Source organism: Argentina anserina, chromosome 2, assembly GCF_933775445.1.
Source record: "Argentina anserina chromosome 2, drPotAnse1.1, whole genome shotgun sequence".
Taxonomy (NCBI): Eukaryota; Viridiplantae; Streptophyta; class Magnoliopsida; order Rosales; family Rosaceae; genus Argentina; species Argentina anserina.
The window spans coordinates 6709090-6821662 of NC_065873.1; the positions used below are offsets into that span (position 1 = coordinate 6709090).

The 112573-nt window shown below is 37.6% G+C and overlaps 5 protein-coding genes and 2 pseudogenes across 10 annotated transcripts; 3 read left to right on the top strand and 4 right to left on the bottom strand.

Annotated features, from left to right (window-relative positions):
* Positions 1–9633: 9633 nt before the first annotated feature.
* LOC126783892 (2-oxoglutarate-dependent dioxygenase 19-like) lies at positions 9634–22325 on the bottom strand (annotated as a pseudogene).
* A 24496-nt stretch (positions 22326–46821) lies between these two features.
* On the top strand, positions 46822–52101 carry LOC126783882 (phosphatidylinositol/phosphatidylcholine transfer protein SFH12-like). Of its 4 annotated transcripts, none has more exons than XM_050509419.1 (15): positions 46822–47012; positions 47176–47326; positions 48299–48515; positions 48609–48708; positions 48789–49055; positions 49251–49328; positions 49421–49522; positions 49591–49640; positions 49761–49860; positions 50124–50426; positions 50574–50654; positions 50910–50996; positions 51118–51201; positions 51296–51361; positions 51466–52101. In XM_050509419.1, the coding sequence occupies exons 2-15, from the start codon at positions 47296–47298 to the stop codon at positions 51481–51483; spliced, it is 1584 nt and encodes a 527-aa protein (XP_050365376.1). In that variant the 5' UTR covers positions 46822–47012; positions 47176–47295; the 3' UTR covers positions 51484–52101. The 4 variants fall into 4 exon arrangements, with proteins under 4 accessions (XP_050365376.1, XP_050365372.1, XP_050365375.1 ...); XM_050509415.1 differs by having other exon boundaries at positions 50910–50995; positions 51105–51201; XM_050509418.1 differs by having other exon boundaries at positions 46838–46953; positions 50910–50995; positions 51105–51201.
* Positions 52102–52320: 219 nt separating this feature from the next.
* Positions 52321–68800, top strand: LOC126783860 (probable methyltransferase TCM_000168; annotated as a pseudogene).
* Positions 68801–74619: 5819 nt separating this feature from the next.
* On the bottom strand, positions 74620–77082 carry LOC126783881 ((-)-alpha-pinene synthase-like). The gene is made up of 7 exons (XM_050509414.1): positions 76933–77082; positions 76574–76850; positions 76095–76488; positions 75791–76009; positions 75548–75686; positions 75213–75461; positions 74620–75114 (listed from the first exon to the last, which is right to left on the bottom strand). Exons 1-7 carry the CDS (start codon positions 77065–77067, stop codon positions 74821–74823), a joined length of 1707 nt encoding a protein of 568 aa, XP_050365371.1. The 5' UTR covers positions 77068–77082; the 3' UTR covers positions 74620–74820.
* A 12706-nt stretch (positions 77083–89788) lies between these two features.
* On the top strand, positions 89789–96362 carry LOC126783880 (phosphatidylinositol/phosphatidylcholine transfer protein SFH3-like). Its single transcript, XM_050509413.1, has 14 exons — positions 89789–89935; positions 90445–90694; positions 90783–90882; positions 90988–91254; positions 93871–93948; positions 94067–94168; positions 94262–94311; positions 94499–94598; positions 94694–94786; positions 94930–94998; positions 95245–95368; positions 95492–95868; positions 95962–96042; positions 96145–96362. The coding sequence occupies exons 1-14, from the start codon at positions 89890–89892 to the stop codon at positions 96160–96162; spliced, it is 1755 nt and encodes a 584-aa protein (XP_050365370.1). The 5' UTR covers positions 89789–89889; the 3' UTR covers positions 96163–96362.
* Positions 96363–96504: 142 nt separating this feature from the next.
* Positions 96505–98858, bottom strand: LOC126783896 (ferredoxin, root R-B1-like). 2 transcript variants are annotated; one of them, XM_050509435.1, is made up of 2 exons: positions 98746–98858; positions 96505–97141 (listed from the first exon to the last, which is right to left on the bottom strand). In XM_050509435.1, the coding sequence occupies exon 2, from the start codon at positions 97131–97133 to the stop codon at positions 96672–96674; it is 462 nt and encodes a 153-aa protein (XP_050365392.1). In that variant the 5' UTR covers positions 97134–97141; positions 98746–98858; the 3' UTR covers positions 96505–96671. The 2 variants fall into 2 exon arrangements, with proteins under 2 accessions (XP_050365392.1, XP_050365393.1); XM_050509436.1 differs by having other exon boundaries at positions 98721–98844.
* A 646-nt stretch (positions 98859–99504) lies between these two features.
* Positions 99505–104865, bottom strand: LOC126783879 (phosphatidylinositol/phosphatidylcholine transfer protein SFH8-like). Of its 2 annotated transcripts, none has more exons than XM_050509412.1 (14): positions 104717–104865; positions 103971–104274; positions 103752–103851; positions 103397–103663; positions 103232–103309; positions 102980–103081; positions 102820–102869; positions 102462–102561; positions 102220–102318; positions 102006–102119; positions 101361–101493; positions 100520–100926; positions 100102–100176; positions 99505–99841 (listed from the first exon to the last, which is right to left on the bottom strand). In XM_050509412.1, the coding sequence occupies exons 1-14, from the start codon at positions 104748–104750 to the stop codon at positions 99818–99820; spliced, it is 1887 nt and encodes a 628-aa protein (XP_050365369.1). In that variant the 5' UTR covers positions 104751–104865; the 3' UTR covers positions 99505–99817. The 2 variants fall into 2 exon arrangements, with proteins under 2 accessions (XP_050365369.1, XP_050365368.1); XM_050509411.1 differs by having other exon boundaries at positions 102006–102122.
* Positions 104866–112573: the final 7708 nt, after the last annotated feature.

Sequence of the window (112573 nt, forward strand, 5' to 3'; positions counted from 1 at the left end):
GTGAATGTGAGTAAATCTCACTATGACGAGTCTACCCTTGGCGGCGACTCCTATTTACGTTTCTTAAAAAGATTGAACTATGATATGTATATAATATAATGGGTTGTGTATGTGTATAAAATGGTAAATACGATATATATATATATGGGTTGCTATATTATATACTATTACGATTTTATTTCCAAATGAGTTCAGATTGTGGCAACTATATTTATTTTATTGAGTAAGAGTCACTTGGTTGTATTACAATAAACATGTGTTGATTGTTATATTGTACGCGGTTTATTCATTGAGTCTTGTTAAAACGTTTTCTGGTCTTCGGACGTTGTTGGCAGTAATCGGAACCAAGCCTTGGCCTGGTGTCGGATACGATTCAGTTAAAGTGTAGTCTATCTGCCGGTGTACTGCATGAGGGGTAACATATGGGTTGTCTGGGTCTCATGAGTACCCATGTTGTTGTGTGATATTGGGTAACAGATGTGTTGCCCAGTAACTGTCGGCGTACTACATGAAGGGTAACAGATGAGTACTTGGGTCTGATGAGTACCCGTATTTTAAATCTAATTTGGGTAAACAGATGGGTTGCCGAATATCTCATGAGTACACTATTTTTAGATATTATTAGACGACCAAATGGGCCGTCCAAAATCTTATGAGTACATTTATTTTTAAATGTCATAAGTATTTTCTTTTGTATACGATGTGTGTTATACTGTTGTTTTACTCATACGAACTACAAAGCTTACCGGATTTGTGTTTACAATTCCGGTGCACCTATTCGATGGTGTAGGGAATAGTTCTGCATGTGTGGATTAGCAGAATTGGAGGGCTTACTCTGAAGATTGTCGAAGTTTATTTTTTCTATTTGTCAAAGGGAATACTTTCCATTTGTTATAATAGTTGAGTTATAAACTGGTTATGTATTATTCAACTCGACTGAGTCGTACTATGAACTGAGTTTTGATACATTGTTACTATAAGATCATTTCAATATATTTGAGATTATTTTAGAGTTTTCATGGCTTCGAATTCAAATTTTTATTATTTAAATTTCGGGATTGTGACACTCCTGTATTAGAAGGGTATTGTGATGCTAATTAGATTTCTAATCATTTGGAAAGTAGGTCTACAAGTGGTTATGTATTTACACTTGAGGGGCAGCTGTTTCTTGGAAATCATCGAAGCAAACTATGAATACACGTTCAACTATGGAAGCTGAGTTTGTTGCCTTAGATAAAGCTGCCGAAGAGGCGGAATGACTCAAAAACTTCCTAGAGGGTATTCCATTGTAGCCAAATCCTGTTATGGCTATTTGCATTCATTGTGATAGCATGGCTCTCTTACAAGAGCAAATGTCACAGCCCCAAATCTGAGACCACTATTATATGGAAATATGGTTTCCGAATTAGAGGTGTGACCTGAAAACCAATAAAATTGATAGAAATATATGTTTGAATAATACTTTTTTTAGGAAACAAAATTAGAGTTATTTTATAATACAGATAATTTAGAAATACTGAAATTTAGCGAAGATACATGAGTCTCGCATTTATTGTCTTCAAATAATAAGTGAAGAAAAACTATCATTTTATTTAGTAGATTCATCCCATTCCCCAAGCTTCTACTCATTACTTGAAAATAAGATTGTGTAGCATTATGAGTAACACAGACCCAGTAAGTACATAATACATTCTTATATTAAATTTGGCTAATGAGAAATTCAAATATGAACAACCAAGTAAAATGTATCAAGAACCAGGTGTAGTTAGTAGTCATTTCTCCCATAATAAAAAAAGTCTTTGTCAACATTAGCACTTGTCATTCAAATAATAGTGTTAAAGTCCATCAACTTTCCATATCGATAATTCAATCAATAAACGTCCAAATTAGGTAAGTGAGGAGTCTATGTTCAAGGAATTTTCGTAAGAAATCCAATAAGATAAGTCATACAGTCCAGTTCAAAGTCATTGAGTCCAGAAAGTTCAAACACAGTAGAAGTGCAGAAACCGATCATCAAGTTATCATCTTAGATGTCTACATATTCTACTTGTAACAAAGTTTTTATCATTTCTTATGAAACTTTCCAGATTAAAAGTAGAGGTCTTATAATTTAATTTGATATAAAGGTTGTGGAAAATGGTTAAAAAATGAGTGAGATATGAGTTTTTAATGTTGTGAGTGCTACAAAAGATTTTTAGTGAGTTTATTAACTCTAACTTTAATGAGCCATAACTTCTCCATTTCTAAATATTTTTGAGTGATACAAAAGCCTAAATTAAAGTATTTTTCATGAAGAATATAATGCTATTGTTACCTTGGACAAAATCAAATGTTATAAAATACGAAAAATATAACTCTTACCAAAACAAGATTTTTTCCATTTTATCCTTAGCTATGCACTTTGATAAATCTTCAAAGGCAAAAGATTATAGGGATGTAAGATGTACTTACCTTAAAGTTTTAGGGGTGAAAGGAAGGTTTTGATGTGGATCTAAAGTTTGATTACTTTAGTAAAGAAGAAACTTGTTTAAGAGAGAAAGAGTGAAGGCTAGAATTTTAGCTTGAGAAACATTGGATGGTTGAGTTTTCTATCAACTAAGGGAACTCTAGACTTGCATGATTTCTGATTTTGAAGTGTGAAGAAAACTTGAGGCAGCTCATAACTATAAATAGGCCAAGAAGGAACACAAAAATTCAATTCTCATCTACCATTCTCAATAATTAATATTGAGTGATGACCTATCTAGTTAGTGTGGTTGTTGGTAAAGAAAAAAAATAGTGTGATGGGGTAAAACATAAAAATAAATAAGCTAGGTTCAAAACATATTGGCATAAGGATTATATATATATATATATATAGATATAACAAACACATTTATATGTGTTATTCTAAAAAGTAAAGGAATTTAGTATATTCTTTTCATAAGGTTTTCAATATACTTGCACTATCTAACACTAATATAATGCATAAAAGATACTACTATTAGTATTAGTCTTAAACTCGACTATAAAGTATCGAGTATGCGCAAGAATATAAACTAACGTATTCAAATCGTGGTCTAATACTTAAAAAAAGAAATTTACTATCTTTGAAAGTATGTACCTTAGCATCATTGGTTTCTAAAGAGAAATATTATAAGAAAAATTGAATTAATTCTAAGTTAATATAACCTTAGAGTACTAAATAGTAAATACTAAATTTCGGGGTATTATAGTCTACCCACCTTAAAAGAAATCCCGTCTTCGAATTTTACGTATCTTGTTCCAGTTGTTCTATAAACAAATGTGGGTGTTTCTTTCTGATTTCTAATTCTAACTCCCATGAAGCCTCGTTTTCATCATGTTGATTCCATTGTATCTTCAACATTGGAATTTCCTTAGTACAGACCTTTCTTACTTCCTTGCCTAATGTGCGAACATGTGCTTCGTCATATGTGACATCCTCCGCGAGTTCTATGGTACTATAGTCTATAACATGGGAATTGTCTAGCTTGTATTCCCATAACATAGATACATGAAAAATGTTATGCATGTTGGATAAATGTTGTGGTAGATCTATTCGATAGGCTAAATCACTAACTCTTTCTATAATTTGGAAAGGTTCAATAAACTGCGGTGACAACTTGGCAATCTTTTTTCCAAAATGGACAACGCCTCGCATGGGTGAGAATTTCAACAAGACACGATCTCCGACATGAAACTCTACATTCCTCCTATGTCGATCGGCATAGGTCTTTTGTCGACTATGTGCAGGTTTCAAGTGCTCCTTAATTGAAACAACGACCTCCGCAAAATGCTTAACTACATCAGGTCCGGGAAGAATGGCTTCGCCTACTTCAGCCCAACATATTGGGGTACGGCATGGTCTCCCATAGAGTGCTTTAAAAGGCACCATCCCTATGCCTGAGTGATAACTGTTGTTGTAAGCAAACTCGATCAAATATAGGTGATCCTCCTAGCACCCTCCAAAATGCAAGACCTAAGCATATCCTCCATCACTTGATTGACTGTTTCAGTTTGAAGATGAAATGCAGTGCTCATGTCTAACTTCATCTCCATTGCACTTTGTAAGATAATCGAAATCTTGAGTTGATTCGGGCATTACGATTTGACACTATCGATACAAGAACTCCATGCAGACGTATTACTTCTCTTAGAGATAGCTTACTTAAGACGTTGATGGAATCTGTTACCTTTATTGGTAAGAAATGGGCAGATTTTGTAAGGTGATTGCATGGTTGCCTCTTTGCGTCCTTGGCAATCCAGTAACAAAGTTCATCGTGATGTGCTCCCACTTCCATTCTGGAATTTTGAGAGGTTGTAATAATCCTCCCTTTTGCACGTGCTCCGCCTTCACAAGTTGGCATCTAAGACACCTAGAGACATAGTTGGCAATGTCTCTCTTCATGTTGTTCCACCAATAGTTCTTTTGTAGGTCTTTATACATCTTTCTTCCTCCTGGGTGGATTGTGAATTTTGAATGATATGCTTCTTGCATTATATCATCCTTTAATGATGCAGCATTTGGCACGCAAAGCCTCCCTCTAAAACGCATCCCTTCTTCCGTATGTGTGCTCCTGTCTTCAGGGTGCTTCTCTTTCATTCCTCGAACATATTCCACGAGCCCTTCATCTTCTCGTTGTGCTTGAATGATTTCGCTTATTATTGAGGGTTGCACCACTAAGTTTCCAAGAAACATCTCATTCATATTCGTTGAAGGATTATTGTACTTAATTAGAGTTCTTAACATGCTCTAATCCTCTCTTTTAATTGTAGCTAGGTGACTTCGGGGTTTTTATCTTAAAGCGTCAGCCATTACATTTGCTTTACCGGGATGGTATTGCAATGTGAAGTCATAGTCCTTGATAAGCTCAATCCATCTTCTTTGCCGCATGTTTAAATCCTTCTAGGAGAAAATATACTTTAACTTTTGTGGTCAGAGAATAGTTCAAACCACTCCCTGTACAAATAATGCCTCCAAACCTTCAAAGCAAAAACCACAACTGCTAGCTCAAGATCATGGGTTTGATAGTTCTTCTCATGCACTTTCAATTGTCGAGATGCATAAGCTACCACCTTCTCATTTTGCATGATAACGCAACCGAGTCCTTGATGTGATGCGTCGCTATATATGACAAAAGGAATCCCACTTTATGGAATGGTGAGGATTGGTGTTGTCGTCAGCCTTTCCTTTAGATTCTGAAATGCTTTTCACAGTTGGCGTCCCAAATATACTTCACATTCTTTCAAGTCAACCTTGTCAATGGAAGAGCAATTTTTGAAAAGCGTTCAATGACCCTCCGATAATATCCAGCAAGGCCAAGAAAACTTCGTACTTCAGTTAGAGTGGTATGAGCTTTCTATTCCAACACAGCTTCAATCTTTGCAGGGTCTATTGCTATTCCATTTTGAGAGACAACGTGGCCCAAGAATTGCACTTTGTGTTGCCAAAAATCGCACTTCTCAAAATTTGCATATAGCTTGTGTTCTCTCAACACTTGTAAGGTAGTCTCCAACTGTTGTGTGTGGTCTGCTTCATTTTTGGAATAAATCAAAATATCATCGATTAAGACGATAATAAACGTATCCAAAAATAAACTAAAAACTCCATCAAGTCTATGAATATGGCTGGTGCATTGATTAACCCAAAGGGTATTACTAACCACTCATATTGCCTTGATGAATGATGTTTTAAAGATATCATCCTTTTTGACAAGAAGTTGGTGGTACCCAGAGCGTAAGTCGATTTTTTAGAATACTCGAGCTCCTCGTAGTTGACCAAATAAATCATCAGTTCGCGGCAATGGGTACTTTATTGGTAGTCACCTTGTTTAGTTGTCGGTAGTTGATGCATAGACGGAGGGATCCATCTTTCTTCTTCACGAACAACACAGGTGCTCCCCAGCTAGAAGAACTACGCCGAATAAATCCAAGATCGAGCAACTCATTGATTTACTTTTGTAACTCATCTAATTCCTTCGGTGCCATTCTATAGGGTGACACATAAATTGGACTAGCTTAGGGTATTAGGTCAATGCTGAATTCATTTTCTTGACTTGGTGGTAAATGAGTGATTTCTTGGAAACATATTTATAAGAGTTCACCACAGGAATTTGGTCTATTGAAGGTTCAAAATTCTTCGGTTCAACATTGGCAAGAAATTTGGGAGGAGTTGATTTTCTTGGAAAATCACAAATAGATTTTTCGAATAGGTTGGCAAGGTATGGAAAAAGTGATAGTTTTCCCATGACAATCTACAAGGGCATGATATTTGCTCAGCCAATCGAATCTTAGAATTATGTCACAACGCCTCAAATTTAAAACACTATAAGGTCATATGAGAAATTTTATATCAAAAACATGTATAGGACATGATTTGCAAACTTTGGTTAAGATGATAGATTTCTCTAACAGTGTCGAAACGATTAGAAACATATCTTGTTCAGTTGGCGTTAAGCCTAATGTTGTGACAAATGCAACAGACACAAACAAATTAGATGTACCAATATCAAATAGTGTATGAGCTTGAGCACTATATGTACCTTTCATGAAAAGATTAATTCCTTGATTAACATACATAGTTACCATGTAGTGCTTATCATCTAGGTTGATACTAGGATTGTTTAGGGAAATATAAACACACATATTATAGGTCAATTGCCTAGCATTAGCATCTAGTTCCAAATACTCATTACCGAATTGAAAATCACTTTGTAGTGCTTCTACGAACCGATGATCCATACTCTCAAATCGTCATTGTTAGTTAGACAAATCAACTCTAATTTCGAAATAATTCGATTCAAATCAAGCACAAAACTTCAAGATGCAACAAATTATAAGTGAGAACTTATATGCAACTTCTCTAAATACATAACCATCCCCGTTCTTGAAAAGTTTTTGAAAATATATATTTTTAGATTTATTTTTAAAACAAAAACTTAAGAGAGCGAATGCTCTGATACCAATATGTCACGCCCCCAAATTTGAGACCACTATTATATGGAAATATGGTTCCCGATTTAGAGGTGTGACCTTAAAACCAATAAAATTTCCTCAATAGAACTGATACAAATATATGTCTGAATAATACTTTTATTAGGAAACAAAATCATAGTTATTTTACAATACAGCGGATTTAGAAATACTGAAATTTAGCAAAGATACACGAGTCTCACATTTATTGTGTTGAAATAATAAGTGAAGAAAAACCATCATTTTATCTAGTAGATTCGTCCCATTTCCCAAGCATCTACTCAATACCTGAAAATAAGATTGTGTAGCATCATAAGTAACACTGACCCAGTAAATACATAATGCATTCTTATAAAATGTACCAAGAACCAGGTGTATTTTCTCACACGAATTCTTATTTATGCGTATAGATATACATATTAGCATCAATATATTCAATCAATTGTGTGAATTTTCAAGAAAACTGGTAATTAATCACAAAGTCACATGTTAGTTTTCACGTTTACCCAAAACACGGATAAACCTCAGCATAACGAGGCCAACACCAAAGTATGTATACTCAATGTCAATTTTCCTATGAGTATAATAATGCACTATCTGTAGGGATTAGGGCCCAAGGCTAACTCACAAAACACAAAACAATTTTACCAGCAATTCACTTAAGCACAGGGTAGTACTAATCACCCGGCTTCACACCTCCAACTCAATAACGTCAATCAAATATCACAAAGTTTAGTAATTAAGACAATATTTAAATACTAAAAATATATATAATCTTACACCAAGATATAAATACTTATCAATAACTTAATGTATGCATGAAATAAACAAGTTGATAAACTTGAAAGTAAATGTGCAAATAAAGTAAATGTACTTTAAATTAAAAGTAATTAGATAATATTAGTTAGTAGTCATTTCTCTCATAATAAGGAAAGTCTTTGTCCAAAGTAGCAATTGTCATTCAAATAATAGTGTCAAAGTCCGTCAACTTTCTGTATCGATAACTCAATCAATAAATGTCCAAATTAGGCAAGTGAGGAGTATATGTTCAAATATTGTTCGTAAGAAATCCAATAGAATAAGTCATACAGTCCAGTTCAAAGTCATTGAGTCCAAAAAGTTCAAACACAGTAGCAGTGCAGAAACCGATCATCAAGTTATCATCTTAGATGTCTACATATTCTACTTGTAACAAATTTTTTATCATTTCTTATGAAACTTTCTAGATTAAAAGTAGAGGTCTTATACTTTAATTTGATATAAACTTTGTGGAAAATGGTTAAGAAATGAGTGAGATATGAGTTTTTAAAGTTATGAGTGTTACAAAAGATTATCAGTGAGTTTATTAACTCTAATTTTGATTAGCCATAACTTCTCCATTTCTAAACATTTTTGAGTTATTCAAAAGCCTAAATTGAAGTATTTTTCATGAGGAATATAATTCTATTGATACTTTGGAAACACTCAGATGTTATAAAATCATGGTCTTTTCCATTTTATAAGCAAATACCCATGTGAACTAGTAAATGGATGAGTGTGTGTGTGTGTATATATATATATATATATTTATATGTATATATATAAATATTTATAAAGTCATAGATGGGCGTTGGGCCTTGGCTCTTTGGGGTCTGAAAAATAATCTGATTATGATTTTAAATTAATGATTTTATTATTTTTAGGATAATACCAAAGGTAATAACTATTGGAAAGAGTTACACCCGAATGGTTTTACTTGTTCGGCTTTGGACTTTATATATGGACGACTTTGTGGCCATCATTCGATCATCTCTTCTTCTTCCTCCGAAAATCATTTGTTCAGAAACACAAAGTAAATTTGGCAGGGACAAGTTCTTGTGCAAGAACTTGTACCAGATAGTTGTATCCTCAAGATAGACGTCTGAAACTACAGCACAAGTGGGGACAAATTTTTTTGGACCTAAAATAATGGAATTGAAGAACACGAGCAGGAAAACAATAGTTCATCTATTTCCACCTATTTTTCTAGGCTTTACTCATTGCATAGTTGTGACAATTTTGACATTTAGGTGGAAATTAAATTAAATAATTTAAAACATCAAAGTTGTATTATGGATGTATGATTCCGTCATATATCGCATTATAGTTCTCTTAATGTTTATGCACACTAAATGTGTCTGTAATTAAATAATAAAGTTACTGAATAAGGTAAAACTAACATAATCAAGATACCGAGTCTTTTTTTTGCTATATATCCCGTAGTTTACAATAAAACAAGATAGGATGGAGTATGTATATATAGTCAAAGTGCATAATGCAACGTATTTTCTCGAAAATAAATTAACACAAGCGCGAGTGCTACCTTTTCGCACGCGCATCAGCATGGAAGGCTGGTATAATTTAAACATATATAATGAAACATATGTTGGAGTGCTACGAACAAGTAAATCATCCACATGACATCCGGACATCTTGCCACCATCTTGGTTACCCTCATCATGTGATCTGAATGAAGCACAAACATAATTAAGCGAAAAGTGAATCAGAAAAAGTTTCCAGTACTTTCACCAATAGGCGAAGTAATTAATTATAAATAAAGTCACTACATTTTCACCGATTGGCCAATTACAAGAACAATGAAAGAAGCAGAAATATAAATTTACGTGTAACCAAATAGAGCATTCACTCGACCTTGACCCGCAGGTAATCTAAACAAGCCATCATGTATGCATGCCCCGGGGCTTGCCTGAAGTTCCATGAACTTTTCATATGACATTCCGATGTATTTGCCAGCTTCGCCACCCAACAACTCTGGGATTGGCACATGAGCAGTGTCAGGTGCAGGTCCATGTGGTACGGCTATGGAGATCCTTGTAGCCTTGTTATTCACAGCTGCTCGATGCCAGACACTCTTGTACTTATCATTAGTCAAGATCTGCATTTGGTCACCGATGTTAACAACAAAAGAACTCGGAGCACAATCAACATAACCCATTTACCGTTGTGCTGGACTTCAAGGTCACCCAGGTCCTTCTGGATGAGGAGAGTCACAAGTCCGTGATCGGCTTGATCGGGCTGAGGACACGCCGGATAATAGTTAGCGGTGAGGATTTATAGCCCCCCTGGCTATGTGTTCGGGCTCCAACCCTAATATCTCGGATATTCAGCTGAATAATTCAGTTGCAACTTGTCGAGTTTGTTTGCTGAACTCCAAAGAAACCTCACTGTAATCGGCTGGTTAACTTGAGGAAATCCCTCCTTGTCCCGCACTTGATTGGTTCCAGTAGCTTCCTTGATTGGAACTCCTTCTCCTCCTCCGGAAGATTAAAGAACTTATGGCTTACCTCGATCATGGATATCATCAATCTCTTACTATGCCAGAAAGTGTATCTGACAACAGTGGATACATGTTGTCTGATAGTATCCATATATGTTGTCTACTTTGATGCTGTCTCCTTGCACATTATATCACATATATACTCTGTTGTCTAATAATGCTATTAAACAACATTAAAAAAAAGTCACCTGTTGTGTGATGTTATATTACCATTTCCAGGTTTCGCTTTATAAAACATTTAAATGTAGAGTAATAGAAACAATAATTATAGATATATGTAGTGTATTTCTTATATTTACTAGAGATATTGATAGTATATGTTGTTTGATAGCCAATTTAACAATATTTATCTGTAACTGTAATGTTTACTATATTACAAATATATGTTGTATGATGTGCATGTAACCAAAGATGTCGAACCTTTATGCTTAGCTTTTGTAGTCTGAGTTATATCTAGATAACACTTATATGATGAGTTAGGTTATCTAATGTAAAAGTAATGTTATTGGATTTTGCTTCAACATCTATGTGTTGTTTGATTTGTTAATCAACATCAGATTCGTATTAAATTAGTCTTCTCTATTGTTCTCTGTCTATAGTTATGTGTTCTCTGATATGCAAAGTTACAATTGAATCAGGTTGGTTTCAATTGTTTGAATTCACTTCAAATAACAGAGTTCATATGCCTGTTTTGTTTTGTTATATCAAATCACACTCATTCACTGTTCAAATGGTAAGGTTAAAATTTGAAATTCATAAATTCATAATTAGTTCTCCAGTTGTTCAAGACCAAATCAAAATACATACATATACCACAATGTATCATCCAAGGCACATATCATCCTTAACCTACATAATTTAACCAACTGAACCTATATAGACACAAAATTAATTAACCATGAGTGTTAAACACCACCAATATAGGCAAGGCTAACTAATAAAGGTTCAAGATGGAAGTCTCCATAGCATAAAGAGGCATGTGTACAGTTTAGGCAGCTTTAAACTTGAAGACGTGCCTAGCCCACTCCTCTCGAACCTTATCAATATCCTTTTAGGTATAGTAGTTGTTTGAAGTCTTTCCCCACTGTAACAATATGAAAGACAAAAGTTAATTTACCTAGCAAGGATCCCAGCATGCAGAACTAATCTAGATAAGAGGCATATATTACCTTATCATACCACATCAGGTTCTTGTCCTCTACAATATCCTTCAAGTAGCGCATAACCCACAATCCACATGTGCGGCCACCTATCTGATTCGGAATGCCCTGAAACATGTAAATAAATCAGGTAAACAAGAGAAATTAATAACCAATTCTTACACAATAAATTTTGAGACACAAATTTCGAATACACACCAAACAAGAAGTCCGTTGAATTTTCTTTTTCCCTGTCTTTGGTTTGTCTCAGTTATATATTGCAATGGAGCTGCAAATTTGAATAATGTTACAGAAAATTCCCATAAACAAAAAGCACCAAAGTGTTCACAAGTTCAGAAAATAATTCAAATTTGCACATCTTGCAATGGAGCTGCAAATTAGAACAACGTTACAGAAAATTCCCATGAACACAAACCATCAAAGTGCTTCACAAGTTCAGAACATAACTCAAATTTACACATACTTGTTGACAATATTTTTCCATTCGTCATCACACGCCACTCGCCTCTTTATTGGGTCCAAATACTATACATGTTCCTTAGTGGGTTTACAACCGTTAGTGCCCAGTGATCACTAACATTAAAAATCAGTAGCATTTTGACCACAATTATAAAGTATATATCAAGTATGAAATTGACCAACATACATAGAAAACCAAATTGCTACATCATAAATGAAATCTCTAAACGTACCCTGAGTTATACGGCACCAAATATATTTGATCAGGGCTCCCTTGTTTAAATCGCTTGGACAAACCAGAAACCCTTTTAGCTGAATTTCCACCTTCAAGTGCACCCGTAAGTTCAAGGTTTGCAAAGCCAATCATGTTTGTCATCTTAGATGTCTCCAACAATTCATGAAGATAGCTACAAAGCAATTAGGAATAAAAGAATTAACTACAGGTTATTGAACATTTAACATACTCCCACTTAGCATTATCATATCAGATTAAATGACCTAAAGGGCTAGTGATCCGTACCTCATATAAAAAACAATCATAACATTAGATATCTCAGCCATGTTTGCCATCACATATACATCGCTCCTGAAGATAACAACCTTTGATGTTCCGCCAAGTATTTCCTCATCTAAAGAGGTGTTAATGGTGTTTCCATCCTTCAAGTTTGTGCTGGCCCATTGACAAAGCACCTTCAGCGGTGTAGGCAACTTAGCGGGCACTTTGTCAAGGTTATAAGCATCATCCTCATCAAAATGAAACTTTTTGTTCTTCTTCAGCACACTAGTCTTCACCCGAGGCTTCACAACAATCTTCTTCTTTGAAAATTAATAATAGTGAACTTGATTAGGTAATTGAGAATTAAATTTTGTGAAACATTTGACAAATAGGGGAGATAACAAGCGGAACATGAATTACCGTTTTCAAGGGTGCACTAAAACTGCTTATAATCAAGCTTCTAGGCCAAGCAATAAATGTACCATTAAGCGCATCGCTCACTCTCTCAATCTCATCTAGGACATGGAACAAAATTAAGGCATCCAGATGAACAACTCGGGTGATGGAGACGCGTGCATTGTCTTTTCCAAGTGAAACTCCATGGATAGTCTGCTTTGCGGCGTCCACATCAACTTTAGTAATGGTTCCAAAAGCAACTACATTATCAATGGAACCAACTACAAGTGCCATATGATCTTTCTTGTTATTAGGCTTAGTGGATTCTTCCTTACCCTGGACAAAAAATGGAATGTACCATGCATGTCTTACCAATGTTGATTAAGTTGTATATCATAAATCAAATAAGGTAGGAGGGTGTTTACTGAAAGTTCTTCCCAATAGTGTAACTCGTCGATCAGTTTTCTTTTTGGGGCCTTAAACTACTCCTTAGTGACCATTTATGCTGCCCCCTTTTCTACAACTTCTTCCTCTCCAGGCTGGAAATCCTCAGCTTCCTTTTCAACTGAACCCAATTCTAACTTCTTTTTTGCAATGACCCCAGACTTAATCTCAGCTGCCTTCAAATTCTCAATGTGTTGTCGTGAACAACTACCTTGTGCAGAACCAATTTCAATAGTGATAGGAACACAAAGTGTGACGTTATTAATGTTTATATGCCCTATTCTTATGCTTTGTTACTTCTTATTTAGTTGTTTTAGGTTCATATTTGTCATATGTATGCTATAGGTAGAGCTATTTCGAATTGAGATGATTTGATGATGAAATTGTGCTAAGTGTTAGAACTCCTGATTGAGCTAGGATTCCTTACTCGACTAGGACTCTACTTTCCTATTTTCATTCTTTCCTATTTCTTAATCGACGATTTCTTTTCAGGAAAGACAAATCATATTTGGAAAGGAAGAAGAGTTGCCGAGTTGCATTCCTAGTTGAACAAGGAAATCATATTCGAGTTGAAGAAGGAGAAGAGGAGGCCGGCCTAGCTACTCCTAGTTGGACTAAGAGATTGCCGTGCAGCCCTTAAGTGATCTCCCTATTGGACTTGGTTTCCTACATCAAGTTGGATATGGAGTACATAAATCAAATCCATAACAAAGAGGATTTCAGTTTCCCAATTGGATTCTATTTCCTTTTGGCACAGCAAGAAGGCTTCCTAAACCTCTATATATAGAGGCCGGCCTCTCCATTCAGCAAGATCATCAGCCCTACACACAAACACAAGCCATAGCTCTGCCGATTTCATCCTTCACCATTCCAAGAAATCCTAAAACCGATTCCATCATTCCCCACCAATCAATAGCCTTCAAACACGCTTGTGAAGAAGGTTTCATCCATAGAAGTCTCGGCTACACTTGTGGATTGCTTGATTTATAAAGTGTAACCATGATTCTCTCTTTGCTAAATTCGGTTTTGGTTTTGTTTTTGTTCTTGGATGAAGCATGCGATTTGTGTAGAGTAAACTTGTTTCGATTTTGTCTATGAGATAGTTACTTGTTTCAAATTATATAAAGTTGCGATTTTAGGTTTTTAGTTCTATGATTTTGGTTTCTGCCGTGCCTTGTTATTGAATGATTTCGATATCTTTATGTTATGTATACGCTTGTAGCATGATATTTAGGTTGTTGGATTTATGACTTATGCTATGAACATGTTTATCTTTTCTATGTGATTTTCGAAATTGCATGATTGGGGGTTAAGTAGGTGACATGCTTAATGAATTCAATATGCATGGCTTTGGAATTGCATGGTAGGATAAGTATGTTAGATTTCGATTAAGACCGCTTGGAATGAATCGAATGTGTTAAGTGTCTATGCATATAAGTTACTGCTTTGGAACTTAGATTGCATGATCCAACCTTAGTTATTCATGATAGTGTCTCGGCATGACTCTTAAATGAGGACTAGAATCTGATTTTCGTTAGCTTTATATGAGTTGTTTTGGTGATTGTTTGTGTTGGTTGGTTGATCACATGTATATATTAGTTTAGGTTTTATTTACTGTTTTTATCTTTGATACCGAACATATATCAAACCTTTTATATCTTTATGAATTCGTGTTAATTGATGTGATCCTAAGCCCTGGCTGGTTCCCCGGTTTGTGAACGATACCCTCTTGCTTTATACTACTAACGATGCTTACAGGGTTAAATATTGATGTCGAGTAATCGAGCAATCATCAAATAGTTTGTGGGTTTGGTTTTGGTGAAACTTCCAACTCCGTGACGTTCTGACCAAGCAAAGATTCTATAGCCTTCAACCTTTCATCAAAGCTATCTTGTTGCTTGTTAAGTTCTTCCTTCTTTTCCAACTCCCACTTCGCTTTTTCCTCTGTCAATAGTTGCCGAAAGTCTGCTTGAGTCATTGGTTTTGATGACTTTTCCTTTCTGATAGTTCCTGGTGGTACATTAAAGAAAGCATCCGGCTTGACGAAGCCACCAACACCTCATACCCTGCCGGGATATCCAGGGGTCCCCAAAGCCATGGTCAGAACATCTTTAGGTCTAGATTCCTCAATCAGTCCCTCTTTTAGATCTCTCTTTAAAGCCTCCTGATAATAGCATACATATTTTACTTATGAATATTTATTCGATTAGATACAATCGGAAATGGAATACCAAAAAATTAATTAGACTTACAATTCTTTCGGCAACTGCCTGTGTAGTTAAGTCCCTAAAGTTTATGTTCTTGTCTTGGTGTGCCTTTAACCACAAAATACTACGAGACAGTTCTTCCTCTGGAATGGTTTCTAGCTGCACTCAAGTGAAAAAAATGGTCATATTGCTGATATGCATTCTAACAAAACCAGTGTCCTTATTAAATTTCACTTAGTTGTCAAGCAACACTGTACTAACCAATTCTTGAAACAAATTAGCATATCCTTTGCGCGCCATCCAATGTGGGTACTTCTTTTCTTTCCTCCTTTCGATTGCTATCTCGCATTTTTCTTACACATTACACGCAATTGTATAAATTATATCTTTGTCATTTCATTATTGAACCAACGATGATATAAGAAAGGACAATAAGAGGAAATGTACCGGGAAAGACTGTGTAAGTCGCTTAGTAACAAAAATATCCCAATCAGCTGACGAAATGAATCGATAATCATCAGAAGGGTACTCTAGCATTTCAGGACTGTCTACATATGGCATAATGTACTTGGTGGTTAGTTTGCTCTTGAACTCTCTCCATTTACTCCCTGCTGATGCAAGAACCAGTTGCTTCCATTGATTTGGCACCACGAATGCTTTTTGCATATATAAAAATTAAGTCTTACTTTATGTTACATATTTAGTATAAAAAATTAATGTGAGTTATCAACTCTTAGTTGCTTTACCTCAACACAAGTCCAAATATTTTCCTTTTCAGTTGCCATTGGAACCAGCCTCCAATCACCATAACAAATTGAGATCGTCGTGCGTGCAAGCACCCCAATATGGGACTGCATCCACCCCGCGTTTCCAATTGGTTGCCCCCTCAAATTACGCTCAACTTGGAATTTCTTTCCCCTTGTAACTCGCTTGTTAATGCGGTTCATGGTCACCATTCCTCGCTTCAGCAATTGCAATCCACCTATTACATTCTCAGGCAATTGGCTCCTTCCGTTCATAGCACTAGTCGATCCACAAGACTTGGATGTTGCCACATCATTCTTGGACTTGTCACTGCTTCCCTTTCTAGAACCAACCTTCTTTTTTATTGTTGATTCAGGATTTTTGGGACTTGGAACAGTACGACATAAACCAACAACTAGGCTGGCTTGAGGTTGCACACTGGCTGGCATTGACATTGTCTTTCTCTTTCTGGTATTTTACACTGCCTTCATACTGATCGATATAGCCTTGGCTATAAATTTCTTAGATGGAGCCATTACCTGAAACTAAACAAATAAGATTATCAGTCACAAAAACAAAACTAATGTATTAGGCAATAATGTCAAAATGATGAACTAACAGAACTAATGTATTAGGAAAATATGTATTTCCACACATACAAGTCATCAACCAAAGTACTAAATGAAAGAAAAGAGTCTTCATACAGTAGCATATCAAGGGACGGTTACAAAGAAATAGGACTAAACAAACAACCCTATTTTATTTTAATAGTATTAACCATTGGGATTAGTTTCATTCTCAACAATTTCTATTTTCTCATCTCCAGGTCACATAAGACTGCTATGTTCACCACCAATTATGTCATCAAAAGTCTCAGTTGATGGCATTATGGCATTAAACGGTTGCTGCTCCACTTCTATGTTTCCTAGTTCCTCATCTTCATCAGCCCCTTGGTAGTTTCTGTCGGGGCATCATATGTCCACTGACAATACAGGATCCAAGGGGTCTTCTATGTAAAAAACTAGTTGAACATGTGCTCCCAAGACAAAAGAATCATTTAAATGCCCCTTCCTATTCAAATTGACTAAAATAAACCCAAGATCATCATCTTTGATACTCCTCACATTCTCAACCCAATCACATTTAAATACAGGTGTGCTGAAGTCCATGTCCCAAATTTGATCAATCACACTGTATAAACCCATATTCTTTGTTGTAGGGTTTTTATCCTTAGCACTTGATAATTGCAATACATCTGCAAGCAAAAATACTCCGCTATTTTGAGCAGACCAAACGTCATCATGCCCTTTGGTGCTGAAAACAACTCCATCATGTATGCATTAAAGGTAGGCACTTGATGGTTCAGACCTCTTGACATCCACCACATTGCCTCTGAAACATTATTTTCGGCAATCTGAAGTTCATCAGATACCTGCAGCATTATATATACAAAACATGCATCAACTTTCATTCATAATCAACATAAAAACTGGAAGTTTTCATGAAATCTCGTCTCTAAATCTACTACTTACCTTATTCTTTAACCATGCAGCAAATGTCTTGTTTTATCTATCCTTCAGCCATTTCTCTGATTTGTTAGGATTTTCCAATCTCACTAACTCCAAGTGTTCATTGAATTGACATAATACAAACCAGTAAGCATTATAGGATAGTAATAATTAATCTTACACTTAAAGATGCAGTTTAACGTTAAATGAAGAAATACTTACGTGAAATATGGCCTTGCATCCTCTATATTATGCAACACACATAGATGTGCTTGAGCATACTCCTTGCCATAAACTTCTAAGTAAGTTGCTTCTGACTTTGGTTTTGTAGCATGACGGATATCTGACTTGCTACTGTGTGGAATTCTAGCAGTTCTAGCATTGTCAAGCAAGTGTTCGGTACAAAATTCAATAGCTTCTTAAACTATGTAACGTTCTGCTATGCAACTCTCAGGATGTGACCGAGATTTCGACCATCCTTTGAATACCTTCATATATCTCTCAAAGGGGTACATCCAAATGAAAAAAAAACTAGACCACACCACTCCACTTGTTTCACAAGATGACCCGTTAAATGAATCATGATGTCAAAAAATGAAGGCGGGAAGTACTTCTCAAGCAAACAAATTGTAACTATTAGGTCAGCTCGCATCTTTTCCAACTTCGGCAGATCAATCACTTTGACACATATTGCCTTGAAAAATAGGCAGAAGCGTATGATTGCATACCGCACCGACTTATCTAGGACATAACGCAATGCAACAGGGAGAAGAATTTGCATTATAGCGTGACAGTCATGTGATTTCAGACCAACAAGTTTTAATTCATCCATGGAGACAAGATTCCTAATGTTGGATGAAAATTTTGTCGACACAATCATGTTGAAGAAAGAGCTGCACACAATTTTCTTTTCTTTGAGAAGCAGCTTCCAACTTGCCATAGACAACTTTGAACTTTTGGCATCAGCTACCAAATCCTTCCTAATGCCCATATTAAACATGTCTAAACGAGTAGCAGCTCCATCCTTTGTCTTTATCGGGATATTTAACAATGTACCACAAAGGGCATCAGAACAGTTCTTCTCGACATGCATCACATCGATCATATTTCGGTTTGGAAGGTATTTCCAATACGGCAACTGAAAAAAATAAGACTTCTTCTTCCAACAAGGTCTAAGGGCACCCTTGACTGGATGAGGTTTGTCTTTTTTCCCAAATTCACAATTTAGACCCTCCACTCTTGCTAATAGCTCCTCTCCAATTAATGGAACATGAGCCATGTCTTTCTCTATTGTGTCGTCAAAAGCCTGCTTTTGCCTCCGATAAGGATGATGTCTTGGAAGAAACCTTTGGTGCCTCATGCAAGCTTGTTTCCTCCCATGCTTCAACCGATGAGGTTTGGTATTATCAATGCATATTGGACAAGAGTTATAGCCATGAACAACGCTACCAGACAAGTTTCCATAAGCAGAAAAGTCTCTGAAAGTCCAGAGGAGTATTGTTTTCATTTTGAAGTACTCACCTCTAAAAGCATCAAATACTCCATCAACCCCATGCCACAACTTCAGAAGATCATCTATTAAGGGTTGAAGATAGACGTCTATAACATTACCAAGCTATTTCAGCCCAGAAATTGATAACGTCAACATCATATACTTCCTCTTCATACACAACCATGGAGGAAGATTGTATGTTACAAGTAAAACAGGCTAACAAGAATACCTGCTACTTTGGGAGTTGAAGGGATTAAATCCATCAGCTGCTAGGGCTAGTTTGAGGTTCCTAGGTTCACTACCGAATTCTGGTCATTTTTTGTCAACAAAATCCCAAGTTGGAGAATCAGTTGGATGTCGCATCAGTCCATCTTTCTTCCTTCCATAATCATGCCATGTAAGATTTTTTGCCGTCTCTACACATCCGTTTCAGCCTTGGAATTAGTGGAAAGTACCACAAAACCTTAGCTGAAACATCTTCTTGTTTTATATCATCATTCCCCGATTTCCAGCGCGAAAGGCCACAAATGGGGCAGACTGTAGCATCTGCAAGCCTCTGCCTATACAACACGCAGTCATTAGGACAAGCGTGAATTCTTTCGTACTTTATTCCTAATGCATCAATACTCTTTCTAGCCTCATACAAGCTTTGTGGCACCAGATTAGCTTTTGGAAGTAAACCCTCAATGATAAAACAACATGTCATTAAAACAAACATCAGTCATTGCATGCCTTGCTTTTAGATTGAACAGCTGAATCAAAGCATTCAACTTCGTTGTCCTTGTACAACCAGGGTACAAGGGCTTTTCACCATCCTCCACGTACTTCAGAAAACTCATTTAAGTCATCTGAAATCTCCTCATCCTCACTCTCTTCCATATTTGCTTCATTCTGCCCCACACCACTATGATCTTTCCAACCTACAGTTTCAGATTCATCTATTGTATTAGGTCCTCTAATGGATGGTTCTCCATGACACTTCCATTGTTTATAACTTGCATCAATACCATTTAATTAAACATGGTGCCTAATAATTACAATGGAAAATCCATATGTGTTGCAGCATTTCAAACACGGACACAATATCTTATTTTTATGTCTAGCATTAGCTAAAGCAAAGTCTAAGAATTTTGCTAGTCCTTCTGAAAACTTGTGAGAACGTCTATCAGCATGAAGCCATGACTTATCCATCTACAACTATACACATACAACAGAGTAAGATGAAGCAAATTTCAGAGAAATCCCAAAAAATATATGCAAACACGTACCTAACACAATTAATACAATAAAAACATGTACATAACACAATTAATATAACAACAACCATCTCAACAAAAATAATCAAAAACCTTCTCAAACAGTTTGAAAAGCATACCAAAAGCTAGTCTCCAGCACAACCTTGACCAAAAGCCTTTACAAGTCTCACTAAACCCTCTCCAATTGGTCTAACAAGCTGTGAGCAATGACATCAACAAACTAATCATGGAGGGCATCAACCACGAAGCTCGAACAAGCTGCAGTCAAAAGCAAGTGTTGCTTCAATTGTATTTATGCAGAAATAACACAAAACAAATACATCATCTAATGCATGTATAATCTTAAACAAACTATTATAGCTTCTGATATATAAGGAACAAGCACATTAAATAAACTATTATTAAAAACAAACAATTATGCTTCTTACAAAATGTATTATACCCAGCTGTGAAATTTCACTCAAACCAAAACTAAACCAATCAAATTAGGGTTGAGGAAATACGTACTGTAGGAAATTGAGGAGAAGAAGAAGAAGGGAGATTGGACCTGCTTGAGGAGAGTAAGAAGAAGAAGGAAGTCACAATCGAATTAAGGTTGAAACTCAGAAACAAACTTGCCCAGACGGCCAGCTTGATGAAGCGGTTGTGGACATCTCGAATGAGGTGGTGGCGGATCGGAGTTGAGCTATGAGAAAAAATGGGTTTTTAGAAGGAAGCAGATGAGATTTTCATAGAAAAAGAGGGGTTTAGAGTGAGATCGATGAGAGAGAGAGAGAGTGAGCAATAAGAAAAAGGTACTCGATCAAACGACACTTTTTGGGAAGTATAAGTGGGATTTTAAAAACAAAAATATCTCTTTTAAAGCATTAGACAACATATTTGTGATATAATGTTCAAATAAGATTAGTAAAACCCTAGCACTCCTCCAAAATTTAAGAGGGAAATGTTGGAACCAAGATTGAAATCCAATTATCTACAAGTCAAAATGGAAAAAGGTTTAGTATCTTGTATAAACAACATTGATATGTTGTCTAATGTGTAATATTTTAAGTCATTTTTTTCTCTATGGCTATACAACAGATGTGTGTAGTTTAATGTACACAACACGTTTAAGAGGGAAGATATACGGTTGACTATTTTGAGAGAGGGAAAACAAAATATTGATAGAAGCTGGGTCAAACCTAATTTTTGGCAACTTTAACTAAACCACATATATGTATTGTCTGAAGAAAAAATCCTGTTTTGGTCTTCAAATTGGTAAATTTTCTTATTTTCACTTACAACACTTAATTGTTGTATAAACGAAAAGCATGAAATATGAATTTTCATGACCCTTATTAAACGACATATAATTTTCTATATGTTGTTTGGAAAACTGAGATAACAACAAATTTCCTAAATGTTGTCTAAGTACTATGGTATGATACACTTTCTGGCATAGTGTCTCGGCTACGCCATGGTTGATCACCTAATGATTACTCACATCCCAAAAAAGATTATTACCTCTAGCTATCGATCTTTATTTCTTTTGGTACAAGTTAATTATATATTTACATGCATTAATTAATTACTTATTCTGAACTTCTGATGCCGATACTCATTTCTATGTATATATGTATACCTGAAAAAAGCACCATTCCTCGCAAGCTCTGCCTAGCTCTTCGATGGCTTTGGACCGTAATCCGGGTGAGCTGGAGGTGAGTTGAACGAAATCGATAGTGGGGATAGAGTGCTCGGGGTCGCTAGCATCACCTTGGTCGTTCGGGTTCTTGATGAAGTGTACTCCAACAGTACGGAATTGAGTTTGGAACCTGTAACTGTCTTAATGCTTACTACTTTAGCTTCGTCTGCAATGTTGGATGTTGTAGGTGCCATTCCGAAGTCGGAGATGAAAGTTTATGGAATTGAAGAGCTGGAATGAAAGAAAGAAAGGGATAAGTATGTGTTGGTAGTGTAGGTACGTTGGAAGAATGACTCTGTTGCTATATATACCCAAAGAAATTTGAAGGCGGCAAGCTCAAATTCTGTACGTGAAGAAATGTTTGAGATAGGGTTGGGAGTTGGTACCGGAAAAATGGTACTGAAACCGTTCGTTCCGTACCGAATTTCGACGGGATAGGGTGAAACGGTGAAAATTTCCGATACTGATACCAGAAACATATAACCAAGATGAGTTAGTTTTATTGGATCCAATACCAAATGATACCGGCTCGAAGCGAAAGTATAAAAGGGATTAAAAATCCATGTTTTTTTTTTCGGGTTTTAAGGTTTACAGAGACAAATCTCTCTCACCTCCAACTGAGTTCTAACTCTTCTCCAATTCTCCCTCCATCACTTCGCCTCCATCAATTGACGTAGCCTACAATTGGTAGCTCCTTCCTTCACTTCTCCCTTCACAAATTTGTCTCTCGAAGTCTCACCACTCAAGTTCTTCAATGGGAAAACTAAAAGTGCTTCCTACTACATTTCATATGTCAAATAAGTCAATGTTAGGGATTATATTAGGGCTTTGTTTATTTGATCCGTGGCTTGTTGGGGGAGTTTGTAGTGAATTTTATCTCCTATTTCAACTAAACTTTTGATTTGTTTTGTTTGTTGAGTTGTTTTGTGTATTGTTGAGGAGTGAATGATGTATATTGGAATTTACCAGTTTGGTACCGAAAAAGTACCGAACGGTACTGAATCTGAATGGTAATGGTTCAGTTTGGTATCGAGGTTGAAAATGGCAATACCAGACCGATACCAATACTGAAATATAAAATCGATATGGTATTAGTATGAGCAGAATCCCGGACCATCCCGTACCAGTCCCGACCATAGTTTGAGAGGTTCATTAACCTAAATTTTAGTATGTTTGCGTGTAGTGCGAAAGGCCAAAGTTGACCTGGTGTGCAATATATTAATCAAAGTGTTTGTTAATTAATCATTGGGTACGTACCACCCTTTAACTTATGGCCTTTTCATCATTTTCAATTTTCTGGTCTCTTGATCGGTTCGATTACTCGAGATCAATATTAACCCTGTAAGCATCGTTAGTAGTATAAAGTAAGAGGGTATCGTTCACAAACCGGGGATCCAACCAGGGTAAAGAATCACAAACATTTAACAACGAATTCATAAGAGATATAAAGATTTGATATAGGATCGTATCAAGAACATAAAAATAAGTCCTAAACTAACATATACATGTGATCAACCAACCAACACATAAACATCACCAAACAAATTGTCACAAGTAGCTTCAAAATCATAATCTCATCCTATGTAAACACCGAGCCTTAGCGGACAAGTACTGAGTGAACAAACAACAACCTAATGCCGAACTAGGTTACTTAGCACATCCCTAACTCGAAACATGGCCTGGTAATTCTATCTTAGCGCTTAGAAATTACAAGGTAACATGTCATTCTCAATCTTACCACTTCATTGATTCATCTTTTATCTAATTACTTAGCGCATATTAGATAACAAAGGATCATGGTTAATTCCTAGTGATTACTAACAAGTTAAGCATGTCACTTACTCTAACAAGTTAACAAAACCACTTAAGAATCCTATATGCAAAACTAACTTAGCGTCTTGAATCACATGTAGTTAACGCATAAGAAAGAGAATCATTAAATCATTGAATTATAAACTCACGACATCTACATAGAAATCATAGAAAACAAAATAAAAACTACTTTATAACATCTTGCAAAATCGTAAACTACATGAGAGTATTCCACAAATTCGGAACTAGCCAAAAACATAAACACAACATCATACAAAGAATCCAAACCGAAAACATAAGTGAAGAAGTAACGAGTTACACTTTGTAAATCTCCTTAGCTGTATCAAAACAAGGCAGCACGGCTTCAACTTGAATGGCAATCATAGGCGTAGCGCTTTGGATCGAATGAAATGAAGGGAAAATGGTGTTTTCACCTTGAATGGCTTTGAGGATGATGAGTAGTGTTTAAGGCAGAGCTTTGACTAGTCTTGTGAGCAAGGTTGATGATCATTTTATGTGGAAATGAGGTGCTATATATAGAGGAAGAAACCCAAGGGAGGATTGCCACAAAGTCCACAAAGTTGAAACCAAATTGATTCAGGTTTCCTAGATTTAGCAGATATGACCTTTGTCCCTTGTTTTGGCCATAACTTTCTCTAGAAAATTAATATTGAGATGATTCCAACTGGAAATTTCAACTAGACATCTGTGGCTTTTCATCCATGTATCATGCATTTTCTCAATCATTTTGAGCTGTCAAATGGAGCCCGTCAAAGTTGGATGATCTGCACTGCCATAATTCTGATTTCTATAAGGATTGCATATCTTTTGCATTAATTGCATATCTTTTTCCTCCTTTAATGCTGATTTCTTTTACACAAATTTCTTCATTTGAATTAGGGAGGCAGCAAAAGTCTTAATTGTTGCAGCCATGTTTGATATTTCTTACCTCTCCTCATTTAATTTGCTGCATGTCTTCTTTGACTTTCTTACCACTTCTCATTAATTTGTTGCATGCCTTCTTTCACATTCTTTGCTGCAGGGATTTATGGAGATTCTGATACATATTTGTACTCTATATGCAGGAGAAACAAGGTCTCAAGTTTCCCTCATAGCCCTTGGATCAAAAGCAAATCAATGGCTGAGATAATTCCGCCGAGCTCACTGGACCTCCGAGTAATGATTCAGTCATATCTCCCTGTACGAATAAGATATTGATTTGATTCTAAATCCTACAGAAACTAGACTCACACAGATTTCTATCCATATAAGGTAGGTCTTCTAACTCAATCGGAGCTATCCAGGGGAGCCCGTCGAAGTTGGACTACAAATCTTGACAGCATTTTCATTCTTGCATGGATTGGGCTTTTAAGTGTATCTTCTTCTTCTTTTTCCTTGTGGAACTAGGATTACTTTCCTTCTCCAATATAAATTTGTATTTTCTAATAAGAATAAGTACGTTAGAAACAAAGAAATACGAAAGGATGAATCCTACTCGAACAAGGAATTATATTTCAACAAGGATTCTTAACACTTAGCACAATTTCATCATCAATTCACTCATAATTGATATAAGCTCTACCTAGACATTTATTCATACAAAAGAAACTAAAACATACTAAATAAGAGGTAACAAAGAGTAAGAATAGGGCATAATCACATTAAGAATGTCACACTTTATGCTCATATCATCTCTCTTTCTTGGAAGATCAATAGGCCAATAACACATGCAGTCCCATATTGTGGAACAAAATTGGACGGGAAGCCAACAATATTGAGTATGAAGATCAGAAGATTCTTCACAAATCACAATCACTTGTTTTTGGATTCATATATGAATTAAAGCAAGCCACACCAACATGTTTTTAGCCAAACCCACCAACCTTATTGATGAACTTTTCATGTTCTTGGTCTGAACCGCTTGCTTCAATAAAATCTCTTTCATTTGCGCCACTTTCTGCAACACCACCATTCCACCATATCACAAAACCCAAAAACAAACGCAACCCGGAATCTATGACAAATCAAAATAAACCTTCGCTCCCGAAAATAATAAGCAACCATTTTGGGCATACCTTGGATGGGTCTTTTATGCGTTGCTTCACTCCATAAAACGAATGCCCATTAGCTTCTTCTCATCCGAAACAACTTTCCACCACAACTTGGGTTTGTTCCAAATTCGCCTACCACGGCGTATTGCTACCGTCTCTTGAGCCAAATTGTTTTATGTTCTCCGTTTACACAAGTACAGAAATGTAGAAGTGTGATGTTTGCTAATCCATCCATGTACTCTAATACTTGTCGGAGGTGTTGAGATCGTGGGTCAACATGTTAGCAACCGTCACGTTCTTTTATCTCTATGCCTCCACTCAGCACGAGAACACTCATTCTGAACTCGATTTTTTTTTTTTGGGTTTTTTCTATGTCAAGTTACAATTTTATCCCTCATGAGAATTCCTACATATAGTTGCATTAATAAATTCTGGCAAATTAAATATTTCAAAAATTTAACCATTTGACTTCTTTAACTTTTTTTCTGGTCGCGGTCACCCATGTACATATAGTTTTTTCTTCATTTACTTGTAATGAGGAACAATATTACATTGCAATTATTGAAACTAATAACACCCAAATTGAGATTAGTTAACTTGGTCTTAACCTTAATCTAAATAAAAGAGTACCCCTGTTTGCGTACGGGCCTAGGGAGTGAAAGAAGTTAATTGTTAATATAATGAAATAAGAAAACTATAAAGCAATTGGTTAGTGTGTGGTTGTGTGGGATGATGATTCATTCGGTCAGCACACCCAGTTACTAATTAATCATAAGAATGACTACTACAAAAATGATATATCAATAGCCTGAGGTGTGTGTGTTTTAAGTTTTAACTACAAAACCATCATCAAAACACCTGCTACATTAAAGCACACCCATGGATATTGTTCACACATACTGTTCACCACAGAAAAAACCCAGATTTTTTCCCTCCGAGCGGCCGACTTTGGCCCGCTAGATCTCCACCATCCGACCATCATAGAACGGCGCACCGGTCTCATTTGAAAGGTTGTTGTGTCCTCTATCGATTGGTGAAAGCGCCACCTACCATCTCGCCGCCGTTTGGGAGCGGTGAAGCCCGAAAGTTCCTCCGAAAGTGCATATTTCGCCGAATTCACCTCGCCGGATCTCCCTCCTCTAGCCACCAATCGGTGAGATAACCCATTTTAAAGGTATCATTCCATACTACAAACCCTCCAAATGATTTAACCCAAATTGTTTTGTGCTAGGAGAATCGAAGAAAAGAAATCTTAGGTTTTAAATTGGGGATTTTTGGTTTTTGTTAAATTAAAGTGTTTAGGCTCGGAATTGGACTTTATGGTGAATTAGAAAGTTGTTAGGAATGTCATTAAGATTGTGGTGGTGAAATATAGTAGTCATTGGTAGTGGTCAGAAAACGGTGGCGACGCATGAACAGTGTTTTCCGAACAGTGTTTAGCTGTAATGAAATTGTCACCTGAGATTTTATGTATCGTTTTCTAAGCATTTTCTCATGCTACTAGGTGACAGACAAAATGAGTGAGGGAATCATTTTCGGTGTCGTGGAAGTTGCACGCAGGAAATAATGTAATAACCCTAAATTTCAAATACAATTTTGAATTAATTTGAATTCTATAAAATTTGGAATTTTATTATGTTTGGAAGTGATTGGTTGCGACGTTATAAAACGAGCGACGGATACGTTCTCGGAACGTTAAATTGAAAAACGTTACGTTTCCGCAACGTATAAATCGACTTTTATTCCGTTGCTCGGTTGCAAAAACTTCCTTCATGAAAGTTGTAGAGCTCGTCGATACGAGTTCGTGGGTATGTGACGCGTTCGAAACGGACATCGTACCTAAAAGTTATTCACGTCGGAAGTTAGTTTCCGATTTGGAAACTAGTATAAAAAGGAATTGTTTTCTTTCTAGGGTTTCCATAACAGGAAACCCTTCATTTCCGCCACACACTCTCTCTCTCTCTCTCTCTCTCTCTCTCTCTCTCTCTCTCTCTCTCTCTCTCTCTCTCTCTCTCTCTCTCTCCCCGAAACTCCTCCCTCCCCCTTCAGAAAATTCTTCGATTCAATCCGGCGAACTCCGGCCTGCGTGTCTATCACCGCCGGTCCAAGGAGCTTCGCGTGGATATTCTCAACTACCCACTAGCTCGCCGCATCGTGTCTCGCCGTCGTTAGCATCCTCGAGACAACCCGAGGCTTGGAGGGAAGCTCCGTCGTTCCACGCGACGTCGCCGACAGAACTAGGGATCAGTGACCAGCTTGTTGTCATCGCACGCCGCCCTAGCACCCCCCTTGCAGAGAGATCGAAGCTCAGACGAACGTGGGTTGCTCGCCTAACTCGATCCGACTCCGCCGCTCCTACGCACGTCTCCGGTGGTCTTCGAGCTTAAATCGGGGTGAGTATAGCCTAGGTTGTTGGTTGTGATGTTGTTGTTGAAATTTTGTGTGGATTTGTGATGTTTTGGGGTGGAGATCGGAGGTTGGATTGAGGGGGAGGTACCGCCGCCTTAGGCGGCGCGTGTGGGCGAGTAGAGGAGGCTAGGCACGGTGTGAGGCCGTGAGAAGGCTGAGGGAAGGTAGAGGGTGATTTTGGGCCGGCGGTGGCGTCACACGCGCCGTGGGTGGCTTCGGCGAGTGAGCCCCACGCGCCGCCTGCCGGCGGGTGGCGCGTGTGCCCCACGCGCCGCCACGTGCGGCGGTGTGAAAATATTTTCCGATAGGGGTATTTTGGTAATTTACTGTGTATGGTAAATGTAAATGTAAATTTTATTTACGTATGGTAAATGTAATTAAGTTTTTACCTACGGTAAATGTAATTATAAATTACTTTCAGTAAATGTAAAAAGTAATTTGTAAAAGGGTAATTTAGTAAATTTTATTTACTGAGTTGTATTTACATTTAAATCGTACGTATATGTACAGAAATACGTATTAATATTTATACGCACAGAAATACGTATTAATATTTATACGCACAGAAATACGTATTAATATGTATACGTACAGAAATACGTATTTAATATTTATACGTACAGAAATACGTATATAGTATTTATACGTACAGAAATACGTATATAGTACTTATACGTACAGAAATACGTATTAATTGAGTATTGCACAGTAACCGTGAATAGTGAACCGTGAACAGTAACTTCGTATAAACCAAAATTGCTGAACAGTAACTGTTTATTACTGTTTTGGCATTTAAAGGTTTACGAAACGATTCTAAATTCTTTTCTTATTCTTTTAAGGTGATCGTTAAATCGAGGAAAGGAATTATCAACGGGAATTGAGGATTTACGCTTGAGTCGATAAGGTGAGTAAAATCTCACTGAATTACGAATCTACCCTCGCGGTGATTCAACATTTTTGCAAGTGTGTTTATTAAATGAATTACAACATGTATATAATTTAGTGAACTACATATATACAGTATAATGGTAATAAGTACATATATATATATAGTTCATTAAATTACTTACTGTTATTAATTCATTGAAAATAGTCATTTCGGTGACAGAAAAATTGTGCATGTGTATGTGATTTCAATGGTACGATATGATGTGAGATTATCGTACGTAATTTTTCAGGTGTTTATGAAATATGACATGTATAGGATATAGTGGACTATGTATATGTGGTATAAATGGTAAATAAATACGAATATATATAGTTTGCTATATAATATACTGTTATGATTTTTATTATGGATATATTGTGAAATATTGTGATTTGTCTTCGGACGTGATGTGTGGTACAATATGATGTGAGATTATTGTACATGTGAGGCAAGTCGGAACCTAGCCTTTGGCCGGGCGAAAGTTACGATACAGTTAGAGCTCTAGTCTGTCTGCCATAGTACTGCATGGAGGTAGCGGGTGGTTATCTGCTCATGGGTACTCAGCTTGTTTTGGATGTTGGGTGGCGGGTGGTTACCCAACATCAGCGGTATACTAAGTGAGGGGTAACAGATGTGTACCAACGCTCATTAGTTACCATTTTGTGAAAGTATTAGAGTAACCAGATGGGTTGCTCGTTTTCTCATGATTTTCATTATACTGTGTTAATGTGGAGTTGTGTCTTTTATGAGACGAGAATTATTTTAATATTTTACTCATACGAGCTGTAAAGCTTACCGGGTTTGTGTTGCAATCCCGGTGCACCAATTTCAATGGTGTAGGGGATACTTCCGCAGGTGCTGAGTAGTGGTGATTGAGTGACGACCTGAAGACTCGAGGTCGATCGCATCCAGTCGTGGTGAGGTTCCAGCGTGGATTGTGTGTGTGATTTGGTGTGATTTTATTTGTGAGGTTGTTGTGAGGATTATACAATTCCATTTGTTATATGTTGAATTATCATTTGGGTTTGTAATAATCGGCTTGACTGAGTTATATTTTAAACTCAGATGTGATCCGCTGTTACGCTTTAATGATTTCGATTTATTTGAGATTATTTGGTGTTTAACGACTTTAGAATTTTGAGTTTTTAAGCTCGAAATTTTGGGGTCGTTACAGTTGGTATCAGAGCCTAAGTGTGTATTTGGCGATTATCAATATCATCCGGGAGCGATGATCCGACTGCAGGCGGGCACCCATCACATGCTCCTCGGTATTGATATGTCGTCGGGTACGCGAGAGTGTTAGGAGCCATACCTCACGGTTTGGTCCTCTAGGGAGTATTGTGAAGATACTTCGATGATTCATCTGATTTTGGAATGTCATGTTATAATCTTTGGATCTGTTTTGGCTGAGTTCGAGATTTCTTGAGTATTGACTAAGTATATTGTTTTTGAAGGTGATGAACGGTGACAAGGGCCGAGGACGGGCGAGAGGCCGAGGTCGAGGTAGGACCACAGGCCGAGTCCGCAACGTGGAGAACCTTTATGAGGAGGCTGCTCCACAGGTAGAGCAGGTAGGCCGAGGTCGAGGTAGGGCCACAGGTCGAGTCCGCAACGTGGAGAACCTTTATGAGGAGGCTGCTCCACAGGTAGAGCAGGTAGGCCGAGGTCGAGGTAGGGCCACAGGTCGAGTCCGCAACGTGGAGAACCTCTATGAGGAGGCTGCTCCGCAGGAGGAGCAGGATGAGCCAGCTCCTGCGGTTAGAGATGACGGTCGAGTGTTGAAGCTGATCAAGGATATTAGTGCACTGTCAGCTCCGACCTTTCATGGAGGACTAGATCATATGGTAGCTGACCATTGGATCGAGGGTATGGAGACATATTTTGAGATGATAGAGTGCACAGAGATTGAGAAGAGAAAGATAGCTACATTCTTTCTCAAGGGTGATGCTTTAGATTGGTGGAAGAGCATGAGACAGACTGTGAATGTGTCTACATTCACATGGGGAGGTTTCACCACCATATTCCGAGAGAAGTATTTTCCAGCCTCAGTCCAGGAGGACTTAGAGTTGGAGTTCCTGGCATTGGTACAGGGAGACATGACCATTAGAGAGTATGATGCACGATTCTCGCAGCTGTATCGGTATGTCAGGCCTATGGGTACGACTGCTTTAGCTCAGAAGTATCTACGTGGGCTGAAACAAGAGTACAAGACCATGATATCAGTCCTTTGCCTGACTTCACGGGAGCAGATATTTGAGAGTGCTATGAGTTTGGAGCAAGCAGAGAAGGCTCAAGCAGGTGATGTGGGGAACAGAGATGCAAAGGGGAAAGGCAAGGCAATCTATATAGGCCGGGAACACTCAGGGCCGAAGGATAGGTCATGGAAGAGGCCAAGACCCCACTATCAGGCCCCGATAAGGGCACCACCCCTAGCTATCAGGGCAGCACCAGTCAGACCATTAGCAACAGTGAGGTGTTATGGCTGCAATGAGATGGGACATTACGCCTCAGCATGTCCGAAACCGAAGAGAGGAGGGTGCCACCGGTGCGGGCAGGTGGGGCACATAGCTCGAGATTGTACCCGACCACTTCCGGGTAGACAGGAACGGCCGTAGAGACAGCTACCAGCAGGCCAAGCTAGAGTGTTCGCAGTGGGTCAGCGAGACACAGGAGTGGAAGGTACATTATCACTCTTTGACTACCTTGCTAGAGTACTGTTCGATACGGGAGCATCGCATTCATTTATTGCTAGTTCGGTAGTGGAGATGCTAGGATTGATTCCTACACCTCTTGGGAACGCTTTATGTGTCACTTCGCCCCTCGGAGTGTCACTTGAGTTAGAGACAATCTGCAAAGCTTGTCCGATCTTCATTGGAAGTAGAGAGTTCTCTGCTTCGTTGATTGTGATTCCGGATCACACTTATGATGTGATCTTGGGTATTGATTGGTTGAGACCACAGCATGCTGTGATTGATTGTTTTGACATGGTGGTGTCATTTCATAGACCTGGGGAGCCAGTGTTTCGTTATCGTTGCCTCAGGTCAGATAACGCCATGAGATCAGGAGTTTTGGCACATGTGGAGTCGGTGGGTCAGAAAGTATCTATCGCAGACATTGTGGTAGTATCTGAGTTTGGTGAAGTGTTCCAAGTGATACCGGGGCTACCTCCTCGAAGAGTGGTAGATTTCTGCATTGATGTAGTACCCGGTACAGCACCTGTGTCAAAGGCGCCATATAGAATGGGGCAGAATGAACTTAAGGAGCTGAAGGTGCAGATCGATGAGCTATTAGACCAAGGGTTCATTAGACCTAGTGTTTCACCGTGGGGAGCACCTGTTTTGTTCGTGAAGAAGAAAGATGGTTCTCTGCGGTTATGTGTGGACTACAGAGAACTGAACAAGGTGACCATCAAGAATAGGTATCCCTTACCTAGGATTGATGACTTGTTCGATCAGCTCAAAGGTGCTACGGTGTTCTCTAAGATTGATTTGAGATCCGGTTATCATCAACTCAGAGTGAAGGAAGAAGATATATCGAAGACAGCCTTCAGGACCCGGTATGGACATTATGAGTTTGTCGTCATGCCATTTGGTCTAACGAATGCACCAGCTGTCTTCATGAGTTTGATGAACCAAGTATTTAGCCCGTACTTGGATGAGTTTGTTGTGGTGTTTGTGGATGACATTCTGATATACTCCAAGACACAAGAAGAACATGTGGTGCATCTGAAAACAGTGTTGCAGACCTTGAAGGAGGCAAGACTGTATGCCAAGCTAGAGAAGTGTGAGTTCTGGAAAGAAGAGGTCAAATTCCTTGGTCATGTTGTCTCAAAAGATGGAGTACTAGTGGACCCGGCAAAGGTAGAGGCAGTAAAGAATTGGAGTCGTCCAAAGAACCCTACAGAGATACGTAGTTTCCTCGGTTTGGCAGGATACTACAGGAGGTTTATCGAGGGGTTTTCTAGTATTGCATCTTCATTGACCAAGTTGACCAAGAAAGATACTCCATTCGTGTGGACGGATGCATGTGAGGAAGCATTCAGCAAACTAAAGACTAGACTGACCACAGCTCCAGTGTTGACAATTCCTTCTAGTGGTGGTGGTTATGTCATTTACAGTGATGCTTCGCTCCAAGGTTTGGGTTGTGTGTTGATGCAGCATGGAGGAGTGGTTGCTTATGGTTCGAGACAGTTGAAGATTCATGAGAAGAATTATCCGACACACGACCTAGAGCTTGCGGCAGTTGTATTTGCCCTGAAGATTTGGAGACATTACTTGTATGGTGAGAAATTTCAACTCTTTTCAGATCATAAGAGTTTGAAGTACTTGTTCTCACAGAAGGAGCTGAATATGAGGCAGAGGAGATGGATGGAACTCCTCAAGGACTATGACTTCACATTAGAGTACCACCCGGGGAAGGCAAATGTGGTGGCTGATGCCTTGAGCAGGAAACCGAGAGGCGTAGTAGCTTCACTTATGGTCCAGGAATGGTTCATGCTAGAAGCTGCATCAGAGTTTGATTTGGTACCATCGGGAGGAGAACCAAGGGTCTTTCTTGGTAGTGTCACAGTGCAACCCACATTGATCACGAGGATCATACAGGGTCAGGCGCAGGATAGACTCGCACGAGCTAAGTTGGCGGATCTTGTAGTTGATACGCTTGATGGGTGTCCTTCTGAGTGGAGAGTTGGACCCGATGGAGGGTTGAGGTTTGGGGCAAGATTGTGTGTTCCAGATTGTGATGATCTTCGGGAGGAGGTTCTTCGTACGGCACATCGTTCACGCTATACCGTCCACCCAGGGAACACCAAGATGTACAAGGACCTATGCAGACAATTCTGGTGGAACGGTATGAAGAAAGATGTAGCAGAGTTCGTATCAAAGTGCCTTACATGTCAGCAAGTGAAAGCAGAACATCAACGACCAGCTGGCATGTTGAAACCACTGACTATTCCTCTTTGGAAGTGGGAGCAGATATCTATGGATTTTGTGACCGGACTGCCTAGATCGAAGAAGGGTCACGATGCCATATGGGTGATTGTCGATCGGTTGACGAAGTCGGCTCATTTTCTCCCAGTGTCGATGAAGTACTCAGTGGATGTGCTTGGGAAACTATATGTGGATGAGGTGGTGAGACTTCATGGTGCACCAGTTTCTATTGTTTCCGATAGAGATGCACGTTTCACTTCGAAGTTCTGGGGTGGATTGCAGAAGGCGATGGGCACCACCTTGGATATGAGTACAGCTTTTCACCCTCAGACCGATGGACAGACGGAAAGGGTGAATCAGGTGATGGAAGACATGTTGAGAGCATGTGTGTTGGATTTCAAGGGTAGCTGGGAAGATCATTTGAGATTGATTGAGTTTGCCTACAACAACAGCTAACATTCTAGCATCGGCATGGCACCTTATGAGGCACTTTATGGTAGACCATGTCGATCTCCGATCTGTTGGGCCGAAGTGGGTGATGAGGCACTGATGGGTCCAGAGGTGGTTCAGGAAACCACGGAGAAGATCTCGATCATTCGAGATAGAATCCGGACCGCTCAGAGTAGACAGAAGAGCTATGCAGACTTGAAGAGGAGACATGTGGATTTTGGGGTCGGTGATCATGTGTTCTTGAAAGTTTCGCCTATGAGGGGTGTAGTGAGATTTGGCAAGAAGGGAAAGTTGGCTCCGAGGTACGTTGGACCCTTTGAGATACTTGAGAAGGTGGGCGAACTAGCTTATCGACTAGCCTTGCCTACTAGCATGTCGGGCGTACACAACGTCTTCCACATTTCCATGCTGAGGAAGTATGTACCAGATGAGTCTCATGTGATCGATCATAGCACCATTGAAGTGAAGGAAAATGCCACTTTTGTTGTCGAACCGGTTCGTATTCTGGATAGATCCACAAAGAAGCTTCGGAGGAGAGAAGTTGAGCTAGTCAAGGTGCTGTGGAGTCACCATGACGAGGGTGATGCATCTTGGGAGCTAGAGTCAGACATGATGACTAGATATCCACAGTTGTTTGTGAGTGAGTTTGAATTTCGGGACGAAATTCCTTTAAGGGGGGTAGAATGTAATAACCCTAAATTTCAAATACAATTTTGAATTAATTTGAATTCTATAAAATTTGGAATTTTATTATGTTTGGAAGTGATTGGTTGCGACGTTATAAAACGAGCGACGGATACGTTCTCGGAACGTTAAATTGAAAAACGTTACGTTTCCGCAACGTATAAATCGACTTTTATTCCGTTGCTCGGTTGCAAAAACTTCCTTCATGAAAGTTGTAGAGCTCGTCGATACGAGTTCGTGGGTATGTGACGCGTTCGAAACGGACATCGTACGTAAAAGTTATTCACGTCGGAAGTTAGTTTCCGATTTGGAAACTAGTATAAAAAGGAATTGTTTTCTTTCTAGGGTTTCCATAACAGGAAACCCTTCATTTCCGCCACACACTCTCTCTCTCTCTCTCTCTCTCTCTCTCTCTCCCCGAAACTCCTCCCTCCCCCTTCAGAAAATTCTTCGATTCAATCCGGCGAACTCCGGCCTGCGTGTCTATCACCGCCGGTCCAAGGAGCTTCGCGTGGATATTCTCAACTACCCACTAGCTCGCCGCATCGTGTCTCGCCGTCGTTAGCATCCTCGAGACAACCCGAGGCTTGGAGGGAAGCTCCGTCGTTCCACGCGACGTCGCCGACAGAACTAGGGATCAGTGACCAGCTTGTTGTCATCGCACGCCGCCCTAGCACCCCCCTTGCAGAGAGATCGAAGCTCAGACGAACGTGGGTTGCTCGCCTAACTCGATCCGACTCCGCCGCTCCTACGCACGTCTCCGGTGGTCTTCGAGCTTAAATCGGGGTGAGTATAGCCTAGGTTGTTGGTTGTGATGTTGTTGTTGAAATTTTGTGTGGATTTGTGATGTTTTGGGGTGGAGATCGGAGGTTGGATTGAGGGGGAGGTACCGCCGCCTTAGGCGGCGCGTGTGGGCGAGTAGAGGAGGCTAGGCACGGTGTGAGGCCGTGAGAAGGCTGAGGGAAGGTAGAGGGTGATTTTGGGCCGGCGGTGGCGTCACACGCGCCGTGGGTGGCTTCGGCGAGTGAGCCCCACGCGCCGCCTGCCGGCGGGTGGCGCGTGTGCCCCACGCGCCGCCACGTGCGGCGGTGTGAAAATATTTTCCGATAGGGGTATTTTGGTAATTTACTGTGTATGGTAAATGTAAATGTAAATTTTATTTACGTATGGTAAATGTAATTAAGTTTTTACCTACGGTAAATGTAATTATAAATTACTTTCAGTAAATGTAAAAAGTAATTTGTAAAAGGGTAATTTAGTAAATTTTATTTACTGAATTGTATTTACATTTAAATCGTACGTATATGTACAGAAATACGTATTAATATTTATACGTACAGAAATACGTATTAATATTTATACGCACAGAAATACGTATTAATATGTATACGTACAGAAATACGTATTTAATATTTATACGTACAGAAATACGTATATAGTATTTATACGTATAGAAATACGTATATAGTACTTATACGTACAGAAATACGTATTAATTGAGTATTGCACAGTAACCGTGAATAGTGAACCGTGAACAGTAACTTCGTATAAACCAAAATTGCTGAACAGTAACTGTTTATTACTGTTTTGGCATTTAAAGGTTTACGAAACGATTCTAAATTCTTTTCTTATTCTTTTAAGGTGATCGTTAAATCGAGGAAAGGAATTATCAACGGGAATTGAGGATTTACGCTTGAGTCGATAAGGTGAGTAAAATCTCACTGAATTACGAATCTACCCTCGCGGTGATTCAACATTTTTGCAAGTGTGTTTATTAAATGAATTACAACATGTATATAATTTAGTGAACTACATATATACAGTATAATGGTAATAAGTACATATATATATAGTTCATTAAATTACTTACTGTTATTAATTCATTGAAAATAGTCATTTCGGTGACAGAAAAATTGTGCATGTGTATGTGATTTCAATGGTACGATATGATGTGAGATTATCGTACGTAATTTTTCAGGTGTTTATGAAATATGACATGTATAGGATATAGTGGACTATGTATATGTGGTATAAATGGTAAATAAATACGAATATATATAGTTTGCTATATAATATACTGTTATGATTTTTATTATGGATATATTGTGAAATATTGTGATTTGTCTTCGGACGTGATGTGTGGTACAATATGATGTGAGATTATTGTACATGTGAGGCAAGTCGGAACCTAGCCTTTGGCCGGGCGAAAGTTACGATACAGTTAGAGCTCTAGTCTGTCTGCCATAGTACTGCATGGAGGTAACGGGTGGTTATCTGCTCATGGGTACTCAGCTTGTTTTGGATGTTGGGTGGCGGGTGGTTACCCAACATCAGCGGTATACTAAGTGAGGGGTAACGGATGTGTACCAACGCTCATTAGTTACCATTTTGTGAAAGTATTAGAGTAACCAGATGGGTTGCTCGTTTTCTCATGATTTTCATTATACTGTGTTAATGTGGAGTTGTGTCTTTTATGAGACGAGAATTATTTTAATATTTTACTCATACGAGCTGTAAAGCTTACCGGGTTTGTGTTGCAATCCCGGTGCACCAATTTCAATGGTGTAGGGGATACTTCCGCAGGTGCTGAGTAGTGGTGATTGAGTGACGACCTGAAGACTCGAGGTCGATCGCATCCAGTCGTGGTGAGGTTCCAGCGTGGATTGTGTGTGTGATTTGGTGTGATTTTATTTGTGAGGTTGTTGTGAGGATTATACAATTCCATTTGTTATATGTTGAATTATCATTTGGGTTTGTAATAATCGGCTTGACTGAGTTATATTTTAAACTCAGATGTGATCCGCTGTTACGCTTTAATGATTTCGATTTATTTGAGATTATTTGGTGTTTAACGACTTTAGAATTTTGAGTTTTTAAGCTCGAAATTTTGGGGTCGTTACAAATAAGGTGAGTAAACCTCACAATGATCATCAAGGTTGAAGTAGTGTTATAATTATTGAACTTAGTTTGAGTTGTTAATATAGTCGTTGCATCACTAGCTTATAAAAATTATTCTAAAAATATTTTTTGGTTTAAATTACGTGAACTTGATCGTCTACGGTTCATGGGTAAGTGAAACGCTAGTTTAATAATTGATTTTAAAAAGGTTTTTGTGATTATGGATTATGGTGAATGCGAGTAAATCTCACTATGACAAGTACCATTGGCGGTGACTTATATGTTTGAATTATTAAAAATAGTGAACTGTGACATTTATATAATATAGTGGATTGTGTATTTGTACAAAAATGGTAAATATGATACATATATATGGGTTGCTATATTATATAATGTTTTGGTTTTATTTCAAATGTGAGTTTATAATATTGTGACTATATTCATATTGTTGTGCAAGAGTCGCTTGATTATAGTACAATAACATATGTGGATTGTTATTATACGTGGTTTTTACATTGAGTCTTGTTAAAACGTTTTCTGGTCTTCGGACGTTGTTGGCAGTAATCGGAACCAAGCCTTGGCCGGGTGTCGGTTACGATTCAGTTAGAGCTCTAGTCTGTCTGCCGGTATACTGCATGAGGGGTAACAGATGGGTTGCCTGGGTCTCATGATTTCTCATGTTTTTGAGTGATATTGGGTAACATATGGGCTGCCCATTGTCGGTCGGTGTACTGCATGAGAGGTAACAGATGGGTACCTGGGTCTCATGAGTACCCATGTTTTAAATGATTTTGGGTAACTAGATGGGTTGTCTAGTGCCTATCGGTGTACTGCATGAGGGGTAACAGATGGGTTGTCTGGGTCTCATAAGTACCCATGTTTTTGAGTGGTATTGGGTAACAATGGGTTGCCCAGTGTCTTTAAGTGTACTGCATGAGCGGTAACATATGGGTACTTGAGTCTCATGAGTACCCATGTTTTTAAATGATTTTGGGTAACAAAGGGTTGCCCAGTGTCTCATGATTACACATATATTTAAATGATATTGGGTAACAGATGAGTTACCCAGTGTCACATGAGTACGTTTGTCTTTAAATGTTATCTGTCATATTTCCTTGTTATGTGATATATGTGATACTGTTGGTTTACTCATACGGGCTGAAAAGCTTACCGGGTTTGTGTTTACCATCCCGGTGCACCAATTCGATGGTGTAGGTGATAGTTCTGCAGGTGGGGATTAGCAGATTCGGATGGCTTACTCTGAAGATTTATTTCTTCTGTTTGTGGTGAGGATTGAGTGAATTTTACATTTCCATTGGTTATAATACTGAGGTATAAACTGGTTATGTATTATTCAAGGCGACTGAGTCGTGCTGCGGACTCAGTTTCGATACACTGTTATTATAAGATGATTTCAATATATTTGAGATTGTTTTAGAGTTTTTATGCCTTCGAATTCGAATTTTTATCATTCGAAATTTCGGGGCAGTGCAATGTCCATTATCTAATTTGATATATCAAATCATACTACTATCTATTAATTTCTTTTCTACTATATTTCAAATTCATTTATTATATACAACTCGAAAAATGTATAATAATCACACAAACTATCTTCTCGAATTAATTCAATCACTCTTCCACTCGTTTTCTAAATTCATAATAAATAGGTAAACTATATTTTTCATTCATTACTAGTAACATCAACGTATATGAAATATTTTAACCTCTAATTAACGAGTTTTGTTCATCAACGTATATGAAATATTATAACCTCTAATGAACGAGTTTTTTTTTGGACTCAAATGGAAGTATATTAGAAATTTTATATAGTTTTGTAGTATATACATTAAATCGTCCACATTCAATTTGATGTTTATCAACTTCATTCAATATTTGTGGCAATGTCATTGAGTCCGGGTCATCATGATGGATGTGACATGCACTCGTTGGTATGGGATTGGCTCAATTGAAGTTTGGAAGACCGACTATGATAGCAGCTGGTGAACGCTAGTTATGATTGGATTTAGATCTCGGGTCGAACATAGGGTTCGAGTACGGCCTAGGCATGGGAAAGATATATTCTATAATGTGATTAAAATTAGCTTTCACGATCAGCAGCATTCGGCGTATAGTGATGGTACCCAATTTGGAAATCCAGGTCGAATATGAATCCAAATTTGGAATTCAGGCTCCTCTCCTCGGCATGATCCTTTCTTAATGTTTCCTCCAGCTTAATTAGTTTGACAAATATGGGCATAAAAAGCTGAAATCTCGATCCTGTCCTGAAATCCGTAGGGATGAGATATAACCGAAGTCTAAAAACGTTCGTCATGTCCCGATCCCGCCTCGTTAATTTCATTACAATGAAATGAGACGTGGGACGAATAATTTATGTCCCGCTTAGTCCTGTCTCGTAATAAAATAACTGTTAATCTTGACCGTTGAATATCTCATCATCATTGTTGATTTACAATTCTTGGGGTTAAGACATGAGCCACAAAAGAGAGTAAGAGCTCAGAACTAACTTTCATTCTGCGTTCCCCTTCAGTCGTCGTCGAGTCCAGTCTCTGCACCTCATTCAGTCCTTCCTCCTTTCTCGACGATCTGTTTGGTTTGAATTGGTATAAATTGTTTGGTTTTCATGTTTAAAGTACTGAATCTCTAAAAAGGTGAAGTATTGAATATAAAGAAAAGAGAATATGGCAGAATGATCTTTACATTGATGTGTAGGAAATATAGAGTCTTAACTCTTGTCTCCAACAAGATAGGAGACTAGAAAGGTAACTACATCTAATAGAATGAATACATTTTGATATGCAATTGTTACATAATATCCTAGTACATCAATTCTAATTAAGCACAAGATATACTTTCCAATGCAACACTCCCTCTCAAGTTGGAGATTATATGTCAAGAATTCCCAACTTGCATATGAGCCGTTTGAACTTTTCCTTTCCCAAAGCTTTGGTAAATATGTTAGAAAATGCTGCGAAGAAATTACAAATCGAGTAGCAACTTCACCTTGTAAAATTTTATCCCGAATAAAATGACAATCCATTTCAATTTGTCGAGTTCTCTCATGGAATACGAGATTCTTAGCAATATGCATGGCTGCTTGAGTATCACAATGCAAAATAGCAAGACTTGAAACAAACATATGCAAATATGTCAATAAATAGTGTAACTAAGTAAGCTCACAACATGTACCTGTCATTGCTCTGTATTCAGCTTCTGCACTAGACAAAGAGACAGTCTTTTCTCTTAGTTCTCCATGAAATCAAGGAATTTCTCATGAATATACAATAACCAGTGATTGAATGGCGAGTAATAGTACATCCCGCCCTATTATAATCACAAAAAGCTCTCAAATTCAATGAACTGTTGGAATGTAAAAGCAGACATTGGCTTGGAGCAGATTTCAATTATCGCAACACCCTAAGAGCAGCTACCATGTGTTGTTGACGAGGTTCGTGTAATAACCGGCTTAGGACTTGAACTAAATATGTAATGTCAGGTCTAGTGATAGTCAAATAGATTAATCTACCAACTAGAGGCCGATATGCAACATGGTCTTTAAGTAATTCTCCCTTGTTTGAAAGCTTGTCCTCTTCCATAGTCAAATAGATTACACACTGTCTTTGATAATTTCCAAGGCATACACTGAGATATATAAATCCCTTTCTTGGAGTGAGCAATTTCAATACACATAGGAAAAAATTTAGATCACCAAGATCTTTGATGTGAAAGTGGCTATGAAGAAACTGCTTTAAAGCATTAATGGACTCAATATTATTCCCTGTGATCAAAATGTCATCCACATAAATCAACAACACAGTGAGGGATGTACCATCCTTTCGCACAAACAAAAAATAATCTGCTATGGACTGAGAGAATCAGCAAGTATAGCCTCTATAAACTTAGAAAACCATTGTTGAGAGGCTTGTTTAAGTCCATATAACGATCGACTTATGAAGGTGACACACAAGGTTCCCCCATTGTCGCCGAAGACCACGAGGAGGAGACATATAGTTCTTCAAGTAAATCACAATTCAAAAAAGCATTATTAATGTGTAACTGATGCAACGACCAATTTTGGCTAGCACCAATAGCAAGAATGAAATGAACAATTACCATCTTTGCAATGGGAGAGAAAGTATCATGGTAATCGATTCCATCGGTTTGAGTAAAACCTCGAGCAACAAGATGAGGTTTATAACGCTCCACAGTACCATCAGCTTTGCGCTTGATATGATAAACCCATTTACAACTGATTGGGCATTTTACAGGGGTAAAGGAACAAGACTCCATGTCTGATTATCAGTAAGGGCTTGGAGTACTAAATCATGGCTTCTTGCCACTTTGGATCGGCTACAACAATATCATAAGATGTCGGTTCCTCGTCCCGACTCACATGAGCAACATAATGAAGAAATTAAGGAGAATATCAATGGTATGAAATGTAGTGACAGAAGGGGTACCTTGTACCTGGTGGAGGACTTGGTGAGGTCGATGGAAGTTGGTGTGGAGGCAGAGTCACCTGCGAGCATACGTAATCTCTGAGGCGGGCATTGGGTGTTCTCGACCGCTGAGATCGCCGGAGATCGAGAACAGGTTCTATAACATTGGAAATCAGTGGGTTTGGGTTTTCATGTATAGGTGCAGGTACGGCTGGCGGGGCCGGGTTGTGTTATAGGTCGGCAACCGGAGGACCGACGAATGAAGGAGCAAAATCATCGCAGTTGGATCAGGTTCGATTTGCTATTTGAGTGGGTCGGGAAGAAATGGCTTGGCTGAAGATGATGGGTTACCCGAAGGAGAAACGATGTTTGGTGCACTAACGACTGAGGGGATGGCACCGCCCAAAGGTGGGTCGGTGATAGAGTTGTTGGGGAGCCAGAAGATGCGATGTTATGCGGAAAAGAATTTGGGGAAACACCCGACTCGGAGATGGGTAAAGAAATAGACTAGCCCTCGTAATGTGGGTTGGGTAAAAAATTATGGCTGGAAATAGAATCTGGAGAAGGATGTGAATTTGGTGAATGATGAAAAGTTCCCTAAAAAAATATTACATCCCGACTAGTGAATATTTTCTTTGCTTCGATATCATATAATTTGGAAGCCGTTTGACCCATGGGGTTTCCACAATAAATGCATTTTTGGTACGAGGACCAAATTTTGGTTTTGGATGGACAAATGTTGCAAAAGCAACATAACTGAAAACTCTCATATGAGAATAATCAGGAAGCTTATTATAGGGTATTTCAATTGGTATTTTCTTGTGGAGTAATAAAGTGGGAAGACGGTTAATTGTGTAGGCAGCGGTGAGAATGCATTCTCCCAAAACAAAATAGGAATGTGAGATTGAAAATGAAGAGCACGAGATGTGTACACACAAGAACGTTGGAAAATCACTCCTTGTTCTAGAAAGAAATTTTGTAAAGAAAGAAATTCGGTTCTATTACCAGAACGAAATTGTTGCACTTTAATGTTAAATTGGGTAGTATCGTAATTGAAAAATCGATGAAGTAAGGTCTTTGTTTCACTTTTATGATGCATCAAAAGCACCCACGTAAAATGGGAAAAATCATCCACAATGATTAAGAAATAGTGAGCACCAGAATGAGAATGAGTTTTATAACGACCCCAGATGTTACACTTGGAAGTTAAAATTGAGCTAAGAGGGAAAGGTTGACGAGTCTGTTTGGGTAGTGGACAAGCCTCTCATGTATGGATAGAATCAAAAGAAAAATTGAGCCTATTATTAGCCAAATATTGTAGACAGGCAAAAGAAGGATGTCCAAGACGTCGATGCAAAAGGTCAAAAGTAATGACAAGATTACAAGCGAAGTGGGAACAAAGAGAGGTTGAAGATAGCGCCACAAGGTAATAGAGATCGCCACGTTACTTTCCCACACCAATCATCATCCTTGTAGCCAAGTCCTATAAGATACACCAAGACAGAAAAAAAAAAAATCACTGAACAATGTAAGTCATTAATTGTCTTGCCAATAGACATAAGATCAACTCTAAAACTTGGCACGGATAGAGCATTATTTAACTGGAATGAATCATTAAACCGAATTGAACCAGACATAGTAATTCCATCATTTGCTCCACTTGGTAAAGAAACTGGTGCTAGTGAGAGATTCTTATTAGTATTCTTTAATAAATTTGGAGAAGATGTAATGTGGTGGGTTGCTCCGCTATCAATAATCCAACGATTGGGAGCAACTGGAATCAAACCTGATGAAGGATGTGGTGAACCTGTGCCATTTTCTTGGGATGATAAAGCACGTTTACTTTTAACCAGAGCCATAATTTTCAAGCATTGTTCAGCAGTAAGATGGGGAGCAATATCTTGAAGCTTGCGGATAGTAGAATAAACTGGAGTGATGATAAACAAAGATGATGAGTTAAAAAACTTCTCAAGAAAATACCAACAGAACTGAATGCAACTGAAGATTAGTTGGATAGAGAATGTTGCAACGTATTGGACGCAACAAAAAAGATGAATAAAAATTCAAGGTATCTAAACTTGCTCTGATGCCATAAAAAAAAAAGACAATATGGCATAATGATCTTTACATTGATGCGTAGGAAATATATAGTCTCAACTCTTGTCTCCAACAAGTTAGGATACTAGAAAGGTAACTACAGCTAATACATTGAATACCTATTGATATGCAATTGTTCATTTTCTCTTTATTCTTTTGATCTTTTCTAATAATAATTAGTCTATAGTGATTTAACATACTTAAATCAGATTTCGTAAAAAATAAAATAAAAATGTGTGTATTAAGAGTTATAAGGTGTGTATTTAAAACCTCTTTTCTAATTGAGCACAAAGGTATACTTTCCAACAGAATTGAAATAGTTAAGTCGGTTGGGGTTCGTGAGTGAATACTCCAGTTGAATGAGCGGACTTGCTTTGAGTTTCTGTGTGTGATGAATTAATCATTTAACTTGTAGTTCATAGTTCATATCTTGTGCAAAATGGAAGCTGTTGCCTAACAGAAACGTATCTTACTAGTATAAATTCAACCTAGTACATTCATATATATGTCATTGAAGTTTCGACCGTGGCATATTAAGCTACTGGTGACATATATTGGCTTCCTATATATGATGATATCCCTATTATACATTTTTCTCTAATTAATGTATACGACTTTGAGCTACTTTGACTTCCAAAGTATGGATTGTGATCTAATGTATATATAAAGTATGGATTGAGAAATAAGGTATTTTAATGTCATGGGACGGTGGGATTAGGCCTGTTCCGATCTCATCTCGAGTGGGATGCAAATATTATTAAAAACCTATGTCCTATGCCGATTTAAAGATGGGATGAGCCGCGGGATGAATCTTGTCCCGTCCCATCTCGTCTCGTGCTCAGCCTTAATTAGTTGGACAATGTTACCTGCTACTCAATGCATTAAATTTCAATGTGGTGTACGTGCACGATGACATTACCACGTTTTACAAATTTCAAATGCTTATTTTGCTTTTTATCATACAAACTATGTGGCTTAACTTGAAACTATCTACATATGTGTTAATAATAACTAGAAATTGCACATACTCTATGAGTGTGAGAGCGGGAAAGTGGGACGTGGTTATTGAGTGAGCACTCTCTCAGTTTTCTTCCGCATATGCAAAATATAATTTCTTTTCATTTTATGTTTTTTTACCATCATAGCCCTGGTTTTGTTTTGTGAGAGCCTGTGACAAGGAGACAGATTTAGAAGTTCATAATTTACTGAAACTCTAACTACTCGCTTTATAGTAGTAGAGATGAGAATATTGTATGAGATTATTTATCGATTTAATGATATATATATAATTTTAGATGGAAAAAGGAGTTTGCAAGTAAAAAGAAGGTGAGTCGTATTTTGGATGATTGTAAACATTACTTTATTGTTGTTTAGTCGGTCAGGATTCGACATATCTTCTGTGACGCAAACGATGTGGCGGATAGATTAGCTCACCTTGTTTGTAACTCTTATTTTGATGATGTTTGGTTAGAGGAGACTTTTACTATCATTTAAGACGTTTTCTACGAGAATATATGTAGTAGTGTTTCTGTATCTTAAGATTTAAACTCTATGTGTCCCCGGTTATGAAATTTTATTATTATTAAATAAATAAATAAATAAATAAACTTTTTGCTAACAACAATGACCAACTCTATATCACTACATGGCTAATCTCAAATGATAATGGGGTTCCATTATACGAGAATTCGTGAAGCTCTCAGAGTAGAAAATAGGCGAATACGGTTGGAAAAGGTTGGCAAATTTGCGTGGGAAATTAGACAGAAACAGATTGAACGGGGTGGCTTGCATTTCGCAGACTCTGTTTCTCTGCCAAAGGTGGTTCAAAGCACAACACACCCTCACATTGTTTCCTCTCAATCTTTGTTTTCTATATCAGTCATGTCGTCCCCATCCCCTCCAATCTGGCCGTTCAATACCAGAGATTAATCCGGGGAGTTAAATATCCTACCACTTTCTCTCGTACCCTCTCTTTCTCTCTCTTCCCCCTCTCTCTCTGTACATTCCCCTTTTTTCTTTTTTGGTAAAGACAAAACGTAAAGCCAGAAAGAAGGGGAGGGGAGGACGACGATTAGTTTCAACTCTTGACCATGGGTGGTGAGGGGGTAAGTGCACCATCACTTGAGTTATAACCCCACTTAACCCCCTACATTCTTCTCTAAAGGTACTTTCTCCCATGATCAATTGTTCTTGTTTTTCTTCATTGTCGGATTCAATTGGGTTTTGTCAAATTGTCATTTTTATTTTCAAGTTTTCTGATTTGGGTTTCTATATCTTTTTCTAGTTTTCTGATATGGGTTCTTGTTTTCTTGTTTGATTCTGTTTAGGGTTATAGGTAGAGGTATATATATATCTTCAGGGTTTGAGCGCCTTGTGGTATATGTAAGTGCTTGACTCTACAAATCCTTTGGCGGTCTCAAATCACTTGCCAAGGTATATCAATCAAGATGTCTGCACCTGATGCTGAGCGACGCCTTGGTATGTGTTCACATTCTTTAATTTGTGCCCTGTTCTTTAATATTTTGATACGATCATATTGATGGGATGAATATATTATTGTTGGGTTTATTTACATCTTATGAAATTTGAGAAATTTATGATACGATCATATTATGTAGTTTTCCAGCTTCTGGTGGGAAATAGATGCACACATGGTGCTTGTAACAGAATAACAGATATAGGGGTTTAGGGTTTAATTAAATCAGAAAGATGATGATCAATATAGTTTTACTTACCGTTAATCCGATATACATTCTCATTACTCCAAGCATCAAGCATGGATTCCCTGCAGATGTTTTTAGGTTCTTTGAGGTGGAAAAAGAAAAAAAAGGGCAGTTGTCTTTAATGTCTCTCATTGGGATATTTGGACATCCTCGACTCCAAGAGCAATGATGGATGTTAGAGAAAAAACTAGTGTTATGCAGCTGACAGGGAACAGCATAGTCGTTGTAGACAAAATTGTGTTCTCATCCATCTCTTGATTACTTTCGTAGTGTATTTAGTTACTAACTGATATCACAAGATATGAGTCACCTAAATCCTCTGAACCAACGGTATGGAGCTAGAGTTTCAGATACTGAGATATATTATTCAACTTAATAATATCTCCCCAACGCCTTCTTGTCCATAGTCAAACAGCCTCATGATCTTTCTCAATGGCTGCAGGAACACGAGATAATGGAACATGGCTGCATCACTTTAAAAGTTTAGAGTTTTACAAAAATATAGACTATTGTTTATAAAGATGTTGACTAACTATGAGTAACAAAACTCTGCAGATTTTATTATGTGGATTGTTAGGACCATATTAGTTGAGTATCCATCTGCTATGCAGACTGTTATCATTTCAGACAGTGATTATCTTTTCTTGTTGAAATGTGTTGGATTGAAAGGAAAAGAACATTTGCTTATGTTAGACTGTTAGTCAGTTTATATTTTTATTTTGTGCAGCAGAAAACTCCGAGGATGAGAAGAAAACAAAGCTTGGGTCTTTTAAAAAGGCAATTTCAAATTCTTTCAATAAGGGTCGCAGGAACAGTAAAGTAATGTCTTTCCCTTTGGATGACATTGATGCCGAGGAGTTGAAGTCAGCCGAAGAATTTCGGCAAACACTTATTGCGGAAGACCTGCTACCTTCAAAGCATGATGATATTCATATGATACTAAGGTTACTTTCTACCTTTTGATACCGACCTACAACTTGTGATGCCCCAGTTACCTGATTATGAATAGATTGTTATATTCATGTATGATGCTGCAGATTTTTAAGGGCCAGGAAATTCGACCCTGAGAAAACGAAGCAAATGTGGACTGATATGCTCCAGTGGAGGAAGGAATTTGGTGCTGACACTATTATGCAGGTAATTCTAAAATTGGCATTTAATATAATTCTTCAAGTTTGAAAAGTTATTATGTGTCTGATTTTGTTTTCTTTGGGTAGGACTTCGAGTTCAAGGAAATTGATGAAGTCTTGAAATATTACCCACAAGGGCATCATGGAGTTGATAAGGATGGACGCCCTGTCTATATTGAGAAACTTGGTAAAGTAGACTCCAACAAGCTGTTGCAAGTGACACAAATGGACAGATATGTAAAGTACCATGTACGGGAGTTTGAGAGGACCTTTGTGCATAAATTTCCTGCCTGTTCCATTAAGGCGAAGAAGCACATTGATCAGAGCACTACCATTTTGGATGTACAAGGGGTGGTATGTAAAATTATTGGTATTAATATGAGCCAATTGGTCATACATAATCATGCTACAGAGAAATTGATCTTCTAGTTAACATCATTATCAGCACATATATTTAGTTATGTTAGACATGACATTATTTCATCTTACTTCTCACATCCATCTTAATGTTTAGTGTAATAATGGTCAATTCATACGTTTGATGTCCAGGGACTGACAAGTTTGAACAAATCTGCAAGGGAACTCATCCAATGCCTTCAAAAAGTTGATGGTGACAATTATCCTGAGGTATTCTTTCAAGTTTTACTACTCTTTTGGGTTGCCTTGCATGAAGCGTAGGTGCATTTTCTTATGATGGTCGTATCTCTTGTTTACCGCAGACCCTGAATCGTATGTTCATCATCAATGCTGGTTCTGGATTTAGGCTCTTATGGAATACTGTGAAATCTTTCCTTGACCCCAAGACCACTGCAAAAATCAATGTAAGTTTATATAGAGATTGATTTCAATTTTTTGTAGTAGCAATGGTGCTAAACCTATTATGCTACAGGTACTGGGAGGCAGTTACCAAAGTAAGTTGCTTGAAATAATTGAAGCTAGGTAAGTAACTTTTCTAGAATTTTTTTTTTATGTTCAGTTCTCTATGTTAGCACTAGATATTATTATCATGTATTTTGTTCAATGTAATTGAGCAACTCTCTTTTTTTTTTTTTGTACCAGCGAGCTGCCAGAGTTTTTGGGAGGTACTTGTAAATGTGCTGATAAGGGAGGCTGTATGCTTTCTGATAAGGGCCCATGGAATGATCCAGAAATAATGAAGGTGATATTTCTACTGTTAACCTAATCGTTGAAGCTTTTGAGAATAGTGGTGAACAACATATCATGGCATCAAAGTAGGGAGAATGAAATTCATATCCTTCAATTACAACTTCTCAATATTAAGTTGAACTCCACATGTATGGTTCTAGAGGTGGAAAGAGGCATACATTTAAGAATGTCATAGTATAAGTTAATTGTCCAAATACTAAATTTGGTACTCTAGTGGGAACAAAAGATCATCAAATCTGTTATTTGGTGAGGCAGATGGTGCACAGTTATGCTGAGGAGCGTGAGGCTGATGCCAAATCTTCTAGCAAAACTACATCCGGCAATGTGGATTCAAGCAATAAGGAGTCTATCAAGGAGTCGGGAAAAACTGAGTCAGACAGGATGGATGCGGAAGCAGGCATGAAGGAATCAGGCAAAACGGAGTCTGCCAAAACAGAGTCAGGCAAGGAGTCAGGAAAAAAGGAGTCTGGGATAAAGGAGTCAGGCAAGATGGAGGTGAAGGTTCATGAAGAAGAAAAGTCAATCTCTGAACATGTGAAGGCTCACCCTTACACAGATGTATGCAGTTTTTAGCCCAAAATTTCCTTTCATTTTGTGTGTTATGGTTGCTCTTCAAACTGTGCCACGTCAGTTTATAATATAATAAATGTTCAATAGTCTGACTTGTTACTTTGCTATTTCCTCTTGGTATTGTACTTCATGAAGCGATCTGATTCAGTCTGCTCAGAGGCTTTTTTGGAGGCTAATGACATGCATATAGATCATCTATCTCCTGTGCCAGAAGAAGTAAGCTCAGTGAACCTGCTTGTTCCGTTATATATTGCAAATGTTATCCGTGGTACCATAATTGTTTGTATTACTCTTAAGACTTTAGCATCTATATATTGCTAAATAGTATATACGAATGAACTTTCAACAGCTTCCAGAAATGGTGGATAGTTTCTTAGCTTCTTACAGTCACTGAATGTCAAACATCAGTCGCTGCATGTCCACCCTCATCTCTTTAATATCCCATTTTCTCATTTTCTTCATCTCCTGCAGCTTTCAACTCCCATGGGAAGTGAAAAAGAGGAAAAGCTTAGAGCTGCTCTCACTGCCTTAGAACAACAGCTGTCTGCAACCAAGCAGGTATCTTGATGTTTTTGAATCCTTTTATTTAATTTGCATATTCTGAAAGGGAAGATCTAAATTCAGAGAAGGCTAAATGGAATGATTTTTGCATTTTCTAATTGTACGGATGGTTGACAAGGCTGAGGTTGAGAAAGAGGAAAAGCTGAAGGCTGCTCTAGGTCGTGTCAACGCCTTGGAAAAAGAGCTAACAGAAACCAAGAAGGTAAGCTTCTGATACAGTTCCAAATCAAAGTTGGCATGCAAACTTGAGAAAAATCTAGAGAATTCCTCATCTTTAATTTATATTGTTGCTGCAGGCACTTGATGAAGCTCGTATTAAACAAGAGGAGCTTCTAGCCTCTGTTGGGAAGGAAAAGAAGTTTGTATGTTTACTAAATGCCCAAAATTTGAGTGGCAAAAGAAATTTTTTATGCAATTTAGTTTTATTTCTTGTGATGTCTGACCTTAGTGTTCTTGGACTGTGCAGAGCCTGTTCTGTTGGTGAGGCGCACCATATAAACATATATGTAGTATATGGTGGATTAATGGCTCAGGCTTGAGTGGTTCTCATGAGGCTGAAGTGGAAATACTGTTTGGCTATCTCTCTTTGGGCTCCTTTCGGATGAGAGAATTATCACTTGCATATAGAAGAAAGATTCAGGAAGCTAGACATAGATGTTATACGAGGAATACCAAAGTAGCAACAAAAACGACAATCCAAATATGCCGACTCCTAACAGAAGCTGGAGCCTCCTCCTGGGTAAACGTTTTGAAGTGCAATGTATATCGAAGTAGCTTTTAAGAAGGAAAACATGCGCCTAGGGGTTGGAAATACTTACTAGAGATCAATGGGCGATATGTGCAATACTGATGCAAGGTCAAGATGAGCTACTTCATGCATACATTTTGCAATGATATCTTGATCGAGGATTAATTTGGATCTTAGTCATAGGGTGATTGACTTGCTGATGCCAAGATGAGGGCTCTATGGCTTCAGGAGGGATTTAGTTTTATTTGGTTTGCAATTGTATGTGATATGGAGAAATTGCAAGTGATGCTTCTGCAATTGTAACATCGTAAGCTTAAACAGAATCAGTTTTGAGAAAAAGAAAATAAATCAGTATATTAGGTTCTAGTCCCAAGTTCAAATTCTTTCATTCCCTATTGCTTTTTTTTTTTCTTTTGTAAATAAGTTTGTACGATACATTTTATTAGATGTCCTCGTTAATTTCTCTGTTCCAGTTCAGTGGCTTATGAAATTAAGCCAGAAGTATCGCACTTCACTTAATTTTATTTGAAATATTCAAACTGCCACTGTCTTGGATTTCGGGGCCGTATAAGTATGGTCACTAATCTGGACAGCCAAGCTTGGAGAAAGGCATTAGTTGCTGTATTGCTATATGAATATAGCAAATTGGGTGTGCAGTAAACTTTGAGGGGTAAGAAACTTTTAGGTGACACCAATCTTTGCAGATGTACAGAGTCAGTCCCCTGATTTTTTCTAAGGCATAAAAGTCAATCATGTATTTCCTTCTTAGAGAAATAAAAAAGAAAAGAAAAAGAAGAAGAGGAGTTATATTCTAGGCTGCATGGAATCGGGTGCGGGTACGTGGAAGCGAAGCGTTTGGAAACGCGGAAGCGTTTTTTTTCCAAAAATTAAGGAAGCGGGTGCGTTTTGGAAGCGTCAGAATAATAAATATATACATATATATATATATAATATTTTTATATTTTATTTTTTAATTATTTTATCTAGTATTAAAAATAACTGGATAAATATTAATGACTTATTTTCTAACCCATGATTATCTTTAATTATAGCATTATTAAAGCTTCATTTCAAAATTCAAACAAAAGAATGTACAACATAGTGTGAAGGTGTTAGGCACGTGCAAGTCAAAGAGACATCACTAGATGAAATTGATAAAAAAAAAGGTTCGTTTTCTCTCTGTCTCTCTCTAATCTGGATTTTTTTTCATATCTCTCCACAACTCTCTGTCTTCTCTCTATATATCTCTCTCATCTAGATTTTCCTGATATCTCTCCCCTTTATTTCTGACACATATTAGATTGATTGATGTTGATCATCTTTAACCGGTTAATGAAATAAATAAGAAGATGAGACGATAAGAAGAGTCTCAAGACATTGATTGATGAAATAGAGGTAGAGAAGGAATCACGCTTCCAATTTGGAAGTCAACGCTTCCGCTGCGCTTCCAATTTGGAAGCCAACGCTTCCGTCGCGCTTCCAATTTAGAAGCCTACACTTCCGTCGCGTTTCCAATTTGGAAGCCAACGCTTCCGCCGCGCTTCCAAACCCACCTTTTCGGAATCGCGCTTCCATCGCGCTTCCCCGCGCTTCCGAGCGCTTCCGCTCCCACTTCCGCTTCCGAAGCGGGAATCGGTCGTCCAACCAAGCTTCCGTGCTATGTAGGTTATATTCACCACGAAGAACATACATATTCCCTTAAATTCAAACATACAATATCACAAGAACTATATGCACTACTTATTGACGAACTCTTTGATTCTTGAAATAAGGATCTCAGTTTGTACTTTCGTTTGCGGATGGCCGAATTGAGAAAATTTAAGAAACCTAAACCAATTTGGTTTCAACTTTGTGGACTTTGTGACCAGCATCCCTTGGATTTCTTCCTCTATATATAACACCTCATTTCTACAGAAAAACATCATCAACCTTGCTCACAAAACTTGCCAAAACTCTGCCCAAACACTTTCATTCACCAAGCACCATAGAATCTGAATTCACCACCATTCACCATATTTTCTGTCCAAAACTTGGGAGCCTAGGATACCATACTCTTGAAGATTTCGTGCTACCTTTGCAAGCAACCTTGGGAGGAGAATTATAAAGTGTAACTCTATGATTTTCATGTTTAGTTTTCGGCTTTTTAAGTTCTTGTTCTTGGATGATTTATGTTTAGGTTTTGTTAAAGTTATTTTTATTCTTGTCTATGAGATATTTGTAACTTTCGAATGACATGATGAATTAATGTTTTTGATTTTTATTCAATGATTTTAGGTTTTATGCCATGAGTTTCTGTTTATTTATTTAAATGATTTTCGGTGGGTTCTTACTTATGTGTGTGATTGATACCCAGAAGTTGACATTGCATGTGTAATAATCCAATGTTATAAACGATTTTGATAATTGGGAATTGACTAATTGTTTGTTCTTTGTCACCTTTACCGATTATTGTCTAGGTTCGGTTAGACTTGTGCCTTTGAATATGTTAATTTCTTTATGTGACTGGGGTTGCATGATGGGTTAGTATGTTAGATTTCGAATGAGGCTGAGGCTGAGTTTGAATGTGTTAAAGTGTCATTGAGTTAGGAATTTTGGGAGAAACTTAACTACATAACCGATTTTAGGATGTATAATGAACCTTACGGCATGAACTTAAATGAGAGTAGATTTCGTTACATTTATTCTTATGTTATTTGTTTGGTAATTGCTTATGTGTTGGTTGGTTGATCATATGTATATATTAGTTTATGATTTATTTTTATGTTCTTGATCCGATCATATATCAAATCTTTATATCTCTTATGAATTCGTTGTTAAATGTTTGTGATTCTTTACCCTGGATGGATCCCCGGTTTGTGAACGATACCCTCTTACTTTATACTACTAACGATGCTTACAAGGTTAATATTGATGTCGAGTAATCGAACCGATCATCTCTCTCTAAGATTGATATACTTACTATTGTAACCACATTTGTTGTTTTCAGAGAGCAGTGATTTTAAGAGTGAAGCCAATAGTAGATGCAAGCATAGAGAATTTCTCTATGTTCCACGCACCTCCCTGCAGAGTGCTTGAAAATAACGTACTTAGCGTGCTCTTCTAGACCCAATACCTTTTTAGCTGTTTCAAATATCATCGATAAAATTCATGAAACCTGCCAGAAAGATGAACTGTCAACTTCCGTCGATCTAAGTATTCTTAAATGATCTTTCGGGAAATGATTTCAACACTGTGTTCAAGTCATTGCCAGACTTCTCTAAGAAACTTGATGAAATGGAACCGTGTTTCATTGCAGGGATGCCTGGTTCTTTCTACGGCAGGCTATTTCTCAACAATTCTCTTCACTTTGCGCATTCTAGTTAATATGACACAATTTGGAGAATGAATTTTCTGATATATCTATTCATCTCACACTAGAGGCTATATATAGAGAATACATTGTACTACAACTCTATGTACTACGTACTACCATATTCAATATAGTTAAGTACTAACTACATGATGTACAACCTAAATTACATTCTATGACTCACGCTGACATTCCCCCTCAAGTTGACGCATACACATCAACCATGCTCAATTTGCTAAGTGAGTCATAAAACAGTTTCTTAGAAATTCCTTTAGTGAGTATATTTGCAAGCTGCTCCTCAGTAGGAACAAAAGGGAAGCTAATAATATGTGCATCTAGCTTCTATTTTATGAAATGACGATCCACATGTTTAGTACTATCATGTTGTACTGGATTTTGTGATATATCAATTGCTGATTTGTTGTCACAATACAATTGCATAGAACTTTTCAACTTAACACCCAAATCACGTAGTAGATTTCTAAGTCACAACAATTCACACATTCCATGTGCCATACCTCTATACTTAGCTGCAACACTCGATCTAACCACAACTTTATGCTTCTCACTCTTCCATGTGACCAGATTACCCCTACAAATGTAAAGTATCCTGATGTCGACTTCCTATCTATAATATTTCCAGCCCAGTCTGCATCTGTAAAGCCACTAACCTCAAGAATGTTGTTGTGTTTAGAGAACATTACTCCTCTCCCTGGAGCTGACTTCAAGTACCTCAAAATTCTCACAACAGTATACATGTGACTTTCACTTAGATTATGCATGAACTGGCTCACTACACTCACTGCATAAGCAATATCTGGTCTAGTATGTGTCAAGTAAATCAAGCGCCCAACTAACCTCTGATAGCGAGCTCTATCAGTTGGTGTTTGGTTTGGATACTCAAATAGATGATGGTTTTGATCAATAGGGGTGTCAATAGGTGTGCAATCTAACATTCATGTTTCTGTCAACAAATCAAGTATGTACTTCCTCTACCACAAGTAGATCACATCGCTCCCACTTTTTACCTCAATCTCTAAAAAATACTTGAGATCACCCAAGTCCTTCATCTCAAACTCAGAAGACAACTCTGCTTGCAGCCGATCCATCTCTACAGTATCATTGCCAGTAATCACCAAATCATCAACAAATATAATTAAAGCTGCTACCTTCCCTTGTGGATGCTTAAGAAACATGGTATGATCTGAATTACTCTGTTTGTAACCAATCTTCTGCATAAACTGTGAGAAGCTCCAAAACCAGGTACGAGGTGATTGTTTGAGACCATATAGAGACTTTCTCAATTTTCACACAAAATTACCAGAAGAAGTAGTTACATATCCTGGAGGGAGACTCATATACACCTCTTCAGCTAACTCTCCATGAAGAAATGCATTCGTGACATCAAACTGTCGGAGTGGCCAATTCAAACTAGCAGCAAATGAAAGGAGCACTCGGATAGTGTTCATCTTTGCAACATGAGCAAAAGTATCATCATAATCAATACCATATGTCTGAGTAAACCTTTTCACAACAAGGCGTGATTTATACCTACTTATTGATGCATCCGCATTATGCTTCACAGTGAACACCCAACGACACCTACAATCTTCTTGCCATGTGGTGGAGTCACAAGTTCCCAAGTATCATTTTTCTGCAATGCCTCCATCTCTTCCTCCATTAATTTTCTCCAGTTTGGATCCCCCAATGCATCCTGCACTTTGTTAGGTACTGATATAGCAAATATTTGATTTTTACAAAAGATTCATATGACTTTGATAATCTCCTATTGAACATGTAGTTGGCTATTGGATATTTTGATTTGGCCTGTAAGCTAGGTTCATATCTTTTGCAGGCTTGACCTCTAGTCGACCTCTTTGGTAACACATATTGATCACTATTAGACTGACTACTAGTACCACTGGATGGACATACCTCAGATGAGTGATCTTATGCACTAGTAAGTTGTTGGTTGAGGATATGAGTGATGGCGGGAGGGGCAGTTGTTCTCTCAACTATTGGTTCTCCTTTGAGAACCTGGGTGTCTGATGCTTCTACCGCTGGTGGAGCTTCTACCATTGTTGGTACCGGATTATCTGAAGTTTCCACCTCAGAATTTGTTTCTGCTACTACTGGCACCTGATTATCTGAAGGTTCCACCGCATAATGAGTTTCTGCTACTAGAGGCAAAGTATCTCCAACAATGACTCTTTCTGATTCCTCCCCCTCGTCATGATACTGCTATTCAAAAAATGAATTCTCCCCTTGAAAGGCTGGATCAGAAGAGGTAAAATAACTCATGTCTTCAAAGAAAGTAAAATCCATAATGACATAGTACTTTCTGGTGGGTGGATGATAACACATGTATCCTTTCTCATTGCGTCCATATCCAATAAACACACACTTGATCGCCCGAGAATACAATTTTGACTTTCTCTGGCTTTTAGAGGCATTAACAAAAGCAACACAATCAAAAACACGGGCATGTATATTGTGAAAAGAGGAAAGGGATACATGAGATGCAAGAGCCAGAAGGAGGAACTTTTCCCTGAAGGACACTAGATGGAAGACGATTGATAAGATAAGTTGAAGCTGTTATAACATCACCCCACAAATACTTAAGGCATATTATGTCACGACCCGAATTTTCAAATGATAAAAATTCGAATTCGTAGCCATGAAAACTCTAAAACAATCTCAATATATTGAAAATATCTTATCATAGCAGTGTATCGAAACTGAGTCAACATAATGATTCAGTCGACTTGAATAATACACAACCAATGGGAATGTAAAATTCACTCAATCCTCACCATAAACAGCAGAAAGAAATCTTCGACAATCTGCAGAGAAAGCCATCTAATTCTGCTAATCCACACATGCAGAACTATCCCCTACATCATCAAATAGGTGCACTGGGATTGTAAACACCAACCCGGTCAGCTTTGCAGCTCGTATGAGTAAACCAACAGTATAACAAAAATAGGATACAAGAGAAAAATACAGAAAGTATTTAATTATAAAATATACTCATGAGTCACAGGACGACCCATCTGGTTGTCCAATAATATCTGAAAATATAAGTGCTCATGAGAAATTGGGCAACCCATCTGTTTACCCAAATACATTTATAATACCGGTACTCTTAAGATCCAGGTACTCATCTGTTACTCAATATCTAAAAATATGGGTACTCATAAGCAGGTAACCCATCTGTTACCCCTCATGCAGTACACCGGCAGACAGACTAGAGCTCTAACTGCATCGTAACTTTCGCCCGGCCAAGGCTAGGTTCCGACATGCCAACACGTCCAAAGACTACTCCGAAGACAGAAAAAACATGTCCGAAAACATAAAATACGTCCGAAGACAGAAAACGTTTTAACAAAACTCAATGTTAAAACCACGTACAATAACAATCCACCCATGTTATTGTACTACAACAAGCAACTCTTGCTCAAATAAAATAAATATAGTTGCCACAGTATAATTCATTTGGAAATAAGAATGTAACAATATATATTATAGCAACCCATATATATGTATCGTATTTATCATTTTATACACATACACAACCCACTATATTATATACATGTCATAGTTCGATATTTTTAAGAAAACGTAAATATAAGTCACCAACAAGGGTAGACTCGTCATAGTGAGATTTACTCACATTCACCATAGTCCATAATCACAAAAACGTTTTCAAAATCATTTATTAAAATAGCGTTTCACTTACCCATGAACCGTAGACGATCAAGTTCATGTAATTTAAACCAAAACATATTTTTAAAATAATTTTTATAAACTAGTGATACAACGACTATGGTGACAACTCAAACTAAATTCATAAGTATAATACTACTTCGATCATGATGATCATTGTGAGGTTTACTCACCTTATTTCCTGCGTGCAACTTCCACGACACTGAAAGTAATTTCCTCATTCGTTTCGTCGGTCACTTTTAGAACACGATACGTAAAATATCAGGTGACGATTTCAATACAGCTAAATGTTGTTCATAAAATACTGTTCACAGAACACTGTTCATGGTTTACTCTTTTACTAAACACTGTTTTCATTTACTGTTTTACAGAACACTATTCACATTCACTGTTCGTGAACACAGTTCACAGTAATTGGGCACGAACACTATTCATAGTACTGTTTACATCATTGTTCGTGACGACCACCAAATTTTAGCACCACAATCTAAATGACATTCCTAACAACTTCCTAGTTCACAACAAAGTCTAAATCAAAGCTTAAAACCTCTAATTTCATAATTTCCGAAAAATCCCAAATCAAGAACCCTAGAATTGAAATTTCTTGGTTCGAGTTCTCACCCTTCGATTTAGCTCAAAACCTTTGCAGGGGTTGTTGACGACGTTGAGGCAAGAAGTTTGAGACTGGTGGTGAAGCCTAAACTCACCGAAGCTTGTTGAAAATTTGAAGAACACAACCGGGTCACCGACGGGTTTCCGGGTCGACTTACGAGCTTCGATGAGTGGAAACTGGCGTGCTACTCCATGATCCACCACCACATAGAGGTGCATAAGGAGGAGACGAAGCAATCTGGGTTGGCCTGGTCAGCTGAAACCGCCGGAGTCGGCCGGAAAAGTCGGGTCGGGTCGGAAGAAAATGTTCGCCTCTAAAATCGCGGGTGCGGAGGGAGGGGGAGAAAAAATGGGTTATTACCTATGGCCCCTTAAAGAAATTTCATCCCGAAATTTAAGCGTACTACTCAGTCAATAATTCTTAACTTTTTCCTAAAACTTTAATTCACCTTCCCCAACAATTTTCCTCTTTATAATACCTCCACAAGGCGATCACAACTCACTTCTCTTCTATCATGGTGTTATATAACTTCATCGTGTCTGAAAATTTACAATGAGCATAATAACACCAATCCAGGAGAACCACAACTCAACCATCCATGATCAAATACAAAACAAGATTTTCAATAGAACAAGACCCTTAAGAAATAAGACGAATCTAGAAACGAACTTTACTATTCAACCAAATTCCAATAGGTCATAACTGCATCTACTTATATAACACACATTGAGTGCAAGGATGTACAACCTTAGCATAGGCACATGGCATACAATAAGTATCTGAACCTGCTAGCTGATGAAGTGGGTATGCTAAATTTCCAATCTTGTTCCCGTAGAGTCTAGCATACCCTCGATGTCAACTTCTCTTCCTGCCCACTCCCGCTACCCCACTGTAAGTGACCCCTTTAACTAAATGGTCACAAGTCGTCACTCTAATAGTCTTCTCTTAAGGGCAAGATAAGTTCAAAGAAACATATTGCACAGTAGGGCATTTAGGAGACAAGCTAGACATCATTGTCTTAAATGTCACCAACTTTCGAAAAAGTTCAACGAACGTTACAGGTGACTTCTCTTCCCTGACAGATCTCACTATGCTATTGAAGAATGAGGTTTCGAGGTTAAGTGGTCTCCCACATCAACACTACATAATCTTTGTTTACACTGTGTCACTATCAAGTCTTAGAACCCGAAATTTCCAAGTCTCTCGGACCATTTTAGTATTCAATTACTCATACCTCCAACTTCTTCCAAACAGACCAACTGTCACATGTCCTAACATTAATAGCCACATGTGAGCCACCCAAAATATAATGATGTTCTCGTCATAAGCCGTCAACATACCCTCTTGTCTAACTCACCACTCCATTACGATTAACAGACAATACTCGAGTCATGAGCTAGCCTCTACCACTAAGCATGGTCAAAAACTCTCGACATCTAGCACGAGTCAAATAAATGATTAACACATGCCTACTACTTACATCACACACATTTGTTTTCAAAGAAGTGTGCTTTATCCATGACAATACCTTCATGACTTCACCGCAATGCATCGCTAGAATCACGAACCTACCATTCATTCTAATCAACAAAACAATCTCCTTTCATGATCATCTCATTATAAATCACAAAAGTTGTCGTGCATGATGCCCACACAAACACCTTATTCGTAACGGCAACACGATAAGAATCCTAACTCAATGAGTCCACGACCACAGCAGAACACCACCTTTGACTAAGAATTTCTCTCAAACAGTTCACTAGAGAATTGGCTAACACACACAAGGCAGTATAGAACCTCTACCGCTACCACAACAGAGATGCTTCACGCACCCTACCACCCTCACCAATTCTTACAGTTGGAAATCAATTACAGCTACATGCTTCTATGAGCGGTATGTCACGATTTGCAGGACAACAAAGAATATATTTATATCCCGATAGTGGAACATGAAAATTAGGTGGACTTTAGAGCACAAATTCCAACACGATCACAACTGAGACATACCCTACCCCCTGGTTCATGCATGTCTCAAAGGCATGACACACGGCCCCACACAAACTCCCCATTGGCATCATCTAAAGTATTGGTTTCCTCACAGTTGTAGTACTAATAAGTTCAGTAACCACTTCAATATAAACCTGATATTGGATCCACCATCTCTTCCAGACTAACCCAAGATTATCACTGCACCACCACTCTAAACAATTATTTCTTTATTTTCATGAATAACCCCTAATGGTCTGTTAATTATTTTGAGAAACCAAATGCTCCTACTTAATTACCAAAGCATTTGGCCAAAATAACTGCTTTGCAAGCAGCAATTAAAGGATCACTCCTTTATCGTAAAATTTGGTCCTTGTTTACTATTGAGTTAACATATCTTTATCCAACAATAAACAACCTGATGCATGGAGAGAACTGAGCCTCCAAGTCTCCAACACTAAACACCATTTGTATTTGGAAGAAGAATTCGGTCCTCCACCGCTCCTTTAACAATGTTAGAAGGTGCTCGTTAAGAATTTTTTTTAAAAATATCACTAAGCTAAGGTCATCTCATTCCTTACCTTCAATAGAATTACTTCACCGCCACTGCGTCTCATTTGGATCAGTGGTATAGCTACGATCCAATTCTCAACACCAGACAAATGATTAATTTCATGAAAGATTAGCATTCTCAATTAAATGCTAATCTAGCAAATAATTAAATCATGACGCCATAAATAAAATTTCCCCAACACTTTAGATTTCTTGGTTAGTCAAGAACAATGAGTAACATCAATTGTCAATGGCCTAACCAAAACAAGTTGAAACACAACGGCGACATAATGTGAATCTCAACTCAAAAATTGCTTCACCACATTAAGGATGTATCACACACCCTACCACTCTATTACCAATAATTTAGAAATGCTTGTCACAAAATTTTCGCTAAACCGCCTCCAACCTATGGTCTTCACATCCCTTACTTTGAAAACAATACTTCAACCTCATTGGGCCTCAACTTGGATTAGTTGCATAACTAAAATCCAATCCTCAACATTGAAACATTCAAAATCCCTCAATGCAGGATCAATGCTTTCCATCAAGACTTCATGATAGGTCTCTACCCGATGGAAATCTATCTACACAAACTAGTTAGCATTCCTGTAACTTCTTCACCTTGAGTCGATGGTAACCGGATCTCATATCAATCTTAGAGGATACCGTAGCCCCTCAAATATGATCGAACAAGTCATCAATCCTAGGCAAAGGATACATAATCTTGATGGTCACCTTATTCAATTCCCTATAGTCCACACACAACTGCAGGGAACCATCTTTCTTTTCTCATGAACAACACTAGCGCACCCCAAGGTGAGACATTAGGTCTAATGAACCCTTAGTCCAATAGCCCATCTATATGCACTTTCAATTCTTTAAGCTCGTTTTGCCCCATCCTATAAGGCGCCTTCGACACAGGTGATGTATCGGGTACAACATCAATGCATAATTGCCAACTCTCCAAGTAGGTAAACCCGATATCTCCTAAAACACCTCACTATACTCGGATACCACAACAATGTCCGCGATAACAACTTCATGATCCACAAACTCTACATGTGCCAAGACTCCTGCTCTCATGGCATTATCCGACTTGAGGCAACGATAACAAAAACTAGGTCCCCGGGACGATGGAAAAACACTACCTTGTCAAAGCAATCGATTAAGCATGTTGTGGCCTCAACCAATCAATTCCTAAGATCACATTATAGGTGTGGTCGGAATCACTATCAAGGAAGCAGAGAATTTTCTACCCCCAATCACGATAGGACAAGCCTTGCAGATTCTCTCAAACTTGAGAAACACTCCCAGAGGTAAAGTGACATATAAAGGCTTCCAAGAGATGTAGGAATCAACTCTAACACCTTTATTACTAAACTAGTAATAATAGAGTGTGATGCTCCCATATCAAACAGTACTCTAGCAAGGTAGTCAAAAATAGGTAAGTTATCCTCCACTCTTGTGTCCCGCTATTAACCAAGATATTTAGAGGGAAGATGAATCATCGAAGTATTATCACAACACTTATATTTAGAGGACCAAACCAGAAGGTGTGGCTCCTAACACTCTTGCGTACCCAGTGACATATCAATACCAAAGAACATGTAATGAGAATCCGCTGCAGTCGGGCCATCGCTCCTGGATGATATTGATAAATCGCAAAATACGCAACCTACGCTCTGATACCAACTGTCATGACCCTGAATTTTGGAATGATAAAAATTCGAATTCGAAGCCATGAAAACTCTAAAACAATCTCAATATATTGAAATCATCTTATCATAACAGTGTATCGAAACTGAGTCCACATCATGATTCAGTCGACTTGAATAATACACAACCAATGGAAATTTAAAATTCACTCAATCCTCACCACAAACAGCAGAAAGAAATCTTCGACAATCTTCGGAGAAAGCCCTCTAATTTTTCTAATCCACACATGCAGAACTATCCCCTACACTATCGAATAGGTGCACCGGGATTGTAAACACCAACCCGGTAAGCTTTGCAGCTCGTATGAGTAAACCAACAGTATAAAACAAATAGGATACAATAGAAAAATACTGAAAACATTTAATTATAAAATGTACTCATGAGTCACAGGATGGCCCATCTGGTTGTCCAATAATATCTGGAAATATAAGTGCTCATGAGAAATCGGGCAACCCATCTGTTTACGCAAATACATTTATAATACGGGTACTCATGAGACCCAGGTACTCATTTGTTCCCCCTCATGCAGTACGCCACCAAACATTGGACAACCCATCTGTTACCCCTCATGCAGTATACCGGCATACATACTAAAGGTCTAACTGCATCGTAACTTTCGCCCAGCCAAGGCTAGGTTCCGACATACGAGCACGTCCGAAGACAGAAAAACACGTCCGAAGACAGAAAACGTTTTAACAAAACTCAATGTTAAAACCACGTACAATAACAATTCACCCATGTTATTGTACTACAACAAGCAACTCTTGTTCAAATAAAATAAATATAGTTGCCACAGTATAATTCATTTGGAAATAAGAATGTAACAATATATAATATAGCAACCCATATATATGTATCGTATTTACCATTTTATACACATACACAACCCACTATATTATATACATCGCATAGTTCGATATATTTAAGAAAACGTAAATATGATTCACCAATAAGGGTAGACTCGTCATAGTGAGATTTACTCACATTCACCTTAGTCCATAATCACAAAAACGTTTTCAAAATCATTTATTAAAATAATGTTTCACTTACCCATGAACCATAGACGATCAAGTTCATATAATTTAAACCTAAACATATTTTTAAAATAATTTTTATAAAGTAGTGATGCAACGACTATGGTAACAACTCAAACTAAAATCAATAATTATAATACTACTTCGATCATGATGATCATTGTGAGGTTTACTCACCTTATTTCCTGCGTGCAACTTCCACGACACTGAAAGTAATTTCCTCACTCATTTCGTCGGTCACCTAATAGCATGATAAAATGTTTAGAAAACGATACGTAAAATATCAGGTGACGATTTCAGTACAGCTAAATGTTGTTCTTAAAACACTGTTCACAGAACACTGTTCACATTTACTGTTTTACAGAACACTGTTCACATTCACTGTTCGTGAACACAGTTCATAGTAATTGTGCATGAACACTATTCATAGTACTTTTCACATCACTGTTCATTAACCCTATTTACATTTACTGTTCACGCGCCGCCACCATTTTCCAACCACCACCAATGACCACCAAATTTCACCACCACAATCTAAATGACATTCCTAACAACTTCCTAGTTCACAACAAAGTCTAAATCAAATCTTAAAACCTCTAATTTCAAAATTTCCGAAAAATCCTAAATCAAGAACCTTAGAATTGAATTTCTTGGTTCTTACCCTTCGATTTAGCTCAAAACCTTTGCAGGGGTTGTTGACGACGTTGAGGCCGGTGGTGAAGCCTAAATTCGCAGGAGCTCGCCGGAAAATTGAAGAACACAACCGGGTCACCGACGGGTTTCCGAGTCGACTTCCGGGCTACGATGCGTGGTAACCGCCGTGCTACTCCACGATCCACCACCACAGGGAGGTGCATGAGGAGGAGACGAAGCGATCTGGGTTGGCCCGGTCACCTGAAACCGCCGGAGTCGGCCGGAAAAGTTGGGTCAGGTCGGAAGAAAATGGTCGCCTCTAAAATCACGGGTGCGGAGAGAGGGGGAGAAAAAATGGGTTATTGCATATGAGATTGTTTTTCGTTCCGGACATGCCATTTTGCTCTGGTGTTCGTGGACATGTGGTTTGGTAAATAATCTCATGATCTTTCAAAAACTGTTGCAAAACATGACTGACATACTCCCCACCCCCCCCCCCCCCCCCCATTATCAGAACGAAAAATCATGATGGTACTATTATATTGTGTTTTGACATGAGTGTGAAAAGCTTGAAAGGAAGGAAAAACCTCATCTCTGGTTTAAAGAAGAACAACTCATGACGACCGAGTGCAATTATCAATAAAAGACACATAAGACCGCATACCTGTGATTGTAGGCTCTTTGGAAAGTCCCCAAACATCAAAATGAATTATTTCAAAAGGAATATGACTCTTAGAAAAGCTCGGGGAATAGGTAGAATGATGACTCTTAGCAAAGACACATGTATGACAACGCAAAGAGGACTCATCCACACCAATAAACAGGGAAGACATGCTTTTTTTCATAATATGGAAAGATGAATGCCCCAATCGGCGATTCCACAACCAAACTTCACTTATTTGTTTAGAACTTGAAGTCAAGGTAGTGCATTGTTGTGCTCCTGGCTTAGCTCATTCATATGTCTGATCCAAGTGAAACAATATGCCCCTCCAATCCCCTGACTGAGTATCTCCCTGGTGAGAAGATCATGAAAATCACATACATGGGAAAAAAGGTCACAAAATATCGAGACTCAGTATTCAAGTAGGGTACATATAATAAGTGATGTGATAAGTCAGGTACATATAAAACATTATGGAGTTCTAAAATAGGAGTAATACGAATTGACCTTCTCCCAAGCATAGGAAAAATCTCACCATTAGCATAAGTGACATATGACACTGGCGGTACAGACAACTCAGTAAAAAAATAAAGTCATATGATCGGAGGCACCATAATGAATTATCCAAGTATCAGAACCAACAAGGTTTGAAACTTTAAAGCCATACCAATCTTACCACCTGCTCGAGATTTTGTAGTCGTACATATATTACCATTAGTGCAGAATTGCCCCACAACATATCTAGAGCCTTGTGAGAACTCAACTCTCTAGCCATTCTTACCATCTAACTCACAAATAGCATTCTCTGCATCTCTTGATAGCAACTCAACTAACAAAATCAATAAAAGCATAACCCGATGGTCTCCTTGCAACCGATATCCTTTTGATACTTTCGAAGTTACGAAATTCAATCTCAAGCTCATTTTCTCAAAGCCGAGAATCCAAATTGCCAATATACACATGAGACATTTTTTTTCTCGAGTGTACTAATCAAATTCCTGGGTGTGGTAGACAAAGCAACCCAAAAAGAGTTGGGCCTGACAGAGCGGGTCGTTGCTGGAGCGGGTCAGACAGCACAATCCGGGTCGTGTAGAAACTGATCTAATCGATTTGGAAATCGCCGTGCGACGATGGAGATGACTCCGAGAAGAGGAACAAGCCGACGCTGGAAGGATTAGACGCCGACGCCTGGAACGCTGGAAGGATTAGATGCAGTGAGCTGGGCTGGCGGAGAACAAAGAACGAGGCAGGAGACAATGCCGACGTGGGTTGAGATTCAACCGAGGAGATGCGGCGGCGAACTGACTGGATTTGACGTCAACGTCAGCCGAAATTAGATGAAAGCCGATGGGTAAGGCCACCAGAGAATGAAGACGTTGAAAATCAACGTGGGAATGACAATGCTTGTGTTCTGGGTGCCTAAAGCAGAAGCTTGGGTACCCAAAGTGCCAGACCGTATATCAAAGACACTACCGAACTGAAATTGACAGAATGAGAATCGTGTCTAACTGAGAACCTACGCCAGACTGAGATGATGACTATTCTGGATTGATTTATACAAATCTGGGTCGAAAGAAGAACAAACCCAACGTAATCGTTGTGAATAGTCGAACATGAACAAACCCTAACAAAAGGGGTTTTAATTCTACAAATAGATTGTAGCGGAAAAATATAGAGACAATCATTTCAGATCTTTACTATGATACCAAGTCAAATATGACACAATTTAGATAATGAATTTTCTGATATATTTATTCATCTCACACTAGAGGCTATATATAGAGAATACATTGTACTATAACTCTATGTACTGCGTACTAACATATACATAATAGGTAAGTACTAATTACATGATATACAACCTAAATTATATTCTATGACTCACACTAGCAGTTCGTAGGTTAGAATGTTTTGACCACATGCCAAGATTATATTTATACATATTCGAGTGCAGTAAACTATTTACTTAATTAATGCGACACAATTAATCCTAGATCAGATCATTCTATTATATATGCTAATATATACGTGAATTGCTTTGACTAATAATGCAAATTCAATAATGGTATCTCTATCCGCAGGTTCCAAAAGGTCTGGTAACGGAAGGAGGAGAAGGACTGAACAAGGGGAACATATACATAGCCAAGACAAGCTCACCAGCTGTGTTTCATGATTACTTCGAGCAATTTAAAAGGGACTTCACTGTCTTTCTAAGGTTTCGGGCACAAGAGCTAGTCCCGGGAGGAAGCATGGTCCTCACAACCATGGGCAGCATAAATAGTAACGATCCCCTCTGCATTTGGGAATTTGTTGGATTAAAACTCCATGACATGGTTTTAGATGTGCGTATTTGCCATTGCTTCATTTAGGGCTATCATTCAATAATAAAATAAAATTCTCGTACTAACTTGCTATATGTATGTGATGAATTTCCAGGGTTTGATTGAAGAGGAGAAGTTGGAGACATATCATATACCATACTATGCACCAACACCAGAAGAGGTAAAAGTGGTGATCGAGGCCGAAGGTTCTTTTACTCTGCAACCTTGAAACTTTCAGAAATGACTGGGACTTTTACATAAAACAAGCCTACTGTGACTTTGACAAGAAACAGAGGGTAGCAGTACTATCCACTGACATAACAGCTGTAGGAGAGCCCATTCGGAGAGGAAGCCATGGATGATTTGTTTCGCAGGTTTGAAGAAGATGTTCTTGATCACATGGAAAAGGAAAACTGCTAGTTTATTGACCTGGTTATCTCTTTGACTAAGAAGAGTTGAAAGAAATGTGCTACAAAGATCTAAGTTTCGTTCATGCTTTGTTTGATTTTAATTGTTGTCTACGTTAAACTTAACAAGTGCAACACTTCTTAGCACTCGAACTGCATGTTTAAATTCTAAAATCATTCTACTAGAATGTGTTAAAATAAGGGTTGCAAATGGGGATCCTGCAAATGGGCCTACATGAACTGGATGCCAACTGTACGACAATGAATCTTCTTAGGTACCTATTAGTATATGTTACCCACATCTGCAATTATGACTACAAATTTGTCATCTTTATAGTAAAATAAATAATTATTTAAGTAATTATAGTTTTACTATTGAAGTAATTACTTCACTTACAACATTTTACAAGTTTTTAAACAAAATGTTGTAATGATGGTCATTTTGTTCAATTATATGTAAATGTGTAAAATGAATGTGATAATTATGTTAACAATGTTGTAATTTAGTTCGATAAAATATTAATTTGATAATTTTATTATATCAGTTGTAAATGTTTGTATGATATACATCCCGTATCATAGATTAATCGTACGACAATAGTTGTGCAACTATATTACGCTGTTAATAATAAAACTTCAGTACAGCTATCCGGCTAGTTCTTGAATGGACACCGTGTTTTTTTTTAGAAAATAATTGAATAGACATGCATCTTGGTTGGAGCATCTCTAGCAGCTAGCGGATTCATTTTTTGGCTAATTTTGTTACAAAATCAATTCAAAATGGATCACTAGAAGCATATATGTCTCCTCGATGCATAAATTTGCCAATTCCTGTTCTCAATCCACAAATATGATTTATTGAAAGATTTTCTGCTAGAGCTCATACTTACGTGACGTTCCACCCATTGAGGAGATAGCTTTCTTTTTTCCTATTTCTTAATTAGGAACCTGATTAAGCCAAAATTCATTCTTAGTGAGGCATTTGTCAAATAGGTTGAGCAACATTGGTGTTTGCAAGTTTTAAAATCAGAATAAGAGTGAATCCTACTATAACGGAATCTTTCAAATGCTGCTAGCTTCTCTTCCAGCCCATTTCTTAATATTCTCAATTTTAAGGGCTCATTTTCGAATTGCACACCTGATAGATGTATGCACATACGTAATTTTCTGATGATCGAAACATCTGTGATAATCTTGAAAGAGTTCTCCTGAAACTCTTATATGTGTGGCGTTCTATCTCAAGTTCCTTTCTCTTTGCCTAATTAGAAATTAACCTCATTCGGCTTAACCTAATCACCTAAATCCATTCATAGCGAATTGATAAATCCCCTCGAGTTTCTTAAATAGGTTGAGCAAGTTTTCCCTTGTCAGTACAGTACTCAAGGGCATCTTTCCAATAATTTTGTGCAATAACCTGAATTTCTAATCCCATTCCTTGTATTTCTCGGAAATTAATAGAATGGTAATTCGCTTATTATCTCATTTTACGCCTTTTTTTAGTCATGTTCGAATGGGAAGTAGTTTCGAGAACCAAAATGGCAATGGAATTTTAGTTTCCAATTTTGGAAGGAGTATATATAGGGAAGGAGAGAAATTTAATAGCCATAAATAAAAAAAAATATCTTTTTGGCTAAATCCCTCTTCCTTTCTCCTCCCTCCCGAAGCTTTCCTTCTTCTTCTTCATTCAGAAATTTTGTGGCCGCCAACCTCCTCCGATCGACCACCGTGTTCGTCACCGCCGGTGGCATTGGAACCGCAAGGCCGAGCCGCATCTTTCTGGGGTGGTGTCCCTTCCTCTACTGTCGCTTGGAAGCCACGCTAGAGACCGAAGCTTCTGCCCTTGTTTCCATCCGCAGTAGGTTTTCCGTTGCCGGCGAGGTCTGGGCTCGGAAATCGTTACAGCCGACCAACCAAGGTGTTTGGGTCACGAATTCAAGAGCTTGGGAATTGGTTTGAGCTCAAACTCAAAACCCCTGCAACTGCTACAGTGACAGAGGGTAGTAGCTGCAACACCGGCGGTCCTCCTGCCCTTTCAACAACTTGTACTCGTGTTTGAGGTGGAAACAAGTTTTCGTACTTGGTGAACTAGAAGTTCGAGCAATCAATAAGGTGAGTAAACCTCACATTTTTCAATGTCACCCTTGGCGGTTAATAAGTTAATTATACGTAAACTTATTTAAGTAAGAATGAATGTTTTAGTTATTGTAGTGTGATTGTGAATATAAATGGAGGTAAGTATAGGTGCATTTAAATGGTAAAATTAGTGCACATATATTTGCTTTAATTATATTTAATGTTGCATTATTAAGTTGTGAGTTTATGTTATTATGTCTATGATGGTTTTGAGATATTGTGTGATTTTGTTGGATTATATTGTGTGATTTTGTTGGATTATATTGTGTGGAGGATGGGACCGAGAGGGAATAAAATGTAACTCTCGGTAAAATGGAGGTTTGTGAACAGAATAACTGTGTAATTGAAGTGTTGTTTGCTTGGTTTGGTCGAAAGGAAAGAAAATGTATCTTCCGGCATATATTGTTGATATTGTGATTGTCTGTGTGTTGTTGGCTGGAAGGGAATAAATTGTACCTTCCAGCGATATTGTGTTTGTGTGATGTTGCCCAAGTGGCATGTGGTGTGTGTCAAGTCGTTTTGCCTTGTGGCGGAAAAGACCGGGAGGATAGGAAAACGTACCTCCTGGTAAAGTGGATTTGTATGTGGATGTGATTGATTTGGTAGTGTTGTCTTGTTTGGGTTAGCATATTCCTATGATCATTAACCATTTAAAAATCATCTTTTAAATATGTTTTGTTTTAAAAATATATCGACTTGATCGACTACGGTTCCTGGGTAAGTAAAATGAGATTTTATTAAAATGGGTTCAAAAGGTTGAAGGTTAGGGGTTATGTTAATTGTTGAGTAACTTGTAGTTGATGTCATTGGATGTGTGTGCGATGCCAACTTCCTATATCTTATTTCTTATTTCTTATCTGTATGTTTAAGTGATTTCCTAAACTACGCTTTTATGCTGGAATCACTATTCATTCTTCTGTATTTGTTTTCTATAGGGTGAATTCGTGAACTACGTTATTATGCAGGAATCATTACCCTTCTCATATGTTTTCTTTTGTAAGTGTAATCTCCTGAACTAAATTTTATGCAGGAATTATACCTAATGTATATTCCTATTTATTTGTTTCGTGAATTCCTGAACTATGTTTTTATGCAGGATTCGCTATTTGTTTTCTTTCTTTTCCTTGTGTGTGTGGGTGTGGTTGTGTTGTGTGGGTTGGTTAGTGTATTACAATATATCATAGATTGGATTGATATATTGTACATGTGGTTTTAACATTCGAGTTATGTTAAAATGTATTTCTGGTCTTCGGACTCGGTGATGTGTTTTCTGGTCTTCGGACTCGATGATGTGTTTCTGGTTTTCAGACTTGGTTCTTTTTATGGGTGTGATGTGACTGTCGCAGAAACCCATAAATAGAGTGCGTGAGTTGGTATTGTTGTGAGATATATGATAATGTTGTCTTGAGAAATATGATGATGTTGTTGTGAGATATATTATTGACGTTGTTGTCATGTGATAAATGTTGACGATAGACATTACTGTTGTGTTCAGTTAAGTTATATTGTTGTATATTTGGGGAGGAGCACTGCTAGGGCGCCATAATATGGCACCAGATTCGGCGCCATAATCATATGTGACATGCCAGATAACCTTGCTACGTCAGTAATTACAATAGTTATAAAATATCATTTTTAAATAAAAAGACAATCTTATCCTTGTTTAATATTTATTCATTATGATGATTAAATAAATAAATATTTTCGTTTGAAAAAAAAATTCATGGACATAATTCGGATACCATGTTCTATAAATAAAAATTAAACTCCAAACGATTTAGTTAACATCTTACATTTATTCGAAAATTATTTTACGATATTTGTTCAAAAAGATGCCTTACAAGTGATGAAAACAACATTATAATCTTATGATAATTTATTAGATTTTATGGGACATATAAGGTAATAAATATTGTTTTCCATGAAAATTAATATTAGCCGACAATTATCATATATGGCCAACAATTATCATATATGGCCTTTAATTACCATATATATGTGTATATATATATTCACTATCGAATTAAAAATCTCCAACAAAATTATTTAGGACAAAATAATTTTATTTTAAAATATTTTTTTGGCACACACACATCTTTATTTTTCGCGGATGAAATAATTTAATTTTGAAAATAAATTTTACGCCCGCACACACACACAGATATATATATATATATAAAGACATACTTCTGTAAAATATCAAATAAAATTAATTATATTTTGGAATGATTATCGTAATAAAAAAATAAGAATAAATGACAAAGAGAAAATTATATTTTTATAATAATCTAGAGCCGTTGAATTAACATGGATAAGATTGTCTTTTTATTTAAAAATCACATTTTATGACTATTTATATTACTGACGGGACAAGGTTATGTGACATTCCACATAAGATTGTGGCGCTAAAACATTTTCCATTTGGAGACTATTCATGTTTAGTTTACTCATACCAACTGTGAAGCTGACCGGGTTTGTGTTTGCAATCTCGGTATACCAATCAATGGTGCAGGGGGTAGTGCTGCAGGTAATACATAATTGTCATCGGAGGATTGAGCAGTTGGGCAGTAGTTAGTTGTCTTGTAGCTGTTTATCTTTCTTGTTTTGGTAAGAGTTGAAAGGAATTATAAACTGTACATTTACTTGTTGTAATTGTGAGTTGTAATTCCTCATGTAAACTGAGTTAAATGTTTAAACTCAAGATTGATGTATAACATCTGTAAAGTAATTTCAGTTGTATTGAAGTTATTTTAGAGTGTTAACATTCTAAATTTTGAAATTTTATCGTTCAAAATTTAGGGATGTTACATTTTGGCTCTTATGTTCCCGCTAATTTGTTTTCAAATACTTTTGAAGTGAATCATACTCGACGAAAATTTTCAAATAACTTTTGATGCTTCTGTTACAGCCCATTTGTTAATATTCTCAATAGGGGTGGGCATAAAAAATAGAAATCTCGATCCCGTCTCGATTCCGTCTCGAAATTCATAGGGACGGGATGGGACAGAGGTCTAAAAACGTTCGTCCCGTCCCGATCTCGTCCCGCTTCATAATAGTGGGACGGGACGTGGGACGAATAATTTCTATCCCGTTTCGTCCCGTCCCGTCCCGTCCCACCTTTAATGAAAACTTAAAAATTCTTACATATTTGTATCAAAATGAAACTAATTTATGTTCTTAATAACTCCAAAATTATATCAACTCAAATAATAATGGTAAACTATAATATTTTGAACATAATATGCATTTTTTTGTTAAAATTTTATTATTGAATCTTATTTTATTATGAAAAAAATAAAAATATAAGTTTTTATTTAACTTTATACAAAGGTGGGATTTGTCCCGTCCCGTCCCGATCCCGTTCCGTCCCAACCGGGATTAATCCCGAGTGAGATGCATTCTTAAAAACCTTCGTCCCGTCCCGATTCAAAAGAGTGGGACGGGACGTGGAATGAGCCCCGTCCCGTCCCATCCCGTCCCATGCCCACCCCTAATTCTCAATTTTAAAACTTCGTCATCATAATTAGTCCGGGGTAAACTTGAGGAACAATTCCTCAATTTCGTTTTCAAGAGCTACATTGTCTCTAATTATTATTATATTATCTTTGGGAGGTTCAGGCTTTGAATTATTATTGTATCTCTTTCCTTCAATAATATGGCAATAAGGAGGTTTTATTCTTCACTCGTCTCTTTTCCATAGAAAAAAAAATATAGATATATATAATATTTCTACAAATCCGATTAAACTTGAGAAACAATGCAAATTACTCAGAACAAACTTGCGACCCCCAAACCAGCTTCCAAAAATGACGAAAAGTCGCTTGACATTATTCAAGTACTGACTGTACTGATGTTGCATCTTATCAAGTAAATATAGCAATCTCCCATACACGTACTACTGTATATGGAGAACAAGCTAGTAACTTTGAACCAGCTCGATCACAGTGGCACTGAATCGATAATAACTGCAGCAACACTATCTTTGGTCATCTTCCCAACCCGTGTGAATCCATCTTCTCCCTTGTAAAGAAGATCCGCCACTCTTGTTAAATTGAGAACGCGCAAAAGAACCGGCGTTGGCACATCCGTTGGTTTAAGAAACTCCTCGTTTATATCCTTCCATGACTCCACAATTTGTTTGTTGAACACATCAATCGCCTCTTGCTCTGAAACACCATATTGCTTCATATAGCAATCAATGCTAGAAGGTGCATGCCCCCTCTCTTTCTCAAACTGCAAACGTAAAATGATCGAAATAGTTAGTCAAGTTGTTTGCTATATGGTGATGCTACAATAAGAACTCAAAATTAGGAGTAATGTAATATTTGCACCTTGGTAGAAACAATGTCATCCATGAGCCTGAAAATGATATTGGAAGCTCTAACAATTTTGGGGTCATGAGCCAACCACTCAAATGCTTCCTTCGTTACAATTTCTCCCATGCCAAGCAATGAAATAGTTGTTAGAAAAGTGTAACTAATAGAAACTGTTGCAACACTCATATACTCCTCCATGCTCGGAGTACGTCCTTCGTGCAACCATTGGGCCTCGTTGAAATACGATCGTGCTTGATCTTTCATCTGAGCAATATACACATATTCTATAAGCAGATGAAACTAGAAAGAAAATGGTTAAATTTACGGTGTATGAAACAAGTAGTACGTACAGCTTGTATTGCGTAGCGCACTCGGTAAGATCTTCCTTCCTTCGACAACACTTTGTCCATTTCATCGAAAACATTCAAGAGTTCTTGATAAAATATTTTCAGATAGTCCGGGAGTTCATCTATGCATTTGACATCCCACCTGAAATATAATCCAAATTGATCATTAGGATATGAAAATACTTGAACTATTGAACACAGAGATATATCAACAATTACAATGATTAATTTGTATATTGATCGAACCTGTCAATTGCTTCAGTGAAGATCACGAGTTCTTCAAATGTACCATATGCATCATATATATCATCCAAAACAGTGAGGAGGATAGAGACCTTTGTCATGAAGGTTCTGCCAACAGAGTACTGTGGTTCAAAATAGACTCCGACTATCCAAAAAAATAATTCCACCTTCCTATCTCTTGCAAAAGGCAATCTCCTTTCAAAATCTAGATCCTTCCACCACCTAATTAAAATAATATCAATTAATTAGAGAATGATATTGGAAAACATTAAGATAGCATAGCCAACCCCATTATGTCATTACTTACCTAGTAATCTCACACAACTCCTTCTTGTGTAAAAGCTGAACAAGATTGAAATCAAATTTTGCAAGTTTCAGTAGAGCTTCGTTGTGTTTGAGTGATGAGGCTTCATCTTCACGTTGGCAAATTGATATGTGACGCTTTGCGCATATCCTGTCTAGAGTTTTTCGCAGAGGTCTTGTCAGGGCATGTGTTATTTGTTCAGTCATCTGTGCTGAATAGCATCCATTGGATTTTGCGGACTCCAGGTGAGTAGTGGTGAAAACAAGAGCCTCATCTAGTATATCATCTCCACGAGCTTTGAGATGTGCAGCTTCGTATAGGCTCAGCATAGCAGACCCATCGGCAACTAAGCTTTCTTTAAAGCTACCATTTGCATCTTTGAACTTGTTGAATATACCTGCTTAAAAAAATGTTAAAAAGATGAACACCATGGACGGACTAGCATAAAAATCTAATTAAGAAGCATGCAATTACCCTAGTACCTGATGAGATATCATATCCATGTTGCCTCAGCAACCGAAACCATAGTGCAACAGTGTAGAGATCGTCACTATTATTGCAGGGATCGTCACGATATGTATCATGAATGTGCTGCAGTGCATCTTCTATTTCTTCTTGAAAATGGTATGCCACGCCAAGGCGTTGGATTGCATCGATCAACTTGAGTCGAAGCGCGAAATCACCTTCATTAGTAAATACCTCATGCTTCACTGCCACTTTCAGTTCCTCGACTTGTTGTTGCGAAAGGGCCTCAGTCTTCTGCAACAAACAATTAATAACATAATGAGTCAAAACCATAAAAAACCAAATTGACCAACTTGTAAAGGATTGGTAAACTTACCATGTCTTGAGAATCATAGCTGATGAACTGATCTCCCCAAATGCTGGGTTGAAAATTCGCTATGGGGCGAACAATTTCAGGCTTGGCCATCTCTGGTACTTCACTTGATTGGGAAGGATATGTAGCTGTAGACATGATATAATATATTGCTTGCTTCTTTATTATCTGATGCGTGTCTATTAGAGTCTGATATGCTTATATAGGCAAAATGACACTATGTTTTCAGCGGCAGTGGAAACTCGAAAGACACACGCATAAACAAAGGGCAGTAATCTCACGTGTTTCACAGGCAAAACGTTTGTTTGTCAGTTTGTAGCCTAGTTTTACAAAACTCACTGTTTACCACCTTTCTTTTAACGTGTTTAATCATTAGTGGCCGGTTTCTCACAAGCCTTTCTGTGACGTTAAGGTCAAGCACCTCAAAGATGAATGTGTTCAATTATATATTATGAGAACGTTTATGCTACTCTCAAAAAAAAAAAACGAGTAACATGACTAAAACATTCATTTTGTAAACAAACTTACCATTAGGGCAATAGGGGGGCGATAGATGCACTTTGCAGAAAATCATTAACGATTATCAAATTTGTCTAAATGATCTATATATTATAACCTAAAAATTGGATAGTAGAATTTACAATTCGATCGAAAAGTTAGTCTAAACAATAAGAAAATCCCCACTATAAGAATGGTAAGGGTCACCTTAGCGCATGCCTATAAATTGTATGAAATTTTGCAGGAATGATCTATACATTATGTTCTAAATTCAATACGGTGAAGATGTGATTGTAACCGAAAAATGAGTCAAATAATAAATTTCTCTATGTAATTTCAAGATAAACGTACTTTCGCTGTAGATAAGAACTGATATACAAAATTTGTTAAATATTTATAAGAATCCAATCACATTCCCTTTTTTTTTACATGATCGGTGTCAACCTTTATTGAAATAACAAGAAACTATATTTTGATGCAAGATGAAATAACTGTATATTATTAAATGATATGGGGGCCTATATAGGCATTATAAAACCACATTCACGTAAGATTCGGAATCTTAATCTATTACAGAGATGCTAATATATCGCCTAATATGAAACCTATTAGGCTAAGACACACATAAGGGTAGAATAGTAATTCTCCCGGAACATATTCCAAATTAATTAAGTTTTGAAGCTATTACATATTTACATTGTAAATAGGTTTGACATTTGCTAGCTGCTTTGTTTGTGTGCATATTTTGATAAATTCAGCTGGCAATTTTAGTTAAAAGTGGACATTGATATAGCTAAAATAGTCTCACAATTTGTCACGACCCCGAAATTTCAAGTATGAAACTCGAAAATCGAAGCCATGAAAACTAAAAAACAATCTCAATAAACCGAAATCATCTTATCGTCACAGCGTATCATTATTGAGTTCATAGTACAACTCAGTCAAATTGATTATTACAAAACCAATTTAAAATTCAAGCATTATTTCAAATGGAAATGTAAAATCCTCACAATCCTCACCAAAAAATAATTAAAGAAACTTCGAATTCTTCAGAGTAGTCCGTCAATTCTGCTAATCCACACCTGCATAACTATCCCCTACACCATCGAATAGGTGCACCGGGATTGTAAACATAAACCAAGTAAGCTTTGCAGCTCGTATGAGTAAAACAACAATATAACTCGCGTATAAATACATAAGAAAATACTGAAAACATTTAATTATAAATGTACTCACGAGTCATTGGCCGGCCCATCTGGTTGTCCAATAATATCTGAAAATATAAGTGCTCATGAGAAATCAGGAAACCCTTATGTTTACCCAAATACATTTATAATACGAGTACTCATGAGCACCAGGTACTCATCTGTTACCCCTCATGCAGTACGCCGCCAGACATTGGGCAACCACTTGCTACCCAATATCCAAAAATATGGGTACTCACAAGCCGGTAACCCATCTGTTACCTCTCATGCCAGTACACCGGCAGACAGACTAGAGCTCTAACTGTATCGTAACTGTCGCCCGGCCAAGGCTAGGTTCCGACATGCCAACACGTCCGAAGACATGTCCGAAGACAACAAAAACGCTTTAACATAACTTAAGTTAAAACCACGTACAATACATTCCTCACATGTTATTGTACAAAAATCAAAACCACTCATGCTCAAATAAAAATATATATATATATATATATATATAATTGCTATCAATAGCTCATTTGGAAATAGAAGTATGACAGTGCATAATATAGCAACTCATATATATGTATCGATTTTACTATTTATACACATACACAACCCACTATATCATATACATATCATAATTCGATCTTTTAAAATAAGTTTAACTTTGAATCCCCACTAAGGGTAGACTCGTCATAGTGAGATTTACTCACCTTATATTCCTGAGTGTAATTTCCACAATTCCGCAAGCATATCCTTTACTTGTTGTGTCGATCACCTAGAATAGATAAGAAGTGATTTAGAAGCGTTATGTAAAACCTCAAATGCCGAAACAGTACTAATGTTTTACTGTTCAGCATTTTTTCGGTTTTTACGAAATTACTGTTCACATAATTACTATTCATACATTACTGTTCATATACGTACTGTCTACGTATTACTTGTCATATACGTATTGTTTACGTATTACTTTTCATATACGTACCGTTTACGTATTCTTGTACACCAATGTACTATTCATAGTAAATACTGTCAGTAAATACTAATCACCGATTTACATTTCAAAATTTACTTTACAATTACTGTATGTAAATTACTTTTACATTCACTGTACGTAAAATACTTTTACATTTACAGTTCGTAAATTACTTTCTACATTCACCGTACAGAAATCACTTTTACAAAAATTACTGTTTGAAAAATCATTGTTCACGCGCCACCTCCGCCGGCCGCGCGTGGCGCTCACGCGCCCCACTCCCCCCCCCCCCTACAGTGACAACGCGTGGAGCTCATGCGCCGCTTAAACCAGCGCGCGTGGCTTGGGGTTTGCTGTAGAGGACCGTGTGAAGGTTTTAGGGCCGGCGGTGAGAGCCATGGCGGCCTGGTTTGGGAGATCGCCGGAGGCAATTTTGAGAGTAGGGGACAGAGAGAGAGAGGGAAGCTGCGGGGGAGAGGAGAGAGAGAGAAGGTGAGGGTTTCTGAAATTAGAAACCCTAGCCCTTCATAATTTCTTTTTATACCCTTTTCCAAAATTGGAAACTAAGTTTCGTCGCTAAGAACTTTCACATACGACGTTCGATTAGAACGCGTGACGTGTCCACGAACTCGTATCGACGAGCTCTACAACTTTCGTGAAGGAAGTTTTCAGAAATGAGCGATAGAGTAAAAGTCGAATCTCGCGTCGCGGAAACGTTATGTTTTTTCAATTTAGTTTTTCGAATAAGGTTCCGTTTTCGATTTCGACAACGTCATGAAGCGAAACAAATGCGGTTTATTAATTTTACAAAGTTTATTAATGTCTAAGAATCCATATAGTTTGATCCTAAAAAATCGGGTCATTACACAATTAACCCTTTAAAAGATTGTCAATCGTGGTATAGAATAAACAAGAATCGGGTTATTAGTTTGATCCCGATACTAGAGACTAAGGATATTTAATTTCACACACAAAAGAAAATAAAAACTAACTAATTAACTAAACTAACGATAAACAAAGAACTAGAAAGGGGCAACTGATCCTATGTCCCTGTTTTTATATTCCCTTACCTATATCCTAATCAATTTTTTACATGTGTGGAAATGCCTACCTAGCATGTAATCCTCTTTATTTGGTTTCACCTATTGTCCTATAGGTTTTACTTCTTTGAAACAAGCTTTCTAACCGTTTAGGAGATCAGTCAACCTATTGCTAGCCCTACTCACAACTTCATAATGTTCTATGCATGCATTTATGAACATAAACAATTAAGAGTTTTATGTAAAACAAAACTAAATACACTTCTTCAAAAACTTATTAATGTCGAAATTGTTAGAAAAATGGGGCGATATTGCAAATATATAAATAATAAATTAAATTATGAAATAAGGATAAATTAGAAAATAATTATATAAAAATAGAAATTCAGAATTAAGAAAACTGGAAACAAACTAACATTCAAGTGGCAAAAAAGGGATCAATATGACGAGGAGAGTCCTCGGTGCTCTGCTAGTGTTGGGGTCTGGCGGCGGCCATTGGCTACCTAACCATGCCGGTAATCTCCCCGTTTCTTTTCGGAAAGCTCAGAGGATCCGTTTACGGGATCGGATTTGTCTTTCCATGGTGGTATCGCTGGTGAGCGAGGGAAGCTTCTCTCCAGCCTCTTGGTGCACGGTGGATTTCTTCCCCACCATTCGGAGGGGCAGGGTGCGGTGTTGGTGGCGTGGACAGTGGTGCTTAAGACTGGAGTCAGTTGCAGGCCCGATTAGGGGCCCTAGATCCGAGTTTGGGATCCAGGTCTTCATTGCAGTATGGCTGGGATAGTGGTTTGGTGGAGGCGTTGTGTTCTATTGCGATGGCGTCTCTCATATCTATTGGGGCTAGGTCAGTCGACGGTCCTATAGTTGCGGGAGGCTAGTTTGGTGGGCTGGATCTCTTCATTGTTTTGGGATGGTCGGAGCTTTGGGTTGAGGAGTGGGCAACCAGAGGTGCAGCGCTTGTAGTGCGGCCGATGATGTGGGGGTGCCCAGTTGGGGGGTGGCTTGAGTACTTCTTCTTGGGCTCATTCTCTTTGGGCCGCCTCTTCTTGTGGGCCTATTTGTGTGGGGAGACCCAATTGCTTGAGTTTGTGGTTGAGTGCTGTTTAGTTTTGGGCCCGTATTGTGCGTCACTTGTTCACGGGTCAGTTCTGGATCCGTATTTGGAACTCGGGGTGCACTAGTTGTCGGATCTTGCATCCAAAACAACTGCTCATCTTGCTCTGGAATTGGTTCTGGTTCTTGATAGATCGTTTGCTATCCCTTGAGTTCTTACTCTTGGTGTTTCTCGATCTCGTTGGTTATGGTTACAATTACGGCTTCTCGCCCTTTTACACTGCTTTTGTGACATGTGCAGTGCAGTGATGCCTTAGTGAATAAGTCACCCGGTTACCCGGTTACCCGATTACCTTTACTCCTTGATGCGTTAGTGCATCTAGTTACGAGTTGTTCCTCTCACAGTTACCTTAAATGCGTTTGTGCATCTCACTATCTTTTTATTGTGTTTCGATGCGTTTTTTTTCTAGTTTCTTAATATAATTTTGTCCTTGTTTCAAAAAAAAACTAGAAACGATAACTCAACTAATACCGAACGAATAGAAGGAAAAGTTGAGTCGTTTGTACCACACACTGTCCTTAAGACAATTACGTCGCCTCTACCGGTGTAAGGACTAAATGACGCTAGTGTCCCCTGATACAATGGCTTACAAATAGGGGTGGGTATAAAAAACTGAAATCTCGATCCCGTCCCGAAATTCACAGGGACGGGACGGGACAGAGGTCTAAAAACGTGCGTCCCGTCCCGATTCCGTCCCGCTTCATAATAGTGGGATGGGATGTGGGACAAATAATTTTTATCTCGCTTCGTCCCATCACGTCCCACCTTTAATGAAAACTTAAAAATTCTTATATATTTGTTTCAAAATGAAACTAATTTATGTTCTTAATAACTCCAAAATTATATCAACTCAAATAATAATGGCAAATTATAATATTTTGAACATAATATGTATTTTTTTTGTCTCTCTTTCATTATTGAATGTTACTTTGTTATGAAAAAATAAAAATATAAGTTTTTATTTAACTTTATAAGAATGTGGGATTTGTCTCGTCTCGTCCCGTCCCAACCGGAATTAATCCCGAGTGGGATGCATTCTTAAAAACCCTCATCCCGTCCTGATTCAAAAGAGTGGGACGGGACGTGGGATGAGCCCCGTCCCGTCCCGTGCCCACCCCTACTTACAAATCTTTGAAGCTACATTGCTACAAGAATACTAATGAACTGGAATAAGTCTTTTCTATCACTAGAATAAAAGAGCAAAGAACAAACTTTAGAAAGAGGAGAGAGTAGTGTTTCTTGTTGTGAATCTGAATTTGATTGTTCCTGAATGAAGAAATAGGTCGCTATTTATAGAGTGGAAATTTGATTACCAAATGAATTGTCATAAATTCAAAAATGAATTTCTTATCATAAGTGACACGACCCGCCCCAAATTATACCTTAATATCGAAGCAGATCTTGCGGGCACCACTGTCAAATGAGATATAACGAAATTTTCGGCATAGTCTCCCTTGAAAGTAGCCAACCCGACATGCATAAAAGACACTCCCAATATCTCAAATCCAACCTCGACACTTGGAGCCACCATGCTCCCCAAACTTTCAACTCCACAATCACAATTCAAAAATATAATTTAAAATGTATGACGGAGTATTCCATGTTCGTAACCTAATCTCGTTGGACCCCGAGAGCTCATAGCTCGTCTTATACCGAAACCGCCCAACCCACTAAGATGACGGGGTCACCACAATCATACACCATTCTATAAATCCTGAACCGTATAAATTTACACTTATAACGACGTTCACGCGAGAGGTAAACACAAAACCATATGACCATCGGTGAGTCACTAGTCCTCTCCTTTCGAATCTCTATCGGAACTCTGCTAGTACATCTCCTCTCTTCTAGTGACTCGGTAATATCAATATCTCTTCTAGTTCATCCCCTCTTTTTCGGTTCTGCCGGTTCATCCCATCTCTTCTGGTTCTCCCGATCCATCCCTTCTCTTCCAGTTCTCTCGGTCCATCCCCTCTCTTTTGGTTCTCCCGGTCCATTCCCTCTCTCCTAGTTCTCCCGGTTCATCCCCTCTCTTCTGGTACCCCCGGTTCATCCCCTCTCTTCTGGTACCCCTGGTTCATCCCCTCTCTCCCGGTTCTCCCGGTTCATCCCCTCTCTTCTGGTACCCCTGGTTCATCCCCTCTCTTCTGGTACCCCTGATTCATCCCCTCTCTCCCGGTTCTCCCGGAGTCTCACTCACGCATGCATAACGATACCACCGTACCCTGAGTCTCATTTGTAAATGCCAAAGCTAATCAATCCGACTAACTGAGATAACTGAAACCATAATTTGAACGAATACCCAACACTCGTCGTTTACCCGTATACCTTTACCTGACAATAAATCCTACGATCCTAACACTAATTCTGATAGAAGTAATTAACGTCATACAATCATATAGGAATATGATCATATAGGAACCATCATTAAATAACCACAATTCTTAAAGCATCAACACATCTAGCAATGAGAATCTAACCTAAAATATTTGTGACTGCACCCAAACCTTATTCGGGCTGCCTACGTACCTTTCAAAAGGGATCAAGCCACTCGTAGTTCAACCATCCACCAAGCCAATAACACAAACGCATCATCACAACCAACACATATAAATAATATCATAACCATCACTCGTCAAACACACAACACCACATCCATTATCAATCACGGTAATCACATCACAGTCAACAATGAATGAACTCAAAACCTACGGGAATAACAAATTATTCTTTATAACGATAATCTAAATCCACACACTCATACGATAACCAAAATCAATAGTTAAGATATCGATAAATTCGTATCGGCGTATATATAAACGACAAAGTGACTCACTACTCCAAAAATGGTAGCACGCGCCACCACAATGTCTGCGCATCGGCCCCACGCGCCACCACTTTCTAACCTCTCCAAAACAACTCGACTCCAACATCAAAGTTATAGATCACAAGAAAACAAACCTTTTTCTTGATGGCGTTGAAGCCCAGATCAGCTCGGAAGTGGCTAGAAAACATTGTTCAATCTCGGAATAGTGCACCGATTGCAAAATCACGATCTAGCTCGATTCGTCGCCCCAACTCCAACCGAATTATGCCTAGAATGAAGGATCATATCGACTAGAAGAAAACTCGAGCTCCGAATTCACCGGAAAATGGCCGCACGGCGACGTTGATTTCCACCAAAGTTTGCGATTGTGGCTGCGCCTTGCAAGGTGTCAGCGCGGCATGAGACCGATACCAATAGACGGGAAATGGCGACGCCAAACGAATGGGACCAGTGGCGTCCTGATCGGCGGATGGACAGCGGAGATCGGCGCCAGAGGATATTTTGGGTTCAGGGTAAACAGTACCCGCCCAAATTCAAATTTCTGAATTTTTTTTTTCTTCAATTTAACCACCAATTTATACTAAATTCCAAAAATGCCCAAACGCTCTTTTGATGCGTAACTTTTCCATACGAACTCCGATTTAGGCGTGCCGCATGTCCAGGAAATTCGTATCGACGAGCCCTACAACTTTCGTGAAGGAAGTTTTCCCGAAAATCTTACGCAGAAAAAAGTCAACTTTTAGAGTCGTCACACTTAGTACGACTCTTATTTCGAGAAAAAAATAAAACTATAATCACGACGAATTGTAAAAGATTCGGGTCGTATCAATAAGTTACAGCAGTTACGAAATGAATTTTCATACGTTACGACCATTATAGCGGTAATGTAATGAATTTTCATACGTCACAACCGCTACCTCAATGAATTTTATTTCGTGCATTACGAATGTTACACAATGAATTCAACGGTTACAGAATTCAATCTAATAAAACTAACATTACATAATTTAATATTGTTGAATCTGACGTTACCAATTCAAAGTTACTCAGTCATTACACATTTACTGTTTCAAATAATTTTCATGTATTTGGTGATAGTTTCGTATTCACACCATAACCAATTTAAACAGATAAATACATTATTTTGTAGCCCTTACACCGAAGAACACAAACTCATATTTACCTTTACAGAACTTCAGTGTGTCCACTTAATTTCTTTAATTAAATTGGTTGAAATTCACTATTTTTCCAATATAAACCAAAAATCAAACCATGTCTGTCACATATTCAAGGTTTCTAACCTCGCCCCTAACTAAGGAAAATTAGCTGCATATAGTAACGAATGTCACGACCCCAAAATTTCGAGTATGAAACTCATATTTTAAAGTCATGAAAAACTCTAAACAATCTCAATAAATCAAAATCATTTTAATGTCACAGCGGATCATCTCTGAGTTCAAAATACAACTCAGTCAAACCGATTATTACAAACCAAAATTTATAATTCAACATTAGAACAAATGGTAATGTATAATCCGCACAAAATCCTCACAAAGAAATCCACACAAAATCCTCACCACAAGCTGGAAATAAATAACTTCAAGTCCTCTGAGCGGTCCGTCGATCTCCGCTAATCCACACATGCGGAGTTATCCCCTACACCATCGAATAGGTGCACGGGATTGTGAACACAAACCTGGTAAGCTTTGCGGCTCGTATGAGTAAAACAACAATATAACTCGCATATCAATATATACGAAAATCCACAAATCAACAAATATAAATGCACTCATGACTCATTAGACGGTCCATCTGATTGTCTAATAACGTGAAAATATATGTACTCATGAGAATTGGGCAACCCTCTATTTACCCAAATGCATTTATAATGCGGGTACTCATGAGCGCTGGTACCCCTCTGTTACCCCTCATGTAGTACGCCGCCGACATTGGACAACCATCTGTCATCCAATATCAAAAATATATATGGGTACTCATAAGCCGGTAACCCATCTGTTACCTCATATGCAGTACCCCGGCAGACAGACTAGAGCTCTAACTGAATCGTAACTTCGCCCGGCCAAAGGCTAGGTTCCGACATGCCAAACACGTCCGAAGACTGGTCCGAAGACATAAACACGTCCAAAGACAAAAACTCGTCCGAAGACATAAAACACGTCCGAAGACTTTAACTCGTCCGAAGACATAAACACGTTTTAACAAAACTCAATGTTAAAACCACGTACAATAAGCATCACGTTATATTCTACAATCAAATCAAAATGCTCAATATATATATCTCATCATCAAAATGATCTTATTCGCAATGAAATCCTAACAGTATATAATATAGCAAACTATATATATGTACCTATTTACCATTTATACAAATATATATTCCACTATATCATATACATGTCATATTTCGTTCTTTAAAATTCTGCATAATCTTGAATCTCCGCAAGGGTAGATTCGTAAATGTGAGATTTTACTCACCTCATAATCTCGAGCGTAATGCCACAATTCCGAAAGTAATTCATTTTCTTGAATTATCGATCATCTTGAAAAGATAAGAAAAGAATTTAGAATCGTTACGTAAACCTTAAATGCTTAAAACAGTAATAATATGTTACTGTTCAGCAATTTCTGGTTTTACAAAATTACTGTTCACAGAGTTACTATTCATGTATTCACTATTCATGTATTACTGTACAAATACATATTAATTACATATTTCCGTACGAGTACATACGGTTTACGTATTTCTGTACGTATGTATACTATTCAAATGTAAATATTGTCTCAGTAAATAATACTTACCGATTGACCCTTCCGAAATTACTTTTACATTTACTGAATGTAATTTACATTTACATTTACCGTACGTAAAATAAATTTACATTTACGCACGTAAAAAATAAATTTTACAATTTACTGTTTCGAAAACACTGTTCACGTGCCGCCGCACGTGGCGGCGCGTGGGGTTCACACGCCACCTCCGACGACCGTAAGGCCGGCGCATAGCACGCCACCGCCGCCCCATTTGTCCTTCTTTCTTCCCCCTCTTCCTTCCCACGGCCTCATGCTATCTCCTACCCCCTCCACGCACTCACACGCGCCGCCTCTAGGCGACGGTAACCACCCTCCTCCTCTGATCTCCAATCTCCTCCAAATCCAAATGAAAACAACCACAATTCAACAACCAAGCATCACAACAATCTAATTATGCTAACCCTCACCTCAATCGACCCTTTGGACCGTCGGATCGTCGCCGGAGATGCGCATAGGAAGGAGGCGATTTCTGCCGAATCTTGGAGTCATTGGTGGAGCTCCGGTGCGTCGACCTCGGGGTCAACTGCGGGGGGTGGTGCGACGCTTCCTAGGCCGGCGGTGAAGGCCACGTCTCCCAGAGGATGGAGATCGAAGGTGAAGCCGAGAGGGAGAGAGAGAGCTCGGGGTGAGAGAGAGAGGAAGAAAGAGAGGGAGGCGGGTGAGAGGAGAGAGAGAGGGGTTTCCATTATTGGAAACCCTAATCTGAAAAATGTCCTTTTATACTCGTTTCCAAAATCGGAAACTAAATTCTGACGTTAATAACTTCTACGTCCGACATCCGATTCGTACGCGTGACGTGTCCACGAACTCGTATCGACGAGTTCTACAACTTTCGTGAATGAAGTTTTCACAAACGAGCGACGAAATAAAAGTCGACACTCACGTCGCGGAAACGTAACGTTTTTCTAACTAAACGTTCCGATAACGTTTCCGCTTTTGTTTCACAACGTCGCAAGCAACCAAATGTCGTTTAATGAAATTTGCAAACTTTATATATTTAAATCAACTCAATAAATAGTTCCGAAAAAAATTCGGGTTATTACAACGAAATTCTCACAAATAAAATCAAAACTAAGATTACAGAGGAAGAGTAACAATGGAAGGTGGAGAGGTCGATGGTGATGATGGTGAGCTTCTTTGCAATTGTGAAGCAACTTTTGACGGCCTTAATGGGATTTGTAGCACCTTGAAGAGTGGGTTGTAACCTGAGGAGATGGAATGTGAGCTTGAGGAGTTTTGAATAGTGAGTATGAGAGGATTTTGCAATGATTGATGAATGAATATAGTTTTGTCTGCCTCTATGTGCAATGATCTTCAATCTTTCTTCGATTATGATTCTACTCTCTCTCTCTCTCTCTCTCTCTCTCTCTCTCTCTCTCTCTCTCTCTCTCTCTCTCTCTCTCTCTCTCTCTCTCAATGTCGGCTACCTCCCCTGATATCTCTCTAAATCTTCTTGTAATCCCTATTTGCTAGGAAAATAGAGATATTGTTTCTCAATTAAGCTCAATTTCTTCTTAATTACTCCACAAATTACCTAAAGACACAACTAAGTTAATATGGTATTTTTAAGAAAATAGGGAGTGGTCTATGTACTGATTTTAGAGATATGAATAGAAGCTCCCATTATCAAAATAAAAAAATAAAAAAAAAGAGGTGTAAATAGAAATTAAAGGGGCAAATTTGAAAAATTCAAAAGAAAAAAATGACGATAAAGATTTAGATAGCAGTTATGGAGATCTAACTAGTAATTAAGCTTTTTCTCAAAAAAAAAACTAGTAGTTAAGCAATCATCCTTTTCAGTAGTAACTTGTTTCTTTCATCCTAACTTAAATTGAGTTAGAACAATAAATGTTGAAATGAGCACACATCGTACGTTTTCAGTATATATAATAGTATATAGTATACATACGCACGTACTATTTTCTACGTAGAAAAAAGGTAGAACAAGCCGTTGGGAAAACTTAGTTTACTTGTGCGGGAAATAATAATGGGGAATTGAACGGAGTGGCTTGCACGTCGCAGACATTGTTTCTCTACCACCAGCGAAAACCAAAAAGTAGGTATTTCACTCTAGACCATGTCAATGGAAACCTAACAAAATCTCAACCCCTGGCTGTCATTATTTTCTATATCAGTCATGTCATCCTCGTTGTCTTTCTGGCCGTCCAGCTTCCAGAGGCTAATTCGGGCTGATATATATGCCTACCACTTTCTATTCTATACCTCCTACATTCTTGTCATAAGGTATGTTCTGCAGTACCCGATTCTTCGATTCCCTCAGTATCTTGATCCTTAGCTGCCTGGTTTTCTTTCTGGGTTTTTCGATATGTTTTCGTTTTCTCTAACTGTGCGTTTTGGTGAAACAGGTTAAAGGGTGTAGGTACATATTATCATTTGAGGGCTTTAGTTTGAGCACATATGACTGATTGAGTCTCCTATCCCTTTTGGCGGTCTCTAGTTATTAGAGCGACCTTGCAAGATCAATAATCATGTGTGACACTATGTCTGGACCTCTTGACCGACACCTTAAACCTGGTAAGTTCACAGACAAATCTCATGTAAATTTCTATCTTCAGTAATATATATAGGTCTGAATTCAATCACTGGCCGGAGTCTTTGGTTTGATCTTTCAAGTGGGTTTTAGATGAATAGTTTTAAGTTCTGGGAATTTATTAGGTTTAGTTTTCATGTTCTGATTATAAAATTAATAATGTAATCTTTAGGAACCAACAATATATGATCTTGAAAATTCCTTTGTTTTAGCTTCATTTTATGACTAGTTGAGTTTGCTTGGTTTTGTGAGAAGGATTATGCTTATGCAATATGCAATAGAATTGGTCTCATGTAAAAGATTTTAATTTATCGATCTGGTGAACATGTTTAATTCATTGTTGATATGGTTATATTTGCTTGCATTTGCATTTCCCAAATTCTGAAAGAAATGCTGTCTTAATTTGTTCTTTTCTTTAGGAAGAAGAAAAACAAGATAACTCTTGTGATAGTAAGAATGTGAATTCACTGAATTGAATCATTTTTGTGTGCAGTCCCTGAGGAGACTTCCGAGGAGGAAAGGAAAACAAGGCTTGGTGCTCTTAAGCAGAAGGCAATCAATGCCTCCACCAAGCTTAGGCATTCCTTTACAAAGAAGGCCCGAAGGAACAGCAAGGTGATGTCTGTTCCAATTGAGGACAACATTAATGCGGAGGAGTTACAGGCAGTGGACGCATTCCGCCAAGCACTTATCTTGGAAGAACTACTACCCTCAAAACATGATGATCATCATATGATGCTAAGGTTACTAATTTCTATCTTGCATCAACACATAATTGTATTTCTCAATTTTATCATCGTTCTAATGTTATTTTCGTGTATGCTGATACAGATTTTTAAGGGCCAGAAAATTTGACATTGAAAAAACAAAGCAAATGTGGACTGATATGCTTCACTGGAGGAAGGAATTTGGGGCTGACACTATTATGGAGGTATTTGCACAAAGCTTCTCTTGAACCTTTCCATCTAGTGGAGAATTTTACTTCGGCTTCCAATGATCTCTTTGTCTCAACTTTTTCCATTTTTGTTTTGTTAAGGAATTTGAATACAAGGAAATTGATGAGGTTTTGAACTACTATCCACAAGGCCACCATGGAGTTGATAAGGATGGAAGACCTGTCTACATTGAGAGACTTGGTCAAGTGGATCCAACCAAGCTCATGCAAGTGACAACAATGGAACGTTATGTGAAATTCCATGTACGGGAGTTTGAGAGGACCTTCGTCCATAAATTTCCAGCATGTTCCATTGCAGCAAAGAAGCACATTGATCAGAGCACCACTATTCTTGATGTGCAAGGAGTGGTAAGTGTATACCTTTTCTTTCTGTAAGACTTAAATCAATCAATGATATCAAATTAATCCAAGCCTTAGATCATCGCTAAGTGTTAGTTCACGTCACAGCCCCGAAATTTCGAATGATAAAAATTCAAATTCGAAACCATGAAAACTCTAAAACAATCTCAAATATATTGAAATCATCTTATAATAACAGTGTATCGAAACTAAGTCCACAGCACGACTCAGTCGACTTGAATAATACATAACCAATTTATACCTCAGTATTATAACTAATGGAAATGTAAAATTCACTCAATCCTCACCACAAACAGAAGAAAGAAATCTTCAGAGTAAGCCCTCCGAATCTGCTAATCCTCATCTGCAAAACTATCCCCTACACCATCAAATTGGTGCCCCGGGATTGTAAACACAAACCCGGTAAATTTTTCAGCCTATATGAGTAAACCAACAGTATAACATACATCGCATACAAATAAAATATGACAGATAACATTTAAAGACAAACGTACTCATGTGACACTGGGCAACCCATCTGTTACCCAATATCATTTAAAAATATGTGTAATCATGAGACACTGGGCAACACATTTGTTACCCAAAATCATTAAAAACATGGGTACTCATGAGACCCATGCAACCCATCTGTTACCCCTCATGCAGTACACCGACAGACACTGAGCAACCCATTTGGTTACCCAAAATTATTTAAAACATAAGTACTCATAAGACCCAGGTACTCATCTGTTACCCCTCGTGGAGCACACTGACAGACACTGGGCAACCCATCTGTTACCCAATATCACTAAAAAACCATGGGTACTCATGAGACCCAGGAAACCCATATGTTACCCTTCATGCAATACACCGGCAGACAGACTAGAGCTCTAACTGAATCGTAACCGACACTCGGCCAAGGCTTGGTTTCGATTACTGCCAACAACGTTCGAAGACCAGAAAACATTTTAATAAGAAAATGTTAAAACCACGTACAATATAACAATCCACACATATTATTGTACTACAACCAAACGACTCTTGCACAACAATATTTATATAGTCACCCCAATAATCCATTATACCAGAAGGTACGTTATCTCTCTTCCGGTCCCATCCGCCACAATTAATCGAACACAATACAACCTCATAATTTAAATAATCTCTGTAACATTATATAATATAGCAACTCATATATATGTATCGTATTTACTATTTTCGTACACATACACAACTCACTATATTATATACATGTCACAGTTCAGTCTTTTTAAGAAATCATAAATATGAGTCACCGCCAAGGGTAGACTCATCATAGTGAGATTTACTCACATTCACCATAATCCATAATCACTAAAATCTTTTAAAATCATTTATTAAAATAATTTTTCACTTACCCATGAACCGTAGATGATCAAGTTCATGTAATTTAAACCAAAACATATTTTTAGAATAATTTTTATAAGCTAGTGATGCAATGACTATGTTAACAACTCAAACTAAATTCAATAATTATAACACTACTTCGATCATGATGATCATTGTGAGGTTTACTCGCCTTATTTTCTGCATGCAACTTCCACGACACCGAGAGCGATTCCCGCACTCGTTTCGTCGGTCACCTAATAGCATGATAAAGTGCTTAGAAAACGATACGTAAAATCTCAGGTGACGATTCATTACAGCTGAACATTATTAACAAATCATTGTTCATGAAACACTGTTCACAAATAAGTGTTTATAAAACACTGTTCATACGCCGCCACCGTTCTGGTGCCCACCAATGATCACCAAAATTTACCACCATAATCTACACAACATTCTAGTTGACACCAAAGTCTAAATCGAAACCTAAACAGTCTAATCGACGAAGAACATAAAATCGGCACTATTCACAGACCCTAGAAAAAGAAATCGTCGATTCTCCTTGTGTGTTTCGAAATAGATAAAACTATTTTAGAGGGTTGATATACATCCTACAAGCTTCAAAACACAAGAAGAATCACCTTGATTGGTTGCCGGATGAAGGAGTACTCCTCACTTCTTCAAACGGAACAGCCTTATTATTTCTTCATTTCTGGGCTTCAAACAGCTCGAATCTCTCCCAAACACTAACGCAAATCAGTAGGGGACGAAGAGACGGTTCCAATTCCACCGGTCTCACTCAATTTTGTCGCCGGACGACGGAGATATGGTCGGAGAAAGATTCGGCAACAAAGAGAAAAAAATCGCGTGAACAGTACCTGAGCTGATTTTGAGAAAAACTGATTTTCTGATTTTTAATCTCCTCTCTTTCCTTTTATACTCTTTCCAAAATCGGAAACCAAACTTCTGTTTCTAACAACTTTCACATATGACATCCGACTAAAGCGTGTCGCGCGTCTACGAACTCGTATTGACGAACTCTACGACTTTCATGAATGAAGTTTTCTGAGATTCCTAACGGATAAAATGTCAACTCTTGACCCCTCATGGTAATGTTTCTGAGTATAAATCGCTCGAACACTTTTGTTTTCTTCCTCGTACTATATAATCGGATCACCACTAATTTAAATATCTTTGAACAATAATTAAAAAATAATTATAAATTTTTGGGATATTACAATTCATATAATATTTGTGCAGGGGCTTAAAAATTTCAACAAATCGGCAAGGGAACTTATTCAGTGCCTTCAGAAAATTGATGGCGGCAATTATCCTGAGGTAACCAACCAATTTGTATTATATCAAATTTAAAACATAGCTTGTGGCGTAAATGCGTAATTTAGCATAAAAATTGTTCTATACTCCCAGCTCTGATTGAATGTATTGTTTAATGTAGACCCTCAACCGTATGTTCATCATTAATGCTGGTTCTGGATTTAGGCTTTTATGGAGCACTGTCAAATCTTTCCTTGATCCAAAGACCACTGCAAAAATCAATGTAAGCAGTTCTTTTATAAACAATAAACTAAAAATTTTGATTGAGTAGTGGACTAGTACATGGTGCTAATCAAAGATGATGACTGCAAAACAGGTTCTGGGAAACAAGTACCAGAGCAAGTTGCTTGAAATAATTGATGCTTGGTAAGTCTCATTTTATGCGAAATATGAAAATATATATATTCTTTGATATTTAGTTTTCATCTGGCTGTACAAGTCATAGCTTCAACAAGATAAAGTCAAATTTCTGGTTCTCACGTTATATTATTTAACTGCTAAGTAATATTAATGTATATTTTCTCTCCTAACACATTGTATTATACGACATCAGTGAGCTGCCAGAGTTTTTGGGTGGCTCTTGTACTTGTGCAGATAAGGGTGGTTGCATGCGTTCCGATAAAGGCCCATGGAATGACCCAGATATAATGAAGGTGATTTACCAGAAATGATGTACTCTATGATTTTACTCTTAAAAGTTAAAACTATCCTGTATAGATCTCAAAATTCTTTTATTTTGATGAGACAGATGGTTCACAATGGTGAGGGAAAATGCACAAGGAGAACTTTATCAGGCATTGAGGAGAAAATAATCTCTGAAGATGAAATGGCATACTCAAAGGTAAACAGACCGGCTCAAGTTTCCCTTTCTTTGTGTGTTTAAAGCCTCCTCTCTTTATATAATATTGTCTGAGTTTCTTTATATAACCAATTAGCTTCATTTAGCTTGTTCCTTATTTTCTTTTCTTATGCTACTTCATAAAGAGATGTGATTCTTTCGACTCAAAAACAGTTCAAGTGGAACCTGCAAAATTCTCTCGTGTTCCTAAACAGGTAAGCGTACAGAACTTCCACCACATTTGCATTTGTTATTGCAACATAGATCTTTGACAACTAATTATTTTGTTCTTTTTTTAAATCTCCTTTTACCATCATATTCTAATCTTGCAACTTATATAAGGAAGACTGTTTATGCTTTGATGTGTTTCAAATCAATCAGTCCCTTATTTGAGTATTGAACATCATGCACTTATATGCTGCCTGTTCCTGTAATGTGCTCATTTGCTTCTTATTTTGCAGGTTTCATTCACCAAAAAATCCAGTGATGACTATAAGAGTGACAACTTGATGCCAATGGTTGACAAGACCATGGATGCAACTTGGCCTAAATCAGTTCATTATGACAAATTTTCCCAAAGTCAAGGTACTATTATAGTCAAATCTCCAGAAAAATAAGCACATGAATATGAGGTTGGGTCACAAATGCATGTGTTTAAAACTTTAAATGGCTGATACAAACGATCTTGTTTATCTTGCAAAGCTGCAGATTGCTTCTCCTCGCATAATGGGGGCAAGTCTTCTGGACTGAGCAGTTACTTACTTTTTGGAATCATGCCCTTCATCATGGGAATTGCCGCCATGATCCGAATTACACGAAATATGCCAAGGAAGCTCACGGAGGTTGCCCTGTATGGAAGCCCTGCTTACTGCAATGGCATGGGGATGAAAACCAAGCAGTTGCCTGCACCATCCATCTCCAGTGACACATATATGAACATGATGAAGCGCATGGCTGAGTTGGAGGATAAAGTGAAAGGTCTCAGCAAGCCACCAGCTTATATGCCACCTGAGAAAGAGGAAATGTTGAACAATGCTCTCAACCGAGCCACAGCCCTGGAACAAGAGCTTGCAGTAACTAAGAAGGTATTCATTGTGACATTCCCAATTTCTGTCATTCGATTCTACATTCTAAGAAACTGTTATCATGTGCATTTTCTTTTTGTGTTGATTTTGCAGGCACTTGATGTTGTCCTGGTCCGACAGAACGAACTTATAGCCTACCTTGATGAGAAAAAAAAGAAGAAGAAATTTAAATTGGTATGACTGGATAGACCCTTTTAGTTGATTGCTTAACAAGATAAAGTCTTTCATAGTTGGTTCATTATTTCACCTTCTGTATTATGGATATTGTGATTGCAGAACCCATTTAAATGGTAAGGTCGTAGCTCCAGTTCTTCTCTTTGGATGAACACACTTGATCGTTCATTGTTAGCTGCTGGTGGCGATGTTTTTGATTGTCAGCCCCATGGATGCTTGTGAAATTCAGTCTATGTTTGCTAGTTTGATACTGTAACTTACGGCTTCTGTACATTATTAATTTTCCAGTGTGCCTTTGTTTGAGAGTTTGTGAATATTATAACTAAAACTCGGCACCGCTTTGGTTTGACAAAGGGGTCTTACTCTGTATATTATATATAATAATGCAAAAGCATACCCTCCCTGTGTACAAATTGCACAAAACTCATCTCTAAATCTGTCTCGTAAGTGGAGCAAAAAATTCTGATATTGAGGCAGTATTATATTTAAACTGCGACTGAATTCCACAACAAACACCATCAAAAACTGAACAGGGTCCTTGAGAGCCTTAAAACAAAATGAGATCCATAACCATCCTAGGTACCACCAAGGACTTCATAATACTACTCAATTGCAACAATAAAGCAAACCTAATACAGATCACTTTCCTTGTGAGTGTGGATCACACAGTCTGAAGATGGATATGAAACACAGGTCAGCACATAACCCTCTTGCATTTGGTTGTCATCAAGGAAGGAACCATCAGACTGGTCCACTGTACCCGCTACCAACTTTCCTGCACAGGTGGAGCATGCCCCAGCCCTGCAAGAATAGGGCAGCTCAACTCCTGCACTCTCAGCTGAATCCAGGATGTAAGAGTCATCAGGAGCATCAAACTCGTTCTCCTCACCATCTGGCCCAATCAGCTTAACCTTGTACACTGCCATTGATGTTCGCGAAGAGGCAGATGCTTTCAAGCCAAAAGATTTGGAGAGAGTCTTCACAGATCCAAGTGGAGTTGAGAACTTAAGGATAGAACTGGTGAATCGAGTCTTGGGTGCATTTCTGAGCATGCACAGAGAGGGAGCATTCACAGTTGTCGTGGTTGACATGTTTAGACCTGTATCCATATGCCCCCATCCCAACAAATAAATTACCAATAGACACACATAAATTAAAGTAAAAGCACAAAATGGAAATAAAAGTAATTAAGATCAGCAGTATCTATTTCAAAAATACATAAAAGTGAGTGAGCAATAACACTGATGCAATGCATGACACACAGCATAAACTTTCTTTTCCAATACCAATTCAACTAGTCTGGATATTCATGAATGTTGTGCTGCATCAACTTCACATACCAAAGTACTAAGAAAAGGAAGGGGACAATCTGCTCTTGAATTTTAACCGAACTTAATAAGGTAATTCTCCTTGCAACTAATACACTAGAAGATTTCTTGTATTTGAATGCTAAATTTAAGAAAAAAGATGCTCTCTGAAAAGCTAAGCCCATCAATGTCTGGAGAACTACGAAGAAGCAAGCTCATAGCTCCCTGCTCTCTACTCGAGGCTCCATTTTGTTTAACTACCATATAGATGCTTTATTCAATACCATATTAAGAGTTGTTTTCTAAATTAGAAGTTTTACTTGCAGGGAAGAGGAAGAAGACAGATGTTTTGTAACTCAACATAATAATTCCCCAAACTAAACTAAATCCACCATTGAAACCGCAAGATGCCTAAAAGAAGAATTCATACAAAATAACCTATTTCTTAATACTACAGTTTACTTTGTATGAGTCTCCCACATATTTATACCACGCGTATGTTGGTAGTGTCTAGAAAAATTTAACAATAAATCCACCCAAGAGAAAATTGTTATCAAGTACTTAAAATATAAAGTCACAAATCCAGTTGTCAACACAGTAGCAACATCGACTACTGTTTTTCTTTTACCTTTCACTGGCCAGATGCATTATTGAACTAAAGATAAACTCACATTACATATACCACTTCTAAATTTCACATAATCACCAAATTTGACACTAAAATTAATAAAGTTGATAGTAAAATGAGGAAAAAGATCAAGGGGGACAAAAAACATATAGACTTTAGCCAAATTTTGGGATTATATCACCATTAGCAAAAATGAGTTCAGGTAAATTTTGAAACTATGATTCATCGTGGGTAACCTGGCATGACCTTAACAATTTACCCATAGCTAATCACATAAAACCAATTTGAATTGTCCAACCAACCAAACTATTAGAAGCCAGCAATCAGGATTAACAGATTAAATAATAAAATGATGATTGGGAGGGATACATGACCAAACAAAGGCTTATTAAAACCATATTCAAAGGTCATAGAAGTGACATCATACAACTTGGGTTTTTACCGGAATCAAATTCTCAGCTCAAAGCACGCACCTTTACAATTAAAACTATATAAAGACTAAAACTTGGACCATTTTTGTGGAACACAACCTAAAAATCGAAAGCTAAGAGTAAACAATAGAGATGTGTTTGTCTATTAGAGTATACAAGAATCAAACACATAACATAAGTTCTTATCCTTTCTTCTCCTACTTTTCATAGAAACCCAGACAACAAAAAACAACAATCAAAGTAAGAACCAGATGGATAAGACCAACAACGAATAACAACAAATCAGAGATACAACAACAGATGCAATATGACCTGGATCTACTGATAGAGAGCTCACTGAGTCTGAGGAGGGGGATGAGAAAGGTGATGATAAAGACTTGTGTTTCGGCTGAGAGCGGAGAAAGCGAGGCCAGGGTGGCCGCAAGTCGCTACAACAAATCTGATATAGAGAGTGTGTGTTATCAACTATCTTTCATTTATAATCGAGTCAAACATTGATAATGACAGAACCAATGGACAGTAAAAAAAAACAAAGAATTAGAATAGAGAAATAAAATGGTAGAAGTAGATAGGAGACGTAAAAATCTACTTTAGAACTTCCGACTATCATAGTAATTTGGTTTCCTACAATACTCTATAACGATCGAGAATAGCAATAGCTTTTGTATCAATCTGTCAAGTCAAGGAAAAATATATCACCAAAGCCTGTGCTTGAATTTTCCCAAGGTTTAGGGTGGTCCGTTTTTATTTTGGTGGCAGTGTGAAGTTCAAGAGGTGAATTCTTGAGGAATATATTTGATGAAATTCACAGTGGTGGCAACCAAGGTCCTCGAATATCTTTTAGTTGACACTCGTATTTCTTTGATTGTGACCTTCACACTAACAATGAGGTAAGAAAACTGAAAGGATGTAGAATCTGATTGAATGAATCCGTATGCCAAGTAATATTAATTCTTCTGCGTATGCTTATTTGATCCAAGTCATCTAACGCTGGTGAGGTCAGCATTTCCGGGTGCAGCTAGATATATTCCAATTTGGTTTTCTCAGATAAGATGATAATTGCCCTATTCCCCTAGTCATTATGAACATTGCAATATTCTTCTAAAGCATCAGACTCTTAATGACTTGCATTACTGTTGTTCAGCATACCCTTCCCGCGTTTGTTTATAAGTTAACCAAACTGCACAACAATCATCCTTTACAAAAAAAACTCAAATAGACATTTCCGAATGTGTTCTCAATAGAGATGGGCACCATTTGAGATGGTATATCAACTACAGGATCGATGGTTGGGTTGTCAAATTGTCGAGTCAAACACTCGTGTTGGGATCACATGTTTGAGAAACATCCTTTAGCCCTCGCAGATAGATCCTCTTTGCAGTCTTTCGTACTCTCTTCCTCAGCAACACTTAAAACCAGCAAAACTTCTTTTTCTGAGGGCAAACAGCCAAAAATAAAAAATATAGAAAAAAATGTGTCAAACTCATGTGCCATGGAATGTGTGTACATTCACTTAGAATTCACTAAAATATTAAGTAGGGTAATGATTTAAGAACAATAACATAAATCTATATAATTTTGCAAGTCAACCTACCCGGAACTTCGCATCTTCTTGAGAATTGACTAAGATTTAAGTAGGGTAATGATTTAAGAACAATAACATAAATCTACATAATTTTGCTAGTCAACCTACCCGGAACTTCGCATCTTCTTGCCTGTCTATATAAGCCAGCAGCTCTTCTTGCCTCATTAATGCTTCATGGAGAGCCTGCTCGAAGGAAACAGATCATCAGCATAATTATCAGTTTGATTAATAGTCCCAGTGATGCAACCAAGAAACATTGACAACTTTAAAATATGCACAATCAGACACCAAACACATGCGGACTCAACTACCAAACTAACTCTTGTCAAATGGCAAAGGGCAGAGACTTTTAATTGAATAATAAAATTAAAATAAATACACTGACTAGCAGTATATTACTCTAATTGCTTCCATTATTTCCTACTTTTCTTTTACAGATTATTAGATTCAGATAAGCAAAGTGTTTAATATCCACTGCGTTCCAGTTCATCACAATATCAATATTAATAAAATAAAGCCTCCACACCTTTTTAGTAGCAATTAACTCTGCTTCCAAGGCATCCACACGACAAACAGCAGCATTCAGCAGTTCTTCTTTTTCATAAGGCATCTCAGATGGTTTAGATTGGAGCGTTTCAACTTTCTCCTCAAGCTCTGCTAGTTTCTTCAATACAGTAGGAAGAAGATCTACACCTGCAAATGGTGATGTTGGTGAAGGAGGACGGCACTCTTCCTTATTTGTTGCATCAAAAGTGGATTCAGCAACATTTAGTTCTTTATTAGCCAATGTGTCGTTGGGAAGCTTCCTAGTTACATGGCAAGCAACTGAGCGGAAGAGAGTGAGAAAATACAGGAAAAAGGCCATAAGTGCTACCAACATCCGATCTTGAATTCCTTCAGGATCTTTTGGGATATTAGGTACCGGAAGTGTTCCTGAATCGAAAAGAAAAATAATCAATTTTCTTGGATTGTGTAGTGTTACCCATCATATACCGACAAAGTTAACAAGAAAGTTGGAAAGAGAAACATCAAGATAATATCAATTTAATCAATTAAGGACACATAAGAATCAGAGCACATTTCCTTGCAACTACACAACTGTATAAGCTAAATAACAAGGTGAAGGCACATCAGTGAAAGCCAGCCATATTACAAAGGTCCGGTTTCTAAATTAGATATATGCACTAAAAATATGCGTAGTAGCTGGAAAGAATCCTTATTTTATCAAATTAACTACGCTACACTTCATTAATTAGGAGTGGTGTTCTTTTTTCTTACATCTTTTCTCATGAACTTTCCACCATATAACAAAGAAAAAATTCAAAAATGTTATATACAGGCATTAAACACTAGGTAGACTTGCTGACCTTTGGGAGAAAGAGTTTTCCGCAGGGAAGCTTGCTTTTTCCAACCAGCATCAACAGCTTTGTCCACCATAGGAACATATTCATCATAACCTGAGAAGCTTCCGGCACAGCTTGCCTTGCTTACGACCTTAGCCTACAAGTCATTAATAGCACATTTGAATGGACATAAACAATTGCAAATCTGTGCACAACCATCAATACAGAGAGCAATAACTTTCCAGTTTACAACTTAATGCTACATATCCCACATTGATTAACGAGCCATTAACTTGCAACCAATTCAAGCAAATTAAATACAGATCATATATCCCTGCACTGGTATATGCCATAAAATACATAGCCACCAATCTTACCCAGTAATGTTCGCACCTTCATGTGTAAGAGATAAGAAAAGGTTGCTTTCACGGAAAGAAGAAAAGGAGAAGGGTAGTAAAATATCTTTTCCAGGACAATGGCCAGCCTCTAATGTGAAAATTTCATCCTGACATATTCCTCTCTTTCCCTTTTCACCGAGAACTCTAAAAGAGACGAACAAAATTACTAGTGGTACACATGGTTTCTTCTTCTCTTTGGTTGGCCAAAATATGTGTTTGACTGCCACGAACATAAGTGCATATTAAAAGATTTCTAAAAGGTTAAACCTACCTCTTCCCGAACAGGTGTCAATCGAAGATGAGAATAATTCTTCAAAGCTTTTGGGGATGCAATATCCTCTGCTTCAGATCCTGACTCAGCTGTCGATGTATCACTACCCTTTACCTGCTTCAGTACATAACGCCCAAGAAAATATGTAAAATTAATGATGTAAACATAAATTCAGCCTTTTAAATGTACAAAATGAAGCGTATAAAAGTTATACCATTGGGTAGTGTGGCTTAGCATAAGCAAGAAATTTCCCCTCACTGTTTAGGACTTTAACAACCTGCCTTGCACGACGTGCTTCACCATTAAGAACCATCTGCAATATACAGAACACACAAAATATGAATAACAAACATATGTAACTTCACCATATATTCTTAAAATAGCATCCAAGATTAAGAACCCATAAAACAAAGGTAAAAAGTAAAATTAACAATAATCTGGAGGGTGAGATATAACCTTCAAGATGTCAGGGTTTTTCCAGGGCCCCTTATCAGAGCGAAGGCAACCTCCCTGATCTGCACAGGTACAGCTTCCACCCAGGAACTCTGGCAACTCACTGCAAATTTTGAAGAAATATTAGTAAGTGTTCAGTTAAGTACTATTATTATTCGCATGATAGCAAGAACATTGACCATCAGAGAAATTCACAAAATTTTGTACAGTTCACAAGGGTGTAAAGAACATTATACACCATAACGAGCGTGAACATGTGTGCACGTGTTAAGACATTATACACCAACACGTGTGTGTACATGTTCCTAAACAAAACACAGGATATCAATATGTACCAAAATTACACTTGCTTCCATCTCACCTGGCATCGATTATCTCAAGTAATCTGCTTTGGTATTTGTTTCCAAGAACCTACATTGTTGTATGAAAAGGAAAGTGAACTGTGAATAACTTGACATTGCAACAAACCTACATGTAAATTCCAATACCTCCAGTACAATACGGAAAGAAATTGTACATACATGAATCTTTGCTGTTGTTTTAGGATCAAGAAAAGTTTTCACAGTGTTCCACAGAAGCCTGAACCCAGGACCAGCATTAATGATGAACATTTGACAGAGGGTCTGTACCAATTAAGAAGAGATAAAAGAATCAGGTAACATCTATTTTTTAACATATATACGCTTTAATATCCTTTAAAACAAGTAAATATTCATTTTTTATCCATCCAAGAAACAAAGACATGATGTCCAACGAAAACCATGATTATATACCTCAGGATAGTTATCACCGTCAACCTTCTGCAACCGCTGAATTAAATCTCTTGCAGACTTTGTAAAGTTCTTGAAGCCCTTGAAAGCATTAAAACAAACAGAATAATGAGATAGGTACTGATTGCAGAGAATATGTACAGTAATGATTGATTACAGGTTACATACCACGCCTTGAACATCTAAGATTGTAGTGCTTGAATCTATGTGCTTCTTTGCAGCAATAGTACATGCTGGAAACTTTATAGCAAAGCTTTTCTCGAACTCTTGCACATGATATCTCACATAGCGATCCATAGTGGTAACTTGCATTAGTTTGTTGGGATCAACTTTCCCTAACCTTTCAATATATACAGGTCTTCCCTCCTTATCCACACCATGATGCCCATGAGGGTAATAGTTAAGAACTTCATCTAATTCTTTGAACTCAAAATCCTGAAAGAAGAATCAACATGGTATATGAAAAGTGGAAACACAGTAATCAGGCAATGAATAATCTAGCAAACAGAACAGCAGCCAGTACCTCCATAATAGTGTCAGCACCAAACTCCCTTCTCCACTGTAGCATATCAGCCCACATATGCTTTGCCTTTTCAACATCAAATTTCCTTGCTTTCAAGAACCTGAAAACAATTACTTATTAAAACCATTGTACTTATTCGGGCCAAATCACGATAACGCAAGCTCACTTCATCACACTAAAGGGCAAGACAGTAAGAAACATATTCAAGACAGTGAGTACCTCAACATCATATGATAGTCATCGTGTTTGTCCGGCAGCAACTCATCCAAAATCAGTGACTGTCGAAATGCATCAACAGCCTGTAGCTCCTCAACATTGCGGACATCTTCAATAGAAACAGAGCTGACTCTGCCATCACTCTTTCTTCTACTACCCTTCTTCTTGAGAGAATGCTTAAACTTAGTGGATGCATTTATGGCTTTCTTCTTCAAAGTTCCAATTCTAGTCCTCCTCTCATCCTCGGAGTTCTCGAAGTCAGACTTCCTCTCTCTTCTCTCATCACTCCCATAAAACCCTTCAAAACCTGCAGCACAGCAACAACAACAGAATCAAAATTTACCCAAATTTCTGGGCTATCCAATCATAAACATGACCATTTCTGGAGACGAATGACCGAAATTTCGATAACTTCAAGGAAAGAAACAACATTGGAAATTCAGAACTCCAATTCCATAAATTTATTCAAAAAAAATTCAATAAATAGAAGAAAAAAAACACATTTCTTTAGCACCGTTGGGTTTGGCTACCGACAATTGTAAACAAGAAGAAAAATAGCAAAGGGTGTGATATTTCAAAAACAAAAATATTTAATAAATTGAAACCAGACCAAAGAACATCAATTTGCTCAGAAAAATTGTGATTAACATAAACAAAAACGACTCGATCATTTTTCGCAGAATTTCCTAGATTTCGAAAAAGCTAACAAGCCTAACCCAAACCGACAGAGGGAGAGAAGGAAGACTCACATGGCCTGGCGAAGCGATCGAGTGGGCCCGACATTGTAGAGATTCCGGCAAATCACACGCATCAACGGAGCAATGCAGTCTGAGAAAAACCAAGAAACCCTAAATAAAAATCTCGCCCCTAATCTTTTTTAGAATCACGAGATGAGCTGAAAAATGCAGACCTGGCTAGAAATTAGGGGTCTGTGGAGAAATGCTGGATCTGTAAGCTGGTGCCGTACTGTTTCCCCCGAACGGATCGGCGGGGATTCCTTTTTGGAGTTTTCGAAATAAGTTAAATAAGAATATAAATCCGACGGCGACTGCAAAGAGAAAGAGAGAAGAAGATGAAGAAAAGGAGAGTGAAGAGACTTTAATTCATTTCTCCTCAACTTGGTACTAGCTCAGTGGGCCCCGCGGTGAGAGCCGACACGTGGCGAAGGGAATGTGCGGGGCAGTAGAGAGAGAGTTAGGTGCAGTAAATTACAGAGCCGGGGATTTCGTAATGATTTGGTCGTCGTCGTCGTCGGGTATTTATGCCGTTTTTACCGTTTTCCTCTCTTTCACTTTTTTGTTTTGTTTTGTTTTTTAATTATTATTTTTTTTTCGAATTTGTAAGCCTCATCATTTAATTCGTCGAGTCCCGCAAGTCCGATGGACTTTTACCCGATCCGGTCCACGAGAAAGTCCGTCAAAAGCCGTTTCTGTTAGTAGAGGATCAGGCTTAATTTAGAGGTGTGAAACCCGGCACAGCACGTGAACCCGACTTGCCAAAACCCCGCAATGCCCGCCCTATAAAAACTAGCCAAAATAAAATATTATACATGCATATAATATATTATACATATATCAATTATATGTTTTTTTAGTAATAATTATACATAAAATATTATATATGTTCATATACAAGATTTAAAATTTTATATTTTTTATATTATAACGTTATACTAGATTTAAAATACAATTGTAGCATTATGAAGCAATTATATGAAATATATGAAGTAAACTTCTCATGATTAATCGACATCAGCTGATGTTATCGGTACTACTATTTAGAGACCTCCTATTAAAACTTCATATAATTCGGACCTCGTCTTACTTTCAGAATTTCCGATAAACCAAAAACACCACTATTTATATGCCCTGAAGGATAACCCATTACCAGGATGCCCTGAGGGATAACCCATGGGGTTTTAATATGTTAAAATGTCTTTTTTTTATTGACCGTAGGTACGGACGGTCAAACCATGTCCAAAACAGATTAAATTTTTAAAGGGTCCCTATATATATACTGATCACATCTACTGGTGTCGATAGACCATATTTCGAACTGGAGTTGTCGATCGCCTAAGTGTCCACTAATGTATCATAACCCTTATACTAAGTTTAAAATAAAAATATCGCATTATGAAGTGACTATATAAAAGAAACTTCTCGGGATAAATCGACACTAACCGATGTGATCGGTACTTATATTTAGTGACCCAGTAAAAATTTCATCTAATTCGGACCTCGTTTGACCGTCGGAATATCCGGTAAACCGAAAACACCACCAATATGCCCTAAGAGATTACTCATTACAAAGATGCGAACACCAAAACCTATTTGCAAATCTGAAATCACTTAATTTGTGTTACCTATCGTGTGTGGTCGCACTGCGGAAACCTATTTGGCAAATCCCCGGTCAATGGGTTTTAATATGTCAAAACACCTCTTTTTTAGTTGACCGTATGTACGAACACTCAAACCATGTACAAAAATGACGAAATTTTTACGGGGTCCCTAAATATATATACCGATCACATCTGGTAGTGTCGATCGACCATATTTCGAACTAGAGTTGTCGATCGCCTAAGCGTCAATTAATGTATCATAACCTTTATATTAGGTTTATAATAAAACTATCACATTATGAAGGAAACTTCTCGGGATCAATCGACACCAACCGATGTGATCGGTATATATATTTAGTGACCTTGTAAAAATTTCATCTAATTCGGACCTCGTTTTACCATCATAATTTCCGGTAAACCAAAAATACCACTAATATGCCATAAGGGGTGACCCATTACCAAAATATGAATGCCGAAAGTCGTTTGTATATCTGAAATCACCTATTTTTTGTCACCAATCGTGCGTGGTCACACCGAGGAAACCCATTTAGTGGTATTTTTGGTTTTTAATATGTCAAAATGCCTCTTTTTTTGTTGACCGTAGGTACGGACTGTCAAACCATGTCCAAAACGGATGAATTTTTACGGGTTTCCTAAATATATATATTGATCACATCTACTGGTGTCGATTGACTATATTTCAAACTGAGTTGTCGATCGCTGAAGTGTTCACTAATGTATCATAACCTTTATATTAAGTTTTTAATAAAACAATCGCATTATGAAGCGACTATATGAAGGAAACTTCTCCGAATCGATTGACACCATCCGATGTGATCGGTATATATATTTAGTGACCATTTTGAAATTTTATCCAAATATGACCTCGTTTGACCGTCAGAATTTCCGGTAAACCAAAAACACCACTAATATGCCATAAGGGATGACCCATTACCAAGATCCCAATGCCGAAAGTTGTTTACATATTTGAAATCACTTAATTTTGTCACCAATCGTGCATGGTCGCAACAAGGAAACCCATTTGTCAAAGCCCTGGTCAATGGGGTTTTATTATGTCAAAACGCCTCATTTTTGTTGACCGTAGGTACGGACCATGTTCAAAACGGACGAAATTTTCATAAGGTCCATAAATATATATATCGATCACATCTATCGGTGTCAATCGACAACATTTCGAAACTAGAATTTATGTGTGACTTTTTTTAGAATGTTTTCTAATAATTCTTTTATTATTCTAAACCCTTAAATAAGAGTATTATGTTTTTTTTCTAATACAAACTTGCAAGGCCCGTTTTAGGTGGGCAGGCTTGGATCTTCATATTTGTGAAAATACCCGACCCGGTTCGGCCCGTCACTTATTTAAATATACTAAGGCCCATCCCATTGACGAGCCTTATTTGTACCTATTGATCGGAAAGAATGAGACCGTTGCTACATAAGTACAATGCCCTCCCTTGTTATTTCTTTCGGCGTATTTGGTTTTTACTGTATATGGGGTTACTTTTTACTTAAGGTAAAAAGAATGATGAGGGTGGAGTAAAATCTGAAATCAGTGGTCGTTAATCACCCTTCATTTTAGAAGTAAATTTGTCATCTACTCTTGGTACGCCCACCTCATGCCTACCTCCTAATGAGATGTCACATACTTACATGTCAATTTCTTTTCTATAATCTAATCGAGATTAGCTATTTTATGTTTTACTTTTGTAATTTTTATTTCCTCTAATTCTGATTAAACAATTAATTCATTTCTTCTAATTAATATGTCAATAATTATCCAGTCTATTCTTTCATTTGTCTTTTAAGATTGAATTTTGTTCATTGATAAACGAAAAAACTCATGACCTAGACTATGGAGATGACATAGACTACGGAGAATGAGAACAAACTCGATGTGAAAAAAAATTATATGGGAGTGATGACAGCAAAAACCTAGCTAATATTACTTATATATTGAGAATGTGGATGACAAGCTTTAAGGTTCCAGGATATCAATGTTGTGTATTAGCTAGTGTTGGGTAAAAATGTGTAAAGAATATACCCAACATAATTTCGTTCTATTTTATTATTTGGAAATAAAACTTTTTATTATGTTGTGTTCGATCCATTCAAGACAACTATGTTTTTTATAATTACAACTCCTTATTTAAAGAAGTAAACCCTTTGATTCCGAATATGACGAAAATAACAAATGGACAATGTGTGCATTTGTTTGTTTTTTGCAGCTACATCCGGAAATGTGAATGAGTTGCCTACGTACCCTGGGAGAGGGATCAAGCCACTCGTAGTTCGAGAGTTCCAACGCGTGAATGACACATTGGAAATGCTTAAGCTTTTTAGAATGGAAAAAGTGTTTGGGTCATTCTGTCTGGATGAATTTAACGGACCAAGGATTCGAATTTAGTGAATTTTTCTGGTGGTATCAGAGATTCTCTTTAGATATGTGGTTGTATCTAGTGAGTCATTAAATTGACTACGTACTCTCAAAGGGGATCAATTCAATCGTAGTTCGAAGGGCACTCTGGTTTTATGCCAACTTTTATCTGACAGGGGTAAATATCATGAACCCTTCAAATAATGATTTTTTTTCTGTGAACACCCCGATATCGTAGAGTATCATGCTGAATTAATTTGGGCACCCAAGTTTGTAGCGGACCAGGCATAGTCTTGATGGAGCCCAAGGCCCATTAATTATTTTGAGTCATGTCTTCTTCTTCACCTCCTCTTCCACAATTTTCGAAGGCTTCTGAGAATAAGATATGTGATCTCTTGATTTGATAAGTTCGAACCCAAATAGGATTAGGCTCTGCATATGGAAACTCAGTGCATGACTTTGATTACAAAAGGGAGTCCTCAAGCTCATTGCCCATATAAATGGACGTGTATTCCCAATTATTTCCAAATCATTCGATTTCTGGGTATTGAAGGTTCAACTAGGTACATTTGATTCCAATTTGATAATTGCTTGTCTCACTAATTATATGTTGTTTCCTTTATCAGATTTTGCCGACTCAAGCCTTGAGATCTTTGACGTTTACCCATTTGCTGAGAATTAGACTTTTGTGCTACTGTGGGGCTTTTGGCGAACATCGCAACTGTCACTTTGGAACTTGTTGTCTCATTGCCATTGCTTAATTCACTCTTCTGCATTTCGTGTGTAGAAGCATCAATTTTGAATCGTGTCTTCCCAATAAGTACATGTTATCCTCATCTTATCTTGACCACCACTTCACCGCTTGAAACTTTCAACTCCAATCAAGCTTTAGCTTTGAAATTCACACCATTTAGCATATTTGTTTGTCTGAGCATACCACCGTTTGATCTTTGTTGACATTACACACCCCAAATTAATCTCATGGTCTTCTCACTTGTCTTTTATGCAGCTGAACATTGATTACATTTGTGCTTCCAGCACTTAGTTTAACTGTCAATTACTTATTTTCTGAGCATGCCACTACTTGCACTTTGATCTTCAACTAAACTCATGGCTTCTTTGACTTTGTCTTGCATGCAACTTTGTCTTCACCGCTCCAACTTCTTTTAAGTGTAGTCTATGATTGGCCTAGGACTTGGCACATTTTCATTTAGAACTCTGAGTAGAACTCAGAGAAGCTTCCTTCACTCAGGTACTCAACATGACATTAACCATGTTTCCCTTGACTTTACTTCTACGAACACCAGGCTGAACCACTCTTTGTAAATATTTCTGTTGTAAGTGAAGTAAACTAGGCAACACGATATCTTGTTTAGAAACACAAATAGACGGTGGTGAGTTTGCTTGTGTCGAACTCTGCCGATACACCAATTTGAACAATCACATCTTTATCACATCTGCATCATTTTTGTCATGATATTGTGGGAAGTATTTGGTGGTTTCTTTTCTGTATTTGTGGAAAAAAATGCAAAAATTTGATGATCTATTGGTGGTATATTTGGGCTTGAGGTGATTTTTTATATTGATGAGGGATTTTTTGGTGCTCAAGGGGATTTGGCGAGGATATTTCTGGTGCTCGAGGGGTTTCGGTGAGGATATGTTTATGGTGCTTGGTGCTTTAGGGATATTTATGGAGCTTGAGATGTAAAGCCTCACTTTGGACTCTTTGAAATATAAACTCTACGAGTACAAACAGATGTAAGAGTGCAAGAGCATGAAGGTACCTGACTATGGAGGTCATTGTAGGTATAAACCCTCTCTCTTACCCTTTTCTCTTTACGTATCTCTTTCTCTGTTTGCTTACCTCCCTCTATTTGTTTTTTTTTTCTCCTCTTTCTTGTGCAGCTTGTGCTCTTTATATAGAGATGTAAACCATGTTGGATATCGATAAGCTCGGATTTTGAATTCCCAAGAAGATAGTTCTGAAGACCCCGTCCTTTGGGATTTTGCTAAACTGATTGTTGACTTTGAAAGTTTCCAGCAGCTTTTATGCACTATGGTGGAATGAGTCAAAAACAAATCCTCTTTTGAACTTTGACGTCACTAAATTTTGGTGTACATGTATTTATTGACTATTCAATATGTAATTACATAATCAACATATTTTTATCATTCAACAACTAGCTTCTTAAAAAATATTTTGTGTTATTGAGTAACTACATAATTTACATTAGCTCTTATGTATAGTTTTGAGATTGGGAAGCTAGAACTACAATAGCTCATTAGCTTCGTTCACACACAAGAAGGAAAGCATCGGTGGGTACATAGCTCAAATCCAACCTAACCTCATTTCCCTTGCACATATGTGTGTCATGCATTATATTATGAACTGATTGAACTCTTATATTATTGAACATGTAATAATATAAGATCCAAAAAAAAAACCTAGAAATTTATCTGGGATATGTAATACAAGCAGTCTTATAGCTTGAGAGATCAATTTGAATTTGACATTGGAAGAATTAAACAAATGGTACCTCAATTATTGGTCATTCTAATTTTTAATACCTCATATTTGAAAACTATCGCATTGGTACCTCAAGTTTCTATTTCAACTTAATTTTAGTTCATTCTATCAATTAACACCGTTTGTGGCTTAATCTCCCACCAATTTTAAGGGCATTTTTGTCACTTCATTATTTTTCGATTTCATCTTTCATTTTCCTCTAATTTCAACTTCTATTTTTTTTAAAAACTAAGTTAATTAATTCATATCATTTCATTATAACATTAATAACATTATTCATTTATCACAACTATTACAAACAAGCTAAAATTCGCAATTATAAAATAAACCAGCATATATTTCATATTGTATATGTCTATCAACCAACAACCATATTGTTATAATAATATGCTCCAAAACTCTTTCATAGGCATTTAAATATTTCAAAAACAAAAGAAAATGCTTATATAACAATTGGTTAATTTGAATGGTATAAAATGTTGGCTATAAACTAAGTTAAATCAGTGGAAAATAAAGTGACGAAATGCCCTTAAAAATTGGTAGGAAATAAAGCCATTAACGGTGTTAATTGACGGAATGAATTAAAATTAACCTGAAATAGAAACTTGAGGTACAAATGTGATAGTTTTATAATGTGAGTTACTAAAAGTTAGAATGATCAATAATTGAGGTACTGTTTGTTAAATTTATCCTTTGACATTACTACTTTCTATTTAGATTGTTAATCAAATTTAGAGGAAATAATAAATTATAAAGTAAAACATAAAATAGTTAACTTTGGTTAGATTATAGAAAAAAACACTTGGCATCTTGTTAGGAAGTGAGCACACCAGGATGAGCAACAAATTTGCTTACCTTCATTTTATCATTTGGTCCAAGAAGTCCAAATATGTAAAGGGAGCTATTTAAGCTTTTATAGCTCGCCTACACTTATGATTGATAACTTTTTTATTTATCTAGGTCAATTTTGTTGTGCACTAATTGAGGTCATCTAGTGACGCATATTAGTTATCTCTTGCAAAGATTACATAAAAATAGTTTGTTTCATAGGTCCTTATGCTTTATTTTATTCGATGTTACTTTACAATGAAGATCATATGACAAAAACGAAGTATGATGAAGCATGTACTTTTGAGAAGATATGATGGAACTTGTTATACCTTCAAAGTGAGGTTACACTTCAAAATTGTATTCCACTAATTGTTGGGTAAATATTTTCACAAAAAGCAGTCAATTAAAGAACATGTGGGTTGATTTGCATGATATGTGCTGCTTGTGCATAATGGACTGAATAATAGATAAAAAATATTTGTAAGATTATCATTATTTTTTGTAAAACTAAAATA

Excerpts from the sequence above, each read along its gene's own strand:
- LOC126783882 (XM_050509415.1), top strand. The coding sequence starts at position 47,296 with ATGTCTGCACCTGATGCTGAGCGACGCCTTG. Across the intron at positions 50,655-50,909 it reads TATCTCCTGTGCCAGAAGAA|CTTTCAACTCCCATGGGAAG; the intron begins GTAAGCTCAGTG and ends CATCTCCTGCAG. Across the intron at positions 50,996-51,104 it reads CAGCTGTCTGCAACCAAGCA|GATGGTTGACAAGGCTGAGG; the intron begins GGTATCTTGATG and ends TCTAATTGTACG.
- LOC126783880 (XM_050509413.1), top strand. The coding sequence starts at position 89,890 with ATGTGTGACACTATGTCTGGACCTCTTGACCGACACCTTAAACCTG. Across the intron at positions 91,255-93,870 it reads TTCTTGATGTGCAAGGAGTG|GGGCTTAAAAATTTCAACAA; the intron begins GTAAGTGTATAC and ends ATATTTGTGCAG. Across the intron at positions 94,787-94,929 it reads ATGAAATGGCATACTCAAAG|AGATGTGATTCTTTCGACTC; the intron begins GTAAACAGACCG and ends TACTTCATAAAG.
- LOC126783879 (XM_050509411.1), bottom strand. The coding sequence starts at position 104,750 with ATGTCGGGCCCACTCGATCGCTTCGCCAGGCCAT. Across the intron at positions 102,319-102,461 it reads AAAACCCTGACATCTTGAAG|ATGGTTCTTAATGGTGAAGC; the intron begins GTTATATCTCAC and ends TGTATATTGCAG. Across the intron at positions 99,842-100,101 it reads AAGAAGATGCGAAGTTCCGG|AAAAAGAAGTTTTGCTGGTT; the intron begins GTAGGTTGACTA and ends GTTTGCCCTCAG.
- LOC126783896 (XM_050509435.1), bottom strand. The coding sequence starts at position 97,133 with ATGTCAACCACGACAACTGTGAATGCTCCCTCTCTGTGCATGCTCAGA.
- LOC126783881 (XM_050509414.1), bottom strand. The coding sequence starts at position 77,067 with ATGTCTACAGCTACATATCCTTCCCAATCAAGTGAAGTACCAGAGATG. Across the intron at positions 76,010-76,094 it reads GAGTTGTGTGAGATTACTAG|GTGGTGGAAGGATCTAGATT; the intron begins GTAAGTAATGAC and ends TATTTTAATTAG. Across the intron at positions 75,115-75,212 it reads ATGACATTGTTTCTACCAAG|TTTGAGAAAGAGAGGGGGCA; the intron begins GTGCAAATATTA and ends TTACGTTTGCAG.